General features: G+C 45.9%; 1 protein-coding gene across 3 annotated transcripts; it reads right to left on the bottom strand.

The window, feature by feature from the left end:
• Positions 1-54,465: 54,465 nt before the first annotated feature.
• On the bottom strand, positions 54,466-118,317 carry LOC140408883 (ubiquitin-protein ligase E3A-like). 3 transcript variants are annotated; one of them, XM_072496720.1, is made up of 10 exons: positions 118,165-118,317; positions 115,488-115,807; positions 112,579-113,798; positions 96,008-96,152; positions 94,725-94,930; positions 88,856-89,020; positions 78,670-78,825; positions 68,903-68,976; positions 67,492-67,635; positions 54,466-55,282 (listed from the first exon to the last, which is right to left on the bottom strand). In XM_072496720.1, exons 1-10 carry the CDS (start codon positions 118,284-118,286, stop codon positions 55,162-55,164), a joined length of 2,673 nt encoding a protein of 890 aa, XP_072352821.1. In that variant the 5' UTR covers positions 118,287-118,317; the 3' UTR covers positions 54,466-55,161. The 3 variants fall into 3 exon arrangements, with proteins under 3 accessions (XP_072352821.1, XP_072352823.1, XP_072352822.1); XM_072496722.1 differs by having other exon boundaries at positions 118,294-118,313; XM_072496721.1 differs by lacking the exons at positions 54,466-55,282; positions 67,492-67,635; positions 68,903-68,976 and adding an exon at positions 75,796-76,982.
• Between the last annotated feature and the right edge of the window lie 3,654 nt (positions 118,318-121,971).

Below are 121,971 nucleotides of genomic sequence, written 5' to 3'. Positions count from 1 at the left end.
GTCCTTTCTCAAGTAAGGAGACCAAAACTGAACACAATACTCCAGGTGTGGCCTCACTAACACCTTATACAATTGCAGCATAACCTCCCTAGTCTTAAACTCCATCCCTCTCGCAATGAAGGACAAAATTCCATTTGCCTTCTTAATCACCTGTTGCACCTGTAAACCAACTTTTTGCGACTCTTGCACTAGCACACCCAGGTCTCTCTGCACAGCAGCGTGTTTTAATATTTTATCATTTAAATAATAATCCCTTTTGCTGTTATTCCTACCAAAATACCAATAAGGCAATTTTGTTCTCAGAGGGTTGTGTGACTTTGGAATTCTCTGCCTCAGAAGGCACTGGAAGCGGAATCACGGAATATTTTTTAAAGTGGCAGTAGATAGATTCTTGTTAGGCAAGGAAATCATAGGGTATTGGGGATAAATAGAAATGTGAAATTCACCACAAACAGATCAGCCATGATCTTATTGAATGGCGGAATAAGCTTAAGGGGCCGACTGGCCTACTTCTCTTATTTCGTATATTCGTATGAATGTGCAGGGATGCAAGGAGAGGACAGGGGAGTGACAGTACATGCTCCTTAGGAGAACCAGCATGGATATGTTGGGCCAAATATCTTTTTGTGCTGCAAAAATTCTATGTGTCCAAAATTATACAAATCAAAATGATTTTTCCATCTGTGTACAGTAACTTTGTTTACACTAATGGATTATTCAAAATAGCTACTCAGAGTCTGCTGGCACTGTTGTTAAAAAATCTTTTTTAGCATACCCAATTCTTTTTTCTCCAATTAAGGGGCAATTCAGCGTGGCCAATCCACCTACCCTGCACATCTTTGAGTTGTGGGGGTGAGACCCACGCAGACACGGGGAGAATGTGCAAACTCCCCACGGACAGTGACCCAGGGCCGGGATCGAACCCGTGTCCTCAGTGTCGTGAGGCAGCAGTGCTAACCACTGTGCCAACGTGCTGTACCTGAGTCTGCTGTTACTGTTCTTGTCAACGTTCCAGGTACAAAAACAGTTTTCGGGTGGTACACTCAGGACTTTTTGTTCTCTAGATTGGTTTTGATTCCTCATGGCATTATTACCATGTTATTATAGGACGTTAAATATTTGACTTATTCACAGGTTTGGAAAACACATGAGTTCCAAAAGACCCTATGGTATAAGTTTCCTAACGCAGGACATCTGCTGCTAGCTCTGCTGAAATCTGTAGAGACAGGTGGAAGCCAGGTGATTTACATGCTCATGGCAGCACTGGGAACTCCCCATTCCAAAGAGGCTACATCATCTGGCATGTGATCCAAGAGCCAGTGATGAGTGTTAAGTCACACTTGCAGCATATGTAAGTTGCCCCATACCTGCCTTATAAGGCAGCTAATTTAAAACATTTAACACAATATTGTGAAGATCTTCAAGATTGTGAGCTGACCTATGGCTGAACTTCTTAACTAGCATGAGGTGGCCAGAAAGTTGGGTCTCTATGAGGGCCAAAGACATGGGAAGTCCAGATGTAGAATGTTCCATACCAGGCTCCAATTCCCTCGCTCCATTTACTTCAATGTCCAAGATAAAAGTGGCAGGAACCCCACTCCTACATGATTATCTGGAAAATGAAGGTGGACCCAAGCCCAGGCTGGGTTTCCTGCTCCAGTGACTGATACTAATGCATTTGAATGAGTAAGGCGTTTTCGCCCTTTGTAGAATGGGATGCTATACTTGATATCTTGTAGCAAAATAATTAAGAGCCAGATTGCATATTCTGAGAAGAAAGACTATTTATGCCCCATATAGAAATATATAGTTGATTTAAAATTGTTTTATCCTTAGTCAACTACGTGAATCGCAGGTTTAATTTATTATAGATTATTGATCAATTATTCTCCAGCTATAAAGTAACCGAGTTGTGAAAGTTTGATATTATGAGCAACAAATTTCTAATAGATACTGCCAGTAGGCAAGGCCGTCCATCCAGGGTATGAACTTGTAAAATTACAACAAAGTTTTGAGAGGGTAAGTCACTGTGTGTTGTAACAGTCAGTCAGTTACAGTAGTTGCTTCCTTATGGTATTTAGTACACAGGTATGTATGGCTGAATAGTGGAAGGATTTGGCAAAGCTTTCATTGGATAACACTTCTGTGAGGGAGTACTATCTGACCATCTGGGAATGCAGTTGGATCAGAACCTTACAGTGGAACATTACCTGGTGTTCAGTGGCTACAGATCTCATGTTAAGACAGTACCTTGACCGTTTCCATGATACACATAGGAAGCAGCTAATAGGAACATAGAATATTAGTTGAAATAACTCTTGAATGTTGTAGGCTAGCAACCGACAGGCCAAAACATGAGGTCATAGAATCATAGAATTTACAGTGCAGAAGGAGGCCATTTGGCCAATCGAGTCTGCACCAGCCATTGGAAAGAGCACCCTCCACCCTATCCCCGTAACCCAGTAACCCCACCTAACCTTTTTGGACACTAAGGACAATTTAGCATGGCCAAATCTGCACATCTTTGGACTGTAGGAGGAAACCGGAGCACCTGGGAGAAACTCACGCAGACACGGGGAGAACGTGCAGACTATACAGATACAGTGACCCAAGCCAGCAATCAGACCTGGGACTCTGGAGCTGTGCAGTAACTGTGCTAACCACTGTGCTACCGTGCTGCCCACATTTTTGTCTTATAATGCTAATTTGGACTGCAGCACTCACCAAGGCTCCTTCAACAGCACCTTCTGGACCCAGCACCTCCAGCACCAAGAAGGACAAGGACAGCAGATCACCACCTGCAAGATTCCCTCCAAGCCTCACACCCTCTTGGGCTGGAACTATATCACTGTTCCTTCACTGTTGCCAAGTCATACCCCTGTACTGTGGGTGTAGCTATGCCACATGGACTGCAGCAGTTCAAAAAGGTGGTCCATTATCACATTCTCAAGGGAAGTTAGGGATGGGAAATAAATGCTGGCTAAGCAATCGATGCCCATTTCCCGTGAAAGAATAAACAACAAAAAAATTATATTTGCACTAAAGGCCTGATTCTTCAATTGTACACTCCTGGCGAAGAGCAGCTGGTCATTGTGGGCTGGCAGGCACTAACTTTCCATCCAATTAAATTATGTATGTTACTCTGTTTTTGTTAAAAATGACTTATATTTGATACAGATCATTGGGCTGGATTCTCCGCCGGTGGGATGCTCTGTTTTGCTGGCAGTCCGGGGGTTTCCCGGTGGCGAGGAGTTGTCCCACAATGGGAAACCCCATTGACCAGCCGGCGTAACGGAGCATCCCGCCGGCAGGGTGAGACAGAAATGTGGCGCGGCTGGGTGGAGAATCCAGCCCATTGTCTTTAATATCACTCCATCTTTGCCAGTTAGCCAATAGGAAGCTGACTTTTCACAAGGGATTTTCCCAATCATTTGCCATAAGTTTAGAGAAAGAACCATAGAATCCTTGGAAAAATGGTGTAATTGTTCCTTACCCTATTTTCTCATGATATATGTGGTTCTTCCACCAGAGGTATGGCAGATGAGCAAAATAAGTCAGTAGAAATTCTCCTCTCGAATTCAATCAGCATTCGAATGGTTTACTGGACAGGAGCTTAGTGAACCTCAGTTTAGAAGCTATACAACTTGGGGTAAAGACTCAAAAACAGTAAGATAGGGAGCTGGAATGAGATGATAGTTTGATTCATGGCTATCAGTGTAGACTCCTGCTAAATAGCAATAAAAGTTGATCAATGATATCAAAGGAACAATAAGACAGTGCCGAGCTGTTCATTTTATATGCAAGCTGTCAGGATGGTGAGGTCAGGCTGAATTTTCTATGTTATTAAAAAGTTAGATAATTTTTATCATTTAGATGGTAAAAAGTTTCAGACAAAGAACTTATACTGCAGTTATTTCAGGTTTTCACATTTATTATGGCAATCTATGTGTTTTTTTAAAAAATATGCATGTTAAATCAAATCCAAACTGTATACAAGTAATGCAGATAATTGATAGCATATAGTAGGCATCTGTCCGACAATTAAAAGTGTTGGAAACAATCTGAAAACATAATATAAATAAACTCTAAACAATGTCAATTATATTTGTTGTGAATTTAACGGATAAGTTCTTGAAATTCATTATTAACTCTTTTCTTCTGTACATGCCTGTCATGAAACCTAAAAGGCTTGTTTCCAAATTTTGAAATTGGTACCTTTCTATTTTGACTGGTATAATGAATGACTTCTAAGAATTAAGCATTTGACAACATAAAATATAAAGTTGTACAAATTTAGTGGATTTGTAATACAAAATTAAATGCAATCAATTGCACTGAGCATAATTTTGTCAATCATATAATAGCATTCATCCACCATAATCAACATTGAGTATAAGTCAGGAGTGTGATGGAATACTCTGTATTTGCCTGGATGAACGCAGCTCCAGCAACACTCAAGAAGCTTGACATCATCTAAGACAAAAAACCCGCTTGACTGGCACCCATGCACCATCTTAAACATTCAGCCTCTCCACCACTAATGCAGAGTGACAGAAGTATGCACCATCTCCAAGATGCACAGCAGCAACACACCAAGACTCCTTCGACAGAACCTTCTAATTCCACAATCTTTACCAGTTAGTAGGACAATGGTAAACGTTGCAATAGGGTGTACCTGCAGTGATTCAAGAAGGCAGTTCACCACCACCTTCTCATGGGCAATTATGGATGGACAACACATGTTGGCCTAGCCAGTGATACCCCCATCCAGTGAAAGAAACAAAATAATCTCCACTGACATGCAAAAGGCACATTTCAGGTACCTGAATCTATCTGCAGGTGACTTGCAACATAGTCTTACCAGAGTCTCAACGATTATGGTGGAAGGCTGCATGCACCTTCTAATGAGAGTCGATAGTCCAGTTGATTGGAGGTGTCAAAACTACAACTTTATTGCTAATTATCTACTTGAATACACTTGAATAATAACTGAATCAAAACCTAGAAATAAAATATCAAACAATACATAAAAGGGTCAAACACATGACAAAAAAAGCATTAAATATAAAAGGATAAAGAAATCAGTTAAACACAAACAAACGGATAGATGATTCAAGAATTCAGGAAGGTCAGAATTCAGGAACAAAGACCTTGACCACGAGGTCCTATTTTTAAGGGAATCCGTGTCTCTGGTCAAATCCCTCATTGACTCTCATTCGTTTCTAATTCTCAGCTGAGACTTTCTGGTTTGTTCAAATGGATGTCTGTTACTTAGAGGATGATTTATTAATCAAACATTGGCCATTACTTAAGATTGACTGGTGTCCATCAAAGTTATCTCATGAAAATAGGATTCTCATGCCACCGCTGGCCGTAGACCTTGCTGTAACTAATTAGTTGATACATTCTTATTGCTGAAAACACTGACATACAATGGTCAATTCATTTTTGAAACGTTCACTGAAACAATGTCTACATTTCCACAGTCAAGACACTAGAGTTCAACGATTAATTCATTATCTGAAACAATGGCTGTATTCTCACAGTCAAGACACTTTTAATAATTTCACACTTTAGCTATGCATTCAATTAGCACTAAAACCATGAATAAATCAATAAATGAATAATCTATGATAAATTATTTCAGTGTTTTAGTCTTGACTGTGAGAATTTGGCAAGCCACCAGGAAGTGCTAGGAGGAAGAGACCGAACACCATGCCGAGGCAATGGCCAGCGGATTGGCAGAACTGAGATGAGACCCTCACGTCTGCAGCCATTTAGAGCCGGGGAACCTCCCATGCACCCCTTACGAAAACGTCTGGGTTGAAATTGGCCCAAGTCTCAGTAACAGACAGGCATCTGATGATGGTATATATGTATTATACGGTGCTATAGATATATATATATTGCGATCCCTCCGACTATAGAATAGTCTACACCTTGAGGCCCAGGATTAGAAAATACTATTTTGGAGTTGAAATGGCAGCTGGAAATCCTTGGAAGATATTAAAAGGGTCTGGAGTAAAACAACACAAATAAAAGATCAATTGAAAGTACTGCGCGAACATATCCAGACAAGGGAAATACAAACCTGTATTGTCGAGTCAAGGTTAGGATTAGAGCTTGCAGTTTGGCAGTGATTCAATTTGAATTCTTCAAAACAAGTTACAAGTAAAATGTTAAGATTTGTTTCAAATTTGGTTAAGTAACTAAATTGAAATTGGTTTAAAGAAAAAAATAATGGATAAAGGAAAATAAATTGGAGCACAGAATTTAACTATTTCAGCAGGCAATAGATTGATTTTTAAAGTGCCCAGAAATTTATTGTCTAAATTACTCAATGTAACGTTTAAGTGTTGATTACGGGAACTCAATGACGTCAGTTAAAAGCAGAAATTGTAAGCACGCTCTGGAGGAATTTGGAACAAATGGGATAATTTATTGTGCTATGACATCACCCCCGTTAGGGAACAGAGGTCGTAACGAGTTTGAGTGAAAATACCTTTGAGATCTGAATTTTCCTTTGTCTCTTTAAACATCTGTAGCAGCTAGAGAAGGCGGATGATTAACTGTTTAAATTTTACGATTAAATGAATATGTGGGTGTTCGTAGAGTCATGTTATCGTTCAGGTTTATCTTTATGGGGAATTAACCTAGTCTTGAGTTTTTTTAATTACAGACATTCATGACATGTTACAATAGAAACAAAAGGACATTGACGTAATTCATTTGTTGTTTTAAAGCATTTGATATGTTTCGCTGCTTGTGGGTGAATGATATTCATGTGTGTCTGTTTCAAGTGTTGATGTTTACTGTTGAATTGTAACAGCTAACAAAACCTGGAGTCATGTTTTTCTAACCAGATTGTTCCAGGATATTTGCGATCAACATGTGGGAATTTTAATCCGGATACAAATTCACACATGTAAGAGAGAGATCATTTTAACTTAATAAGATTTATTGGAATTTGGGATATCCAAAATGGTTATAGCCAATACTGTGTTGGATTGATCTTGAGTTAAACTTCTTGTCAGGTTCAAAAAAGAATTATTCTTAACACAACTGACACAAGAAGAAAGACAGAAGCAATTCTGAGATCAGAGTGTAAAGTAGCGATTATTAAAGAGAACGTGTCCCCTGATAATGTTTACTCCTTAAGTCAAAACAAAGAGGTGGTGACATAATGACGTCCAGTTGAAAACTGTTACTCCTTTTTCAAATAAGCAGTGAACTAACCCTTGCCTGTTAACAGCTGAAGATGTATTTTATTTTTACAGGAATTGGGAAATACAAAATTTAAGGTTGAATTGTCAGATATGTTCCGATTAATTAACCCATTTTGTCCCAAGCAGAATGGATCTTATGTGTTTTACTTTACAGGTAACTGCAACTGGAACAAGATTAGCAATTAGCTTGTGTCCATGGACATAAGGACAATGCTTGTTTTGAAGAAGAGATTCTTCAACTTAAGACAAAGAAGAGAGGAACTGGAATTAATTAAAATCTGAAAGGCAACAACACTGTTTGAATTTGGAACAATTCTGGGAAATAGAAAGGCAATGTAATTTAGCAAGTTGTGTTAAAAAAAAAGGTAATTTACGACAAAGAACAAGCAATCAAAATGTTGCTGCTTGAAATCAAATGGAAATGCTTGATTTCCGTTTTAAACATGAAGATATAGTATTGGACTGCAAAATTTCTCCAGAGCTCATGGTTGGGATAGGATTAAGTAATTGAGGCTGGACAATTGAGACAGGAAATCAAAACCGGAAATGGGAATTGGAATATTGGGTGCAATTCAGTGGAATATTTCAATCTAACATTAATATGAAGGGGAAAGTCTACAGAAAACTAGTAAATTGATAACCTTTCTATTGGTAATGCTTGTGTCCTTGTCTATGCTTTTATTTAAGAGAACAAAGTTTGATACTCTGGTCACCACCCAAGGCCTTGGGCGTCATTCTCCGACCCCCCGCCGGGTCGGAGAATGGCCGTTGGCCGCCGTGAACCCCACCCCCGCCCCCGCCGAAGTCTCCGGTACCGGAGATTGGGCAGGGGCGGGAATCGGGCCGCGCCAGTTGGCGGGACCCCCCGCTCAATTCTCCGGCCCGAATGGGCCGAAGTCCCGCCCAAAAATTGCCTGTCACGCCGGCGTAAATCAAAGCTGGTATTTACCGGTGGGACCAGGCGGCGTGGGCGGGCTCCGGGGTCCTGGGGGGGGCGCGGGGCGGTCTGGCCCCGGGGGGTGCCCCCACGGTGGCCTGGCCCGCGATCGGGGCCCACCGATCCGCGGGCGGGCCTGTGCCATGGGGGCATTCTTTCCCTTCCGCCTCTGCCACAGCCTCCACCATGGCGGAGGCGGAAGAGACTCTTCCCACTGCGCATGCGCGGGAAACTGTCGGCGGCCGCTGACGCTCCCGCGCACGTGCCGCATTTCCGCGCCAGCTGGCGGGGCAACAAACGCCATTTCCGCCAGCTGGCGGGGCGGAAATCCCTCTGGCGCCGGCCTAGCCCCTCAATGTTGGGGCTCGGCCCCCAAAGATGCGGAGCATTCCGCACCTTTGGGACGGCGCGATGCCCATCTGATTTGCGCCATTTTTGGCGCCAGTCGGCGGACATCGCGCCGTTGGGGGAGAATTTCGCCCCATATGTGGTGAGATAAGCAACAACTTTGAGATCTTTGATAAGATCATAAAAGGTTAAAAAATGTGTGGTATGACATTGGGGTCACTGCTTACGTGTGCAAATTGGATTGGATTTCTTTATTGTCACATGTACCGAGATACAGTGAAAAATATTGTTCTGCGTACAGTGCAGACTGATCATTCTGTACATGAAAATAAACTACATGGGGCAAACATAAAATACACAATGTAAATACATAGACACAGGCACCGGGTGAAGCATACAGAGGTGTAGTACTACACAGTAAAGAAGATGTGTGAAGAGATCAGATCAGTCCATAAGAGGGTCGTTCATGAGTCTGGTAACAGCGGGGAAGAAGCTGTTTTTGAATCTGTTAGTGCGTGTCCTCAGACTTTTGTATCTCCTGCCCGGTGCAAGAAGTTGGAAGAATGAATAACCTGGGTGGGAGGGGTCTTTGATTATGCAGCCAATACAGGCATCAATTTCTCTCATCCTGAAGCGAGACAAGGACCCGGAGAGCTGTGGATCGTACAGGCCAATTTCCCTTTTGAATGTAGATGCTAAATTGCTGGCAAAGATCTTGCCCAATCGAATAGAGGATTGTGTCCCGGAGGTAATTGGGGAGGATCAGACGGGATTTGTGAAGGGCAGGCACCTGACGTCCAATATTAGACGGCTTCTTAATGTTATAATGATACCAGCGGAGGGGGGCGATGTTGAGGTGGCAGTAGCCATGGACACAGAGAAGGCTTTCGACCGGGTGGAGTGGAAGTACCTATGGTATATTTTAGGCAGGTTTGGGTTTGGGCAGGGATTTGTAGATTGTGTCCAGCTGTTATATCAGGCTCCGGTGGCAAATGTAAGAACCAACCGAGTCCAGTCATAATACTTAAGTCTCTGTAGGGGGACAAGGCAGGGATGCCCAATCTCTCCCCATTACTGTTTGCAGTGGCCACAGAGCCCTTAGCAATGGCCCTTAGATCATTGAATACTGGCGGGGGATAGTGAGGGGGGTGGGGGGTGGAGCACTGGGTCTCTCTCTATGCGGATGACTTTCTGCTGTATGTCACATACCCGGTGGGGGGGGATGGCCAAAATCATAGAGATACTAGGAGAATTTGGGCGATTTTCAGACTACAAGTTAAATATGGGAAACAGCTAGATGTTCGTGATCCAGGCACAGGGGCAGGAAGGGAGACTGAAGGAGCTACCTTTTAAAATGGCTGAGAGGAGTTTTAGATATCTGGGGTTTCAAGTGGCTAAGGATCGGGGCAGCTTCATAAGTTAAATCTGGGCAAAGCGGTCGATCAAATGAAAACGGACTTCCGCAGGTGGGACATGTTCCCGCTGACGCTGGCGGGGAGGGTTCAGATGGTGCGGATGACGGTCCTTCCGAGACTGCTCTTTTTTCAATGTCTCCCGATTTTTGTCCCAAAGGCTTTTTTCAGGAAAATGAACGTGGCGACATCGGGTTTTGACAACCACCGGTTTGCCCCGGGGGGGGGGGGGGGTTTAAGAGATGGCAGCGGGCAGGCATTGAGAGATTTGGGGACCTATTCACCCAGGAGGGCTTTCCGACCTTGGATGCACTAGAGGAGGAGTTTGAGTTGCCGGGTGGGAACAGGTTTCGGTACCTTCAGGTCTGGGACTTTGTATGGAGGCAGGTTCCAAGCTTTCCTTGCCTCCCCCGAGGGGACTACAGGACAAGGTAATGTCAAAAACTGGGGTTGGAGAGGGGAGGGTTTCCGAGATATACAAGGAGTTGATGGAGTGGGAAGGGGCCCCTATCAGAGAGGTGAAGAGGAAGTGGGAAGAGGAGCTGGGAGGAGAGCTGGAAATTGAACTGTGGGAAAAAGCTTGAAGAGAGTCAATTCATCCTCGTTGTGTGCCAGACTTAGCTTGATCCAGTTCCAATGTGGTCCACAGGGCCCACGTCATGGTAGCCCAGATGAGCAGGTTCTTTGAGGAGGTGGAGGACAGATGTGGGCTGTATGGGGGTAGCCTGGTGAACCATGTACATATGTTTTGGGCATGTCCTAAACTGAGGTGATTCTGGCAGGGATTTGCGGATGTTATGTCAGAAATCCTGGAAGGAGGGTAACTCCGAGTCCAGAACTGGCAATATTTGGGGTATCGGAAGATCCGGAGCCAAGGGGGGGAGGGAGGCCAATGTCTTGGCCTTCTCCTCCCTGGTGCCCCGGAAACGGAATTTGCTGAGATGGAGGGACTCTGAGCCCCCGAAGGCAGGAATGTGGTTTAGCGACATGGCAGGGTTTGTCAGTCTGGAAAAAAAATCAAGTTCGCCTTGAGAGGATCAACTCAGGGGTTCGCTCGGAGATGGCAATCGTTCATCGACTTCTTCAAGGAAAATTGAACGTCAGCAATAAGGAGGAGTGGGGGAAACAGGAGGCATGGTAATGTTAGGTAAGGACAGGGAACTTAGTATACGGGTAATTAAGAAATAAGGCGGGGGTAGTAGGAGACGTTGTTTTCTCTTTTTTGTTCTTTTTGTTTTTTTGCGTGTGTCGGCACGCGCATTAAACTGAGAAAATGCGTTAATGTGTTAAACTGAGAAAATTATAAATGCTTCAATAAAATATTTTCTAAAAAAAAAGATAATGCTGCCCACTTTTCCAAGGCAGCAGGAGATGTAGACAGAGTCAATGGATGGCTGGCGGGTTCGTGTGATGGGCTGGGCAGTGTTCACGACTCTATAGTTTCTTATGGCCTTGGGCCGAGCAGTTGCATATCAGGCAAGATAGGATGCTTTCTATGGTACATCTGTAAAAGTTGGTAAGAGTCAATTTGAACATGCCGAATTTCGTTAGTTTCCTGAGAAAGTATAGACGCTGTTGTGCTTTTTTGGTCGTAGCGTCGACGTGGGTGGACCAGGACAGATTGTTGGTGTACAGACCTAGGAATTTTAAGTTGTCAACCATCTTCACCTCGGCCATGTTGATGCAGACAGGGGTGTGTGCAATACTTTGCTTCCTGAAGTCAATGACCAGCTCTTTAGTTTTGCTGGCATTGAGGGAGAGATTGTTGTTACACCACTCCACTAGATTCTCTATCTCCCTGCTGTATTCTGACTCATCGGTGTTCGAGATCCGACCCACGACGGTCGTGTCGTCAGCAAACTTATAGATGGAGTTGGAGCCAAATTTTGCCACGCAGTCATGTGTGTACAGGGAGTATAGTAGGGGGTTAGGCATGCTGCCTTGCGGGGCCCCGGTATTGAGGACTATCATGGAGGAGATGTTGTTGTTTATCCTTACTGATTGTGGTCTTTGGGTCAGGAAGTCAAGAACCAGTTGCAGAGTGAGAAGCCATGTCCTAGGTTTGGAGCTGTGATATGAGTTAGGCTTGGATTATGGTGTTGAAGGCAGAGCTGTAGTCAATAAATAGGAGTCTGATGTAGGAGTCCTTGTTGTCAAGATGCTCCAAGGATGAGTGTAGGGCCAAGGAGACGGCATCTGCTGTGGACCGGTTGTGGCAGAATGCGAATTGCAGTGGATCTAGGCATTCTGTGAGTCTGGAGTTGATGTGCCTCATGACCAACCTCTCGAAGCACTTCATTACGATCAATGTCAATGCGACCGGATGATAGTCGTTGAGGCACGTTGCCTGGTTTTTCTTTGGCACCGGTATGATGGTGGTCTTCTTGAAGCAGGTGGGGACCTCGGAACGGAGAAGGGAGAGGTTGAATAAATCTGTGATCACATCTGCCAGCTGGTCCACGCAGGATCTGAGTGCACGATCAGCGACTCCGTCATGACCCGTCGCCTTCCAAGGGTTCTGATGCACGATCAATGACCACTAAAGCGAGGTTGTAGTCCAACTGAAGGCTTTAATAAGCTAGATGTTTTCCCCCAGCAGCTCAGGTACAGAATGAGGGCTGCTGGGGCGGCACGGGTTCTTATACCCCACCAATCAGAGCGGAGCTATTATACACTCTAGCCAATAGCAAGCATACAGGTTCTACCAATGGTGCTTTAGCCTCTCAGGTACTGTAATACCTATAATACCACAGGTTCACTTTCAGGAAGGCCAATCTGACTTCAGAAGCTGTGACAGTGGGTATGGGTGTGTCCGGGGTTGCTGGGGCAGTGGACAGCTATTTGATGGTTTCCTGCTCGAACCGAGCATACAATGCATTGAGTTCATCGGGGAGGGGTGCGTTGCTCCTGGTGATTCTGCTCGGCTTCGCTTTGTAGCCCGATATGTTGTTTAAGCCTTGCACAGCCGACGAGAGTCTGTAACGCTAGCCTGTGACTCTAGCTTGGTCTGATATGGTCTCTTGGAATCCCTGATGACTTTGTGGAGGTTGTACCTGGATTTCCTGTATAGGTCAGGATCACCTGACTTGAATGCCTCAGACATGGCCATCCGTAGGGAGCCATGGTTTCTGGTTGGGGACCATACTTACTACTTTCTTTGGCACGCAGTCTTCTACGCATTTGCTGATCAAGTCTGTGACAGTGGTGGCATACTCGTTTAGGTTAGTCGCTGAGTTCGTAAAAATGGCTTTGTCCACTGACTTCAAGCAGTCCCATAGTTGAGTTACACATTGAAGAGCAAGTCCCATGCATGCACAGTACTTGACAAACAGCATGGCCGGAAATTGTCAATGGGGCCAATAGAGTGAAACAACATCATCAACATCATTAAGTGATCAAGGCACTGACACATATTCCATTGAGAAACTGGGCTGGATTCACCGATTTGGAGGCCAAGTGCCGCCGCCGGCATGGGAATTCTGGCGTTTCACGACGCAAAGATTGGAGCTGAACCTCCACCGGATAGCAGCCGCGCCGGGTGAAACTACCGGTTCCCACGGCAAAACGGCTGGAGTATGGCCGGATCTGTGGCCATGCATGAGCACACCGACGACCTGCAGCGGTCGCGCCGTAATACATGGCGCTGGCCTTGCGCGGACCCGACCTGACAGATAGTGTCCCCCTGGCCACGCCCTGGCCAGCCGCTGGCCAACCCCCACCAGTCCCCCCAGCCCTCTCGGAGGCCCTCCCGGCCAGCAGCACGGCTCTCGTCAGACTGTGGCAGTGCTGGACACAGTCCGCAGCCGCCACGCCGGGTTCCTGACCGCTGAGACCACAAATGAACCATGCCATTGGAACTTGGCCCATTGGATGCGGTGAATCGCGGAGGCACTGGTGAATAGAGGTCAGGCCTGCTAATGACGTGCTAACAACGCTTTTACGCCATTTTTGGGATTCAGGAGGATCCCGATTTGGTGTCAAACCGGCGCCTATTGTGATTTTAGTGTTGGAGGCTATTCTCCACCCAATCGTGATCTGCGATTTCGCCGTCAGCTGACGGTGAATCCTGCCCATTGACTTTAAAATAATTGGGATAGAATCAAACACACTGATACCTGTCGAGATGAACACAATTGAAGTGACAGGGTGAATTATTTGGATAAGAACAAGTAAGAGTCTGGTAGCAAGTAAACCTGGTGAGGAATATCCACAAGATGGATACCGACAATTTGGAGAGCTGGAGAATATTTTAAGTCCATGCATGATGTTATTTTGAATTATATTTGAGTGAGATGATCTGCAAGTGGGGAGTGTCAGAGAGAAAGGAGTATCAACCCAATTATTCAGACATCACTTTCAAGTTACAATAGATTATGGAATAAACTAGAATTTAACACAAGTTATGTGAAGAGAAAACTGGAATCGAAAACAAAATCAAAGAAGTGAATTTTCTCCCTGCACAGATCACCCCACTCAAGGGTAGACATAGAAAGTGACCAAGAATAATAATGAGACAAGGGGTGGAAGAGTAAGATCTCACCCTTGAAAACTGGAACCTTGCTATATGTTACTTACAAGTTGAAATGACATTTATTTTAATTTAGTGAACACATAATCTATGTATGGCAACTCAATATGATTTTACAGCCAATTTAGGATCAAAAGCTCATCCCATGACCCGGTCTTAGCATCACGCTCAAAATTGACAAGAGCGAAAGACAAATGGCTGTTGGTCAGTGATGTGAGATGTCAAGGTTGAATAATTACTGATACAAACTATCAGTCCAAAGAAGTAAACATGTCATTACTGCATGTGGCACATTTTTTGCTTTGTTTGTTCCTTTTTATGATGGTGCCAAGCTGGCCAAAGAGTTTAATAAAATGGCAGTCATCATAGAAAAGGCAACTAATGACACCTCCGCAACCCTGTTCAAGATTTCCGCTGAAATGCTAGCTATCCGTACTGTGGCCTTGCAAAATCGAATGGCTTTTGATTAGATTCTTGCTGACAAAGGTGGGACATGTGCCCTGATGTCAGAATGGTGTACTTGCACTCCAGATAACTCCAAAGAGATCACTGACTTTGCAAAACACATCCAGAAGGAGGTTGAAAAACCCAAGCAAGTCAAGTCCAGCATCCTTTGGGGTTGGGCAACTGGGTGGCTAGGGTTTTTAGGGGCCTCAATGGTGCAAGGTTTGGTCACGTTCTTTGTAGTCATTTTTGCTATGTTTGTTTCATTTCTGACAATTAACTGTACCTGCAAGAGAATGTAAAGAAGCCCAAAATTGGTGCCTATGTATTCACTTAGACAAATATGTTTACAGGGTATGAGCGGTTCTTACTATTAGCTTAAAATGCTTGTAACTCTTTCAAGGATTGCGCATTCCAGCGTTGAAGGCTGTTCTTAAACAAGCGACCATCAAAGACAACTGTGAATGTGTTCCTTTTAGCTTTTATTTATTTTATTTTTATTTTCAATTTACTTTAATTGTGATTCATTCTATTAGGTTTAGAAGAATCAAAAGGGGGATAGATTATTGATTTATTGATTTACTGATTTATTCATGGTTTTAGGTGCTCATTGAATGCATGGCTAAACAATGACATTATTAAAAGTGCCTTGGCTGTGAGAATACAGTCATTGTTTCAGATAATAAATTAACTATTGAACTCTAGTGTCTTGACAGTGGAAATGTAGACATTGTTTCAGTGAATGTTTCATATAATGAATTGACTATTGTATTTCATTGTATTCAGCAATAAGAATGTATCAACTAATTAGTTACAGTAAGGTCTATGGCTAGCGATGCCGTGAGAAACCTATTTGCATAGATGCTGAGCTAACGTTGATGGACACCGGTCAATCTTATGTAATGACCAATGTTTGATTAATAAATCATCCTCAAAGTAACAGACATCCATTTGAACAACCCAGAAGGTGTCAGCTGAGAATTAGAAACCAATGAGAGTAAATGAGGGATTGGACCAGAGATAAGGATTCCCTCACGAGTAGAACCTCATGGTCGAAGTCTTTGTTCCTGAATTCCTGCCTTCCTGAATTCTTGAATCATCTATCCATTTGTTTGTTTTTCAAATGGTTTCTTTATACTTTATGTTTAATGTTTTTTGTTGGCCATGTATTTGACCTTTTTATGTATTGTTTGATATTTTGTTTCTAAGTTTTGATTCAGTTCTTATTCAAGTGCATTCAAGTGAATAATTAGCAATAAAATTGTATTTTTGACACCTCCAATCAACCGGACTATTGACTCCCATTTGAAGGTAAAATAAGAGTACTGACACCGGGGGCCTAAAGATTATGGGTAAAGGCTACATGCTGCACAACTTCCCCTTTCTAAACTACTCATGGAGATCTTACAGGATGAAGGCCTCTCAAATCAACAAGGACAATTAAGGATGAGCAATATATACGGGTCTTTCCAGCAATGACAAATAAAACATTGTCTGAGCGGATTCTATGAAAGACATGTTGAAGTAGAATACTGAAACTTGGCAGTAGCACACAGGTAATATTGTGGAGCCCAAGGATCATCTTGCTCCCCTTGGCTCCACAGGAAGGCTAGTAAAAATGTACTTTATGGTGGCATGTCAGCTACATCACCACAGTAGCCTACTTTCACACCTGTAATGCCATCTGCCTTCATCACTGCCTCTCTAGGAACATATGAACAAGGAGCAGGGGGACATTGGACCCACGAGCCTGCTCTGTCAATTAATAAGAACAAAGAACAAAGAACAAAGAAATGTACAGCACAGGAACAGGCCCTTCGGCCCTCCAAGCCCGTGCCGACCATGCTGCCCGACTAAACTACAATCTTCTACACTTCCTGGGTCCGTATCCCTCTATTCCCATCCTATTCATGTATTTGTCAAGATGCCCCTTAAATGTCACTATCGTCCCTGCTTCCACCACCTCCTCCGGTAGCGAGTTCCAGGCACCCAATACCCTCTGCGTAAAAAACTTGCCTCGTACATCTACTCTAAACCTAGCCCCTCTCACCTTAAACCTATGCCTCCTAGTAATTGACCCCTCTACCCTGGGGAAAAGCCTCTGACTATCCACTCTGTCTATGCCCCTCATAATTTTGTATACCTCTATCAGGTCTCCCCTCAACCTCCTTCGTTCCAGTGAGAACAAACCGAGTTTATTCAACCGCTGATCTGGTCGCGGCTGATCTGGTAACAACCTAAAATATGGCTCCCACCTATCAGCCCCTTGCTTACCAAAATCTATCCACCTCTACCTTAAAAATATTCAAAGACTCTGCTTCCATCACCTTTTCAGGAAAAGAGTTCCAAAGATTCACGGCCCTCAGAGAAAACATTTACCTCACCTCTGTCTTAAATGGGCAACGCATTATTTTTAACCAATGACGTGGGTTTCCTCCAGGTGTTCTGGTTTCCTCCCACAGTCCGAAGATGTGCAGATTAGGTGGATTGGCCATGCTAAATTGCCCTTAGTGTCCAAAAAAGGTTAGGTGGGTTACGGGGATAGGGTGGAGGAGTGGGGATAGGGTAGAGGTATGGACTTAGATAGGGTTCTCTTTCCAAGGGCCGGCGCAGACTCGATGGGCCAAATGGCCTCCTTCTGCACTGTAAATTCTATGATTCCATGACTCCTGGTTCCAGATTCTCCCACAATAAGAAATATTTTTTCCACATCCACCCTGTCAAGACCACTCAGGATTGAATGTTTCAATAAAGTCGCCTCTTACTCTTCTAAAGTCCAGCAGATATAAACATAGCCTGTCCAACCTTTACTCATAAGGCAACCCACTTATTCCAGGTATTAGTCTGGTAAACCGTCTCTGAACTGCTTCCAATGCGTTTACATCCTTCTTTAAATTAGGTGACCAATACTGTACACAGTACCCCCAGATGTGGTGTCACTAATGCTCTGTACAACTGAAGCAGAACCTCCCTACATTGTACTCAATTCCCCTCGCAATAAATGATTAAAATTCTATTTGCTTTCCTAATTACTTGCAGTACCTGCATACTAGTCTTCTACGATTTATATACTAAAACACCCAGATCTCTCTGTATCTCAGAGCTCTGCAATCGCTCACCATTTAGATAATATGCTTCTTTTTTATTCTTCCTGCCAAAATGGACAATTTCACATTTTCCCACATTACACAACATTTGCCAGACTTTTGCCCACTCAATTAATCTACCTACATCTTTTTGTAGCCTCTTGTGTTCTTTCATAACTTGCTTTCCTACTTATCTTTGTGTCATCAACAAATTTCACGAAGTCTCATCCATCCCTTCATCCAAGTCATGTACATAAATTGTAAATAGTTGAGGTCCCAGCGCTGATCCTGATGGCAACAATTCATTACACAGTGCCAAGCTGAAAAAGACCCACTTATGTCTACTCTCTGATTCCTGTAGCCAACCAATTTTCTATCCTTGCCAATATGTTACCCACTGTACCATGAATGTTTATTTTCAGCTATACCCTTTGATGTGGCACTTTATAAAATGCCTTCTGAAAGTCTAAGTACATCCACCAGTTCCCCTTTAAGTTGGTTAAACATGATTTCTCTTTCACAAACCCATGTTGCTTCTGCCTGATTACCTTTAACTCATGTAAGTGCCCTGCTATTATTTCCTTAATAATAGCTTCTAACAGTTTCTCTATGGCAATTGTTTATTGCTTAACCAACATTCATGCCTTTGTTACTCTAGATTTGATGATTTTAATATTCCCCTGGCTAGTCTCCCACATCTTCGACCCTCCATAATCTTGAAACTCATCCAAAAGTCCCATTGCCCCAGCACCTCTCTGCTTGCTAACCTATATTTCTCCCGAGTTAGGCACACCTGCATTTGACATTTTTCAACCTTGTTTTAAAATTCTTCCATGGTCTTGTATCTCTTAAACTCTTCAACTTCCTTCAAGATATCTACATTTCTCCAATCTGGCCTCAAGCAAATCACAAAGTTGTATCATTTCACTTTCCCTTTAGCTGCCGAGCTCTGAATCTCCGGTGTTCATCCCTAAACGCTTCTGTCTATCTCTCATTTAAGACACCTTTGAAGCTTACCTTTTTGACCAAGCCTTAGGTTACCCATCCTAACATCTCTTTATGTAGCTCTGTATCAATTTTTTGTTTCATATTTCGTAAGTGCCTTAAGCATATAAGAATTACAAGCTGAATTGGAACATTGAACCTACTCTACCAGTCAACTTCTACCTCAACTCCAACTTCCTGTATTTTGCCTACCCCTTCCTTTCCTTAGTACTCAAAAATCTATTAACTGCTGTTTTAAATGTGCCCAATGATGGTGTGTCTACTGGTCTCTAATGTCTCCTGTTTTAAATGGCTGAGTCCTTATTCTAAGACTGTGGCCCCATGTTCTAGATTTCCCAACCACAGGAAACACTTTCCCAACATGCACCATAAGGGTCTGGCAAATAAAGGTTAATGTGGGACTGAGTACATGACACACACCAAGGGTCAGTTTAGTGTTCGATGAAGCCATGTGTTCAAGGACGAATGGAGAAAGCTCCTGGTTTGTACCCAGCATTGTATATTTGTTAATACTTCGAGGAGAGTCAATAAAAGCATCAGGCATGCTCTAACGGAAAGGTTTCTAAGTGGGAACAGCCGGGTGTTTCCTGACGGCCGTCCCAGAGAGGCCATCGCCGGTATTAAACGATAATTAGGCCACGTAATGATGCCCCACGGGCTTCACACTGGAAAAGACTTTCCCGCGAGCTGATTCACCTGGACTGCTCCCCATTAATGAGGGGGAGCAGCAATTAAACAGGTCCTGCAGAGTTAACCCCCAGCAGCACACAGCCGTGCCACTGCGCAGCCCAGCTCCATGATTTGGAGATGGCAACTTGGCCAGACTGATGGACGGGTGGAGTCCGGACGGGATACCCTGTTCCCCTGAGAGGGTCGGAGGATCAGCCACAGGGCAACCAGTGTCACATGGGAGGCAGTGGCAGCAGCCGTCAGCAGGAGGACCCGCCACCCCTTATCTCAAAAAGATCGATGACCTCCACCAGGCCGCATGGGTAAGTTTCCATTGGCCCACCGACACTGGTCCGCCTGTCATTTCCACCCCCAAACGCCCTCTCCCACGGCCCTGCGGTTGACACCGCACCATCCCCCCCCAGCACAATACCCCACCTGTGCCCCAGCATACCCTGGCACCCACCAGTACACCCCATCCATGCCCAGTGGCAGTGCCCATGCCTGCCCCCGTCATGCCACCTTCCCCCCCCCCCAACCCCCCAGCAATGCAAAAGTGTGGCTCACAATGCCCGCTCTCTGTTGCAGCAGGAGAAATGGGCCCTGGAGGTTGCAGGAGTGGCCGAGGACAGATGGGTCAGCTGGTGGCATTGGCCTGTGCTGCAGAAGTGAGTATCACAGACCCCCACCCAGATGACCTGTCACAAGTGTGTTGTTCATGCCGGACAGAATGGTTCTTTCCCCCCATTGACCATATTTTCATTCCTCCACAGGATCTCCAGCCGATGGTGCCGGTCCATCCGGGATGACACCCCCCTCCACCTTCCTGGAGAACACCTCAGAGCTCTCCTCTGGTGCCACCATCGAGGCATCACAGCTGTCATCCCCACCCTCCACCAGCGCAGAGACAAACACCTCGGTGGGAAAAGTAGTGGACAGGCTTCTGGGGCACAATCTGGTGAGCAGCACACAGTTGGTGATGCACATCAGGTGGAGGCAGGAACATCCAATGAAGTGGGGACAGTAGTCGGAGGCCTGCTGGATCCCAGGACCCAGCTTGTTCCCAGTGATATGTTGAGCCTCTGGATTAGGTTATCCCGGAGCTGATGCAGATTCTCGGGTGCGGCCGTGATATTCAGAGGGGGATGTCAGCGACACTCCAGCGGGTCCATAGTCGATTGGAGAAGTCCCAAAGGCTACTGGTGGAGGAGATGGTGCCAGCAATGCGTGGCACCGAGGCCACCACTGCTAGGGTGGTGACCACAGTGGAAAGCCTAGAGCATGACATCAGTACCATGAGTGGCTGTGTCCAAGATGTTACTCAGTCAGTGACGGCCATGGCTGTACACCTCGACAGCATGTCCCATTCACTGGGGGACGTGTCCCTGATGCAGATGGACCTTGCTGAGGGGCTGCGGAGTATGTCCCAGTCTCAGGTGGGCATTGCCGAGCCACTGTGGAGCATTTCCCAGTTACTTGGGGCCATGTCCCAGTCACAAGTGGATCATGACCAGAGTGCTGCAGTACATGTCTCAGTTTCAGCTTGCATTGCCCAGGCACTGCAGGGAATGTCTCAGAGGCACTGCAGAGTGTGACCCGGTCGCAGAGGGCATCACTGAGGGCATTGGCACCATGGCGCAGACAATGGGAAACCACCAGGGGTGGCAGGGCCAGATGACGCAGGGACAGCAGGAGCTCAATCCAGCTGCCCCTCCATCCCAAGTTGACCCCCATGGCCCTAAGGAACTGACCGGGAGGAGGCAGCACTGGAGGACCAACTGTAGATGCCCTACATGGAGAAAAGGCAGTCAGCAGTTCTCCCGAGTCTCGTCCTCCCAACAACGGACATGGCTCCAGTTCGAGATTAAGTATCTCTGGCATGGTGCTGAAGGAGGAAACCCAGAAGCTCACTAACTTGGGACAAGACCAGAACATGTGAGTATAGTTAGCCAGCTCTGGGATGAAGTTTGCACATTCTCCCCGTATTTGCGTGGGTTTCGCCCTCAGAACACAAAGATGTGCAGGGCAGGTGGATTGGCCACACTAAATTACCCTTTCATTAGAAAAAATGAATTGGGTACTCTAAATTTTTTTTTTTTTAAATAACATAATTTTCCTGTACTTATACCCTAGGCCTTGGCCAATAAAGGAAGGCATGGCTTACCCTGTCCTGCTACCTTCAAGGCTTGCTGCTCAAGGTCCCTCTGTTCTGATGAAGGGCCATTGGTCACAGCTGCGGTCTGACCTGCTGAATATTTCCAGCTGTTCTGTTTTTACTTCAAATTTCCAAAATCCATGGTATTTTGCATTGCTTTGCTGTCCGTCTGTTTCTCTGCTCTTCTCAGATTCCTTCCATTTATTGGGTATTCCCTTCATTTTCTTATCCACCCAATTGCATTGTCCATTTTTATGTCTACCTGATGTGTTCCACGTCGAAGAAAGCAGTAGACTGCAGCCACACAGCTAATTATGGCCACGTGGCAGCAGTGTGACCAACATTCGTTTGATCTGAAAACTTCTTAATCTTGCCCTTATATTTCAGTCTCAATCATTGATACATACTGATAACAGCGAAGGATCTAGTACTGAGCCCTGCAGAAACCCAAGGGAAACAACCTTCCAATCACAAAAAAACCCTGTTAACCATCATCCTTTGCTTCCGACCATTGAATCAGTCTTGGATCAATCGTGCCATGTGCTCTTGGATCTTATGAACTTTTAATTTTCTGACAATTTTGACATGTGAGACCTTGTCAAAAAGCCTTGCTAAAATCCATGTAGACTACATTAAACGTGATCCCGTCATTTATCCCTTCTATCTTAGTGGCCGTCCATTGCGCAGAACAAATGAGACCCTGGGTAAAAGTCACAATCTCGTTAGTATAGTGGTCAGTGTCACCGCCTGTCACGCGGGAGACAGGGGTTCAATTCCCCGACGGGGAGAAACATGATCGGGCAGCACAGTAACATAGTGGTTATCACAGTTGCTTCACAGCTCCAGGGTCCCAGGTTCGATTCCTGGCTGGGTCATTGTCTGTGCGGAGTCTGCACGTCCTCCTCGTGTCTGTGTGGGTTTCCTCCGGGTGCTCCGGTTTCCTCCCATAGTTCAAAGATGTGCGGGTTAGGTGGATTGGCCATGCTAAATTGCCCTTAGTGTAAAAAAAAATGTTAAGCAGGGGTTACTGGGTTACGCGGATAGGGTAGATACATGGGCTTCAGTAGGGTGCTCTTTGTAAGGGCCGGTGCAGACTCGATGGGCCTGATACACGATCAATGACCACTAAGGCGAGGTTGTAGTCCAACTGAAGGCTTTAATAAACTAGATGTTTCACCCAGCAGCTAAGGTACAGAATGAAGGCTGCTGGGGCGGCACGGGCTCTTATACCCCGCCTTGCAGCGCGGAGCTACAATACAGCTTGACCAACAGGAAGCATACAATATCTACAAATGGTGTTCCAGCATTACCAGGTACCGTAATACCTCTACACAGACTACCACATTCACCCCCTGTTAAAAAAGAGCCCGGCGGGGGTGGTGGCCTGATATTACAACATAGTAACGTGGTAGAAATTACAGTTATGGAGGTACCGTAATACATCCGTACAGCGTTTTGTAACTATTTACAATTCTAATTACTATTTACAAGTTATGATTTATAATTAAATATACACTTTAAAATGAAGCAATCAGTCAATCGGGGGCCCTGGTCGTCCTCTGTGATCGTCGAAGCTTCGGCGGTGACTCCAGTGGAGGCTCGGGCGTCTGTGACTCCGGGAGCGTGGCGTCGCTCTCTGTGGCAGCTTCAACACCCCTAGACGGCGCTGTTGGGGAAAACGGTTGACCTGGGAAGGGAGCGTCTGCAGGGTGCATCGGTGGATGGGGGGGCCTAGACGGGGCCGGCGGAAGGACCGATCCTCCTGTAAGGTGCACCGGTGGAAGGGAGGGTGTGACTGGTGGCTGGGGTGTGCGTGGGGCTTAGGCGGGCGCCAGATCTCGTAGGGGGACCGTATCTTGTCGGCTGTTGGGGTACGTCACGTAGGCGTACTAGGGGTTAGCGTGGAGAAGGTGGACCCTCTCGACCAACGGGTCTGACTTGTGCGCCCGCACAGGTTTTCGGAGCATGATGGGTCCGGGAGCTGCCAGCCAGGTCAGGAGTGAGGTCCCAGAGGAGGACTTCCTGGGGAAGACAAGGAAACGTTTGTGAGGTGTTTGGTTGGTTGTGGTACAAAGCAGTGACCGGATGGAGTGGAGGGCATCCGGGAGGACTTCCTGCCAGCGGGAGACTGGGAGATTCCTGGACCGTAGGGCCAGTAGGACGGTCTTCCAGACCGTTCCGTTCTCCCTCTCTACCTGTCCATTACCCCGGGGGTTGTAACTGGTCGTCCTGCTCGAGGCACTGCCCTTGCTGAGCAGGAATTGACGCAGTTCGTCGCTCATAAAGGAGGATCCCCTATCACTATGTACGTCAGCGGGGAACCCGAACAGTGTAAAGATACCCTGGAGGGCCTTGATGATGGTGGTTGAGGTCATGTTGGGGCAGGGGATGGCGAATGGGAACCGGGAGTACTCGTCAATCACGTTCAGGAAGTACGTGTTGCGGTCGGTGGAGGGGAGGAGGCCTTTGAAGTCCATGCTGAGGCGTTCAAAGGGGCGGGAAGCCTTTATCAGGTGCACCCTCTCTGGCCGGTAGAAGTGCAGTTTGCACTCCGCGCAGATTTAGCAGTCCCTGGTGACTGTTCTGACCTCCTCGATGGAGTAGGGCAGGTTGCGGGTCTTGATAAAGTGGAAAAAGCGAGTGAACCCCGGGTGGCAAAGGTCCTCGTGGAGGGCTTGGAGGCGGTCCACTTGTGCGTTGGCGCATGTGCCGAGGGACAGGGCATCAGGAGGCTCGTTTAGCTTCCCGGGACGATACAAGATCGCGTAGTCGTAGGTGGAGAGTTCGATCCTCCACCACAAGATCTTATCATTCTTTATCTTGCCCCGCTGTGCATTATCGAACATGAAGGCGACTGACCGTTGGTCAGTGAGGAGAGTGAATCTCCTGCCGGCCAGGTAATGCCTCCAATGTCGCACAGCTTCTACTATGGCCTGGGCCTCCTTCTCGACTGAGGAGTGGCGGATTTAGGAAGCATGGAGGGTACGTGAGAAGAAGGCCACGGGTCTGCCCGTTTGGTTGAGGGTGGCCGCCAGAGCTACGTCAGACACGTCGCTCTCGACCTGGAAGGTGAGGGACTCGTCGATGGCATACATCGTGGCCTTTGCAATGTCTGCTTTGATGCGGCAGAGGAAAAACTTTGGATTGGATCAGGGGACGGGCCTTGTCCGCATAGTTGGGGACCCACTGGGCATAGTAAGAGAAAAACCCTAGGCAGTGCTTCAGGGTCTTGGAGCAGTGAGGGAGGGGAACTCCATAAGGGGGCGCATGCGTTCAGGGTCGAGGCCTATAACTCCATTTCGCACTACGTAGCCGAGGATGGCTAGGCGGTCTGTGCTAAACACGCATTTATCCTTGTTGTAATAAGGTTAAGGATCTTTGTATTTGCGGTCACTAGTGCGGATGGGGAGGTGGTGGGAGGCGGACTTAAGATCCACCGTGGAGAAGACCTTGTAATGCGCGATCCTGTTTACCAGGTCGGATATGCGGGGGAGAGGGTGCAGCTGCGTAAATCTGTTGATGGTCTGACTGTAGTCAATGACCATCCTATGCTTCTCCCCGGTCTTTACCACCACTACTTGAGCTCTCCAGGGACTGTTGCTCGCTTCAATGACTCCTTCCCTCAGTAGCCTTTGGACCTCTGACTTAATAAAGATCCGACCCTGGGCACTGTACCGTCTGCTCCTGGTGGCGACGGGTTTGCAATCCGGGGTGAGGTTCGCAAACAGGGACGGCGGGTCGACCTTGAGAGTCACGAGGCCGCAGACAGTGAGGGTGGGGGGGGTTATAGGGCTGCCGAATTTGAAAGTTAGACTTTGGAGATTACACTGGAAGTCTAAACCTAGGAGTGTGGCCGCGCAGAGGTGGGGAAGGACGTAGTGCCGGTAATTTTTTAACTCCCTTCCCTGGACTGTGAGGTTTGCTACACAAAACCCCTTTATCTCTACTGAGTGGGAACCGGAGGCCAGGGAGATTTTTGGATAAACGGGGTGGATGAGGAGAGAACAGCGCCTTACCGTGTCGGGGTGTATGAAGCTCTCCGTGCTCCCAGAGTCGATTAAGCAGGACGTCTCGTGCCCGTTGATAAGTACAGTTGTTGTAGCAGTTGAGAGTGTTCGAGGCCGGGACTGATCCAGGGTCACCGAGGCTAATCTCAGCAGTTGTGTGTTCTCTTCGAGCGGTGTGTGGTCAGCCGAGCTGGGGTCCTGGGAGTCCATCCAAGATGGTGGCTCCCATTGGTCGCACATGGCTGGGGGTGCACAAAATGGCGGCGCCCATCCATTGAGCGTGGCGTCCGCAGGACAAGATGGCGACGCCCAGGAGCCGCACGTGGCCCTGGAGTAGGAAGATGGCGGCACCCGCTGGCCACCCGGGGATCGTGGAGAGGTTTGTGGTGGCGGTCCGCATTCGCAGCCGGAGACCGCGGCGACCGTACGGGCCTGGCATACCACCACGATGTGGCCCTTCTTACCGCATCCCTTGCAGGTGGATGCGCCGGCCGGGCAGCGCTGCCGGGGGTGCTTGGCCTGCCCGCAAAAGTAGCAGTGGGGCCCCCCGGGTTTGCCAGGCCGCCTTGCAGCACAAGCTTGTGGAGGGATGGGGGATGCCTCGGGGTCGGCTGTGGAGGGGTTCCACGCTGCCCAGGGGGCTGTCGCGCGGTCGGGAATGTAAGCGCCGTCGTTTCTGGAGGCCACATCCAGGGAGCCTGCAAGGGCCTGTGCCTCCTTGAGACCTAGAGTGTCTTTTCCCAGCAATCACTGGCGGATTTGGGAGGACAGCATACCTGCCACGAAAGGGTCCCGGACCAAGAGTTCAGTGTGTTCGCTCATCGAAACTTGCGGGCAGCTGCAGTTTCTCCCCAACACCAGGAGTGCCCGGTAGAATTCTTCCAGCAATTCCCCATGGATTTGTCGCCTCGTTGCTAGCAGATGTCGGGCGTAGACCTGGTTTACCGGGCGAATATAATGTCCTTTTAGCAGCTCTATTGCTGCATCGAAGTCGCCCGCGTCCTCGATGATGGTGTAAATCTCAGGGCTCACCCTTGAGTGCAGGACTTACATTTTCTGCTCTCCCGTGGGTGTGTTTTCGGCTGTTCCGAGATATCCTTTAAAACACGCCAGCCAGTGCTTGAAGATTGCCGCTGGGTTCGCCGCGTGGGGGCTGAGTTGCAGACACTCTGGCTTGGTTCGGAGCTCCATCCTTTTAAATCTAGCTTATTAAATTGATGCACGATCAATGACCACGAAGGCGAGGTTATAGTTCAACTGAAGGCTTTAATAAGCTAGATGTTTCCCCCAGCGGCTCAGGTACAGAATGAAGGCTGCTGGGGCGGCACTGGCTCTTATACCCCTCATTGCAGGGCGGAGCTACCATACAGCTTGACCAATAGGAAGCATACAATATCTACCAATGGTGTTCCAGCATTACCAGGTACCGTAATACCTCTGCACAGACTACCACAGGGCCGAATGGCTCCTTCTGCACTGTAAATTCTATGATTCTATGATCTCCATATGCGGTGATCATTAGCAGGGGCACAGATGGCAATCTATAAATCCAACCCTGATCACTTCAATAAACAAGCTGTCTTCTGGATGTCACTAACAGCTATCCAAGCCAGTTAGGCAGATAAACAGTCCTCATGGACAGAGTGGATAGTCAAAAGCTTTTTCCCAGGGTGGAAGAGTTAATGACTCGGGGACATAGGTTTAAGGTGCGAGGGGCAAAGTTTACAGGTGACGTGCAAGTGATGTTTCTTTTTTACACAGAGTGTGCTGGGTGCCTGGAACTCACTGCCAGAGGAGGTGGTGGAAGTAGGTACGATAGTGACGATTAAGGGGTGTCTTGACAAATACATGACTAGGATTGGAATAGAGGGATGCGGACACCGGAAGTGTAGAAAGGTTTAGGTCAGATGGGCAGCACGGTTGCTGCAGGCTTGGAGGGCCAAAGGGCTTGTTCCTATGCTGCGTCATTCTTTTTTCTTTGTTTTTTGTATCTCCTCAAAAGATTTTGATCAAGTTAGTCTAATACAACGTTCCCTTAATAAATCCATGCTGACTGTCCTGGATAAATCTTCACCCTTCTAAAATGACTCATACCATCTCAGAGCTTTTCCCCAATAATCTGCCCACCACAAAGATTCTGCTGACTGATCTGAAATTGCTTGATTTAATTCTTCCCCTCTTTCAAAACATTATACAATGTTAGCATTCCTATGATACCACATTGGCAGCCAGACGGGATTGTAAAATAATGGTCAAAGCTCCACTATTTATTTCCTTGTTCCCTTACCTGCCTGGGATACATTTCATCCAGCAGTTTTGATTTATCCACTTTTAAGGATGTAAAATGTCATCATATTAAGAGCAGCACGGTGGCACGGTGGTTAGCACTGCTGCCTCACAGCTCCAGGGTCCCAGGTTCAATTCCAGCCTTGGGTGACTGTCTGTGTGGAGTTTGTACATTCTCCCCGTGTCTGCGTGGGTTTCCTCCGGGTGCTCCGGTTTCCTCCCACTGTCCAAAGACATGCAGGCTAGGTGGATAGGCCATGCTAAATTGCCCTTAGTATCCAAAATGGTTAGGTGGGGATAGGGTGGGGGCGTGTGTCTAGATAGGTGCTCTTTCGAACGGTTGGTGCAGACCCGATGGGCCGAATGGCCTTTTTCTGCACTGTCGGGATTATATATATTTCCCCTCTGATTATCTCATCCAATATTTCACAACTACAATGTCTACTTTATCTCCTCTTTTGTGAAAACAGATGCAAAATATTCATCAAGAACTATGCCCATGCCTTGTACTTCTTTCCACAAGTTGTATCTTTGGTCTCCAATAAGCCCCACACTTGCTCTTTATGAATTTATTAAAACATTTTGGGTTTTCCTCGATTTTATTTGTCAATATTGTTCATGTTCTCTGCTTTGCTACTTGCTTTTTCAATTTTACTCCTGTGCTTTCTGTAGACCCCGAAGCTTTGTGAAGTATTGATCTTTTGACACCTGGTATAATCCTTTTACTATCTTTTTGCACTCTATTATGCTCCTTGTCTAGACTTGGGATCTCTCTTTTTCTTTCCAGGAACATATTTGTTCTGATTCCTTTTAGTCTCCTCCTCGAATGCCTCCCACTGCTCTGACACTGAGTCATCTTCAAGTAGTAATTTTCGGTTCACTTTTCAGCTAGTAGCCTTTCTCCAAGTTAACACTTGTACTCTTGGTCTATATTTACCCTTTTTTATAACTGCTCTGAATCCAACTGAATTATGATTACTACTACCAAAGTGTTCTCCTACTTGTACCTGTACCACCTGCCCAGATTCATTCCCTAAAATTTTTGTTGGGCTTATGTATTAGCAAAATATCTTTTTTCAGGTTTCACTCCTGACAATGTTAGATTGTCACTTCGAAATAAAGCGATGTTAAATTAATATTTAGGTTGTTTTATAAACTGCCAAATAGCAAGAAACCCAGAAAAATTGATTTAAAGTTGAGATAGAATATTGCAACTCTCTTCTCCAGCTTCAATATGCTAGATTAGTAAATTAAGTTTCCTATCTTTAAAATAATGAAGCAAATGTTGTACTGAGTCAGGGATAAATAGATGTAGGCTAAAGCTAAAACAAAGGTGGAAGCAGTCTGAAGCATGTCTGTGTATCAGGTGGCACAAGAAGTTGCTTTCTTTTCACTCTCACATTTTGAGTATTATGATCTGTAGGCACAGTTGATGAATTGGTTTAAATGCAAGGAAACAGACAACAAGCAAGTATCAAAGCAGAAACAGGCCCATTGTAACCGGGGCCTGCACTCGCAATGCTGATCATGGGGGGGATTTTAATACAGTACTAGATCCTAGGCTGGACCGGTCGTGCCCCAAATCTATGAGGGCGTCAGCAATGGCGAAGAAGTTAGAACATAGAACATACAGTGCAGGAGGAGGCCATTCGGCCCATCGGGTCTGCACCGACCCACTTAAGCCTTCAGTTCCACACTATCCCCATAACCCAATAACCCCTCCTAACTTTTTTTTGGTTACCAAGGGCAATTTATCATGGCCAATCCACCTAACCTGCACGTCTTTGGACTGTGGGAGGAAACCGGAGCACCCGGAGGAAACTCACGCAGACACGAGGAGAACGTGCAGACTCCGCACAGACAGTTCCCCAGCGGGGAATCGAACGTGGGACCCTGGAGCTGTGAAGCCACAGTGCTATCCACTTGTGCTATCCTATTGTTGCCATTTATGGAGCAAATGGGGGTGGCGGACTGTGGTGGTTTGAGAGGCCAAGATCCAGGAATTTTCATTCTTTTCGCATGTCCACAGGGGGTACTCCCGGAATGATTTTTTTGTCCTGGAAAAGACACTTTTTTTTAATAAATCATTTTATTGGCATTTTCAACGTTATGTACATTGACGTTCATGTTTATTTATTGCACAACGAAAAAAAGCTTTTGTCTTATGTTACTTTGTTTACAGATTGCTGCCATCTAGTTTGGCGTGTCTTACCCCCCACCCATGTGCCCCCCTGTAATACGTCCATGGAGGCAGACGTCACGTCACCAGAATTCCTTTCATTTACAAACCCAACAGCTGAACAATCATGACCATTCAGTCTGCTGTCTACACCGGGAGTGCAGAGGATCTGACACTCCCTGTTATATACACAGAGAGGGGTTCCCTTATTGGGCCACTAATCAGCGAACTCGTATTCTAATTAGGCCAATCTCAAAGACCTGGCCTAAGTCATTACACCCCTCCCCTTCCCCCCGCCCAAAGTCCGAGGAGCCCCCATGGTCCTCGTGACTCATGGGTTTCCAGCTTCGTTTTTGCGCCGGGTCCGGCTCCTCCACTTCGGCCTCCGAGTAGGGGGGTATAACGGCTAGGCGCCCGTCTTTTCCGATGTGAGCGCCTGAGGGGCAGATCGCCCCTTTCCTCTGGCAGCAGGGGTACAGCTGTGGCATCATCCACAGTGTCCATATCCGAGTCCGATGTGAATAGTTTGTCTGGGAGGACTCTCCACGGTCCTTGGTATGCTGGTCTGAGTCAGCTCCGGAGGAGGAAATGAATCTGAGGCCTGCACCTGGTCCAGGTGTTTCTTATTACATGTTTTCCCACACGTATATGACTGTAACTGCTACCCATGTGGGGTCATTTGCATAATTTCTGACACATACATTTTCACCCGTGTTGAACTGCCTTTCTCAGCGAGTGTTGTCGTGGCCCCTGCGTTAGGCCTCTTGGTGTCGCTTTATTCTGCCACCTAAATTCGGGAATAGTAGACTTAGCCGGGTTCGGAGTCGTCTGCCCATGAGTAGCTCAGCCAGTGCTATTCCCGTTGTGGTGTATGGGGTTATTCGGTAGTCAAATAGCCAGCACAACAGTTTGCTGTCCAATGATGCTGCTGACTGTTTCTTCAACCCGACTTTTAAGGTCTGGGCGGCTCTCTCCACCAAACCATTCGATGCCGGTTGATATGGTGCCGTACTTACGTGCCGAATGCCATTCGACTTAATAAATTTTGTGAAGTCCTGGCTGGTGAAAACCGATCCATTATCCGAAACTAACACCTCCGGGATACCATGAGTTGTGAACGAGGTGCGGAGTTTTTCAATGGTAGTTGTTGAATTTGCAGAGTTCATTTTGTAGACGTCCAGCCATTTGGAATGGGCGTCTACTATTATAAAAAACATTGAACCCTTAAACGGGCCTGCAAAATTGGCATGAAGTCGCGACCATGGTTTACCCGGCCATTCCCATGGGTGCAGCGGGGCTGCCGGTGGCACCTTCTGCCCTTGTTGGCATTCTTGGCACCGACCTACCAATGCCGCTATGTCTGTGTCCAGGCCCGGCCACCAGACATAGCTTCCGGCCAGCATCTTCATTTTTGAGACTCCAGGGTGACCATGATGTAGTTCAGCCAGTATGGCTCGACTTGGAACTATTACTCGAGCCCCCCATAGCAGGATCCCGTCTTCCACGGTGATCTGCTCTCTTCTGCTCCAGTAAGGGTGGAATTGCGCCTGGACCGGTCTTTCCATCTCCCCAGTTAGCACCATGTGTTTTATTTTTGATAAAACCGGGTCTCATTAGGTCCATAAACGAATGTTTTGTGCGGCCACTGGAAGCATGTCCAGGAAATGTAACGTCATTACCGTTTCCTCTATTTTGGGTACTAATGGTGGGGCGTCCGGTAATAGCAGCCTGCTTAGTGCATTGGCGTTTGACACCTGGGTTCCTAGCCGATGTTCCAGTTGATACTGGTACGCCGCCAGTAGTAGGGCCCAGCGTTGGATCCGGGTCGAAGCTATAGGTCTTCTTTCAACAAACCCAGCAATGGCTTGTGTTCTGCAATTACAGTGAATTTCCATCTGTATAAGTACTGGTGAAATTTTCACCATGAAGATCACAGCCAGTCCTTCCTTTTCGATTTGGGCGTACATTCGTTCTGCTGCTGCCAGCGTCCTGGAAGCTAACGCTATAGGTCGTTTTGCCTTCTGTGTGCCAAAACTGCACCAACGCCATATGGAGACGGGTCGCACGTGAGCACCAACTCTTTCCTGGGGTCGTAGTGTGCCAAGACGTTCTCTGAGGAAAGCTGTTCTTTTATCTACTTGAAAACCCTGTCTTGGCAGGCGGACCACTCCCTTTTTTAGTAATTGGTGTAGGGGGTCCAAGATGGAAGCTCTGTTCTGTATGAACTTTCCATAATATGTCACCAGCCCTAAAAAAGGCCTTAACTCCTGGATTGTGGTTGGGTCCGGGGCATCTTTAATCTGTAGCCATCTGGGATGGCCACGTCCGGATTACAAAATGGACACTTGCAAAGAATTCAGGGAAAATTGGACAATACTGAGAAACAAGCAGGTTCAAGGTCTGTCTGTTGATTAGAGCCTTAGCTCTCAGACAGGACAGAAACTGCTAAGCCACCTACATACTAATGAGCCTTCTCCGGGGACAAAAGGGAAACATTTAGATACACAATGTTAAGGCAGCCACCCCGGCGCCAGAGGAGACTCAAACAAAGCAGACCAACGGCCACCTAGGACACGCCCAGCAACCAGGGAACCCACCCCTCTATTGGAGGAAGATTGATAAGAATGATTGGGAAAGGCACAATTAATTGAGGCCAAGTTCAAGGCCCGCCCAAAAGGGCGCGAAGCCATTTTAGGTATAAAAGGTATTCCCTAAGGGAGAATCTTTCTTCTTTGATCTTGGCTCTCAACGAAGAGAGATCTGCCGAGTTGCTGCATCAGACTAAGTAAGTTCCAAGTCAAGCTACGAGATAGACGCTCCTAGTTGCTATCCTGTAAACAGCTCAACCCAGCAGCCTCAGAACCGAGCAACGGCCATTGTTCCTCTGACTGAGTGGGCACCCGAAGCTAAGTATAGGCTTTTAGCAGTAGTGTTAGTTTAGTTTGTAGAGTTTTAAGCATGAGTAGATTTGACTGTGTGTAAATAAATGTGCATTGCTTTGAACTTACTAACTGGTGTATCGAGTCTTTGATCAGTATTCGGTTGTGAACCTTGTGGCGGTGTCGAAAGATACCTGGCGACTCTTGAGCAAACGTAATTAAACAGAATCAAATTGAGAGACAACACCAAAGAGAGCAAACAAATCGCCCTCACCCGATCCTCCAAAGGGTGTAGCCCTGATTTGTCAACCTTGTGCCATGATAGGTTACTTGAGGTGCTAGGAAAACACATTTGTCCCTCTTTAGGCGCACGCCTGCTGCTGAAAGGACTTCCTCCAGGTTTTGCAGGTGCTCTGCCTTTGATTTTCCTGTAATGAGGACGTTGTCCAGGTAAATGGCGACTTGTGGTAGCCCTTGCAATATATTCTCCATTGTCCTCTGGAATATCGCACCAGCTGACGATACCCCAAAGGGTAATCTTGTATACTGAAAAAGGCCCTTCAGGGTGTTTATCGTTGAGGATTTTTGGGACTCTTTGTCCAGCTTCAGCTGTAGATATGCGTGGCTCATATCCACCTTTGAGAATAGGAGTCCTCCAGCCACCTTTCCATACAAATGCTCAATCCGGGGAATTGGGCATTTGTCCAGTTGTGAGTAGCGATTAATCGTTTGTTTGAAATCTCCACAAAGGCGGACCGAGCCGTCCGGGTAAGGATAGGCATCACGGGTGCCGCCCACTCTGCAAACTGGACCGGTTTTATTATTCCCTCACGCTCTAATCGTTTTATTTCCATATCGACTTTCTGCCTTAATGAGAAAGGTACTGAAATGAAATGAAAATGAAATGAAAATCGCTTATTGTCACAAGTAGGCTTCAAATGAAGTTACTGTGAAAAGCCCCTAGTCGCCATATTCCGGCGCCTGTTCGGGGAGGCTGTTACGGGAATCGAACCGTGCTGCTGGCCTGCCTCGGTCTGCTTTCAGTCGGGCCTTGTAGAATGTTGGCACTGCCTCTGGATCTACATGCAATGTCGCCTTTGCTCCCTTTATTGTTCCGAGCCCTTCTCGGAAAACCTCTGGGTTTTTGCACAGGAGTTCGCTCAGCTGGAAAATGTTTACCCAATCCAGCTGGATCTGTTTTAGCCAGTTTCGTCCCAATAAGCTTGGCCCACACCTTTCATTACCATTAAAGGCAGCCTAACCAGTTGCTCTCCATAAGCCACAGTTACATGCGTTGTGCTGAACGCTCTCAGTGGTTCCCCTGTGTATGTCCTCAGTTTTGCCGAGGTCCTGGTTAGAAATAAAGGTTGAAGTCCAGTGAGAATTTTATTGAATACTGTTTCCCCTATCACTGGTACGGCTGCTCCAGTGTCAACTTCCACCAGTGTGGGACGTCCATTCAACCTTATGGATAATTTAATGGGTTTTGATTTGACCATCGTTACACAATTTAATTATTCCTCGTCGGAGGTAGATGGGCCTTCTAGGGTATGCATTCTCCTGTACCCTGGCCTACGTGACCTTCTCCAAGATGATGGTTTTGGGCTTCTATTTCTCTTTTCTGGCTCTGATCTCTGGCAACAACTGCAATATTTTGCCGTGCGAAAGGCTGCAGGGGTTGCCATATGTCGGGACCTAATTTTCCCTTGCTTGGGAGGGCTTGTGCGAGTGGGCCTGGTTAACTTAGTAGCCGAGTCGTTCCTGAGGGTGGCTATGCAGTTGCCTATCCCCCAGCGGTAGTCCCTTAACTCAGTTTCACTGGTATGGGCGTTTACCTCTATCGGAGTATCCTGTAACTCATGCGCTCCGCTTGCCGCTTTTTCGAAGAACAAAGCCAGCTGCAATGCTTGTTTTCAATCCAGCTCGGCCTCTGCTAACAGATATTTCTGTATTGCTAAATTATTTATTCCACATACCAAACGGTCTCGGAGCATTTCATTTAGCATCAGACCAAATTCTCAAGCCTCTATTAATCGCCTTAATCTTGTTCAAATGTTTGTAACTGACTCCCCAGTGTCTCAGAATGCTGAGTAAAACCGGTACCTTCGCAGGATCAGAGGTGGCTTGGGGTCATAGTACTCTTTTACTAAGTCCGTCAATTCCTGGAAAGTTTTCGTGTCCGGTGCCTCCGGAAAAGTGAGACTGCGCATAATGGCAAAGGCTGCTGGCCCACACGGGGTCAGCAGTATGTCCATTGCTTTTATATCGTTTGCTCTAAAGAAGTAATTCATCCGCTCTACATATTGGGCCCAGTCTTCCACTGCAGGGTCAAAAGAGTCCAACTTTCCGAATAAAGGCATTTTGCCTGCCAGTGGCTTACCCTCAGTGGGCAGCACGGTAGCATGGTGGTTAGCACAATTGCTTCACAGCTCCAGGGTCCCAGGTTCGATTCCCCGCTGGGTCACTGTCTGTGCGGAGTCTGCACGTTCTCCCCGTGTCTGTGTGGGTTTCCTCCGGGTGCTCCGGTTTGCTCCCACAGTCCAAAGATGTGCCGGTTAGGTGGATTGGCCTTGCTAAATTGCCCTTAGTGTCCAAAATTGCCCTTAGTTCTGGGTGGGGTTACTGGGTTATGGGGATAGGGTGGAGGTGTGGACTTGGGTAGGGTGCTCTTTCCAAGATCCGGTGCAGACTTGATGGGCCGAATGGCCTCCTTCTGCACTGTTAATTCTATGCAGCAGCTGCTGATGAGCAGGTTTCTTCAGATCGTTCCATTTTCCTCGTCGCCACTGTAATAAGTCCACGGAGGCAGAAGTCCCCTCACCAGAATTCCTTTTATCTACAAAACCAACAGCTGAATGAAGTGTTTGCGCGGCACCTCCTCACTATCCGCCGTCAACTTGCCGGGGAATCGCTGGACGAGTATCTAGAGAACCTGACACTACTCGCCCACAACTGCAACTACAGGGATGTGAAGGCCGATGAGCACATGAAGCTGATGATCCGGGACACCTACGTGGCTGGGGTCTGGTCTAACTACGTCCGGCAACGACTGCTGTAAAACGGGGCCACTGACCTGCAGGACACGGTAAAACTAGCCACCTCAATAGAGGTGGCCTACCAGAGCCTCAGCACGTTCCCAGCAGACTCAGCGAACCCCTTGTGGGCAGCATAGACGCGGCCTTCACCAGAACCGACTACGTCCCAGGCCTGTGCCGTGTGGCTGCCCGTTCAGCCCGGGGGACCGTCTTGCTACTTCTCCGGTCAGGGCCAACACCCCCGGCAGCGTTGCCCAGCCCGCACCGCGACATGCAGCGACTGCGGCAAAAAGGGACATTTGCCAGAGTCTGTCTGGCCCGATCCAAACCCCAAAGTCAAAAGCTTACCAGGCCCGATCCACAGACTCACAGGCCCACAGACCCCACAATGTGGCTGCGTGCCTGCCGGTACCACCCCCTTCAGACGCGTCATCCGCCTCGTGCAGCTCGTGGGGGGGTGCCATCTTTAACTCAGCCTGACACGTGCGACCCATGGGGACAGCCATATTAGCCGCCATCTACAACACCAACCGACACGTGCGACCGATGGGGGTGGCCACCTTGGTCGCCATCTTCAACTCAGCCCGACACGTGCGACTCTTGGGGGCCGCCATCTTGTGACCCCGATACCTCCGACCACGCAGACTACCCGCAGCTCGGTGCAGTCACCCTCGACCAGTCGCGGCCAAAACATCTGAAGAATTCGATGATGGCCATCTGGGTCAATGGGCACGAGGCCCCCTGTCTTTCGACTCCGGGAGCACAGAGAGCTTCGTCCATCCCGACACGGTAAGGCGCTGCTCCCTCCACATCTGCCCCGCGTCCCAGACAATATCCCTTGCCTCTGGATCCCATTCGGTACAGATCCGGGGGTACTGTGTCGCGAACCTCGCGATACAGGGCGCTGAGTACGCCCATTTTAAACTATATGTACTCCCTCACCTCTGCGCCCCTCTACTGCTTGGACTCGACTTGCAATGCAGTCACCAAAGCCTGGCGCTAAAGTTCGGCGGACCCCTACCCCTCTCACTGTATGTAGTCTCGCGACCCTTAAGGTCACCCCCCCCCCTTCGCTCTTTGCGAACCTCACCCCCGACTGTAAGCCTGTCGCCACCAGGAGCAGGCGGTACAGTGTGTGCACGATCAATTACACAAAGACTAAAGTTGGGTACAACTGTGGCTTTATTACAGTCAGATGCGTGGCCTCCTGCTGCAGCTGGTGAAATGGCAGGGCACTGGAGGTCATGCATATTTATACAGTTCTCCGTGGGCGGAGCCAGCCGGCAGGAGCTACCGGCGAACCTGTAGTGCAGGTCCTCCCTAACATCTCCTATTACAGTGGTTCACCACACAGTGCACAAGACATGACCTTTATCAAGTCGGAGTTCCAGCGACTCTTGAGGGAGGGGGTCATCGAGGCCAGCAACAGCCCCTGGAGAGCACAAGTGGTGGTTGTCAGGACCTTGGAAAAGAATCGGATGGTTGTGGACTACAGCAAGACCATAAACCGGTTCACACAACTTGATGCGTACACCCTCCCCCGCATAGTTGAGATGGTCAACCAGATCGCACCGGGTATTCTCCACAGTAGATCTGAAGTCTGCCTACCACCAGCTCCCGATCCGCCCGGAAGATCGCCACTACACTGCTTTTGAAGCAGACGGCCGACTCTTCCACTTCCTCAGGGTCCCTTTCGGCGTTACTAACGGGGTCTCGGTCTTCCAGAGAACGATGGACCGAATGGTGGACCAGTACCGGCTGCGGGCTACATACCCGTACTTGGACAATGTTACCATCTGCGGCCATGATCAGCAGGACCACGACGCCAACCTTCAGAGGTTCCTCCAGAACGCCCAATCCCTCAACCTCACATGTAACAAGGAGAAGTGTGTTTTCCGCACAACCAGGCTGACCATTGTCGGCTATGTCGTGGAAAACGGGGTCCAAGGGTCTGACCCTGACCGCATACCCCCCCTCACGGAACTTCCCCTTCCCCACAGCCTCAAGGCACTCAAACGCTGCCTGGGGCTATTCTCCTATTATGCCCCAAATATGGGTCGCCAACTATGCGGACAAAGCCCGCACAATTATTAAAGCCACGATATTCCCCCTGACGACTGAGGCCCGCTCAGCCTTCAGCCGCATCAAGATCGATATCCCTAAGGCCGCGATGCACGTGGCGGATGAGTCCGTCCCCTTCCAGGTAGAGAGCGATGCGTCAGACATCGCCCTGGCCACCACCCTCAACCAGGCGAGCAGGCCAGTAGCCTTCTTTTCTAGAACCCTCCACGCCTCCGAGATTCGACACTCCTCTGTCGAGAAGGAAACACAAGCCATTGTGGGAGCTGTGCGGTATTGGAGGCACTGCCTAGCCGGTAGGAGATTCACCCTCGTCACCGACCATCAGTCGGTAGCCTTTATGTTCGACAACGCACAACGGGGCAAAATTAAAAACGACAAAATCTTGAGGTGGAGGATCAAACTCTCCACCTATACTTACGATATCAAGTATCGTCCTGGGGAGCTCAACGAGCCCTCAGATGCCCTGTCCCACGGCACATGCGCCTTTGGGCTATCCACAATGACCTCTGTCACCCGGGGGTCACTCGGCTTATCCACTTTATTAAGGCCTGCAACCTGCCCTACTCCACTGAGGAGGTCAGGGCCATGACCAGGGATTGCCAAGTCTGCGCAGAGTGCAAACCGCACTTCTACTGGCCAGACAAGGGCCACCTGGTAAAGGCCTCCCGGCCCTTTGAGCGCCTCAGTATTGACTTCAAAGGGCCCCTCCTTTCCACCAACCACAATATATACTTCCTGATCGTCATTGACGAGTACTCCCGCTTCCCCTTCGCTATCCCATGTCCCGACATGACCTCGGCCTCTGTTATAAAGGCACTGCACAGCATTTTCACCCTGTTCAGTTTCCCTGCATACGTCCACAGTGACCGGGGCTCCTCTTTCATGAGCGATGAGCTGCGTCAGTACCTGCTCAGTAAGGGCATCGCCTCGAGTAGGACTACGAGCTACAACCCGCAGGGAAATGGGCAGGTGGAGAGGGAGAACGCGACGGTATGGAAGGCCGTTCTTCTTGCCCTTCGGCCTAGAAGTGTCCGGATTCCCCGCTGGCAGGAGGTCCTCCACGACGCGCTCCACTCAATTACGTTGCTCCTCTGCACAGCCACGAATGAGACCCCTCACGACCGTTTGTTTGTCTTCCCTAGGAAGTCCATCTCCGGGCTCTCGCTTCCATACTGGCTGACAACTCTGGGACCTGTCCTTCTCCGGAAGCATACAAGGAGCCATAAGACTGACCCACTGGTCGAGAGGGACCAGCTGCTGCACGCCAACCCGCAATATGCCTACATCGTGCATCAAGACGGACGGCAAGATACGGTCACCCTCCGGGGCCTGGCACCCACTGGTTCCCATGTCAATGCGCCCCCTCCCCACCGCCTACCGTCACCCCCCAAATTCCTAACGCCCCCCTGGGGCTTCTGTACTGTCCCGCGCCTACACTGCCGCCATCCTCCACCCCCCTGCCTACCCCCACCCCTCAACCGTCACCGACACGCTGGACTGTAGCTCCAGACAAAACGCTGTCGGAATCAACAACTACAACGCCCGTACCCGCCGCACCGCCAGAGCTGAGGAGGTCCAAAAGAACAATCCGGCCTCCAGACAGACTGAACGTATGATGACCCCACTTCACTCCCGCTGGACTTCATTTTTAACAGGGGGTGAATGTGGTGAACGTATTCACCATAATATAAGTTTCACTCGTTCTCATCGTCTTGCAGTGAATTGATGGTACATCACCGGGATCTCGCTTCCATCCTGGCTGACAACTCCGGGACCTGCCCTTCTCCGGAAGCATTTGGAGGAGCCATAAGACCGACCCCCCGGTGGGGAGGGTCCAGCTGCTGCACGCCAATCCCCGATATGCCTACGTCGCGCACCAAGATGGACGGCAAGATACGGTCTCCTTCCGGGACCTGGCGCCCGCTGGAGCCCATATCAACGTGCCCCCCTCCCCACCGCCTACCACCACGCCCCAAATCCCTAATGCCCCCCCGGGGCTCCTGTACTGTCCCACGCCTTCACTGCCGCCATCCACCACCCCCCTGCCTACCCCCACCCCTCAACTGTCGCCGACACACCGGACCAAAGCTCCAGACAATACGCTCTCGGAGTCAACAACTACAACATCCGTAACCACCGCACCGCCAGAGCTGAGGAGGTCCAAAAGAACAATCCGGCCTCCAGACAGACTGAACGTATGATGACCCCACTTCACCCCCGCTGGACTTCATTTTTAACAGGGGGTGAATGTGGTGAATGTATTCACCATAATATAAGTTGTCTGTATAGTACTGTGGCCTATGGCCAGGGAATGGAAATATGATCTCCTTCCATGTATTGTACTGGAACCCTGGTGGGCTCTGCCCCCCCCCCCCCCCCGGGGCAGTATATAGACTAGCCACCTGTGGGTGGCGCTCATTGTTACAGCAGTCATAGGCAGGCACGTTCTTGGATAATAAAGCCTATGTTCACTCGTTCTCATCGTCTTGTAGTGAATTGATGGTACATCAGGTACGTTACCCTACAATTACAAAATCCTGCTCAAAGACAATGCAACACCGGTCATTCATGCATCAAGGAGGCTACCAGCTCCGTTGCGGGACAAGCTCAGAACAGAACTCCAACGCCTCCAATCTCAAGGCATCATATCACAGCTCACACAGCCGACTGACTGGGTCAGCTCGTTGGTATGCGTCAAGAAGCCGTCCGGTGAACTCAGAATCTGTTTAGATCCCAAAGACTTGAACAAAAACATTCGCAGGGAGTACTACCCCATCCCCAAGCGAGAGGAGATAACGAGCGAAATGGCGAAGGCGCGCATATTCACCAAACTTGATGCCTCACAAGGCTTCTGGCAGATGCAGCTCGATGATTCCAGCCGACTGCTATGTACCTTCAACACACCGTTTGGACGATACTGCTATAATCGTATGCCTTTCGGGATTATCTCTGCATCCGAAATATTTCACGGAATTATGGAGCAGATGACGTAGGGCATTGACGGCGTCCGGGTATATGTTGATGACATCATAATATGGTCAACGACAGAGGAAGACCACATTGCTCGGTTAAAACAAGTCTTCCAAAGAATCCATCAATTTGGACTGAAGCTCAACCAAGCCAAGTGCACCTTCGCACGTTCACCTCTGACCTTCCTGGGTGACACGATATCAGAGCACGGGGTGAAGCCGGACGCTGAGAAGATCGCAGCAATTCAGAACATGCAGCGGCCACGTGACAAGAAAGCGGTGCTCAGGTTTCTTGGATTCATCAACTTCCTAGACAAGTTCATATCGAACCGCGCAGCACGGACGACAGCATTACGAAATGTCATAAGGAAGGACACGGAGTTTGACTGGACTTCACGCCACCAAGATGAGTGGGTGGATCTGAAGCACCAATTGATGGCAGCTCCAATGCTGGCATTCTTTGACCCGGCAAAACCCACAGATATCTCCACCAATGCCAGTCAACATGGAATTGGTGCGGTGCTACTTCAACAGAATGACCAGTCGGACTGGGTCCCTGTGGCTTACGTTTCGAGAGCGATGACTGCCACAGAGTGCAGGTATGCACAGATAGAGAAGGAGTGCCTGGGATTGATCACGGGTATAACAAAATTCCACCACTATTTGTATGGCCTTCCCACGTTTCTAGTGAAGACTGATCATAGTCCACTGGTCAACATTATCAACAAAGGTCTCAATGACAGGACGCCACGCATACAATGCATGATGATGAAGTTGCGGAGGTACGACTTCACGCTGGTCTACACTCCTGGGGAGGACCTAATAATAACTGACACCTTATCCCGAGCCATTGATGCTGACAATCCACCTCCGGCTTCCATTAATAATGTAGACGCTCATGCACAGTGTTGCAGGGAGACACTCCCGGCAACGGACGAGAGACTGCAGCAAATTCGTCAGGCGACACAAGAAGATGCGACCCTGCTCCAGGTCATGCACAACCTTCAGCAGGGCTGGCCAAGAGGACGGTGCCCACAGTTCCAAAATGTCCAAACTGAACTGTCCGTGGTGGATGGCATCATACTGTGAAATGACCAGAAGCGTCATTCCGCTGGCACTCCGGGCGGACATGCTCCGCAGGATTCATGAGGGGCATCTTGGTGTCGAGAAGTGCAAAAGAAGACCGAGGCAATCTGTATACTGGTCCGGGATAAATGAGGATGTAACAAACATGGTGCTCACATGTGACACGTGCCAAAAACATCGACCGGCACAATGCAAGGAGCCTCTCCAGCAGCATGAGATGGCTACGTCACCGTGGGACAAAGTTGGCATCGAGTTGTTTCATTCCATGGGTCGACACTATGTTCTTCTCACAGATTATTACTCCAACTTTCCAGAGGTAATGAAACTCCCGGATCATCAATCGGCGTCAGTTATCAAAGCCTGCAAGGAAACCTTCACGAGGCATGGCATCCCACAGACGGTCATGTCCGACAACGGTCCTTGCTTTGCAAGCTGGGAGTGGTTGGAATTCTCAAGAAAATACAACTTCAAGCACGTGACGTCGAGTCCACACTTTCCTCAATCGAATGGCAGGGTGGAGAAAGATGTCCATATTATTAAGCTACTGATCAGCAAGGCTCTGACTCGAATTCCGGCATACACTTGGCTCTATTGTCATATCGTTCATCGCCTTTGAGCTCTGGGCTGTCACCGGCTCAAATGCCCTTCAATCGAGGTGTGAGGACAATGCTACCAGCGTTACACTTCACCAATCCAGATCACTTGCCAGTCCTGGACAAGATGCGTCACCAACGTCACGGACAAAAGCAGCACTATGACCGGCATGCGAAAGTGCTGCATCCGTTAGCGATCAACGACATGGTTAGATTGCGACACCCTGGTGGAGGTCGGTCTAACATGGCAATGGTGCTCCGCCAAGTATCGCCACGATCGTATGTTGTGAAGTCTGATGGTGGAATACTGTTTCGCGCAATCGGCGGGACCTGCTGAAGGTCCCACCTCATCAACCTGTATTTCCGACGTTGGATCTGCAGGACGCTATCATGCGACATGACGGGGCACCAGCAGTTGGTGCCAAATGGAAATAAAAACCTCTAGGTCTCCATGCCCACTCAGGAGGTCTATCCGAATCAGATGTGCACCCAACCGTCTGAACTTGTGAACATGAACTGATACAATCATTGCTCTCTGTTCTGTATTTATGCATGACACTAACTGTGTTTGATTTTTTTTAGTTACAGCTCTGCAACTATGAAAAAAGAAAGTGAAAAAGGGGGATGTAGTGATCTTTACATGGGTATGTACAGAAGGGGCTGATGGGTAATGGAAAGACCACTAGGGGGCAGAACTGGCGTGTATAAAAGGGGGAAGCAAGCAGCCCTCTGGGCTGTGGGGTGGATTAGACTGTGAGGAGAGCAAAGGCGGAGATTTAGCTCAGGGCTGCTAGTGTGGTCAGGCCTAGTTGTAGTGTATAGAAAGGTTGTCACCTTTCTACTGGTACAGTTCTTAAAGTAAGAACTCACGCAGTTATTTAAGTTGTGTTGCTCAATAAACCTTCTACAAAATTTCTGGACGACTTCGAGCCTTCTTACAAAGCCTCTACTGTAACTGAGTTGAGTAGCACAGATTACCTGCCTTACAGGTAACAAAACACTTTGTAGGCTATTATTTCTCCTCGGATCACAGCCTTCAGTGCCTCCGAGAAGGTGGAGGGTGAGACCTCCCTGTTCTGGTTGCTAGTCATGTAGTCTCCTATGGTCTGCGATGTTTTCTGGCAGAAGCCTTGTCGGCCAGGAGGTCCATGTCCAGACTTCATATGGGGCACTGCCCACAGCCTGTCTGAAACCTCACATCCATGTAGTGCGGAGCGTGGTCGGAGATGACGATCGTGGAGTATTCCGCTGCTGGAAGCACCGATTTCCCCACTGCAAAGAAGTCAATACGGGTATATACCTTGTGCACTTGCGAAAAGAACGAGAATTATTTTTCTCCCGGGTGCAGGAACCTCCACGGGTCCACCGCCCCAATCTGCTCCATAAATGCTCCCAGTTCCTTAGCCATGCATGTCTTTTCTCCCGTTCTGGGGTTTGATCGGTCGGTCAGCAGGTCCTGTACGCAGTTAAAGTATAATCAGTCGGTGCGTGTCGATTTCCACCATGGTCTTTTTTATAAAATCTGTGTCATCCCAGTTGAGCAGGTACACATTTACCAGAACTACCGGTGCCCCGTCTAGGACACTGCTGACCATGAAGTACTATCCCCCTGGGTCCATAACCGTCCTGGTCTCAGTAAATCTTGTCCTCTTACTGATCAGTATGGCCACACCCCTAGCCCTTGTCCCGTAGCATGAATGGTACGTCTGCCCCACCCATCCTTTCCTTATCAGCAGTCTGTCCTTCTCCCTCAGGTGCATCTCCTGCAGGTAGACTAAGTCCGCCTTCAGGCTTCTCAGGTGGGCAAAGACTCCAGATCTTTTCACTGGGCCATTAAGTACCCTTACGCTCCAGGTGATTATTCTGGTGGGGAGTTTCTGAGTTTCCGAGTTTCCCCCGGTCCTGCGGGATCAACCATACTTACCTGGTGGATGCGCCCCTGCATTCCGGGGTTTCCCTTTGTTAAGGGGCCATCCAACATGGCCACGGTCGTCATATTCACCATGAGGTCGGGCCCCTGCACTCCGGGATTTCCCTTTGTCCAGGGAGCACCCAACATGGCTGGCAACTGTGTATACGCCATGTGGGTGCGCCCCTGCACTCCAGGGTCTCCCTTTGTTTGGGGACCCTCGAAAGTGGCTGTTTGCGGCGCCATCTTGATTCCTCGGCCTGCTCCATGCCTGCTAAGGCCTATGTCTGTCTCGCTGCCAACCCTTTCCTATCCTTCTGCCCTTTTTCTGTTCTGTGAGTCCCCCCCCCGTTCCCCCCTTCCCGCTTCCCCTTCCTATCCCCCTCTCCCTCCCTTTCCCCTCCCTATCCCTCCCTCCCTTTCCTCCTCCCGTATTCGCCCCCTTTTCTGTCCCGACACCCCCTGTTCTGTCGCCTGGACCTGTTATCCTGGTCCTCTACCTTTCCCCTCAGGTTCCCTTGGGCCGCCACCAACCTCTTCACCTCGGTCTCCAGAGCCACGATCCTATCACCCGAGTCGGTTGCCGCACTTTCCTGGGCATCCACCTTCTTTCCCAGCCTGTCTATCTTGCGCTGGAGGGTGGCTATTGCTTCCGTCATCACCTCCTTCACTACCTCTTACATCACGACCTGGACTTCCATTTTGAGCGCATCCCTCATGGCAGCCAGTTTTTTTTTTAGGAATGTCTTCCATCCATCCCCGGTGTATTAGGGGCCGTCGCTGCCTGTTCATGTTACTCTGTTCGGGGCGCCGGTTGCCCCCTCTCTTTTTTCGCCAGAGCCTCCGCCTTGCCTCGTGTGTCCGCTGGTCCATCTGCTCGTTGCTTCTGCCCCTTGCCGCTGCTTCTGTCTTCTCGGTGACCCTTTGAGCTACCGTTTGCCGGGATCTTCTCTTCTTCTTCTTCTCTACTAGTGCCTTTTTGGTTTTTAGGAATTTTGGGTGGCTTTTTGAGCCAAGAATCCTTGGAAATTTGCTATTTTGGGTCTGATTGGGAGTAGAGCCACCTGATGTGCGTCCGCTCAGCACATCACCACCACTGGAAGACCGGAAAAGACATGGGTGGTTGGATCTGAGTATTCGGCGATCGTGGTTTCTGACCACGCGCCACACTGGCGGGTGGATGGGGCAAGCTCTCAGAGGCCACAGTGGAGGTTGGATAGGGGTTATTGGCCAATAAGGAGGTCTGTGAGAAGATAGAGGTGGCTATCCTGGACTATGTGGAGCATAATAAGACGGGGGAGATCTTGGGAACTTCTCGCACCCAACCGGGGCCACTCAGCCGGGTGGGGGATTCTGAGCGTCTTGACACTGGGAGGTGTGGGGGGTTCCTTGGCGGTCAGCGATAGGAATTATTTTATTTGTGGCCTTACCATCCTGGGAAACGAAACCTTGGGAGCCCTCGGGGCAATAACCAAGGAATTGTCTCAGCTACGGTTGTTTGCAATGCAGAACCGGTATGCTCTTAACTATCTTCTAGCCCGTGAGGGTGGGGTATGCGCCATAGTGCAGGGCAAGTGTATCATGGGAGTTCAAGACCTAACCGCTAACATCACTAAATTTATGGATTGCATACGGGATCACCTGGACGGTATGCAGGATTCTGGCTCTTGGTGTAACTGGGGATTCGGCGGTTGGAAGGACTGGTTGATAAATATGGCCATGTATTTAGCAGTGGCACTCGGCTGCATCTTTGTGGGCCTGGCCATCCTTAAATGTGTGATGGGTAGAATGCAGGGTGCACTGGAACAGATAGACGCCCCTAGAATCTTGGCTGTTAGGATCCACGAGGGTGCAGCGGATGACGGGGTGCTGCAACAGGAATTGGAAATGCAGCGACGAATCTTCTTAGATGAGGGGCCGTAGCTACGGATTGGATAGATATCATGAAATGATAAAAGGAGGGAATAACGAATGTGATATAAAGTAGTTGGTTCAAATATTAGTTACAATAATGTAGATGTGGGCCAGTCTAATAGTAGTGAGTTCACAAAGGACAAAGGAATTCAGAAAGCATGGCAAGGAAGATGGGGAAGAGGATGCTGGGTAACAAGAGGCCCAGGGTTAAGGAATGCAAAGTGAGCCAATCAGGATGTATGGCCAGGTCAGGAGGGGTATAGGATGACCTATGGGAATCGTGTATGTGAAACTTGATGCCATTTGAATGTATTTGCAGAGATCTCTTTGTCTCCGACCTCATTCGTTTCGAGGGGTCCAGGAGACAGCTTCTGTGTTCTGAGTCTCTGTGAAGCGAGTTAGCCTTGCAAGTTGGTTAAAATAAATAATACTATACCTACAAATCCATCTCGAGTTTTATTGAGGCCAGACTGACGGATAAAGAATTCAATATTGTCAATGGTAAGGGAGCTGGGGGCCCCAATTGGACTGGGTGAGAAATCCATGTGGGCGATGCAGTCGGGTAAGGACCTGGGCCTTGACAGGTTCCCAGAGGGTTTTTTAAGAGGAGCTGGGGCACCCATTAGTGAGGATGTACAATGAGTCGGTAGGGAGGGGCAAGCTTCCTCCTGTGATGTGTCAGGTGTCTATCTCAATCGGCATAGTGGTTAGCACAGTTGCTTCACAGCTCCAAGGTCCCAGGTTCGATTCTCAGCTTGGGTCACTGTCTGTTTGGAGTCTGCATGTTCTCCCTGTTTCTGCGTGGGTTTCCGCCGGGAGCTCCGGTTTCCTCCCACGGTCCAAAGATATGCAGGTTAGGTGGATTGGCAATGCTAAATTGCCCTTCTTGTCCAACAAAAAAGTTTTGGTGGGGTTACTGGGTTACCGGGATAGGTTGGTGGGTGCTCTTTCCAAGGGCCGGTGCAGACTCGATGGGCCGAATGGCCTCCTTCTGCACTGTAATTTCTATGATTCTATTTCAAAGAAAGACAAAGACCTGGAACAGTATGAGTCGAATTGTCCGATATTGTTGTTAAATGTGGATGTAAAGCTACTAGTGAAGGTGTTGGTGGTGCGGATAGAGAACTGTGTGCTGGCGGTGATAGGGGAGGACCATACAGGGTTCGTGAAGGGACTGCAGCTATTTGTCAATGTTCGGGCGCTATTGAATGTAATAATGATGCTCTCGATGGGCCAGGAATGGAGATGGTTGTGTCTATGGACACAGAGAAGGCATTTGTCCATATGGAGTGGCCGTACCTATTCGAGGTGCTGGGGCAGTTTGGTTTGTCGACTGGGTGAGATTGTTGTATAGGCCTCCTAAGGCGAGTGCATCAATTCAAAGTATTTTGGTTATTCCGGGGGATGAGGCAGGGGTTCCTGCTTTCTTCTTTGCTCTTTGCCCGAGTGATTGAACCGTTGGCAATGGCACTTGGCTTCAAGGGGGTGGCGGAGCGTGGGGGTCGGGGGGTGGGGAGGGGAAGAGAGGTAGAGCATCAAGTCTTTTTATATGTTGGTGACCTCTCTTTATATATTGCGAACCTGGTTGAAATTTTCGACGGGATTATGGGATCTTGGGGGAGTTCAGTCTTTTATCAGGTATAAGCTCAACATGGGAAAATGTGAGATATTCCCGATCAATGCCCGGGGACTGGGGGCGGGGGGGGGGGGGGGGGGGGGTCTCTGCGAGCTCTCCCGAACAGATCCTCTTTTCACTTATCTTATAATCGTTCTAATCTTTTAAAGTTTAATTCTAAGTCTAACATTATTACTAACCTTTTATCTTTTCTTACAGGTTTGAACATCTGACCTTGTGTTGCCCTGTTATATTTTATTTTATTTTATTTTCATGTACTTAATGATCTGTTGAGCTGCTCGCAGAAAAATACTTTTCACTGTACCTCGGTACACGTGACAATAAACAAAATCCAATCCAATCCAGAGCTGGGCCCAGCTGCACAAGTTGAATCTGGCAAAGCTCATGGAGGGAATGAAGGGGGCTTTAGGTGGTGGGATGCGTTGCCTTTGTCATTGGCTGGAAGAGTCCAGACAATAAAGATGGTGTTGCCGAAGATGTTGTTTGTGTTTCAGAATCTCGCGTTTTTCGTACCCAAGTCTTTTTTTGGGAAAGGGATAGGTTGGGGAGGGGGTGGGGGGCGGAGAGGTTGCTGGTACTGCTGAATCAAATTATTATTGGGTGGTGAAGGGGAACGTTTTCAGAGACTACGTAATTGGCTGGCCTTCACGTAGGGGACTTTCACTTTAATTATAGCTCAGTCAACTCAAACACTCACAGACTGCAACTCTGGTAAGACATTCTTTATTATCAAGCTTGATCAATTATGAGAAAGAGAGGTTTGAGGCAGTCTCAAATCTCTGAATTTAGAGCATTTCTGTACAGTAATTATACATTTTCGAAAAGCTAGTAGCCCCCCCCACCAAATTGGCTGGGATCCAATCACGTCACTAAACCAATAAAATGTATTTTTCTGTCAGTGTGATCACCTCATGATTTTTTAATACCTTATTCATGGTTCACAGATTGTTTCCAAAGCTTCCTTATCTGCATGTCCTTGGTGCTCTGTATACATTCTATCTGGCTCTCTAACTACTTCCATTGTCTACACTAAGCTGATAAGAATTCCTGTTTCCTCGCTGTTTTCATTGTTTGTGTGTGAATTCTGTATTTTCCCATCTCTCTCAATAATGTGGTCAAGTGTCCCATTATGCTTCCGCACCTTTTACAAGTGACTATATGTATATTTCAGTATTATTCTAACTTTAAAATGCAATTATAGTGGATACAGTGCTGCAATTTAGGCTATGTTTATATTTTCTATGATTGCTGTATAGCATAGTTTCATTCAGTAATTATCCCTGTTCTCGCTAAACTACTCTATGTTGTCATATTAGTCTATGCTTTTATGCTTTCCTGACTGTCAGTTTTTCCCCAATAGATAGCTTTTTCTATCCCCCTTACAGGCGGCGAACATTGCTATGGTTCGGAAGTGGCCAGTGGAGGAGAGGTCGGTATGGAGATGGATGGAGGTTTTGTGTAAAGGGACCAGTCTGAGGCCACTATTGTTGCTGCCTTTTTCTTGCTGGCCAGGTACTCCATGAGCCCGGCGGTGATATCAGCGTTAAGGGTGTGGAATCAATGTCGGCAGCACTGTAGGATGGAAGGCATGTCCCCTTTGGCCACCGATTTGTGGCAACCACAGGTTTCTTCTGGTGGAGCTGGATGCGAGGTTTTGGGATGGGGGAAGTTGGGGAGAGAGTATTTTCGGGGCCTGTTTGCGGGGGATAAGTTTGCAGGATTGGAGGGACTTGAGGTGCACTGCTGCCAAAAGGTGTGGATTCAGGTACCTTCAGGTGAGGGACTTCTTGAGACAGAAGTTGGGTTCGTTCCCAAAGCTGCCACTCCAGCACTACAGGATAAGCTGCTGTCTGAGGATGAAATAGGCACGGGCAAGGTGTCAGAACTATATGAGGAGCTGATGAAGAAGGGCTGTACCCTGGTGGAGGATCTCTGGTGCAAGTGGGAGAAGGATTTGGAAGGGGCTTTGCAAGCTGTGGTGTGGAGTGAGGCGCTGCGGAGGATAAACTCACCCTTGTCATGTGCAAGACTAAGTCACATACAGTTTAAGGTGGTGCATAGGGCTCATATGACAGGGTCTAGGATGAGACATTTTTTTCTAGGGGTGGAAGATAGGTGTGGGCGGTGTGCAGGTGGGACTGGCGAAACATGTCCATATGTTTTGAGCATGTCCAAGGTTGGAGGGGCTCTGGAAAGAGTTTGCCAACGTAATGTCAAAGATTTGGGAGTGGAGGTGGCGTTGAGCCAATGGGTGGCAATATTTGAGGTGTCAGAGGATCTGGGAGTGCAGCTGGGGAGGGAGGGTAACGTAGTAGCCTTTGCCTCTCTGGTAACCCAGAGACGGATCGTGCTGTGCTAGTGAACTCAGAGCCGCCGAAAGCAGGGCATGGGTGAACAACTTGGCAGAAAAAATCAACTTTGCCATAAGCGGGGCTGAAGGGGGGTTCTCAAGACAGAGGCTGTTCATTGACTTCTTTAAGGGACATTAACATGTCAGTGCGGGGTTCTTGGTGTTTTGTTCGGTTAACACCAAGAACCACCCATTGATGTGTTAAATGGGTGGGGGCTGGGTGCAAAAAGAGGAGGGCGGAGGCGGTACAGGGGAATAGTGCTAATTGGGTCTGGTTTACTGTTGTTGTTTGCTCGTTTCTGTTCTGTATATGTTTGAAAATAGTGGCAACAAAATATTTTGCAAAAGAAATGTAATGTGCACAGTGGCCATCTTCCCTCCTTCGACGGTCTACCTTCTGAGCTTTCTTTGAGTTGGGCTTTTGACGACGTTTACGCATGATTCTGTTGAGGAACAGTTCTTTAATCCCACACTGGGCTTGTGGTCATCAAAATCCCCCGAAAAGATGGGTAGAAGGGATCAAAAACAAAGACCCAGCCAGGAGCCACTTTTTGTGCATCTTGCTCTTACGTGATGTCATCGGAAGTCGCTTCTCTCAATTTTACCAGATATTCTAGTTTTTCTTTCCTAAGTTCAAGCTCAAAGAATTGAAGTTGTCTCCTGATCATCTTCAAAAGTTCCCGTGTGGCTGATTTCCTCAAAACCTCCTCAGTAGTTGTCCAAATAATCATGTCGCAGAAATCTCATTTCTGTCGCCTTTAATTTATTTTCCATTGTTATGCTTATATTCCAACTTTTGCAATAACATTGACCAGATGTAGCATTTTAGTACACTCATTCTCCTTTTCATAGGATGTATATTTCTAGAGGTCTTGGGCTGGATGCTCTGATTTTGAAGCTATGACCGAAGGATCCGTGGGAAAAATTGGGGCGGTCCCAGCACCGATCCTCTGACCGGTGAGGGGCTAGCAGCTGCACCACGTAAAACGCCCGACCTCCACAAAATAAACAGCCTGAGAATTGACAGGTCCGTCACTGTGCTCATGCACGGCCAGTCGCGGTGTACATGGCGCCGGCCATGCGTGGACCCGACCTGCCAGATAGTCGTCGTCCCCCGGACACCCCCCACCAGCCCTCGCTGAAGCCCCCCCCAGCCAGCAGCACAGCTCCCACCGGACTGTGGAGGCGCTGGACGCAGGCTGCAGCCACCACGCTGAGTTCCCGACTGCTGAGACCACACATCAACTGCGCGGATGGCAACGCAGCCCATTGGGGGCGGGCCTTCAGGTGACGTCCTGAGGCCGTCCCAATGGCGTGCGGCAAGCACCACGATTATGCCGTTTTAGAGGGGACAGAGCCTGCACAACCAGCGTAAAACAGGCCCCCCCCTCATTCGATCGTAAAAATGCATTTTCCACCTGATCGCCGATTATGAAATCGGCTTTGGGAAATGGAGAATCCCACCCCTTGTGTTTTTGTGAAGGTTTGGCAAGTGTTAAAAAGCTTCTTGATCACTTTTCCCATCAGATATTAGGCTATCCAGATGAGAAAATGATTCTATCTATTTTATTTCCTTTGGTTCTACTTATATTTTGCCTCTGGGTGTAATCCTTTCCTTTGATATTACTTTGCTACAGTTTATCATAATCCATTAACTACGGTTTGTTATAATTGTGTCTTGGGAATCTTTGTAGATTTTTCTCTGTATTTGTCAAAATTATTCTGTCACCCACAAACGTCAGATTATTTATATTCTGGTTACTTATAATAATTTCACTATAAAGACTGAAATGTTCTGGAAACAGAACACAACATTGTCACACTCCTCATTTTACAGCGATTCATTCACTGTAGTCATTGTCTATTCTGACTGTTACTGTTTGGTCCTGTTTAAGCTCTGAAGTAGCCTTAAATCATCCTTTTCCATGTCCAAGTTAGGTAGTATTTCAAACATCAGTCCATGGCTCACCCGGTTAAATGATTTGGTATAACCTATAAAACTAGATACTTTCCTTTGTTCTTTAGAGGGATCCAGACTGAGTAAGAGCAGAAGGTTTTTTTTATAAGTTAAGGCATCATGATCGACACAGGCTTGGGGGACCGAAGGGCCTGTTCCTGAGCTGTATGTTTCTCTGTTCTATATACACTTTCTGGACTTATATTGCTCTCTCCATTATAATTTTTAACATAAATGTTGCATTCCTTGTTCTTTTTCCTTCAATGAACCCATCTTGTTGTTCTGACACCTCTGGTCTTATTTCATGCTCTCATCATGATGCTCCTTCATGTGATTTTGATTATGTGGCTGATGAAACTGATCATTCAAATAATTTCACACTCTGTTGCATTTGGACTTTTCTTGTACCTTGTACTAAAACCACCAAATTGCAGAATCATAATTTTGGGGGTCTAATCCCTCATTAACTATGTTTGTTGGGGTAAATTCAGCTATGAAAGATTTGTTCATCCAGATAAGCTTTTTTCCGATGGCAAAGATGGGAGAGATAAAAATACAGTTTGTGGTAAAGCCAAACAGTGCTGCATACCCAAGTTTCTTCCCTCTCCTCAATGTTAACAGGAGTAATTTAAAGAAGACAGGATATGAACATAAATGCAAGTTGCTACACTACTCCATTTTAATTCAAACATTACAGATCAATACTCAATTTTAAACACACATCAATTGAGTACTGTGTCTACATAATAACTTTACATCCTGCTCTCAATTTTATTTGTACATTAAATACAACTGTGCATTGAAAGACATGATTCTCATTTTATTAGTGGACAAAGATCAACAGGTTCAAATAATTTCTTTTCAGTCACAATATTTTTATGTTTTATTATACAACACACCATGGTATTTATCATGAAACAAGATTAGTTACATGCACTAGAGGCCCTCCTTATTTAAGTGGTTTGATACTTGTGTGAATCCATATCCTCTTCAGGAAATAGCAGAAAAATCAAGTAGAAAAATATAGAAGAAAATAACTGCCATCCCTCAATATATCTGCGGAAATTAGGTAGGAAAATCCTTGAGGTACAGGAAGACTGGCAGCAGTTTGGTTGAAAAGAACATTTTCAGTCATGATCACAGCACCACCACTTCTTCATTAAGATGGAAGAAGCACCCCCCCCCCCCCTCCCCCCCCCACCCCCCAGAATTCTCACCTACATATAATGGCCAAACACTCTTACCATGTCACATTTATTTCCTTTCTAAAAAAAAGTAGAATGTGGGTGGGGTGGGGGGAGATGTGGAGGTGTAACACGGGTGACAAAAGTTTTCTGTGCAGAGATTTACATCATTCACTTTTTTTATAAATTGGTTTGAAATATATTGATAAAACAAACCTGCACCCCTAATTTAATTAAGTAACTGCATTGAAGGCAAGTAATATTTCTATTAGAAAATACTGGAACAAGTATTTTCGGATTTTGGTAGGTTAATTGTTTGGCTCACCATTACACAGCTTACACCAAACTGTACTTTGCTTAAGGGCATCTCGATCTTAAAATGAAAAAACTAAATCCGTACAGAAAAAAAAGAACAGAGCTAAATTTTTTCAGGTCTCCTGTGGGAGGAAAAGCAAGTGAGTGGACCCGTAATTTAAGCCACGTGGCATTGGCAGTATCCCGCCACTTCCCCCCGCCGCCCCCCCCCCCCCCGCCGCCCCCCCCCCCCCCCCCCCCGCCCCCGCCCCCCCCCCCCCCCCCCACACACACACACACAATTTTATGAGGTGGGCTGCTCGCCTGTGGCATAATTGAAGGTCTCAAGTGGGAACTTAATAGCCGATTAAGGGCCATATCCCACCATTGTTCTGATTCAACAGGTGACAGGGAAGGCTGGTGCTCAACCTGCAGCTCTGCAGGTTTACCCCTTGTGCAAGAGACCCATCCCTAGTTCTGTTTTCCCAAGTTCACTTATTCCCATTCCCAGCCCAACATCCCAACATGCCCCCAACCCAATCACTTGGAACTGTTAGCCTGGTCCCAGTGAGATCTGGACATACCTGAATGTCCATGTCATTCATTGAATGCCACCTTCCTGAACCTATCTGCAGTGCCAGCAGTGGTCACCAATCCTGCTGACACTGTCAGTGTGCAGAATGGCTGGCCAATCGGAGGCCGGCAGCTTTTTGAAGTGGGACCTCCGCTTGGAGACAGACCTCAAATTGATTAAAGGGTTGTTGCCTGAAGAATGATGGCAGGAGGAGCCGACGAATCAGAAAAGGGCTCAGTCCTGACATTGAAGTTGGGGTGTGGGGAGCCCGCCTTCAGCATTTAATCCATCCCATAATGTTTATTATAATGTGGATTTTTATCTCAACATACAACTGGCTAATCTATATTTTAGAAGGAGATTTTGCATCTTCATTTGAGTTTGGTTTACGAGACTACTGGCGTTGCCACAAGTTAATTACAGCATGCCAAAGCCCTTTGAGTATGTGATTGCCTTAAGGAGCCTTTCCTTCAGCTTGTCCTTGCTGGAGTAGTCTGGAAGCAGGAGTACATTGAAGCAAGTATGTGTTGTTGGCAGCCTGTCAGAAAAAAAGCACCATGAACAAAAATTCATTAATTCCAAATTTTTACACATGTATAATTTTAGTATTTAAAAAGCCATATCGTAAAATAAGTCAAATGTTTTCAGTGGAGAATATAAACCCAAGTAAAATATCACTTGTTGCCGTACTCACTCTTTTTCCTTATATCATGATCCAGTTGTTCACAAAAACAACTAAACTATACAAGCACTTTACACAATCTCACAATGTCCCAAAATCGCAATGAATTACTTTTCAGTGCTGCTAGCCCAGTTGGTGGACAGCTGGTTCATGATGCGGAGCGACGCCAGTAATGTGGTTTCAATTCATGTACTGGCTCAGATTATTCATGAAGGCCCCTTGCCCCTCACCCGAGATGTGGTGACCCTCAGGTTAAATCACCAACAGCTCTCAAAAGGGAAGAACAACCTTCTGTCCTCTGGACTGTGACGACATTTTATAGGGAAATAAAGCACCAATGTGAGCACCTCTTAGCCCCACAACAGCAATGAAATATGAAATCTATGACCATATAATCTATTTTAGTGATGGTGGATAAGGGATTAAGGTTTATCAGGATACACATGAAACACAGCCTTGAGGCACACGTCTTGTCCCTCATTGTACCTCCTGGACAAGAGCAGCAAAACAATATTACTTTAGAAATCAACCATCCACTTGTAAATGGAAGACTGCACATTCCTTGAAACAAGGCTAGACAAAAATCCAATGTTGCATTGAAATAGAAATATGCATTACTTTATACCTTATTTACGTAAATGATTTCCATTCTGAGTCTTTATTAAACAGGAGAAACCTCCAGCTAATCATTTGCAAGTGAAATTCCATCAGTGATGTTGAATCACGCACTACATACAGGCAGTGGTGGGCAACCGTGTGTGTTCCCTGCAGGGGCTGGATTAGTTCAGTGGGCTAGACAGCTGGTTTGTGATGCAGAACAAGGCCAGCAGCACGGGTTCAATTCCCGTACCAGCTGAGAATTCTGAATTCTCCCTCCGTGTACCTGAACAGGCGCCGGAATATGGTGACTAGGGGCTTTTCACAGTAACTTCATTGCAGTGCTAATGTAAGCCTTCTTGTGACAATAAAAAGATTATTATTATTTAGCCAGGACACTCCGCTTAGTGAATCATTAAGCATTTACAATGTAACACCTAAAATAGCGGCATCTACCCAAATACAAATAATAGGTGCGAAAAGAACAGTAAAATAGGTGACAACAACCACAAGCCATTCCGGGGTAAAGAAAACTGCCTGGAATGTTAAAAAATAAAATAAAAGCTCCAGTCCCAGCTAAAGGCTGCTATCTTTAGGAGAAAAAAGGCAACCCATGCAACCGATATTTACAACAGCAGGACTAATATAATAACTTCCCTCAGTGGAGAATTAAATACACATGCATCATTGAAATGGAAAATTGGGTTTTCAGGGTGCGGCGATGACCAGCTGAGTCGCACGTTTCGGCAGCTCCCGGTGGAACTGACTTTTGGGCTCTTAATAAGAGCCCCAACGGCAATTTTAACGGCTAAAAGTACTGTGCGGTGAACCAGAAGGGAATCCCCCCTGGATACGGATGAAAAAAGGAGAGGAAGGTGGCCGGATTGCGGTGGATCCTTTAGAGCAGCGGCAAGGAAGGCAAGCAAAAACCAAGATGGCGTCGGAAGGTGGCAGTTTAATATGGGGCCCTGAACAACACGAGTTTTTGAAACGCTGCGTGGAAGAACTCAAAAAGGAAATGAAGGAGGAGCTGTTGGCCCCGATATTACAGGCGATCGAAGGGCTAAAGGAGGAGCAAAAGACCCAGGAGCGGGAGCTTCGGGTCGTGAAGGCAAAGGCTGCCGAGAATGAGGACGACATACAGGGCCTGGTGGTGAAGACGGAGATGCACGAGGCACACCATAAACGATGTGTGGAAAGGCTGGAGGTGCTGGAGAACAACGCGAGGAGGAACAACCTAAGGATTCTTGGTCTTCCTGAAGGTGCGGAGGGAGCAGACGTCGGGGCATATGTGAGCACGATGCTGCACTCGTTAATGGGAGCGGAGGCCCCGGCGGGTCCGCTGGAGGTGGAGGGAGCATACCGAGTGATGGCGCGAGGACCGAGAGCAGGAGAAATTCCTAGAGCCATAGTGGTGAGATTCCTCCGTTTTAAGGACAGAGAGATGGTCCTTAGATGGGCAAAGAAAACTCGGAGCACTAAGTGGGAGAACGCGGTGATCCGCGTATACCAAGACTGGAGTGCGGAGGTGGCGAGAAGGAGGGCGAGCTTTAATCGGGCCAAGGCGGTGCTTCACAAAAAGAAGATAAAATTCGGAATGCTGCAACCGGCAAGACTGTGGGTCACATATCAAGGGAGGCACCACTACTTCGAGACGGCGGATGAGGCGTGGACTTTTATCGTGGAAGAAAAATTGGAATGAGCGGGTTATTAAAAAAAAAGAACGTTTGAAACAAAGTGGTGGGGCGAGTATGGGGGGCGAAGAGGGGGGTAAAAAGGGGGGGAAAGAGGAGTTTTATGTTATTAATCCTGCGATGTGGTAACTTTTCCCTCTTCCACAGGTGGTGGTGGGGGGAGGAAAGGAGATGGGGCGTTGGCCATTGGGGGCGGGGCCAAGGGCGGGCTTGGTTCCTGCGCTACGATAATCATGGCGGGAATAGGGAAGCAGGAAGGAGGGGGCGTCGCACGGTGCGAGCCGAGGTCACGGGGGGAAGCCGAGGTCGGCCAGAGTTTGCTGACTTCTGGGAGCAACATGGGGGGTGTAACTACGCTAGTGGGGGATCTAGCGGGGGGGGGGGGGGGGGGGGGAAAGAGGGGGGAGTTACTGGGTTGCTGCTGCTGGGGAGAGGGGGGAGCCGGAATGGGGTGGGGTGGGCACCGCCTGGGGGGGGACACAGCTGCGTGGGAACCGGGTGAGGAGCTGGAAAAAGGGGATGGCTAATCGACAAGGGGGGGGGGTAAAAAGCCCCCCAACCCGGCTGATCACGTGGAACGTGAGATGGCTGAACGGGCCGATAAAGAGGGCACGGGTACTCGCACACCTTAAGAAACTAAAGGCAGACGTGGTTATGTTACAGGAAACGCACTTGAAACTGATAGACCAGGTGAGACTACGCAAAGGTTGGGTGGGGCAGGTGTTCCATTCGGGGCTAGATGCGAAAAACAGGGGGGTGGCTATATTAGTGGGGAAGCGGGTAATGTTTGAGGCAAAGACTATAGTGGCGGATAGCGGGGGCAGATACGTGATGGTGAGTGGCAAACTACAGGGGGAGACGGTGGTTTTGGTAAACATATATGCCCCGAACTGGGATGAAGCCAATTTTATGAGGCGTATGCTAGGATGCATCCCGGACCTAGAGGTGGGAAAGTTGGTAATCGGGGGAGATTTCAATACGGTGTTGGAACCAGGGCTGGACAGGTCGAGGTCCAGGACTGGAAGGAGGCCGGCAGCAGCCAAGGTGCTTAAAGATTTTATGGAGCAGATGGGAGGAGTAGACCCGTGGAGATTTAGCAGACCTCGGAGTAAGGAGTTCTCGTTTTTCTCCTATGTCCACAAAGTCTATTCGCGAATAGACTTTTTTGTTTTGGGAAGGGCGTTGATCCCGAAGGTGAGGGGAACGGAGTATACGGCTATAGCCATTTCGGATCACGCTCCACATTGGGTGGACTTGGAGATAGGGGAGGAAACAGAAGGGCGCCCACCCTGGAGAATGGACATGGGACTAATGGCAGATGAGGGTGTGTGTCTAAGGGTGAGGGGGTGCATTGAAAAGTACTTGGAACTCAATGATAATGGGGAGGTCCAGGTGGGAGTGGTCTGGGAGGCGCTGAAGGCAGTGGTTAGAGGGGAGCTGATATCAATAAGGGCACATAAAGGAAAGCAGGAGAGTAGGGAACGGGGGCGGTTGCTGCAAGAACTTCTGAGGGTGGACAGACAATATGCGGAGGCACCGGAGGAGGGACTGTACAGGGAAAGGCAAAGGCTACACGTAGAATTTGACTTGCTGACAACGGGTACTGCAGAGGCACAGTGGAGGAAGGCACAGGGTGTACAGTACGAATATGGGGAGAAGGCGAGCAGGTTGCTGGCCCACCAATTGAGGAAAAGGGGAGCAGCGAGGGAAATAGGGGGAGTGAGGGATGAGGAAGGAGAGATGGAGCGGGGAGCGGAGAGAGTGAATGGAGTGTTCAAGGCATTTTATAAAAAATTATACGAAGCTCAACCCCCGGATGGGAGGGAGAGAATGATGGGCTTTCTGGACCGGCTGGAATTTCCCAAGGTGGAGGAGCAGGAAAGGGTGGGACTGGGAGCACAGATTGAAATAGAGGAAGTAGTGAAAGAATTAGGAGCATGCAGGCGGGGAAGGCTCCGGGACCGGATGGATTCCCAGTTGAATTTTACAGGAAATATGTGGACTTGCTCGCCCCGCTACTGATGAGGACCTTTAATGAGGCAAAGGAAAGGGGACAGCTGCCCCCGACTATGTCTGAGGCAACGATATCGCTTCTCCTAAAGAAGGAAAAGGACCCGCTGCAATGCGGGTCCTATAGACCTATTTCCCTCCTAAATGTAGACGCTAAGATTCTGGCCAAGGTAATGGCAATGAGGATAGAGGATTGTGTCCCGAGGGTGGTCCATGAGGACCAAACTGGGTTTGTGAAGGGGAGACAGCTGAATATGAATATACGGAGGCTGCTAGGGGTAATGATGATGCCCCCACCAGGGGGGGAAGCGGAGATAGTGGTGGCGATGGATGCCGAGAAAGCATTTGATAGAGTGGAGTGGGATTATCTGTGGGAGGTGCTGAGGAGATTTGGTTTTGGAGATGAGTATGTTGGATGGGTGCAGCTGTTGTATAGGGCCCCAGTGGCGAGTGTGGTCACGAATGGACGGGGATCTGCATACTTTCGGCTCCATAGAGGGACGAGGCAGGGATGCCCTCTGTCCCCATTATTGTTTGCACTGGCGGTTGAGCCCCTGGCAATAGCATTGAGGGGTTCCAAGAAGTGGAGGGAGTACTTAGAGGAGGAGAAGAACACCGGGTATCTCTGTATGCGGATGATTTGTTGTTATATGTAGCGGACCTGGCGGAGGGGATGCCAGAGATAATGCGGACACTTCGGGAGTTTGGAGAATTCTCAGGATATAAACTGAACATGGGAAAAAGTGAGTTGTTTGTGGTGCATCCAGGGGAGCAGAGCAGAGAAATAGAGGACTTTCCGCTGAGGAAGGTAACAAGGGACTTTCGTTACTTGGGGATCCAGATAGCCAAGAATTGGGGTACATTGCATAGGTTAAATTTAACGCGATTGGTGGAACAAATGGAGGAGGACTTCAAGAGATGGGACATGGTATCCCTGTCACTGGCAGGGAGGGTGCAGGCGGTTAAAATGGTAGTCCTCCCGAGATTCCTCTTTGTGTTTCAGTGCCTCCCGGTGGTGATCACGAAGGCTTTTTTCAAAAGGATTGAAAAGTGTATCATGAGTTTTGTGTGGGCCGGGAAGACCCCGAGAGTGAGGAAGGGATTCTTACAGCGTAGTAGGGATAGGGGGGGGGCTGGCACTACCGAGCCTAAGTGAGTACTACTGGGCCGCCAATATCTCAATGGTGAGTAAGTGGATGGGAGAAGAGGAGGGAGCGGCGTGGAAGAGATTGGAGAGGGCGTCCTGTAGGGGGACTAGCCTACAAGCTATGGTGACGGCCCCATTGCCGTTCTCACCGAAGAAATACACCTCAAGCCCGGTGGTGGTGGCGACTTTGAAAATGTGGGGATAGTGGAGACGGCATAGGGGAAAGACGGGAGCCTTGCTGGGGTCCCCGATAAGAAATAACCATAGGTTTGCCCCGGGGAGAATGGATGGGGGATTTGGAATATGGCAAAGAGCAGGAGTAACGCAACTGAAAGATCTGTTTGTGGATGGGAAGTTCGCAAGTCTGGGAGCGCTGACCGAGAAATATGGGTTGCCCCAAGGGAATGCATTCCGGTATATGCAACTGAGGGCTTTTGCGAGGCAACAGGTGAGGGAATTCCCGCAGCTCCCGACGCATGAGGTGCAGGACAGAGTAATCTCAAAGACATGGGTGGGGGACGGTAAGGTGTCAGATATATATAGGGAAATGAGGGACGAGGGGGAGATTATGGTAGATGAGCTGAAAGGGAAATGGGAAGAAGAGCTGGGGGAGGAGATTGAGGAGGGGCTGTGGGCGGATGCCCTAAGTAGGGTAAACTCATCGTCCTCGTGTGCCAGGCTAAGCCTGATTCAATTTAAGGTGTTACACAGGGCGCATATGACTGGAGCACGGCTCAGTAAACTTTTTGGGGTAGAGGATAGGTGTGCGAGATGCTCGAGAAGCCCAGTGAATCACACCCACATGTTCTGGTCATGTCCGGCACGACAGGGGTTCTGGGTGGGGGTGACAAAGGTGCTTTCGAAAGTAGTGGGGGTCCAGGTCGAACCAAGCTGGGGGTTGGCTATATTTGGGGTTGCACAAGAGCCGGGAGTGCAGGAGGCGAGAGAGGCCGATGTTTTGGCCTTTGCGTCCCTAGTAGCCCGGCGCAGGATACTGTTGATGTGGAAGGAAACCAAGCCCCCGGGGGTGGAGACCTGGATAAATGACATGGCAGGGTTTATAAAGCTGGAACGGATTAAATTCGTCCTAAGGGGATCGGCTCAAGGGTTCACCAGGCGGTGGCAACCGTTCGTCGAATACCTCACAGAGAGATAGAGGGAATGGAAAAGAAGAAGACAGCAGCAGCAGCCCGGGGGGGGGGGGGGGGGGGGGAGAGGAAGGGGGGGGGGGGGGGAGAGGAAGGGGGGGGGGGGAGGAACCAGAAGGAATCTCAGGGTTGTTAATATATATGTATAATATGTATAGGTCATTGCTATAAATAATTGTATATTGGACTGTTAAATCATATTTTTGGAGAGTGTTTATCTGAGACAAGGCAGTTGCCATTTAGTTTTAGTTTTTGTTATATATTTATTGTTTATAAAACAGGTCATTGTTATTTATACTGTTATATTATTGTGTAAAGGATACACAATGTACTGTGATGGTTGACCAAACATTTTCAATAAAATATTTTTTTTTAAAAAAAGAAATGGAAACTTGGGCAGTTTGAAACAAAATCAAAATTAGTAGCAAGGTATGAATTTACATTCCTCTTGTCACATTTCCACATAAATCATCAAATATGCTATAGTGCCAAAAGAATAGACAGCACAATTTGCAAATTGGATACAAGACAAGTCTGAGTGAAAGAAAGAAGTTCATTTTTTTTTGTTCTGTGCACTGCTTTTTTTTGTACAATTTAAAATAAAACTACCTACTTCCGCAGTAGCACATGAGTCCAGTATAACTTTTGTAGAATGTAAAGCAATGCCCTAGAGTGTTAAACAGCAGCACCTCTAATCATTAGAATAGGCATGACATCATCAACTGCCTCACTGCTCTATGATTGGTTAGAAAATATGGGAGGATTGGTTTTATTAAATCTTATTTCAATTCAGCGAATTTAATTCAGAAACGAATCAGCAACCAATAGAGGCAAGAATTTATAACTGGCTGGATGTACAATACACAAAGAAATTTTTTTTGAAATGCAAATGAAATACTTCATTGGCATGGAGGAGATTAAGATTTCATGATCTAACCATGCACTGAAAGATAAATGATTTAAGAGCTACTGAATACACCGTGAAATGACATGGCTGTGAACTTGTCCCTACATTCCACTGTCTCTTCCTCCCAGTCACCCTGCCCAAATTTAAACATTTGCAAGTCCATCCGATTCCCCGAAAGAAAACTGAAGTTTGAAACAGACACATTTTATAAGTAGCCATTTAGAGTTAGCTGCTGTTCAAGTATTTTTTCCTCCTCCTCCCAGATGTGCCTAGCTGGAGAGGTGACGTCAGGCTGGGGATGTGGATTAAATGAACAAAGGGATTAGTGCCCCATACAGCTCCTAACCCACAAATTATCTGGATTCAGAAGTACAGTGCAGTTTTACCAGATTCACAGGCAATGTTAGGCCAGGGTGTGGTGAGCTGAATTTTGTTTCCAAATCATTAAAAATATAGCAAATGAAATTCGATATGATAACAGTGCAAGATAAAATAGGAAATACATTGATACAATCCAGTACGTGAGCATGCTGAGTTGGAACATTCGGCAGGGGTTAAGGTATTATCTCCGAGGTGAATACGATAGGCTATAGGACAATGGCTGATGGATAGCATGGGCTGAACAGGTTCCATCTGTGCTGTATATTTCTATGAGTCTATGAATGGAGAATATCACAACAGAGCCTGAACCTGCTCTGATGGGTTTGAGGAGATATAAGTTATGGATAAATATAAAACAGTCCACACCCCAGTAAGTTAGAGAATTTGGTACGTTTGTGTTGCTGCTTTTCCAAACCCGTTTGTGGGATTTGGGTATTGCTGGTATTTATTGCTTATCCCTAATTGTTTTTTTAATTCTGCATTCAACCAGCTGTTCTGATTCATCAACAATTACAAAGCTTGGCACAACATCGAGGGCCGAAGGGCCTGTTCTGTGCTGTACTGTTCTATGTTCTATGAATGTTAAATGAGCTAAGGGAAAAGCTGAGAGATGTGGGAATATGGTGAAAAATTTAAATTAAGGACATCCTTATTTTTAAAATGCCGAATGTTAATGTTAATTTTAAATCTGAGATAGATAAGATTTTTCTTCAGCAAAAATATTAAGGGATATGGGGCCAAAGGCAGGTATATAAAGTTAGGTCACAGATCAGCTATGATTCTCATTAAATGCCAGGACAGCCTCGAGAGGCTGAGTGGCCTACTCCTGTTCCTATGTACAGAAAACCAGGTCTACCAAATATTCAGGGATCGGCTTGCAGAATTACTTAGCCTCATCCTTGCATAGTGCCATGGTCAATTCTGGAGCCCTGCCGGCAGAATGTGATTTCAGTTCATTTCCTTTGTTGAGATTCTTAGTTCAAAGACATCCCAAGGTCCTTTTCCATTGAGAAAGGTATGCAGTGATGCTGAGATGTGGTACATACTGACAACCTGCTAAGGATAAGCTCACCGTTGTCAACGCAGATTATCTGGAAGATCCCAACCAAATTTGGGGCAGTGTGGGGAATATGGTGGGGGTGGGATGCAGGGTGAAAAGTTATTATCCACTAAAAACCTCTCTGGGATCCTTCTCTCCTTGTGTTGCAGGGACTAATGTTTGGGAACAGGTAGGATGTTATCAGTTCACCAGGACCTGAAGTGCTAGTGGCATAGGGTTGCCAACTCTATCTGGAGGCAATCCTGAAGGTTTTATCAAGGACGTTCTGCCTATGCAACATTGGGACACCCAATTTCTACAACTGCGTTTTAAGCTTACCTGATAAAGATCGAGGTCCCTGTTGTTGAGAATATTTTTTTTGCTGCAGCTGTTCTGAGAAGTTTCAAGAACCAGAATGCCACCTGAGAACAGGTGAAGCGAGAAATCCAAGGGTGGGAAAAAAAAGAGGTACAATTCTTTCCATCTCTCCCACCAAGCCGCACTATCCTCATTCCCAATTCCCTGTTCACAACTCGGCAGCCCCTCCATCCCAGCCTTCTTCCTCCCCCTTGAAATCAGGGCCCTATTCTTAACTCCCAGCCTAACCAGCAGTTCCAGTTTTTGTGCAAAGGCGATCTCTTTACTCAGCATCTATAGTGGCAATGAAGCTTCTCTGTCTGTGTGACAGCTATTCAAACAGTCAATCCCAGAGATTGAGCATTTTGTTTTTTGTCACATGGGAAAGCGGTGGCACAGTGGCATTGTCACTGGACTAGTAATCCAGAGACCATGGTAATGCACTGGGGTCCTGGATTTGAATCCCATGACAGCAGGAGTCTAAATCCACAGTGTATCAAACTATATTACCAAAATAAATGGCATGCAAGTCTGAGGCTACCTTTAAACGCTATTTACACATTATTATACACTACTGCAGTAAAATGATTCCCCTTTGCTACGTTAAAGGTTATGTAAAGAGGGTGAGGGTTAATGTTGGATCAAATTTATCTGTAGGTCAAAATTTGGTGGATTGAGACATGAACTGCAGACTTTAGATCACATTATAAATATAATGCGCAGCTCAGATTCCAAAACGCAGAGTACTGGAGAGCAAGGTCAGCACTGTACCAGGGAGAAGTAAATTAGAATCCATGGAAAATCCTTGCAAATTGACTGTCTCTCCTGGGCTAATGATGGGTCAAATGGCCTACTCCTGCTCCTATGTCTTATGGACTAAAGCTGGGTCTGGAGCACAGTGCAGTTCTGGTCATAAGCATATGATGCAACTGGCAAAAGTTCTCTCTTACTGTAGAGAGTAATTTCACATGAACATCCATACCTATGTTTCCCAAATGTAGGCTCTACTTTACTTGCCAAAGTATGAGTATTTCCGCATTATGTTTGACGTTGGAAGCATTCTTACCAATGCTTACCAATGTCAAACAATTCAGTTACATTCTACAGGGAAACCACAACAGTTCAGTCCTCAAATCAAATGGTCTACAGCCTGGTTAACTATGAGTCCCATTAACCAATTTCCTCATCTCCTGAAAGTAATGATATATACTGGTCTATGGCTTCACTTGGCACAGGCAGCTCTTTACTTGTCTCATCATCATGCCAGCTTAGCCATATGACATATTGATAATCTAATGTTTGCTTGGATAATCTTGCAGAGTTTCACTTTTGAAAATAGGCAACGTTTTCTTTTCGCAAACAAGGATATCAGCACAAGCTGTAATTTAGTCTTGGGTATAATTGATGACAGAGCAAAGATAATTTCCTGCTATTGACAGTAAAGTAGAAAAAAAACTTGAAGAAATTATTTTTCTAACTCTGGATTTCAATTCTGGATATATCAATTCAAAGAAAGTGAACCAAGGCTGAGAGCGTGTGTTTGTAACTGATGGCAAGTAAACAGTCTTTGAAAGCACTGACATCATTGTCTCAGAAAAGAATAACAAGTGCATTAAAAACTAAGTTACAGCATTTCAGCATTCGTTAGTACAGAACATTCTGTATTGCCGAAGTGCTATTTGTATACTTCAGCATTTGTTAGTAGGATGCTCTGGAGATTTTAAATGCATTCCATCAAATCTGATTAGTAAAGATAGTGATGTGATGGATGGAGTTTGTTCAGATTAATAGGACCCACCCTCAACTCCAATCAATAATAACATTTAAAGATTACAATTACCTGGAAGAAAATGTCTCAGATTGCACAAATTAAATCACATCAGTGCAAAATGTGCTCTAAGAATGGTGTTCCTGAACACCTGGAGTTGGTTGTATTGATTTTCAACTAGTTCTCGACAACTACTGTATTTGAAATTGCATTAATAACATTTTAAATTGTGTCATTCAATTGAGAATGTAACAAAACAAATGTTACAGTAACAAGGAGTCTGTTTTGCTTTCTAACTTTTTTTAAAGTTACAAATAAAGTATTAAACTCCTTTGCTAATCAGAGGAGTTAGAATTGTAACTTGAACCACCTGCCAAGTTTTTTAAGCTAGGCCACTAAATAGTAGAAGACTTGACTTATCGAAATATCCAGTCACCTCAGTGCACGTTTGGTCAATACAGGATATTAATCGATGAAGAAGAGAAGGTCTAGAGCTCAAAGAGCCTTGCACATAACATAGAGTCTCGTATATGTGCAGAACTAAGGATGTGGGACATCTTTGTTTAGCCCAAACATATTGTGCATTTGTGCTTAGCAGAAACTTATTTTCCAAAATGTGGAACTCGTTACCACATGGAATAGTTGAGGTGAAACGCTTAGGTTAGAATCATAGAATTTACAGTGCAGAAGGAGGCCATTCGGCCCATCGAGTCTGCACCGGCTCTTGGAAAGAGCACCCTACCCAAGGGAAAACTAGGTACGTCCTTGAGGGTGAAAGGAACATATGCCGATAGGGAAGTGAAAAAGCATGGGAGGAGGTTCACATGGACCTAAACATCAGCATAGATCAGTCAGCCTGTTTCAGATTGAGTATAACTCTATGCAAGCATCCAGTTGAAAATATATGCATCACTCCAACTAAGTTACTTGCATTGTTTATTTTCATATATAGTGTTCAATAACAAGCAGTTATAAATGAAGGAACCATCACATAAAAAATATTAGCCTAAAACATACCTGTCTGAATCTGGTCCGTTCTTGGTAATGATCAACTTAATTTTGCCAAGGCCGCCAACAGGAGCCCGGTCGGAGCCTGTGGTGAACTGCAGAAACTGACGCTTCTGTTCTTCTTGGAGACTGTGGGTTATCCCCCAGAAATCTCTAGAAAGGAGGGAAGGAGATTAAACCAAATTGTAATATTAAATTGGTATTAGGTCATTTTAATCAAAGTTTTGTGCGGTCCAAGCTTGAGGATACTTTGTGTGCTAATTGTCAGGGTTCAACTTACTTTTGCTATACTTTCTGTATTAATTTGAGCTGGATTAATATGGGGTAAAATTAAAGAAAATACTCGATCCATATTTCATGCACATCCATGTTTTGACCAATTGAAATGTTAATTCTATCTTTCACAACGATTTTATTAAAAAGAGTCATTTAAAAAGAAAAGTAAAATAAAGTACTGCTAGTCCACTTTGATTCAAAATCAAGGTTTAGTTTAGAAACAGGTGAATTTTCTAGGGAGCACATTATCTAACCTCCTTCCTATTTTGCAAATGCAAGACAAAAAAGGAGTCCGGTCTCCAGGGATCAGTGGAGACTGGGTCATTGAATATATTCAAGGCTGAGTTAGCTAAATTTTTGATTGACAAGGGAGCCGAGGGTTATCTGGGGAACTCAGTGATGTGGAGTTAAGCCCACAATTATACCCAAGCCCACATGAAGCATGCTTGAGGGGCCAAATGGCCTACTCCTGCTCCTACTTGTGCATTGAGATGCTACCACAGCAACAGATTACTTCTCACTTGAAGCAATATTCTTCCTTTTAAAACAGTCCGACTGAACTCTACTGAAAATAACAAACACCAGAATCTAATCCGGAGAAGCATTACTGCACCATGTTGTGTAAATTACGTGAAAAAATTAAATGAGACTCATATTTGACATTGTAGATTATATATAGGTAAAGGTAAATGCGCTATAGTCCCAGCTGACCATAGGCTGCTTTCCCCTTTGAAGGGAGAGCTGACTGGTGGCTGTTTAATCGGAGGATCACCACATCTCAGGCAAGGGGCAAGGTTGAGAAGGCAGGCTTTCATGAATAACCTCCATTATCTTTTAATCTGCTGCAACCCTTCTTGGATTTTTTTTTTTTGGATTTCTTTGTTTATTGTCACGTGTACCAAGGTACAGTGAAATGTATTTTTCTGCGAGCAGCTCAACAGATCATGAAGTACATGAAAAGAAAAGGAAATAAAAGAAAAGAAAATACATAATAGGGCAACACAAGGTACACAATGTAACTACATAGCACCGGCATTAGGTGAAGCATACAGTGGTGTGTTAATGAGGTCAGTCCATAAAAGGGTTGTTTAGGAGTCTGGTAACAGCGGGGAAGAAGCTGTTTTTAAGCACAAAGACAAAATACCTTACTATCCGAGATTCCTTTGTAAATCCTCCATCATATTCTGTGGCCTCTTCAAGTGCATGAAAATCCAGATTCTGTAAAGGTACAAAACTGTGGATTATCAACTAAACTCTGCCTTGTAGCATCTGCTAGAGAAAACAGAGACAGAGGGCACGATTTAACGGAAACATTTTTCAGTGTTATTTAGGGCACGATTAGCGGGGTGTTTCTCAACGGTTGGGTTGGTCAGATCGTGGCCTGTATTCAACAGCACTTAGTCCTGGAAATGAGCCCCGACGAGCTTCTCACCATTACCAGCTTTCTCGCTGATTCGCCAGATTCGCACCTCAGCGTCTTGCCATGAAAAAGGGGGAGCTGCTTTTCAACGCTCTCTCACCACTCACTCCAGTCAAAGCACAAGCAAGGCAACGCGCAGACCTGCTCCTGGCTTTGGGGATGCCGACCTGGCCAGGTTCCTCAACACTGTGGATGAGAGACGGGACATCGTGTTCCTTTGAGGGTCAGAGGACCAGCAGCAGGGTCACCAATGCACCCTGGGAGGCAGCGGCAGTGGCTTTCAGTGCGGATAGCATGACCAGGAAGACGGCCGTACAATGCTGGAAGACCAACAACCTCCACTGAGATGCAAGGGTAATTTGCCACCTCTCTCCTGGTATCAGATCCTCCTGCCACCACCCCCTCACCGCCAAATAAAATCACCTCGCGCACTCCTCACATCTGATTTTCGTGCTTGTTCCTCAGCAATCCTGGCACCCACCAGCACAATCCCTTCATGACCAGTTGTGGTGCCCACACATGCCACCTGTCATTAACCCCCCCGATCCATCAAGTGAGCGGCCCACAAAGCATTCTCTTTGGGAGAAGACAGCCCATTATAAGCGGGAAAGGGCCAAGACGGAGGGGGTGGAAGCGATGGAGAAGTCCCAAAGGCTAGGGGCACAGGTGATGATGCCGACAATGCGTAGCACAGAGGCTAACAATGCTAGGGTGGCGACCACAGTGGAAAGTCTGAAGCACGAGGTCAGTGTCTTGATGGTGGTGTCCAAGACATGGTTCAGTCTGTGACGGCCATAGCTGAGGGCCTCAACATCATGTCCCAGTCGCTGAGGGACATGCCCCATAGGCAAGTGGACAGCCGAGTTTGTCCCAGTCACTGAGGGATGTGTCACAGCCGCAGGTGGACATTGTCAGGGCATTGCAGGGCTTGGCTCAGTTGCTGAGGGCTTTGACACCAAGGAGACAACAGGGAGGTGCCAGAACTGGCAGAGCCAGCTGACGCGGAAGCCTCTGGAGGTCACTCCAGCTGCCCCTCCATTCCACAGAGACCCCAGGGCCCTACTGCTAGGGAGGAGGAAGTGCTGGAGGACAACCCGAGCCTGCCACTAAGAAGACGATGGTGGCCTCCAGTTCTGGGGTGATGTTACACAGACCCTGGGAGGATGGAACAAGGTAGTCAGGAGCGGGGGGTGGGAGGGTCAGGGAATTGGGGGGTGGAATGAGGATGGCAAATCCCCAAGTACACGTTGGGTTGTGGCTGGCATCCCCCACTGGGTTCCTCCTCGGTCTGATGAGTGGCCAGGTCTTCAGGGAGTGCAGTGACCCCCTGCACATGGGGTGCTGCTTCCAGCCTGCATCAACGCTGCTGACACCTTCTCCAGCATCCGGCTGCCTGGACTTCCATCAGCGTCATGAGGGCAGCTTCTGTGGGACCAACATAATTAGCCATATTGTTATATATATATGGAATTAGAGATAAAGAGAGAACAACAGTCAGATAGGGCTCTGGAATGAGGATGGCATGGGCTGATGGACAAAGCCTCGGCCTTTGAGAATTGGACGAGGATGAGGGTCTCCCTGGTCCTCTGTGCATGCTGGACCCTTGCCGCCACCTGTCCTCCATCCTCTGGCTCCATCTGCGGTTCCTCCCCAGGCTCAACCACCGTCCACTTCTGGTCCGTCTCCTCCTCCGCAGAGGAGGCCGCATGTCCCTCTTCCTCCAGCATGCCGCCCCACTGCTGTGCCAGGTTGTGGAGGGCACAGCAGACCACCACAATGCGGGAGATCCTCAGGGGTTGTACTGCATTGCACCCCCAGAGCCGTCCAGGCATTGTACCGCATTTTGAGCAGTCCGATGCACAGTTCAACGTGGTGGCAACGTGGGCCTCGGCCTCTGGCCTACGCACTACATCATCAGCCAGGACCTCAGCGGGTATCCCTTACCCACCAAGGTACAACTGTCATCCTGGGGTGGTCCTCGGAGATGCTGGGGGATCTCAAACTGTTCCAGGATGCAGCTAATTATGCACACACTTGCATGAGCCGGTGGTGATGGCCGCACATGGGTTGAACATTTAGGCAGTGTTAATGAAGGGCACGCCCTGATGCCCTGGTGCGCGCAAGGCGATCTGCGTGCCATCAATTACCCCCTGGATCTGGAGCATCCAGCGATGGCGGGGAATCCTGCAGTGCGGGCATCTTGGTGGGCTTGGTCTAGTTCAAAGTTGATATAGTCTGCTGTCCAGGCATACAGAGAATCAGTGACCTCACGGATGCACTTGTAGGCTGTAGCTTGTGATATGCCCCATTCCTGGACTGAACTGGTTGCATAAATGTTCAGGGCTGCGGTGACCTTCGCGGCCATCGGGAGCGAGTGTCCTCCTCCTCCACGGGGTGCCATGTTCCCGAGGACGTGGCACATGTGCCGCACTGTCTCCTGCAGCACATGCTGCCCAATATCGCTTCACAAGACCAACGATGTCTGTACACGTTGGGTTGTGGCTGGCATCCCCCACTGGGTTCCTCCTCGGTCTGATGAGTGGCCAGGTCTTCAGGGTGTGCAGTGACCCCCTGCACATGGGGTGCTGCTTCCAGCCTGCATCAACGCTGCTGACACCTTCTCCAGCATCCGGTTGCCTGAACTTCCACTTCCATCAGCGTCATGAGGGCAGCTTCTGTGGGACCAACATAATTAGCCATATTGTTATATATATATATATATATATATGGAATTAGAGATGAAGAGAGGACAACAGTCAGATAGGGCTCTCTCCCCGGACCCTCAAATCCCCTCAAGTCACACCACCGTTACGTATCTTGCCTTCTTGCAGAGTGCTCACACACGCCCAACTACATCAGGAGCCCCTTGATGCCAGACCTATGCTGGGAACAATGGTGAGACCGTGCGCAGCTGCCCCCTTTTGATCTACACACATACGCTATGGCTGCGAGGATATCTCCAGTGCTGAAGCTCAGCCCTCGACTGTTTGATTGTTGGTTGCTGCCTCCATGGTGCTGACGCTTCTAGAGTTCATTAAAAGTGTTCAGGCTTCAAAGTTTGATTGCAATGTGATGCAATAATCATCATTTGAGGCTCAGCACACGTACCCACGAGAAGCCACTTTAGAATATTTTGTTTATTAAATGGTCAACGGTAACAAAGATTTGAAAATCAACTACATGACATTCCACATATAACACTAACCATTAAACAACAAGGAACAGTCACTGTTCCATACTGGTATCAATGCAAAGCCATATCAGCTCATTTTCACAAAAAAAAACACACGGTATCACTCCTCGCAGGTCCCTCAACAGAAACAGAGGATAAGCCTGAGAATGTGTTGTCATGTCCAGAACTGTGGCATTGAAAAGATCGGTCCATCAATGTGCTACTTGTCTCACGCATCAGGGCCATTCTCGGCCCAGGAGCAGTAGCTGTGCCAGTTACTTGCAGCACTCACCACACCAGCAACAAAAGTAACAGCAATCTGCGAAAGCATTTTTCCAACTGCGTCATCAGGTGGCCCATTTGGATCAATGACACGCACCAGGTCCCACAGTGTCTTCTTGCTTCAAACCAGATTGCTTTCTGGACTCATACTCCCCCTTGAGCCCGGAGTTCCTGGACCCAGTTATCTTAGAAAAAATTGTCCTTCCTTTTGGCTACAGAAAAGGAAAGAAACAGCAACCTCCAGGCATATACTGAGGCATGATCCAGAACTCTCCATCGGCAACGGGACGCTTAGATAGCAAACTGATTCGCACCTGGCGCGAATCTCAGTTTTTGCTTTTCCTGCTATTTAACCGGTGCATCCAGATCCACGCCAGGCACAACGCAGTGGTTAAATCGTGCCCAGAATGTCTGAAAGGGCTTAACAAGGGAACAAGAAAGGACATCAAAGGAAAGGAAGAAATGCTTAAGGGGACATACCAAAACACCAAAGAGATAGAATTTTGAAAAGACTTTGATGGTAGACAGACTGGTATGAGACTATGGTTTGGGCATCTGACTTAGTGGGAATAGTGCCAAGGGACAATGCTAATCCACTTTGGAGGTTAGAAGGAAAATCAGCAGTAATCCAGAAAGCAGAGGGTGGGAGCATGACATGAGAGTGGAGAAAGCTATTGAGATAATATAGAACAAAAGAGAAGAATTTAAAACTGCAGATAAGGACTTTAGAATATACTGAGAGGGATCAAAACAGCGCATCTTGGCACCATTGAGGTAGTGAATGTGTTGTGAAAGGGGCATGTTCCAGATTAACTTAATCTGTGCAAAGGATGATTAGCAATAATGATATATATGCGAGTTAAGCATTTGTATGCAAGTCGTGCTAGTATCATTACGATCTCTTTTTTAAAAATAAAAATTTCCAATTAAGGGGCAATTTAACACAGCCAATCCACCTACTCTGCACATCTTTAGGATATGGTGGTGAGACCAATGCAGTCACAGGGGAAACGCACAAACTCTACATGAACAATAGCCAGAGGCCGGGATTGAACCCGGGTCCACGGTGGTGTGAGGCAGCAGTGCTAACCACTATGCCACCGTGCCGCCCCATACAATCTCAATTCTACATTTATTATTTGAGTGTGAAAGAAATTGGCAAATTTTTAATGTCAAAAATGAATGTCTCTTGGCACTAAAAACAGTGACCTGAATTTTACGCTCTTCACACTACCAGCGGGTTTTAAGATGGGGTGGAACGTGAAATTGCATGGACGGGATTCCCACTGGCCCGACACTAAGTTGCAGGCACATTGCTGAAGTGCTTCTTCCAGCCACAATGGGAACCTCATAGTCCTCCAAGCCCGCAAGGTCCACTTCTACCTTCTTCCCAAAATCCACAAACAGGATTGACCTGATCAATCCATCATATCAACCTGTTCGTGCCCCACAAAACTCATTTGTTCCTATCTTGACTCCATACTCTCAGCCCTTTTCCAGTCTCTTCCCACCGACAATCATAACTTTGCTGATGCCCCACGTTATAGCCACAATTTCCGGTTGCCTGGCCCAAAGCCAGGCAACTGGATGTCTAATCCGTCTACACTCCATCACCCACCAGGATGATCTGATGTTTGTCCGCTTCTTCCTTGAGCAGAGCCTGAATCATCCACATACACAGCCACTCTGCTCTGCATTGCTGAACCTGTTTTTGACTCAACAATTTCTCCTTTAACTTGTCTCACTTCCTGCAAACCAATGGTGTGGCTATGGGTACCTGCATGGGCCCCAGATATGTCCGTCTTTTTGTAATATATGTGGAACATTCTTTGCTCCAGTTCTACTCGGGCCCTTTCCCACAACACTTTCCATTACATCGATGACTGCATCAGTGCAATTTTATGCTCTCGACTGGACCTGGGAAGATTTATCGATTTTGCTTCCAATTTCCACCCCTCTTTTACCTTCACATGGTCCATCTCCAACACTTACCTTCCTTGACCTGTCTGTCACCATTTGCAGTGATAGACTGACCACTAATATTCATTACAAACCCTACTCCAACAGCTTCCTTGACTACAGTTCATCACACCCCACTTCTTGTAAAAACTCCATCCCATTCTCCCAGTTTTTCAACATTTGCCACATCTATTCGTATGCCACCTTCCAAAACGGCACTTCTGACATGTCTTTATTTTTCCTGAAGTGAGGGTTCCTCCCCCACTGTGATTGACAGAACACACAACCATGTCTGATCCAACTCTCTCATCTCTGCCCTCACCCCTGCCACTCCCTCCTAGAATATGATAGGTCCCCCTTAGCCTCACTTTTCACCCCACCAGGCTCCGCATTCCAAGGATCATCCTCTACCATTTCCGCAAATCTCAGCATGATACTACCACCAACCACATCTTTCACTCACCCACCCAGTCAACATTCCACAGGAACTGCTCCACTACGCAACACCCAACACATCATTCTCTTCCCACAGCGTCTTCCCTTGCAATTGCAGAAAGTACAACATCTGTCACTTTACCTCTTCGCTCCGCACCGTCCAAAGTCCCAAACAGTCCTTTCAGGTGAAGCAGCGTTAAATTTGCAACTGCTTCAATTTGGTCTACTGCGTTTGCTGCTCCCAATGCGGTCTCCTCTGCACTGGGAGGCGAAATGCAAACTGGGTGGTCGCTTTGCAGAGCACCTTCACTCAGTCTGCAAGCATGACCCTGACCCTCCTGTCGCTTGTCATTTCAACTCACCATCTTGCTCTCATACCCAAATGCCTATCCTTGACCTGCTGAAATGTTCCAGTGAAGCCCAATGCAAACTGGAGGAACAGCACCTCATCTTTCGACAGGCATTTTACAGCCTTCTGGACTCATCATGGAGTTCCAACAATTTCAGAATGTGAACTTTCTCCTCCATCTTGACCCCCCCCCTTTTAAATTCAAATGTCTTTGTCCTGGTGCACCCCTTCGCCACCCCACCCCCAGAGGGCCACTGTCGCTTGTTCTTATGTTTTCCTTTCACAAACCTTTGTTCTGCTATTTACACATTCTGCCATCTTACTGTGGTAACTCAACCACAAAAAAGTAATTGAAACAAGTTGTGAAAGTTAATCTTCTTTAATATATAAAAATAACAAAGTTTAAAATACAATATGGACTCAAAAACGGGAGCAACTAGCTAAACATTGAAATAACAGTAACAGAATGGAATTAGAACTGCTGACAGCTAAATATGAATCCACAAAGGTTAAACTAATGACATTACAGCACTTACTGATGACATCAGCAATGAATTTAAATGAGTAGATGCATATTAATAATACTCTATAACACTTACCTTTGTGCCACTATCGGCACCTTCTTAAGTGCTTTAATGCTTCCTTTGTCTTGTGCCCAAAACATCTTTCTCTAATTGTCCCTGTTTCCAGCTATCAATGACTTTCTACTCTGCTTCCCCCCTCTTAAACAGTGTAAAATCCATCACATTTCTCCCCATTTTAACTCAAGAATCTCACAAACTTGAAACATTCTCCCCGTGTCTGCGTGGGTTTCACCCCCACAACCCAAAGATGTGCAGGATAGGTGGATTGGCCATGCTAAATTGCCCCTTAATTGGAAAAGAAATTGGGTACTCTAAATATATATATTTTTTTAATTAAGGGATGTAGGCTTTACTGGCTTGGCCAACATTTATTGCCTATCCACAATTGCCCTTGAGAATGTGGTGATGAGCTGCCTTCTCGAACTGCTGCAGTCCATGTGGTGTGGGTACACTCACAGTGCTGTTAGGGAGGAAGTTCCAGGATTTTGAACAGTGACATAAAGCCAAGTCAGGGTGGTGAGTGGCTTAGAGGGGAACTTCCAGGTGGTGGTGTTCCCATAACATCTGCTCTTGTCCAATCTAGATGGTAGTGGTCATGGGTTTGGAAGGCGTTTTCTAAGGATCCTTGGTGAGTTCCTGCAGTTCATCTTGGAGGCAGTACAGTCAAGGTTCATTAGACTGGTTTCTGGAATGACAGGGTTGTCATATGATGAGAGATTGAGTAATTTGGACATATGATCTTTGAAGTTTGGAAGAATCAGAGGTGATCACATTGAAACAGTGTTAAGAAGAGACATTACAGACACTGAGGACTGGTTTCCTCTTACTTGAGGACGTAACACGAGGGAAAAATCTCCGGATAACATGTAGAATGTCATTTAAATACCATTTAGATGTCATTCAGAAATGAGATGAGTAAAAAGTTCTTCACTCAGAGGATTGCGTATTTTTGGAATTTTCTACTCAAGACGTTTGTGGATGCTCCATCATCAAGAATACTTGAGGCTGAGATCGATTTTGTGTCTATCGGGAAATCAAGAGAGATAGGGAGTTTGGCAGGGAAGTGCAATTAAGGCTATTATCAAATCAGCCATTGTCAAATTGAATGGCAGAACACGCCCAAGGGGCTGTATTATCTACTTCTGCTTCTAATTCTTATGTTCTTACAATCTCATATGGTGGTTATACAATTATTCCCCCTCCCCACCTCAACAAACAATTTGGGTGTTAAAACCTTAATGCTACTAGATATGTTCAGCTAAGGTCTGTGCGGAGTCTGCACATCCTCCCGGTGTGTGCGTGGGTTTCCTCCGGGTGCTCCGGTTTCTTCCCACAGTCCAAAGATGTGCAGGTTAAGTGGATTGCCCATGATAAATTGCCCTTAGTGTCCAAAATTGCCCTCAGTGTTGGGTGGGGTTACTGGGTTATGGGGTTCCCGTACCAGCCTCCCCAAACAGGCGTCGGAATGTGGCGACTAGGGGCTTTTCACAGTAACTTCATTTGAAGCCTACTTGTGACAATAAGCGATTTTCATTTCATTTCATTGGGTGGAGGTGTTGACCTTGGGTAGGGTGCTCTTTCCAAGGGCCGGTGCAGACTAGATGGGCAGAATGGCCTCCTTCTGCACTCCTTCTGATAAAGGTGAGAACTTCTTTGCACCTTATCGAAGGGCAAATCATAGAATCAAATCATAGAATTTACAGTGCAGAAGGAGGCCATTCGGTCCATCGGGTCTGCATCAGCCCCTGAAAGAGCACTCTACCTAAGCCCACATATTACCCTATTCCCCATAACCCAGCAACCCCACCTAACGTTTGGACACTACGGGGCAATTTAGCGTGACCAATCCACCTAACCCGCACATCTTTGGACTGTGGGAAGAAACCTGTGCACCCAGAGGAAACCCACGCAGACACGGGAAGAACATGCAGACTCTGCACAGACAGTGACCCAAGTAGGAATCGAACCCGGGTCCCTGCCGCTGTGAAGCAACAGTACTAACCACTGTGCTACCGTGCCGCCCCGGGAGGAACAGATATAGTTGCCCACATTTGATCTAACAAATATTCATGTGAGCCATTATAATATTCCAGATAAAGGGCCTTGGAACACAATGATAAACTGTTCTCTGATAATCTCTCAGATAAGTACATGAAGAGAGAGATTGGTGAAGACGAATGTAGGTCCCCTACCGACAGAAATGGGGGAATGCATAATAGGCAACAAAGAAATGGCTGAGCAACTGAATACATAATAATAATAATAATAATAATAATAATAATAATCGCTTAATTTCACAAGTAGGCTTCAATTAAGTTACTGTGAAAAGCCCCTAGTCGCCACATTCAGGCTCCTGTTCGGGGAGGCCGGTACGGGAATTGAACCCGCGCTGTTGGCCTTGTTCTACATTACAAGCCAGCTGTTTAGCTCATTGTGCTAAACCAGCCCCTTAGTATAGTATATGGTACATAGCACACAGTATATAGAATATAAAAGTGGGTCTGGGCTTACTTACATTCAGCTGCTCAAAGTGGAATAAGTTTGATTTTTACTCTTTCCTGTTAAAGCCCTTGGGAGGATCAGAGATGGGAATCTATTACCTTGGTATCTTACCAAGATTATAGTATGATTGTACAATATCATCAGTATCAATAGACAAGAGAATAGCAAAATAAAATTATTTTGGTGAATCTATGTAAGCAATACTCACCCTGCTGCCGCAGATTAGCTGTTCGATTTCTTCTGGTCTGAAAAGGTATTTTAAGGGAGACTCATTTGTGACCATTTGAAAACCACGACTGAAAGCTCGGAATTGCTTTTCCACTGATTGGTTCAAAATATAGTTGGTATATAGTTGAACAAATTCCTGAACCAAAAGAGACACGTTAGAAACCTAAAGGCAGCATTTAATTAAAATATTTAAAGTAGAATATCACACTTCCACCATGACAAAATCAATTGTCATATTAAAATAAAACAATGTTTCTGTAGAATACAAATAATTCTTATGTCATAGCCAAATACATTTCTAGGTTTGCTAGGTGAAAGAAATCTCTGCAATAATAATGGCTCAAAATAGGTGATAATCATGCACACTAACAAGCAGCGTTTCCTGTAAGCTGTGTGGTAACCCAAAAGACCCCCCACAGGCTGTGCACTAGTTGACTGCATTTGTGAAGCCACACAAACAGATTTAAAGAAGGAGTACACGGAAATAAATCAGGGAACGTTGATATCCGAGATGATAAACATTGCAGCGCTATTGGGAAAATGTTGGGAGTGGTACTAGTTAAGTTATTGTTGCAGTGAGATAGCATGGGTGTCATTGTCAATGTTGGCTGTCCCTTGATTTAAGGATGACACCTCATTAGGTTTGAGAGTTTCTGCCATGGGTCTTCATGTGACTGAACATGCAGATTCTTGATCCACTGATTTTTCAGTACATGGGACAGGATGTCCCGCGAGGTAGTGGAATTTAGAGTGCAAAATCGGCTTCCTTTTCTTTTCTTCTCTATTACAACTCTGTCTCATCATTAAGATGTTGTGAATCAAAGCATGAGGCAGCTTAATGGACAAGTTGCCACTATTTTGAACAACTGATTGCAAGCTCCTCCCAGTCATTAATGTCAATGCTGCTGCGCTTCATTGAGAGGTTCAGAGTTCCCCAAAAGTGTTTTCCTTTTCCTCTCCAGGAATGTTGGCCAGTTGAGAGGAGATGCAGGGGAGATGCTTTTCAGCCATTTGGACACAGCATCCAGTCCATCAAGGTTGATTTTGCAGGAATTTTGCCCGAATGCTTGCAAAGCTTACTTCAAGGACACCAGTACGTGTTCAACAGTCCCCCCCATTGAATCTGGAGAATGTAGCAGAGGTATTGCTAATAGAACTTCTCTCGCGCCTTTCTGTGTCACTGGTACACAGTCTAGATCTCACTGTATTACAGGAATGTGGTTCTGTACCCTTGGGCTTTTGTTGACTTGCAGAGCTGGGACTTTGCCCTGGGAGCTTATTGTCAAATACTCACTGCTATAGTTAGTAAAAGACGGAGCTGGAGCAGCTGATTAGGTGTTGGATCTCATTGTCAAAGGCGGCCGCCAACATACAGGAAGCGTTCAATATATTCCAGAATCTCTTCTTCAACATAGATGGGAGGTGGTCATGACAGGCCAATAGTTTCCTTCTCTGCTTCTATGCCATCTTATACTTGTAAAATCTAATGTGACAGTTCTGAGAGAATTCTGTATTGTTGCAGGTGCCATCTTTTGAAGACTCTTCAAGTATATGTGAAACACTCAAGTAACAACAGGGAATTCCCCCAGTGTTCTGGTCAGGATTACACCTCAACTAATATAACAAACAAAATCCTGTTACCATCTCACTGTTGCATGTGGCAACCTGTATACAAAATTGACTGCTGTTCTTGCTTACAGTTGTGACTACTGAAAAAATAATTAATTGACACATTTTTGGCAGCTTTTGGTTCACTGTTTTCTTATTATACCCAAGTGATATTGTTACAGATTACATACAGAGCAAACAATTAGCTTTATTACCTTAAATGTTGTGAATAAAATAGTAATGTTAGTGCAACTGACTCTGGGACAAGAAGTTAACTCATTCCACATTAGATTGTATTGCAAATTCATGGTCAATGGTGTTGCGAATATCTCGTTCGTGGCTCATGTTTATATTTTAGAGGTAATTTTTAGTTCTGGGAAGATTAAATTTCTAAGGGTAAGGTAATTAAAATGCTGGGCTTTAGAGATTGCCAAAATTACTCAAAAAATGAAAGGTCAAAAGGTTACTCACATTTAATAGAGTCACAAGAGATACGGCTATAAAGCAGCAGGTGGGCTTACTTAGTTGGAGAAATTGTAAATGAGAGATAATTAACTTAAAGTTTGAGGGCAAGCCAGAGTGGACTACGTCATCATGGAAATGGATGTTTAGGAAGGCTCTCTGGTATCAATGTAGCTGGAAATGTGGACCCCGTGTGCTTTACAGTTAACAGAAAAGTTAATCAAAATAAATGACAGTTAGATAGAACTGCACTGTAGACAAATTAAAATACCAACATCATTCTCGGCTGCTTGGAAGATAGGTAAATTTTAATCTCAGTTTGAATTTTCTGAGGAACAAACGATAGAAGATTGCCTAGTTTGAAGCTTGTGCAATAATCTACAGTAGGCCTCATAGTGTCTTACTGCAAAAGTAACCAGAAGATTAGCTTGGAAGCAATGGAAAAGTAACCCATACAAGGGGCTGAGGCTGCCACAGTGAATAGAGGGTAAAGAAAAGTTTTGCCTTGGAGAAAAGCTGGGCTGAGCAAAATTCTCCAGAGGATTTTGGTATACTTATGTGTGTCCTCTATGGAAGTCAATAACTTGAAGACTGATATGGTTAATAAGAGAACTTCTGGAGGAAGTAGGAAGCAAACCTGAGTGCACAGCATATATAGTCATGAACCATATATATATATATATATAAATTTATTGCGCTTGTTTTGTTATATATACACAATAAAGTTAGCTTTTTCTAAATAAAAGTGAAATCTTGTGACATAATTCTATTGATTAAAACAAGCAAATTGGAATGGTCCCCAACTGGATCGTAACAATCAATGGATTGATGCACCAAAGACGTTTCATTGAAATGAACCTTTGAAGTCTTGTGACCTCAAATATAGGGATCGACTTATGCACCACAAACAAAAGTGAACCACCAGCATGTGTGAAAAGTCATTGGCATCCAGCACAAAAAGTAGAGGTGCCTTAAACCTCCATGCATCTTCACAACACAACCCATATCATCTGCCTGGTCCCTTACACTCAATTATAAGGTACTGGTTAAGTAAAGCATGCATTTGTGTGATAATTCGACATTGACTCTTAATACAAGTATAGCATGTGATGGTTAAAAGGAACGGTTAACTTATATGTTGAGCATATGCAAAAATATGATTTGGGGGCCAGAAAAATGGGGTCCTCTTAAATACCTGGTAAACTTTTTTGTCACAATTTATGGTAATTTGTAGTGTGAACTTAGTTTACCAGGTGATTTAGTGGGGAATTAAATTTAGTATCTATAAACCTTAAAACTTGCATGATAGAAATTCAGCCCAGTTGCTGTCATTCCTCTCTTTATGATGTGACAAAGACTGATGTGAAAGCTGCAATATATATACAAATTAAAACAATATCGTATGGCCATCCACTGTAACTCAATTTCTTCAACACTTATTTCCCTCATCCTATAACTGAAATGCTCGTTAACCTCAAGCTTGGTGCGATATGATTACAACTTCTGCAGTTTCTTAGTCTTCTCTTGTCAACCTTATAGATGTCTGCAAAACAGATCTTGGTCTTTGACAATGGTATCCAAAATGAAAAGTCATAAATGAAGCTTTTTACCTATACTTTTATGTTTATTTGCAGTTTCAAATAAAATCACTAACTTTGAACTAGCGTTTTCAAAAATAAAAGCAATATGGTCAGAATACATTTAAAGGTACATCAATTGCAATATTCATTAGAAGAAACAAAACCAATTTTTTCTTTGATTTCACTCCTCACATGTTGCTCCGTAACAATGAATAAGTGCATACTACAAACAGATAGGTTTGCATTGAGAATATCAGTGAAGTTATCAGCACTCATCATTATGGAGCAAAATAGACAGTAACTTCCAGAGAATGTACATGCAGTTAAAAGCCAAAGTTGTGGTCCAAGTTACCTTGTTTCTCGATCTGTTGTGCTATACATACAAACATAAAAAATAGAAGTCGGCCACTTGGCCCTTGATGTCTACTCCACCATTTAATGAAATCATGTCTGATCTGATTGTAGCTTCAGCATCACATGGAGGAAAGGGTTCCAAAGATTCACATCCCTCAGAAAAAAATTCTCATCTCTTCCTTAAATGAGCGACTCCTTGTTTTTACACAAAGTTCCCTAGATTCTCCCACAAGAAGAAAAATTCTTTCCATTATCAATCATGACAAGACACCTCAGGAGTTGCCTCTAACTCTTTTAAACTCCAGCGGATGCAAGCCTAGCCTATCCATAGGACAACATGCCCAATCCAGGTATTAGTTGAACAAACTAACACTTCCCCACATTATACTCCTTGCCTGGTCTTTGCCCACTCACTTCTCTGCACTCTTCTAAAGCACATACATACTTCCTTAATTAAGGATGATGTGGAGATGCCGGCGTTGGGCTGGGGTGAGCACAGTACAAAGTCTTACAACACCAGGTTAAAGTCCAACAGGTTTGTTTCGATGTCACTAGCTTTCGGAGCGCTGCTCCTTCCTCAGGTGAATGAAGAGGTATGTTCCAGAAACACATATATAGACAAATTCAAAGATGCCAAACAATGCTTGGAATGCGACCATTAGCAGGTTATTAAATCTTTACAGATCCAGAGATGGGGTAACCCCAGGTTAAAGAGGTGTGAATTACATCAAGCCAGGACAGTTGGTAGGATTTCGCAGGCCAGATGGTGGGGGATGAATGTAATGTGACATGAATCCCAGGTCCCGGTTGAGGCCGCACTCATGTGTGCGGAACTTGGCTATAAGTTTCTGCTCGGCGATTCTGCGTTGTTGCGCGTCCTGAAGGCCGCCTTGGAGAACGCTTACCCGGAGATCAGAGGCTGAATGCCCTTGATTGTTGAAGTGTTCTCCGACTGGAAGGGAACATTCCTGCCTGGTGATTGTTGCGCGATGTCCGTTCATTCGTTGTCGCAGCGTCTGCATGGTCTCGCCAATGTACCACGCTTCGGACATCCTTTCCTGCAGCGTATGAGGCAGACAACGTTGGCCGAGTCGCACGAGTACGTACCGCGTACCTGGTGGGTGGTGTTCTCACGTGTAATAGTGGCATCCATGTCAATGATCTGGCACGTCTTGCAGAGATTGCCATGGCAGAGTTGTGTGGTGTCGTGGTCACTGTTCTGAAGACTGGGTAGTTTGCTGCAAACAATGGTTCGTTTGAGGTTGCGCGGTTGTTTGAAGGCAAGTAGTGGGGGTGTGGGGATGACCTTGCCAAGGTGTTCATCGTCATCAATGACGTGTTGAAGGCTGTGAAGAAGATGACGTAGTTTCTCCGCTCCGGGGAAGTACTGGACGACGAAGGGTATTCTGTCGGTTGTGTCCCATGTTTGTCTTCTGAGGAGGTCAGTGCGGTTTTTCGCTGTGGCGCGTTGGAACTGTCGATCGATGAGTCGAGTGCCATATCCCATTCGTACGAGGGCATCTTTCAACGTCTGTAGATGTCTGTTACGCTCCTCCTCGTCTGAGCAGATCCTGTGTATACAGAGCGCTTGTCCATAGGGGATGGCTTCTTTAATGTGTTTAGGGTGGAAGCTGGAGAAGTGGAGCATCATGAGGTTATCCGTGGGTTTGCGGTAAAGCGAAGTGCTGAGGTAGCCATCCTTGATGGAGACGAGTGTGTCCAAGAATGCAACTGATTTTGGAGAGTAGTCCATGGTGAGTCTGATGGTTGGATGGAACTTATTAATGTCATCGTGTAGTCGTTTCAGTGATTCTTCGCCGTGGGTCCAAAGGAAAAAAATGTCATCAATGTATCTGGTGTATAACGTCGGTTGAAGGTCCTGTGCGGTGAGTAGGTCCTGTTCAAACTTGTGCATGAAGATGTTGGCGTATTGGGGTGCGAATTTGGTCCCCATGGCTGTTCCGTGCGTCTGGATGAAGAACTTGTTGTCGAAGGTGAAGACGTTGTGATCCAGAATGAAGCGGATGAGTTGCAGAATTGCGTCTGGAGATTGGCAGTTGTCGGTGTTGAGTACTGAGGCTGTTGCAGCAATGCCGTCGTCATGGGGGATGCTTGTGTAGAGTGCCGAGACGTCCATTGTGACGAGGAATGTTCCTGGTTCAACTGGTCCATGGGTGCTGAGTTTCTGTAGGAAGTCCGTCGTGTCGCGACAGAAGCTGGGCGTACCTTGTACGATGGGTTTCAAGATGCCCTCGATGTAGCCAGAGAGGTTCTCACACAAGGTCCCATTGCCTGAAACGATAGGGCGGCCTGGTGTGTTGGCCTTATGTATTTTTGGGAGGCAGTAGAGATCTCCAATGCGGGGAGTACGTGGGATGAGAGCACGTAGGGTGCTCTGAAGATCTGGATCCAAGGTCTTGATCAGTCTGTTAAGTTGGCGGATGTGTTCCTTGGTCGGATCTGCAGGTAACTGTCTGTAGTGTTCTTGGTTGTTCAGTTGTCGGTATACTTCTTTGCAGTAGTCCGTTCTGTTCAGTACGACAGTGGCCCCTCCTCAGAAGACAAACATGGGACACAACCGACAGAATACCCTTCGTCGTCCAGTACTTCCCCGGAGCGGAGAAACTACGTCATCTTCTTCACAGCCTTCAACACGTCATTGATGACGATGAACACCTTGCCAAGGTCATCCCCACACCCCCACTACTTGCCTTCAAACAACCGCGCAACCTCAAACGAACCATTGTTTGCAGCAAACTACCCAGTCTTCAGAACAGTGACCACGACACCACACAACCCTGCCATGGCAATCTCTGCAAGGCGTGCCAGATCATTGACATGGATACCACTATTACACGTGAGAACACCACCCACCAGGTACGCGGTACGTACTCGTGCGACTCGGCCAACGTTGTCTACCTCATACGCTGCAGGAAAGGATGTCCCGAAGCGTGGTACATTGGCGAGACCATGCAGACGCTGCGACAACGAATGAACGGACATCGCGCAACAATCACCAGGCAGGAATGTTCCCTTCCAGTCGGAGAACACTTCAGCAATCAAGGGCATTCAGCCTCTGATCTCCGGGTAAGCGTTCTCCAAGGCGGCCTTCAGGACGCGCAACAACGCAGAATCGCCGAGCAGAAACCTATAGCCAAGTTCCGCACACATGAGTGCGGCCTCAACCGGGACCTGGGATTCATGTCACATTACATTCATCCCCCACCATCTGGCCTGCGAAATCCTACCAACTGTCCTGGCTTGATGTAATTCACACCTCTTTAACCTGGGGTTACCCCATCTCTGGATCTGTAAAGATTTAATAACCTGCTAATGGTCGCATTCCAAGCATTGTTTGGCATCTTTGAACTTGTCTAAATGTGTGTTTCTGGAACATACCTCTTCATTCACCTGAGGAAGGAGCAGCGCTCCGAAAGCTAGTGACATCGAAACAAACCTGTTGGACTTTAACCTGGCGTTGTAAGACTTCGTACTTAATTAAGGATATCAATACTCTACGCAGAATTCCAGATGTGGTTTCAACCATGCCCTGTACAACTGACACATAACCTCCCTACTTTTATAATCAATTCCCCTCACAACAAATGGCAATATTCTATTAGTTTTCCAAAATACTTGTTGTACCTGCATACTGGCCTTTTGGTATTCAAGCACGAGGGGCCCCAAATCCCTCTTTATCTCAGAACTCTGCAATCTCACACATTTAGTTAATATGCTTTTTTATTTTTCCAGCCAAAATGGACAATTTCACACTTCCCCACATTATATTAGTTGCCAGATCTTTGCCCACTCACGTAATCTATCGATATCTCTTTTCACATCTTACTTTCCTTTGGGGCTTATCTGACTTTGAGAGTTCAGCAAATTTATCAACCTTACCTTTGGTCCCCTCATCCAAGTCATTTATATAAATTGTAAGAAGTTATCGCAACAACTCACCAATAGATTTGGCATTGAAATTAATGCAAGGTTGTGCAGCTGTTATACTTACTCAGTAGTTACATGGGTACATCGGAGTAGGAGTAGGCCATTCAGCCTGTTAAACTTGCTCCGCCTTTCGATACAATCTTGGCTGTTCATCCACTTCAATCTCTTTACAAAACTATCTCCAGATCCCTTTACATTATTGGTTACCCACTATTTATGTCTGACAAAGACAGGATTGCTCAGAAGCGAGCTTTCAATGGGTCAAACAACCACTCTGGCCCTGAAAATTATATTTTACAGGTGTAGAACATAGAACATTACAGCGCAATACATGCCCTTCGGCCCTCGATGTTGCGCCGACCTGTGAAACCACTCTAAAGCCCATCTACACTATTCCCTTATCGTCCATATGTCTATCCAATGACCATTTGAATGCCCTTAGTGTTGGCGAGTCCACTACTGTTGCAGGCAGGACATTCCACGCCCTTACTAATCTCTGAGTAAAGAACCTACCTCTGACATCTGTCTTATATCTATCTCCCCTCAATTTAAAGCTATGTCCCCTCGTGCTAGACATCACCATCCGAGGAAAAAGACTCTCACTGTCCACCCTATCCAATCCTCTGATCATCTTGTATGCCTCAATTAAGTCACCTCTTAACCTTCTCTCTAACGAAAACAGCCTCAAGTCCCTCAGCCTTTCCTCATAAGATCTTCCCTCCATACCAGGCAACATTCTGGTAAATCTCCTCTGCACCCTTTCCAATGCTTCCACATCCTTCCTATAATGCGGCGACCAGAATTGCACACAATACTCCAAATGCGGCCGCACCAGAGTTTTGTACAGCTGCAACCTGACCTCATGGCTCCGAAATGCAATCCCTCTACCAATAAAAGCTAACACACCGTACGCCTTCTTAACAAACCCTGGACACCGAGATCTCTCTGCTCATCCACACTGCCAAGAATCTTACCATTAGCCCAGTACTCTGTCTTCCTGTTATTCCTTCCAAAGTGAATCACCTCACACTTTTCTGCATTAAACTCCATTTGCCACCTCTCAGCCCAGCGCTGCAGCTTATCGATGTCCCTTTGTAACCTGTAACATCCTTCCGCACTGTCCACAACTCCACCGACTTTAGTGTCATCTGCAAATTTACTCACCCATCCTTCTACGCCCTCCTCCAGGTCATTTATAAAAATGACAAACAGCAGTGGCCCCAAAACAGATCCTGGTGGTACACCACTAGTAACTGGACTCCAGTCTGAACATTTCCCATCAACCACCACACTTTGTCTTCTTCCAGCTAGCCAATTTCTGATCCAAACTGCTAAATCACCCTGAATCCCATGCCTTCGTATTTTCTGTAGTAGCCTACCGTGGGGAACCTTATAAAACGCTTTACTGAAATCCATATACACCACATCAACTGCTTTACACTCATCTACCTGTTTGGTCACCTTCTCAAAGAACTCTATAAGGTTTGTGAGGCACGATCTACCCAAAAGTGTTGACTATCTCTAATCAAATTATTCCTTTCCAGGTGATTATACATCCCATCTCTTATAAACCTTTCCAAGATTTTGCCCACAACAGAAGTAAGGCTCACTGGTCTCTAGGTGTGGAGTTGTATTCCTTCAGAATTTGAAATTAGTGGAGATTTTATTTGTCTGTCAGGCCAATAAGTTAATGTGTCAATTCTATTAACATACTTAATTCAATGAAATCCTTTGCGAAAAGGTACAATGTTAGAGCTCTAAATTTACAATCGACATGAGAGATAAGAATATCTTGGGATCAATTACTCATTAACAGTTTTTCTCACCACTTCCTGACAGCAGAGGAAATCAAAAGTTACACAAAAGCACAAGAACTGAACTTCTTCTCATCATGCTGAGTTATACTGGTGGAACACAGCAGCTCATCAGCTTATTCCTGTCCATTTTTAATGATCATACGTCTATTTGCTAAATGCTTTTTAAATAAATTTGGAGTATCCAATTTTTTTTCCAAATTAAGGGGCAATTTTAGTGTGGCCAATTCACCTAACCTGCACATCTTTGGGTTGCAGAGGTGAGACCCACACACTCCGGGGGAAATGGGCAAACTCCACACGGACAGTGACCCGGGGCCAGGGTCGAACCTGGGATCTCAGCGCCGTGAGGCAGCAGTGCTAACCACTGCACCACCGTGTAGGCAAAGCCAATACTAACCTTTTTATTTTGGTTTGTTACTGGAATCTCATCACTGTTTTCTTTCAGGTTGTGAATAATCGGCACCCCAAACAGGTCACTATATGAAACTTGAAAGGTGATCATCATATCTTCCTCCAAATTCCCTTCATATTCCAGAATGTCTTTCAAACTTCGATATAGTATCTGCAAAAAGATTGGTTTCAAATAATCTATACATACATCATTTTGAAGATTTACCCTTAAATGCAAGAGTGTGCAGTGTTGCTTAACTTCATCCAGAGTCCCATAAATGACAACTGATGATGGTACATTGTTTCATTGCAACACCATTTCCAAAATGTAATTCCATTGATTTTTCTATTTCTAAGACAAGAGATCATGTGCGTGATTCAGCAGACTTAAAATTAAGTCTGCTGTGAGGCACGTTTAACGGGGTGTTTCTTGGCGGTTGCAGTGCCAAGGTGCCAGCACCAAGATACCAGGCTGACAGGGAGAGCGTCAGGGTACCACCCGGCCCTGTCCCCGACCACTTGGCAGTCTCCACTGGACTGCTGCGAGACCCTCCGTGGTGCCTTTACGCCTGATCCACGTTTATGTGGGCCAGTACTAAACGGCGCCCTGGCGATGTCTCACAGGCGCGGCCGTTGAGTACCAGGCATTGGGTGAATCCGGTATCTGGGTATTTAAATATTAAATATGCAGATCTGGATTTTGCCCAGCAAGAGCGGGATCCCGATCATGCCAGGTGGAGCGAGTCAGCTGACTCGCGATTGGCCTTGTGCCCATCGTGGAGCTCGATTGGGGCTCTCGCGCAATTCACCCATTGTGGGATTTCTGAATAGTGGCGCATATGTATGCTTAATCTCAAATTTAGGTTAACCTAGAAATACTTCTCCATTTTGTAAAGGGAGGTATTTGAAAACAAGCCATTACATAGTATTACATGGCATAGGAACAGGTCATTTGGTCCATCCAGTCCAAGTCGGCATTTATGCTCCACTTGAGATTCCTCCCATCTTCCTTCATCTAACTTCACCAGCAAATCCCACTATTCTATTTCCCACTCATATACCTATTCAGCCTCCCCTGAAACACGTCTATACTATTCACTTTATCCAGTCGCTACGAGATACTGAAATTCACATTTGCATAATTTCCTTGGTAAGGAGGTTTCTGAATTTCCCATTTGACCTTCTTGGTGAATCTATGTACCTCTAATTTTAAATCTATGGCTTCTAGTTTTGCTCTTTCCCACAATAAAGATTATTAATAAAGTGGAAACATTATCTGTGCTTACTCGATCAAATATTTTAGAATTTTAAAGATTTCTATTACACTACCCTCTTTTCATGGGAAAAAAATCCCACCTTTTCATATTCTTTAGCCTATAGGTATACCCTTGTATTTCTGGAATCATCTTTGTTATCTTGATAAATAATTTGAATTCCATCTTTTATTAATTTTTTAATAATATGTGACCAGAATTGCACACAATCGCCCAACTTGCGCAGTTGCAGACATCATGGGCAGACCTGACTACTGCGAATGTTTACCAAATAGGCCATCGGGGAAGAGCATTGTCAAGCTTGATCCTTTCTTCAGCTGTAATTCAACAGAGTCTATTTGTGACACTAATAAATATTATTACTAACAGGAAAGATAGGATTGCGATCAGACTGAAGAATCTTGGCCAACTTCAGCAAACGACAGTGCCTCCAACTAACTCAACACTGAGGAGGTACTGAGTCAAAGACCTTCATGATTTATATGGTTCATCTATTCCCAAGCCATTAGAACAAAAAGTGACATTCTGAATGAGTGGATAGGTTCAGCAGTTCAAACTTTACACTGTACTGAAAACTTGCATAGTTGTGGAACCCTTTTATTAATAAAGCCACTTCTTGATAGTTTACAAATACAGTACACATAAAGACATACAAAACAAGAGAAGACAATTAGACCCTTTGAGCTTGCTGTAACACAGCTGATCATTTTCCTCAACTCTATCTTCAGCAGTACCTGCATATCCATTGATCAATAACAAAAAATATTTTGATCACGATTACATATATTTAATGACTTGAATACCCACAGCCTCTTGGGTAAAGATTTGTCTTAAACATTTATTGGGTTCACTGATGCACTTTAGTGAAGGAAAGCAGCTATCCTTACCTGCTCTGGGTAAAATGTGACTGCAGACCCACAGATTGATGCTTGAATGCACGCACGTGAACAATTAAAAACAATTGACTGGAGAAGTTCATATATTTTGTCCTATAGTTTAGCTACCCAAGTTTTATAAACCAAATTCTGTGTAAACTGAATACTATAAATACGATTAATACTGGGATTAAAAGTACAACACCTGAACTGGTTGATGAGGGAATAAATCAAGTCATTTTACATTTTTAAAAACTTTAGCTTTTAAAGCATTACAAGAAGAACCTAGTACCTAATTGGCATATTGAAGTCAGAATTATCAAAACTTTCAGTCATAGATATTTCTCAAAATGTACTTGCTTGTGTTAAAATTGAAGAAATGAATTGACATCCTAACCATGGAAATCAGTTTGCCAATCCTCAATATTTTGGTTGATGATCCATTATGTGGCTTCTTGCTATGGCATTATTGCCCATCCCTAGCCATTTTGAGGTGGTAGTCATAGAATAGAATGCTTACAGTGCAGAAAGAGGTCATTCGGCCCATCGAGTCTGCACCAACCCTCTGAAAGAGTATCCTGACCAGGATCCCGCCCTATTCCTGCAACCCCGTAACCCCACCCAACCTGCACATCCCAGAACACTAAGCGGCAATTTAGCATGGCTAATCCATCTAACCTTCACATCTTTGGACTGAGGGAGGAAACTGGAGTAACCGTAAAAAACCCATGCTGACATGAGGATAACGTGCAAACTCCACAGTTACCCAAGGCCGTAATTGAACTCGGGTCCTTGGTGTTATGAGGTAACAGTGCTAGCCACTGTGCCACCCACCATGGTGAGATTCCTTATACAACGGAGTGGTTTACTTGACCACTTCAGAGGACAGTTAAGAGTTCACCATATTGGCGTGGCATTGGGAGACATATACAGGGTAGGCCCGATAAAGATGACAAGGTTTGATTGCCTAAAATGATATTAATGAATCAATCAGGTTTCACAACAATCAGACAAGCTTTCCTTGTCACTTTTTACTGGTACTAGTAGTCACCTCCAGATTTTTAAAACAGAATTCAAATTTATTTGATCTTAATATGCCTTATTCCATACCACTTTTCTAGATTTAACTACTATCTCCCCAATTTTAACCACCGAGTCTACAAATGTTCCCAAGAGAAAAATTGAGAACAGTGCCTTGTGCTTCGCCTCTTGATCTTCCTTTCCAAAGGTCCCAATGTCGATGATCCCTCTCCTCCAGCAAAAGAGAACCAGTGAATCCTTACAAGTTGGAGCAATCCAATTCGATAATGAAGAAGGACTGAGAAATTAAGTGGGCTGGAAAGCGAGAAATAGCATGGAGAAGGAAGGACATTTTAACCTCATCAAAATTGCAAATCAAAGAAGTCGACAAACTTAATTGCAATGTGCAACTTGTCTCTTTCAAAAACTCATGATATATTTTATGAAGAGATGGAACATTAACAAAATAAATTTGTAACTGGCAAATCCAAATTAGAACATTGATTTAAAATGTAGCAGGGGCATGCTGAGACAACTTTCAGTTTCTCAGAGTCCTGTAACAGAGCAGCTCTGAGCAGTCTAAAGTTACAGTCCTCAGTAGTTGCAATTGTGCTGGATTTGGCTCAAATAGGGCCGAGGAGTGATACTGTTGAAGGCATTCTAAATGAGGGTAAGTATATTGAGTTAAATGTATTGGGAAGAAGGGAGCCACTAAAAATAGCCATGTTTTAAACGAGTAGCAATTTCAATACGGTGGAAGTTAGGGTGGTTGAGAGTGATGCTTGTCAAGTAGAATTAAGCTATGTCAGTGACTGACAGGAATGTAGATTTGAAGCTAAGCTCATGATTGAACATGGACATTTCTGTAGCCTCGGGTAGGGACAGAGGTAGAAGGATTTTGATAGCTGCTGAACAAAATGGTTTTGGTTTTTCCAAAGTTCAGTGAAATTTTTAAATTTAATAATGCTGGCAAGGAAAGTTTTCCCTTCTACAAAATGAGAAATGCTTTGAATAAGCAAAGCTATTCCGCTAAGTTGGCTTTCCTTTTGATTCAAACAATTGATAATCCACTTATTACACATCTGTACACAATTGATACTGCAAATGACTACACCTACATCTCGTTCATTTATTTACCATGATTATGGAGCTGACAGATAGCTCTGTTGAAAATTGTTATGCAGTTCATTCAGCATGATAGACAATTGTGAAAACTACTGAACATATAATAGACATTTTTTTAAATGCACAAGAGGATATGAAAACACGTGCTAGATAGGTAAATGGCCTTTACTCTTTCCTAAAGGTATGAATAAAAGAGTGACAACAGCCTAGAAGTATCAGTAGAGGACAGAGCGAGATGGTGGTGAATTTGCCCACTCTGGTTATAATAAAAAAACTTCCAAAGCCCTCCTTCTCGTATGTAATTTGATTGCATTTACAAGAATATTTCATCTACCATCTATGGATAAATATTAATTCACCCTATTCGTTTACTGATTCAGAAATGTTCCCATTTCTTTTGGGCTTCTCCTTGGAGCACACATTTGCTACATAAAATGGCATCTTGTTCCTTACACCAACAGGAGTGGTTACATTTAGTTAACTTGTGTGTCAGCCATGGCTCACTTGATTCAAGGTTGTGGGTTCAAGTTGCACTTCAGGACTTGAGCACAAAAATTAAGGTCAACACTCCAGTCCAGTACCAAGGAGTGCTGCACTGTTTGAAGTGACATGTTAGATGAGATACATACTTACATACTAACATACAAATTTGGAGGAGTAGGTCACTCTGCCCCTGAGCCTGCTCTGCCATTCAACACGATCATGGTTGATCTGATTGTAACCTCAACCCCATTCCTGCTTACCTGCTGAGAACTTTTCACCACCTTGTTAACCAATAATCTATCTAGATCTGCCTTTAAAATATTCGAGGACTCTGCTTCCACTACCTTTTGAGGAAGAGGATTCGAGACTCACGACCCTCAGAGAAATTCTCATTTCTGTCTTAAATGCGTGACCGCTTATTTTGAAACAGTTGACTCTTAGTTCTATATTCTACAACAATAGGAAATATCCTCTCCACATCCACCCTGTCAATACCCCTCAGGGTCTTAAAGGTTTTGATCAAATCGCCACTTACTTTTCTAAACTCTCGTGGATACAAACCTAACCTCTCCAGCTTTTCCTCATAAATCAACCCGCCCAATCCTGGTATCAGTCTCAAACTTTCTCTGAGCTGCTTCTAACACATTTACACCTTGTCTTAAATAAGGAGACCACCATTTGTACATAATACTCCAGCATATGGTCTCACTAATACCCTGTACATCTGAAGCATAACGTCTCTACTTTTGTAGTTAGCTCCCCTCACAATAAACAATATGTACATCTTAGCTGCCACATCTCCTACATTATAACGGAGAACACATTTCAAAAGGTGAGTCATCAGCTTCCAAGTGTTTTGGAACTTCCATAAAAACTTCACATGAAATGCATTCTTTTCTTTCTCTTTTAATTTCTGGTGCAGTACACAGAATCCACCCAATCTGTTGAATGGGTATAGTTTATTGAAATCCATTAGCTACCAATTCCACCTGATTCCCTGATGACCTGTGGTTGATGTTGTCATCTTGTAATATTATATTTTCTTCAAATCAATTCGATGAAAATTTACTTCAAAACAGAAGTTTCAGGATTAACTTACTGGATGTGAGTCGGCAAGATCTTCTAAAGTTCCCTTCTTGCTCATCAATTTCCTGTAAACCACCATTGGGAAATGGACATCAAGAATGCAGTGATTGTAGATTGCCAGACCCAGCACTATTCCAATTAGTGTGAATTGTCCATCATTCTCAAAAGAGGTAGGGTTGAACCAAAACAGTTTTGTTTGGCTATCATAAGCAAACATTCCTACAAGAAGAAAAAAAATTCAAGTATTCTCCTGTTGCCTATAGGGAAATTTAAGCTGACTAACCACTTGCCCAAACACTTGAGGAAACAGGATCTTTAACTCATTCATCTACCTTGACAGTTTGATAACACTTGCAGGAATTTGTATTTATCCATTTTCACTTAATTCCGGTCCAGTGATTTTCATGTCAATCATGATTCACACTCTCTTCTTCCTCCACAAGACTCCATTACTCACAGTCTCACCACATTTAAATTTGCCTGAAAGCACCCTCAGAACAGTATGAATAAAAGTAGTTGTCAATCATGATCCCAAGCGAATGATAAACATTTGAACAGGGATTTTAAGTACATTGAAACAGCAATAATATATTTCCATCTGAACCCAACCTAAAAAACATTGTTCAGTCAAGCTCTTAAATAAAATGGTTTAGGAGTGCCAATTAAATAATCCATGAGTATTCCCATAAATCCACCTAAAATTGTCACTAATCAGAAAACACTCAGAAAAGCCACTAGAACAATGTTATGAGAAATGGAAGTGAAGTGCCACACAGGTGCATTAGGCTAGACTAGAAAATTGGCATTCAGGCGCTTTTTGAGGGAAGGCATACCACCATCATTGCTTTGGCTACGTTATACTTCATGACACTGCATAAAAGAGGCCAGGGGAGGGGAATTCTATTTTCTGGCAGCATCATCTTCACAATATTTACTTTTGTTTTAAAATATTGTTATAAATTAAGTCTCTATTTCTGATAGTTAACCACTTTTCCCACCTGTAGATCCATCAGGTTGGCAACTTCCACTAAATTTTCCAATTCTTTGTACAGGACAACTATTTTTCAACTGGCATTTCCTTACCTCACAAATTTAACCCAAGTAACAAGTACGATACCTGCTCTTTTGGATTACATTGACGAAGAATAAAGCAAATATTACAGACTAGAGGAACTACCTTTGATCTTTGATACTCCTATAGGACAGGAGATTTCTCAACATTTCACCCAACTAAGATGGGGGAAAGAATGCACGCTCACTGGCTATTTAAATGATGTACTGAGGTTGAAGAAATACCTATATCTGGGTTAAAAATCTCCTCAACCACCAGCTGAAAGAACTCCTTGGAAACTCCGCCTTCATCCACTCCTTGTTCCCCCTCAAATTCCACATAAAGCTGCTTTTTCAAATCTGAAGGGTTCTCTGTGGCAATCATTTCCAACTGAAAAACAACACAAAGAAAAGCATTTCAAACAAGAAAATTGGACAACAAACTCAGAGGTAATATGCTAGAACATCATGCACATAGTTCTGTAGGAATCTTAGGAACAAAAGTCCCAACTATGCACTAACATTGTTCAGGTCTGCACAGTTACCATTTCAAAAAAGAGTGGAAGTTGGTTCCTATACAGATACACTTGCAATAACTATAATCCATTATGGTATCATTCAGGCTTAAAATGAAGCTCAGGGTTATTAAACGAGAGACAAAAAATGTCAAAGTTGGATGGTGCATTGTTCAATGAACTAAAAAATTTGTATAAAGGCAGTAGGCAATCCTTCAAGACTGTTATCTTCAAATTCCTTGTACAATACAGTTAAATTTCTACAGCATTTATCAGAATCAAACATGATCTTTTATTTTGGTTTCTTTGAACCACTGAACAGCTGCTAACCATGCTTAGATGGTCGGAAAACTCAGGACAAATTAATAGTCACATGGGCAAATGCTGATTAATTAAGGAAAGCCAAAATGGACTGATGGGGAAATCATGTTTAATTAATTCAGAGTTTTTCTGAAGAGGTAAGAGCAATGCTGTTGATGTGGTGTACATGGGCTCCCAAAAGGCATTTGATAGTGCTACACAAGAAATTGTAGCTCATGGAATAAAAGGGACCGTAGCAACGTGGTTACAGAATTGGCCGAGCAACAGGAAACAAAATAGTGGTTAATGGATGTCTTCTGTTCTGGAGGAAGATTTGTAGTGGAGTTCCCCAAGGGTCAATGTTGGGACCCTTACTTTTCTTCACATATATTAATAACCGAGGCCTTGGTGTACAGGGCACAATTTCAAAATTTACACGATGCAATATAAACTCTGAGGAAGATACTGCAGGGTTTCAAAGGGACATGGACAAGTTGGTGGAAGATGAAGTTCAATGCGGAGAAATGTGAAGTAATGCATTTTGGTTGGAAGAACATAGACAATATAAAATAAAGTGTACAATTCTAAAGGGAGTGGAGGAGTAGAGGGACCCGAGTGTGTATGTGCATAAATCATTGAAGGTGACAAGAGGGGTTGGGAGCAGATAAGAAAGTATACAATATACTGGACTTCATTAATAGGGGAATGTGGTGCAAGAGCAAGGAGGATATGTTGAACTTGTAAATCATTAGTTTGGCCTCAGTTAAGAGAATTGAGACCAGTTCTGAGCTGCACTTTAGAAGGATGTGAAGGCATTGGAGAGCATGCAGAAAAGGTTCATAAGAACAGTTCTGGGGATGAGGGACTTCCGTTATGAAGACAGATTCAAAAAGCTGATGCAGACAAGATGGACCAAATGGCCTTCTTCTGCACAATAACAATTCTGTGATTCTCTGTGATTAAAATTATAAACAAAAGAGAGGTAGAAGTTGTGACAGGCCAAATATACAATTGCGGTTTTGAAATGTTTTGTACTAATTGATTGGTCCACAGTAGAAAAAAAGTTAAACTGTAAATAGTTAACAATGAAATTGAAAGGGCAAGTTTTTATTATTTCTATGCCTCTGTCACTGTCTATAACTAAAACGAGCCCCAGTAAATAATGCACCAAAAAGAAATACAAAACTTGCAATTGAAAATTACTTGTATATGGTGAAATCTTATTGTAGCCACCTGGGTTGGCCACTTCCCGACTTAAAATGGAGATCCGCAAAGACTACAGGGAAAATTCAGCCAACACAGACAAAAACTAGCAAGTGCAAAAATCCTGTGTATTAGAACTTGCAAAAGCCCAGCCAGCACTGAAACTCTACAGCCATCTGCATACTAATGAGCGATCCTCGGGTACAATTGAAACATGCAAGGTGAATAAGGCCAAGCCAGACTCCTCGGCGCCAGCAGGAGCCAAGACAAAGGAAGGCCAACGGACACTCAGGGACCGCCCAGCGATCAGGGAACAACTCCAGTATTGGAGAAATCGATCCAAGTGATCGGAACGTAGTCCAATCACTTGGAACCAGGTACGGGGTCCGCCCAAAGGGTCGGGAAGCCCCTGAGGACTATAAAATAAAGTCCCCAAGTTCAATTTGTCCTTCTTGGCAGGGTCACTCAGCAACTCGAATCAACCCTTGAGAGTGAACTGTCTAAGCTGCCGCATCAACCAAGTAAGTCTCCAGTCAACGCACGCTACGAGATAGGCGCTCCTAGCTACCAGTCCATACCAGCTTTTGAATCCTGCAGACTCAGATCAAACAAAAGGCCATTTGTTCCCCTGACCTGGTGGGCCAATTCCGAAGCTAAGTATAGGCCTTTTAGTGATAGAGAATAGTCTAGAAAGTAGAGTTTATGCATGAGTAGTGATTTACTGTGCATAATGTGTTTTGATTTGAATCTTACTAATTGGTGTGTTGAGTTATTTTTTTTTTTTTTTTTTTTTTTTTATAAATGTTTTATTGAAAATTTTTTCCCAAACAACAATTTTTCCCCTCTTACAAAGCAAACGCAACAATAACAATACAGAAATTTTAAACAATACACAAGTAACAAAACCCCTTTATCTTTGACCTAAACTAAACCCCCCCTCCCCCCCCCCCCCTGTGTGTTGAGTTATTGATCAGTACTTGAACTTGAACCTCGTGGCAGTAACATAAAGATACCTGGCGACTCTAGAGCAAAGGTTATAGAAACAGAGCAAATTCAGTAACGACCCAATGGGCAACGAATTAAGAGCCAACCAAAAGTTAGCAACATTATTTAAATATAATTCAATTCACTGCGGAGGATTAAACCACACATACCTGAATATGTCAATGATGAAAAATAGTGAACTCCCAACCAGGGCCTTTTTCCACCACGAATACAATGGCGATGTGATCTGCTTGTGTGCTCACCAACCTTCTAATCTTCCCTACTCATTATGATGGGCAGAGAAAGCCTGACCTGGTGAATGCCCAGCAGAAAACTCTCACCATACAATTCAACTCTAAGTGAGTAAAGCCAACCTTAGTGGAAGGTTTCAGAAGCTGCATCACTAAATCTGCAGATGTCACAGAATATCAGTTGTAGATGAGGAAGAGAAAACCAGTACTGTTTTCAAATGGAAAAGCCAAGTTCCACCAAAACTAGCATCAACAAATTGAAATGTTAAAGCTGGTTTACAGCTCCAGCTGGTTACATTAACTTGGTACAATCTTGAGCAATATTTTCAAGGTTCAATTTCACTGGAAAAACATTGCTTATTTGCTGAATGATTACACTAAATTTAAGTATTCCTGCAGTAGATACTTTACTGCCCAAAAGCAGGTTAATCTGAGCGGAAGGCAAAAGATTCCTATTACCTTATGTTTTCATCAAATCGAGAGAATCCCTATAGCGCAGGAGACGGCTATTTGGCCCATCGAGTCTGCAACGACCATCTGAAAGAGTACTTTATCTAGGCCCACTTCCCTGCTCCATCCCTGTAACCCTGCGCATTGATCATAGCCAATCCACTTAACCTGTACATCTTTGGACACTGGGGGCAATTTAGCATGGAAAATCCACCTAAAGTGAACATCTTTGGACTGTGGGAGGAAACCAGAGCACTCGGAACCAGAGCACTCGGAGGAACGTTTTGCCAGTAAGAGTTTTTGTGAAAGCTTAATATAGTCAAGCCTAAATTGGCAGCTGTTTAAAATTAACACCAATATCCTAGCGCACTGAAGCTGTACCTAACCTTTATTAAGAAATTACTGAGTTTACCAGAGTTGACTTGCTTCCAGCCTTTCATGCAGATAAGTATTCTTGAAACCATGGAAATATTGTTTACGTTGTTAGGAAAAAGAAATAGTTTTCGGTAATTTATGTGTGTGTGTGTGTGTGTGTGTGTGTATTGGGCATTAAGCTATAGCTTTAAGTTTAAGCTCTAAGCTTCATTTATATTTCTGCAGTTCTGTGTGACGGTGATTAGTTTTAGTTTCATTTTAAAAGATGCCTGCATTTTAATGAAGTTTTATGACTTTAAAACGGGGTATAAGGTTGTTGTCTTGTAACAGAGGGGTTCCAAAGACAGCAAAAGCAATTTCAATTTGGTTGATTATTATGCTGAGGTGAACAGCACAGAAGCAGTTTAAGTCTCTCTCTAGCAGGATGTGAAGGGAGACTGCAGAAAGAAAGGCCCTGTTAAGTGAAGTTAAAAGTGATGAGCAGAGGCTCCAAGTTAAAATGCAGGGTTGTAGAGTGCAGAACTGGAATAACATGATCTTACGAGAAGCCAGAGATCCAAGGAGACCCAAAGGTTGTTGACTCCTTACCACGGGCCTGTGAAGCAGTGGTGTTCTGTTGTTATGGCTGACTGTCTGAGAGGCTGGGTGGAAGTCGAAGCTTTGCACGTGGCAATCCAGGGGAGGGGAACTTCGGAAGGAGAGTTTGCAACCCTGCAGGTGGATCTTTAGTGAAGACATCCGAGGGAAAGCATTTGAGAGAAGATACCAAGGCATGTTCTTTCGAGAGCAGGGATTAGAAACCCTTGTGTGTAAGATAACAGTTCCAGTGAGACCAATTGGCTCATAGAGTGACAAGGATCAGCGTGGGGGAGAAGGTTAAGTTCGAACTGAGGGGAAGCTCGGAGGGGTTCTACAAGTCATGGGCACTATTTATTATGCACTTTTTGGATAACATCGAACATTAGTTGGGGGGGGGGGGGGGGGGGGGAGGAGGGGGGCTGTGTAGATTAAGGGTGACTACGGGTAATCCCTGATTCCTGTTTGTCATTTGTTTATGTAAACATGCGGGCTGATGTTTGGGGGTTGGTGGGCAGATGGGATCGTTGTTATTATGGGGATCGACATATCGTGCTGATTATTGTTGATGGGTGAAAATGTGGGAGAACATGTGAAAAAGGAGAATAAATTTTTTTTTTTTTTAAAGTATCTGCGTGGGGTGAGGGGGGGGGGGGTTCTGACCACGTTTCCCCAATTTGTTTACATGGCCTGTGTATTTACTGAGCACAGAGTATGAGATAGATTTTGTAACTTGTATTATCCTTACAAATCTGTAAAGGTATAGTTGTGGTGGAAGAGTAGTGTATAATAGTTTTATTATTTTGTTAAAAGTATATCAGCAGTCTCTGTGTCTGTGTTCAGTGGCCACCCTCCATGTTCCTGAACAAAAAATAAAAGTTAGGACCTATCAAGCGGAGTTCCACCCTGGGATCTGACATGTCCAGTAGTAACATTAGCTAGGTTCATAAGAACTTCCCCCTTAATCTTCTCCAATTCTCCCCAAAGCTGATAAATACAGGTTTAAGCCCATATTAGACAGTTGCCACTGTAAAATGATCAATGCATTAATATGAAGGGTGCCAAAGGAATAGTGAATTTAAGCAATAGAAGAGTCTAACTTAGAAATGTAAGCATGGAAGTCATTTAGTCCATGGTGTATTGTACTGATGCTAGCTGCATATTGGGTCTTTAATCCAATTTGCCTGCATCCTTTCAGGTTTAAGCGCAGGCACAGAGGTGACAGCCCGAATACTTTCTCTGTTCTGTAACAAGAACGTCCAGGAGTGACAGTAGTTGGAGGACTGCTGGATCCCAGGACCCAGCTGGGTCTCAGTCAGATGTTGACCAGGTTATCCCGGAGCTGATGGAGATGCTAGGGTGCCGCCATGAGATTCAGGCAGGGATGTCAGCGACACTCCAGCGAGCCGATTGGAGGAGTCCCAAAGGTTACAGGTGCAGGAGATGTCATCGGCAACGTGTGGCACTGAGGCCAACACTGCTAGCATGGCGACTGCAGTGGAGAGCCTGGAGCACGAGGGGTGATGGTCCAAGGCATTGCTCAGTAAGTGATGGCCATGGCTGAGGGCCTCGACTGCATGTCCCAGTTACTGGGGGACATGTACCTGGACCTTGCTGAGGAGCATGTTCCAGTCACTGAGGACCGTGTCCCAGTCTCAGGTGGACCTTGCTGAGGCGCTCCAGAGCATGTCCCAGTTGCTGAGGACCGTGTCCCAGATACAGGCGAACATTGGCGAGGCACTGCAGAGTGTGGCCCGGTCACAGAGGGGCATTACTGAGGGCGTCGACAATATAGTGCGGACAATGGGGAGCCGCTAGGGCGAGCAGAGCCAGGTGACGCAGAAGCCTCTGCAGCTCAATACAGCTGCCCCTCCGTCCCAAGGTGACCCCCGAGGGCCCTACCGACACCCACAGGTGTAGAAGGGAGCGCTGGAGACCAACCTGGGGCCTCCCAACAGGGAGGCGACGGCAGTCACCAGGTCTCCCAAGATCCCCCCTCATGACAATGGTGCGTCGAGGTCAGGGCGGCACCAGCAAGTCGGGGGGAGCGACACCATTGGAAGTGAGAGGCTGTCAGGGTCCCGACTGTTCACTATTAAACCTCATTACACCCGAGACATGTGAAGCCTCATGCCACGTTATTCTGCACTGCAGGCCGGCCTGCACCGCCTCCCCCAATTGCCCTCTGCCCTCCCCTGGTGGCCCTGGAACTGGGCTCACCACCCAAGACACAGCACGTATAGGTCATAGGTGTGAGTGTGCTCTCAGCAGACAGGAGTCAGATTATATCATAGATTGAGGAGCACTAGAGCTCAGCTGACAGCGAGTTATTACCACCCACCTGCCTTGTATATTGATTGGCTGACAGTGTCAACACAGGCTCATCATCCTGGTGTGATGTAACACAAACACTGGGAGGGTGGAACAGAGTGAATGGGGGGGTGGGGGGGGGGGGGGGGGAGAAGAGAGAGAGAGAGAGAGAGAGAGAGAGAGAAGAGGTCAATCGGGTGGTGATACGGGGTTGGGACGGGTGGGGTGGGGGGAGAGGAGATGAGGTGACAGATGAAGCCACATCCTATGAGAAGCGGGCATAGATGAGGGCCTCCTGGCACGTTCAACCCTCGCAGCTGCCACCTGTCCTCCATTCTTTGGCACAGCAGGCCACCACAAAGCGATGAACTTCCAGGGGGTGTACTGCAGCACACCACCAGGGCAGTCAAGGCATTGGAACCGCATTTTAATGACAGCCCAGTTAGCCACATGAGCCTCTTTACATCGGGTCTCCGCTTCGGACTCCGGCCTCCATTCTGGTGCCAATTTCTAGGATCTAAGCGAGTACCTCGTATCCCCCAAAAGCCAACCGATCATCCAGGGGTGTCCCTCGAAGACGCCAGGGATTTCCAACTGCTCCACGATGTAGCTGCCATGCACATTCCTTGGAAAGTGTTCACACATGTGCATTGTCATGAGATGGTGGAGGATCTCATGGGGCAGCACGGTAGCATAGTGGTTAGCACAGTTGCTTCACAGCTCCATGGTCCCAGGTTTTGATTCCCGGCTTGGTCCCTGTCTGTGCAGAGTCTGCACGTTCTCCCAGTGTCTGCGTGGGTTTCTTTTGGGTACTCCGGTTTCCTCCCACAGTTCAAAGATGTGCAGGTTAGGTGGATTGGCCGTGCTAAATTGCCCTGAGTGTCCAAAAAGGTTAAGTGGGGGTTACTGGGTTACGGGGATAGGGTAGAGGCATGGGCTTGAGTAGGGTGCTCTTTGTAAGGGCCGGTGCAGACTCGATGGGCCGAATGGCCTCCTTCTGCACTGTAAATTCTATGATCCTGCTGCCTGCGCATCTTGATGGGCCTGGTCCAGGTCAAATTTATATAGTCAGCTGTCCAAGTAAACAGGGCACCTGTAACTTCATCATAAAAAGGTTGGATTAATGCAATTTTGTTTTGATTAAGGGGATTCCCTGGAGAGTTAGTTTTCAGCCATTGCTGAGTGGAGCTAAGGCTTCAGGCTTTTTGAGAAAGCATTTTCAGTTCAGTTCCGATTTAATGAAGCTGTAGCCAGAGGTCAAACGTTTTTTCTCTCTACAGTTAAGTTAAAAAAGATTAAAAGTCTTTAAAACAGTGCAGATTTGTCAGAGGACAAGGGGGAGCTGAAACAAGCCAGTTGAAACAGTTTTCGAAGACATAAAGCCAGAGTTTCTGCATGGGTATGACCAAAGTTAGATCGTTTCTGTAAAGCAGTGTCAAGCGATCTCTTGCTCAATGAATAACTCTGCAAAGCAAGTATTCACCTGTGCCACTGGTATTTAAGGCAGCATGGTGGCACAGTGGTTAGCACTGTTGCTTCACAGCGCCAGGGTCCCAGGTTCGATTTACGGCTTGGGTCACTGTCTGTGCGGAGTCAGCATGTTCTCGGTGTCTGCGCGGGTTTCCTCCGGGTGCTGTAGTTTCCTCCCACAAGCTCCGAAAGACGTGCTGTTAGGATTCCTCTTTGTCATTTATTTATGTTAACTTGTGGGCTAATGTTTGGGGGTTTGGTGGGAGGATGGGATCGTTGTTATTGATATGGGGATTGACATTACATTCGTTACTGATTATTGTTGGGTGTAAATTTGGGAGAAAATGTGAAAAAGGAGAATTAAAAAATATTTTTTAAAAAGACGTGCTGTTAGGTGAATTGGACATTCTGAATTCTCCCTCCGTGTACCCGAACAGGCACCGGAATGTGGTGATGAGGGCTTTTCACAGTAACTTCATTGCAGTGTTAATGTACATAGATACATAGAAGATAGGAGCAGGAGGCCGCCTTTTGGCCCTTCGAGCCTGCTTCATCAGATCATGGCTGATCATCCAACTCAATAGCCTAATCCTGCTTTCTCCACATAGTCTTTGATCCCATTCTCCCCAAGTGCTATATCCAGTCGCCTCTTGAATATATTCAACGTTTTTGCATCAACTACTTCCTGTGGTAATGAATTCCACAGGCTTACCACCCTTTGGGTGAAGAAATGTCTCCTTATCTCTGTTCGAAATGGTTTACCCTGAATCCTCAGGCTGTGACCCCTGGTTCTGGACACACCCATCATTGGTAACATTTTCCCTGCATCTACCCTGTCTAGTCCTATTAGAATTTTATAAGTCTCTATGAGGTCCCCCCTCACTCTTCTGAACTCCAGCGAGAACAATCCAACCGAGTCAATCTCTCCTCATATGACAGTCCCACCATCCCTGGAATCAGTCTGGTAAACCTTCGCTGCACTCCCTCGAGAGCAAGAACATCCTTCCTCAGAGAAACTGCACACAATACTCCAAGTGTGGCCTCACCAAGGCCCTGTACAATTGTCGTAACACATCCCTGCTTCTATACTCGAAACATCTCGCAATGAAGGCCAACATATCATTAGCCTTCTTTACCACCTGCTGCACCTGCATGCTGACCTTCAGCGAATGGTGCACAAGGATACCCAGGTCCTGCTGCACACTCCCCTCTCCCAATTTACAACCATTCAGGTAGTAATCTGCCTTCCTGTTTTTGCTTCCAAAATGAATAACCTCACACTTATCCAAATTATATTGCATCTGCCATTGGTTTGCCCACTTGCCCAACCTGTCCAGATCTTGCTGTAGGATCTCTTCATCCTTGTCACAATTCACCCTCCCACCTAATTTGGTATCATCTGCAAACTTTGAGATGTTACATTTTGTTCCCTCATCCAAATCATTAATATATATTGCGAATAGCTGGGGTCCCAGCACTGATCCCTGTGGTACCCCACTGGTTACTGCCTGCCAATTTGAAAAGGGCCTCAATACATTTCCCCCAATCCCATGCGCAATAAATTTGCACAATAATCTCTTATGCAGGACTTTGTCAAACGCCTTCTGAAAGTCCAAATATACCACATCGACTGGCTCCTTGTTGACTGTACTAGTTACCTCTTCAAGGAATTCCAACAGATTTGTCAAGCATGATTTCCCCTTCATAAATCCATCCTGACTCTGACTGATCCTGCCACTGCTTTCTAAATGTTCTGCTGTAAAGTCCTTGATAATGGATTCAACCATTTTCCCCACTACCTATGTTAGGCCTACTAGTTTATAATTCCCTGTTTTCTCTCTACCTCCCTTTTTGAATATCGGAGTGACGTGAGCTATCCTCCAATCTGCAGGGACAGTTCCAGAGTCTATAGAATTCGTAAGATGACCACCAATGCATCCACTATTTTCAGAGCCACCTCCTTAAGCACTCTGGGTTGCAGATTCTCAGGCCCTGGGGATTTAGCCGCCTTCAACCCCATCAGTTTTCCCAGCACCATTTCTCTACTAATGTTGATCTCCCTCAGTTCTTCCCTCTCACTAAACCTTTCATTCTCCAACATTTCTGGGATCTGATTTGTGTTCTCATTTGTGAAGACAGAACCAAAGTATGTATTCAATTGTTTAGCCATTTCTTTGTCCCTTATTATGCATTCCCCTCTTTGTCTGTAATGGGCCTATGTTTCTCTTTACCAATCTCTTTTTCTTCACATATCTATAGAAACTCTTAGTGTCAGTCTTTATGTTCTCTGCAAGCTTCCTTTCGTACTGTACTTTCGCCTTCTTAATCAATCCCTTTGTCCTTCTTTGTTGAATTCTGAACTGCTCCCAATCGTCAGACCTATTATTTTTCTTGGCCAATCTGTATGCTTCCTCCTTGTATCGGATACTAATTCTAATTTCCTTTGTAAGCCATGGATTGGCCCTCTTACTCTCTTTGCTTTTGTGCCAGACAAGAATTACCAGTTGCTGTAGTTCCTCCATGCGTTCCTTGAATGTTTGCCATTGTCTATCCACTGTCATCCCTTTAAGTAACTCTCCCCAATCTATCAAGGCCAACTCACGCCTCATATCCTCATAGTTCCCTTTATTAAGATTCAGCACCTGAGTCTCCGAATCAACTACTTCACTCGCCATCTTGATAAAAAATTCTATCATGTTATGCTCCCTCATCCCCAAGGGGTCTCGTACAGCCAGATTGGCAACGATTCCCTTCTCATTACACAGTACCCAGTCTAAGATGGCCTGCTCTCTAGTTGGTTCCTCCACATATTGGTCAAGAAAACTGTCCCGTATACACTCCAGGAATTCCTCTTCCACGGCATTGTGGCTAATTTGATTTGCCCAATCTATGTGAAGATTAAAATCACCCATGATCACCGATGATCCCTTATAACATGCATCTCTAATTTTGTGTTTAATGCCATTCCCAACCTTACCAGTGCAGTTTGGGGGTCTATATATGACACCCACTAATGTTTTTTGTTTATTGGTATTTCTCAACTCTCCCCATACATATTCCACAGATTGTTAGAGCTAATATCCTTTCTCACAATTGTGTTAATTTCCTCTTTAACCAGCAGTGCCACGCCACCACCTTTTCTTTAATGCCTGTCCTTCCTAATTACTGAGAACCCTGGGACATTCAGTTCCCATCCCTGCAGCCATGTCTCCGTAATCCCAATTATATCACCCATTTATATCTATCTGTGCGATTAATTCATCCACTTCATTGCAAATGCTCTGAGTATTAAGGCACAGAGCCTTTAAGTTTGTCTTTTTCACAATGCTGGTCTTGCTCCCAATATTTTTCTCGACTGCCCTGTTTGAATTTTGTCCTGGTTTCTCCACCTATCACTTTTCTTATTCACTTTTCTACCTTTTGCTTTTGTCCTTGCTCGCTCTTTCTCTGACTCCTTGCGTAGGTTCCCACCCCCCTGGCATATTAGTTGAAACCCTCCCCAACCGCTCTAGCAAATAGCCCCCCTAGAACATCAGTTTCGGTCCTGCCCAGGTGTAACCCATCCAGTTTGTACAGGTCCCACCTCCCCCAGAACCGGTCCCAATGCCCCAGGAATCTGAAACCCTCTCCTTGACACCATCTCTTCAGCCACGTATTCATCCTATATATCCTGTCATTTCTACTCTGACTAGCACGTGGCACCGGTAGTAATCCTGAGATCACTCACTACCTTTGAGGTTCGATTTCTTAACTTCCTTCCTAGCTCCCTGCTTTTAGGCCCTCATCACTTTTTTTTAATCTATGTTGTTTGTACCGATGTGTATCACGACCACTGGCTGTTCACCCTCCACCTCCAGAATGTCCTGTACCCACTCCGAGACATCCTTGACTCTAGCACCAGTGAGGCAACATACCATCCTGGAGTTTTGTTTGCGGCCACAGAAGCACCTGTCTATTCCCCTTACAATTGAATCCCCTATAACTATTGCACTGTCACACTTATTACTCCTCCCCTCTGCAGCAGAGCCAACCGTGGTGCCACGAGTTTGGCTAGAATAGAATCATAGAAGTTTACAGCATGGAAACAGGCCCTTCGGCCCAACCAGTCCATGCCGCCCAGCTTTTACCATTAAGCTAGTCCCAGTTGCCCGCACTTGGCCCATAACCCTCTATACCCATCTTACCCATGTAACTATCTAAATGCTTTTTAAAAGACACAATTGTACCCGCCTCTACTACTACCTCTGGCAGCACATTCCAGACACTCACTACCCTCTGAGTGAAGAAATTGCCCCTCTGGGCCCTTCTGAATCTCTCCCCTCTCACCTTAAACCTATGCCCTCTAGTTTTAGACTCCCCTACCTTTGGGAAAAGATGTTGACTATCTACCTTATCTATGCCCCTCATTATTTTATAGACCTCTATAAGATCACCCCTAAGCCTCCTACGCTCCAGGGAAAAAAGTCCCAGTCTATCCAGCCTCTCCTTATAACTTGAACCATCAAGTCCCGGTAACATCCTAGTAAATCTTTTCTGCACTCTTTCTAGTTTAATAATATCCTTTCTATAATAGGGTGACCAGAACTGCACACAGTATTCCAAGGGTGGCCGTACCAATGTCTTGTACAACTTCAACAAGACGTCCCAACTCCTGTATTCAATGTTCTGACCAATGAAACCAAGCATGCCGAATGCCTTCTTCACCACCCTGTCCACCTGCGACTCCACCTTCAAGGAGCTATGAACCTGTACTCCTAGATCTCTTTGTTCTATAACTCTCCCCAACGCCATACCATTAACTGAGTAGGTCCTGGCCTGATTCAATCTGCCAAAATGCATCACCTCACATTTATCTAAATTAAACTCCATCTGCCATTCGTCGGCCCACTGGCCTAATTGATCAAGATCCCGTTGCAATCCTAGATAACCTTCTTCACTATCCACTGTGCCACCAATCTTGGTGTCATCTGCAAACTTACTAACCATGCCTCCTAAATTCTCATCCAAATCATTAATATAAATCACAAATAACAGTGGACCCAGCACCGATCCCTGAGGCACACCACTGCTCACAGGCCTCCAGTTTGAAAAACAACCCTCTACAACCACCCTCTGTCTTCTGTCGTCCAGCCAATTTTGAATCCAATTGGCAACCTCACCCTGGATCCCGTGAGCTTTAACCTTCTGCAACAACCTACCATGCTGTACTTGTCAAAGGCTTTGCTAAAGTCCATGTAGACAACGTCTACTGCACTGCCCTCATCTACCTTCTTGGTCACCCCCTCAAAAAGACTCAATCAAATCTGTTGCTGTTTTCCCTCGAGAGGCCATTCCCCTCAACAGTATCCAAAATGGTATACCTGTTCTGCAGGGGAATGGCCACAGGAGATTCCTGCACTACCTGCCTCGCTCTCTTGCTCTGACTGGTGGTCACCCATTTCCTTCCTGCCTGCAGAGTCTGAGCCTGCGGTGTGACCACCTCTCTATACCTGCTATCCACGATACTCTCTGACTCGCGGATGCTCCACAATGTCTCCAGCCGCCACTTCAGCTCTGAAACTCGAGCTTCCAGGAGCTGTAACTGGAGACCCTTCCTGCACACATGCTGACCCTGGGGACTAGAACTGTCCACAGCCTGCCACATGGAGCAAGAGGAGCAGAACACGCCTTGGAGCTGTCCTGCCATGATTTATTCCTTAAAATTAAACCTTTGAAGTTAAACTTTAAAAAGATGTTTTTGTGTCAGATTAAATCCAATGTAAGCCTACTTATGACAATAAAGATTATTATTAAGGTGGATTGAGAGCTGAGATGCTTTTTTTTCTTGTTGCTTGAGTGTGAAGAAGAAGCAATTAATTGTAATGTATTCACAGCATTAAGTAGTATTGTTTAAGGGGTAATCTTTAGTAAGCTATTTTCTGGCATGACTTTAAAGATTTTAATACTGTGTTCGTAATAAAGTTTGTTTTAATATACCATATTCCTAATTCTTCGTGCAATAGTCATAAATGTTTACTGCATGGACACAGACCCTCCAGCCCAGCTTGTCCATGCCGCCCAGTTTCTATCACTAATCTAGTTCCACTTGCCTTCATTTGAACCATATGCCTCTGTACCCACCCTGCCCATGTAACTGTCTAACTGCTTTTTCCAAGGACAAAATCGTACCCGCCTCTAGCACTGCCTCTGACAGCCCATTCCAGATGCTTACCACCCTCTTGTGTGAAGAAATTCCCCTCTGGTCTCTTTTGTATCTCTCTCCTCTCACTTTAAACCCACGCCCTCTAGTTCTAGACTCCTCTACCTTTGGGAAAAGATGTCGACTAACTACGATATCTATGCTCCTCATTATTTTATAGACCTCTATAAGTTCACCCCGAAGCCTCCTACGTTCAAGAGAAAAAAAGTTCCAGCCTATCCAGCCTCTCCTCATAACTCAGACCATCAAGTCCTGGTAGCATCTTCGCAAATCTCTTCTGCACTCTTTCTAGTTTAACAATATCTTTCCTATAATAGGGTGACCATAACTGAACACAATAGTCCACGTGTGGTCTTACCAATGTCTTGTACAACTTCAACAAGAATTCCCAACTCCCTTATTCAATATTCTGACCAATAAAACCTCGCATGCTGAATGCCTTCTTCACTACCCTGTCTACCTGCGACTCCATCTTCAAGGAGCTATGAACCTGTACCCCTAGATCTCTTTATTCTGTAACTTTCCCCAACTCCCTGCCATTAACTGAATAAATAGGTCCTGCCCTGATTTGATCTACCAAAATGCATCATCTCACATTTATCCAAATTAAACTCCATCTGCCATTCATCGGCTCACTGGCCCAAGATCCTGTTGCAATCGATCAAATTCGTGAGACATGACTTTCCCCTTACAAAGCCATCAAGCGAAGTATCCTTTCCGCACAGTCTCAACGTAAAATATTGCAGTTTCTATCCAGTATCCTAGCCACTGTCGGGGTCTGGTCTAGGATCACAATAATCTAGATTGAAGGATTTGCTTCCTTGCCTCCCTTCTCTGTGACTGCTCTGCTTCAAGATCTTGTAACTCAAAAGTGTGATGTAGCTTGCTGGACAAATTGTCATTTTAAATAATTGTTAGCAAATTTCTTGCAGTCAGTAATGCCACACTTCAGGGACAGCTTGAATGTCTTTCAAGTGTTTTCTTTGTCCTCCCTGGAACACTGGCCATTTGTGAGTAGAGGGCCTGGCGAGGGAGATGCTTTTCGACCATCCAGACAATGTCCAGTCCATCATAGTTTATTTTGCCTGTGTGCTTGTGGGGCTGGCTTCAAAGGAGGACACCAGGACTTGTTCGATGCTCCACCCATTTAAACTGTCAAAATTTAGTCCTGAGTCCCTTCAGTCATTTTACTTTGCTTACATTAATTACCATCATTTCCTTACTCTTATTATCCCTTATGTTGCCCTCTATTTCTTTAATATAACTTCTACCGTGAAGACAGGTACAAAGACTTGTTTGACGTTTCTGTCATTTCCTCAATCACATATCACTGCTTTTGAGGAACCAATATTTACTTTAGCTACTCTCTTCCTTATGATACACTTGTAAATGCTCCAACAATTTAAAAAAAATACTCTGGCTAGTTTACACTCAAATTCCATTTATCATCAACTTTTTGGTGGGTGGCACTTTGCTGGTTTCTAAAACACTCCCAATCATGAAATCTTATTATTTGAAACACTATCAGCTTCTTCTTTTAATCTAATAACACCCTTAATTTCCTGAGTAAAGTATGGATGGATCATTCTTGCTGAGTTTCTGTCTCTCAATGGAATGTACTTTTTCTGAACATTTTGAATTGATTTCTTCAAATGTTTCCCACTGTTTATTCACCACAACACATTTTAGTGGATTTACCCAAACAACCTTAACCCTCATATCTAATTGGCATTGACTTTAAGTTTAAAATCTAATTTGTGATTAGAGTATGACTGCGATGGAAAATTAACTTTTCTCAATCACCAATCAACACTATAATTGACAAGGGGAGGACTACAAAAAAACTATGAATCAAGACCTCCGCATTTGTCCCATCATACGCCACAGTCAGGCAAAGGTCATCATACACATCTACACAGTACAAACTCTTTACGCGCTTGCGGAAAGGTAACAACAGTGCTGCACATTACTGAGCAAATGAAGAGACTATCACTTAGTTTCAACATCGATGACATTGCCCCAAAGAATAACAATGAAACACAAATCCCAATGAAGAACCGTTTTAAGTTTCACACCGGTTGAGCATGCCAGGTTAAATCTATTTGCAGTTGCACTTAAAACAATAATTCTCAGAAATGCTTACAATACAGAATATTCTTCAAACAGAAAATTATTGTTACGTACCCGCACAAGAGCATCATCAATGATATGATCACGTCTTACTTTCAGTCGGAGATAAGGCTGAACTTGCTGTCCTTGTACCAAGTTGTACAGCACAGTTATACGCCTTTCACTGAACATGCGAATTCTGTTGTCATAATAGAGGCCTTGACTTTTAGTATAGGGGGTAAGAAGGAATGGACAGGTCAAGAAAGAAAACTTCTTCTCACTGTCTACTTTAAAAAATATGTAGTCTTTATCCATTGCAAGAACATTGTTTAATGACTCGTTAACAAATTCCTCATAATGTACCACTGGTCGACAGCAGTCAAGAGCCTTAAAATTAAGCTCTTTTTCCAAGGGATCCACCCGGGGACCCTTCTTGTAACGAGTGTCCTCGATCAAAAGATTCTGATGCAAACTTCCCTCGCTGGTTTCTTGTGACGATTCGTCATCGTCATTCTCTATGGTCAACATGCCACCCAGCAAATTTGCAAAGTATACCAATTTTAGACATTTGGCTGCTGCAACTACTACGTCATCTTCATTTACCAGATTTCGACAACTATAATCATTGCTTATAACTTTGTACGTGATCAGCTGCTGAAAAACCTCAACCATTCTACGGATATCAGTGGAGCTGTACGTTGACCACAGATGGATCAATTTGGCTTGTGCTGACAAAGGAAGCTTGCACATTGCTTTACAGAACATTTGTAAGGCTCCTTCCAGATACTCAGGACTATGTAGATTGTGATTTTCCATGACAATTATGAACAGGTTCAGGTAGTTTGAATCTCTGGTGTATGCATTGTGATAACTTAATTCACATTCGACATCTGGCGATAGATACATCAAAGCATTAATCAGTGCAGTTTCTATCCGGTTATGTACCAGAAGTTTTTTGTAGACCCTCCGAACGGATTTGACATCAACAGTCAATTCTTCAAGCTTAAACGATTGCCCAAGACAATCCCAGGGCTTCTGTTGAGAACAGCAAGCTGCTGAATGATCACATCCAGCTACTGCGTGCATTTCGGCACCTTTTTCCAAATTATCCGGAGTATTTTCTGGTAAGGAGCTCACACAATTTCTCTTCATTTCAGGTTTCCTAAAGCTCTTAACTAGTGTTTCGGCACTGGAGAATATCCGACCAATAACATGCACCAGTGGTGAGACGTCTCCTGTTTCATTGCATACACTGAGAATTTCGTCCACTTTTTCTTCAGTAAGGTAGGTTATGTCTAGCAATAGAAATAAATCAGTTGTTCAGACAATAAAGGAACATGGTTGAAACATTTCTTTTCATCTCCACCAAGATAAATAACTACATTAAACAAATAAGCTCCTCTACCTTGTAACCAAACTTATTCAATTTCTGCACACATTCCACTATTACTAAAAGTGTTCAGACTAGGACGTCATCAGTAAAAGTTCCATTGACTATAAGAGGTAGGGGCAGAAGTAGGCCATTCGTCCCATCACGTCTGCTCTGCCATTCAATGAGATCATGGCTGATCATATAGTCCTCAACTCCACTTTCCCACCTTATCCATATAACCATTGATTCCCTTCTGTCCATCTCAGCCTTGACCATACTTAATGACCCAGCCTTTACAGCTCTCTGCGGAAAATAAATTCACTACCCTCCGAGAGAAGAAATGCCTCCTCATCTTGGTCTTAAATGGCAACCCCTCACTCTGAGGTCATGCCCTCTGGCCCTAGACTCTCCCACAAGAATGAAATGAAATGAAAATCGCTTATTGTCACAAGTAGGCTTCAAATGAAGTTACTGTGAAAAGCCCCTAGTCGCCACATTCCGGCGCCTGTTCGGGGAGGAAGCATCCTCTCAGTATCTACCTTGTCAAACCACTGAGAATCCTATATATGTCTCAATAAGGTCACTTCTCATTCTCCAATGACTATGGGCCCAATCTATTTAACATCTCATTAGAAAATCCCTCCATACCAGGGATCAACCTAGTAACCCTTCTCTGGACTGTCTCCAATGCCAGTATATCTTACCTTAGATAAGGGTACCAAAACTGTTCAGAACTGGTTAAACAATGGAGTTTAAAAAAATATTTAGCATCTCAGTTGACCAAGTTCTTGAAAACCCAAAACATTTGCAAATGAAAATTTGCAAATATGGCTTTGCCCTTGAAGATAATCTTGGTACTAGTGAAATGTAAAATTGATTAATATGTCTTCTACAATTTTTTTTAATTCCTTTTTTCTAATGCTAGGTAATCAAATCAAGATCACCAGGAAGATGTTAACTTCAAGTTGGGGGAGGGGGGCCACAAAAATAGGCACAAAAACAAAATTTGGTGGAACTACAAATACATGGAATGCTACACTAAGCAACCACCACCTGTACTCTAAATCTAAAGCTAGTAAACCATGCAACAAAAAAAAAAAAAAAAAAACACCATTACTCAAACCCAGGAAACACATGAGCAGCTGAAGTAACAAGTTCAGTTTGAAAGAAAAGGCACTTCAGGTGCAGGAACTTCCAAGTATACTTACTTCTAGAAATGTTCCACATGGTAGAATGTAAAAAAGAAACCAACTTGTTGGAGACATTTATTTCAAGGACTTAAGAGTTTAGAGCATCCACCATATAAACATTTCAACAGCGCTCAGGAACGGAGGAAAAAACGTTTGGATTCTTTAAGCAAATGTAAACTTTAAAACACATTTTCTGAAGACGGCTAAGAATACTGGCTAACCATTGCCTCATAATTGCAATACCACTGCTGTGGTCCTGTACATGGTTGATGTTGAGTTCTTCAGAGAGACAAAGAGCACATTTAAGACTCATCATGATCCAGTATTTGATCAACCCCGTAATGAATATCAATGCTCTAAAATAAGCAATATGTTATGTTCAGTTTTGCCAATTAATGTTTACCCTTCAAAAAAGGTCTTACTTTGAAAGTTGTCCTGGTGCTGTTTCTTACTACAGATCACATCAAAGTCACTCCCAACAGCCTTTCCGTTGTTCTGTTTGTACTTGTCAGATGAAACATTTTGGGAAAGCAAAGATCTTGGCTTTTTCATGGGCCAAGCCATGCATAGCTCTGCCCTGGTGCGATACAATTCCAGAGCTCTGGCTGCAGCTCGATTATTGTCCAGCTGCTTGAAACCTGGGCAGGAAGCACAGTTCTCGTTGACACATAACTCATTTCCACAGCCTTGTGTCAATTGACAGTAGTAACTTTCAATCAATTCCTTGGCAACTTCTCGCTTCCTACAAGAAATAAAGTGATGTAAGATGAGTATTAAAATTTCAACTTCACTGGAAATACATTGAGGTTTTAGAATTATTTGTCAGTTAACACTTTATGTAAGAGGGGTATACTTTGGCTTCAGCATGTGGACAACTGTTCACTGACTTAATCAATATTAGATTTCACACTGAGATCTGAGAGATAATCAGATTTCTATATTTTTTCTGCATTGATTCAATTAAGGTTTATTTCTGCTGTTACACACTAATTAAAAAGCAATGTTTACTTTGCAGGTGAGTCAAATGGGCCCCCGAGAATGTCAATGTTTGCAGGAGTCCCCCACATAGGGAAACATGAAAACAAGAGCTGCAAGAATTTACCTGAAAAAGTGATTGCAAAATATCAAACTTTAACCAGTCTCACGATCCTTTCTCTGGCAAATGTAATAATTACCCCATTTTGAACAGCACAACATAAAGGAAGGTAAATTGTTTTGTGCCACGTGGAACACAGTTTTGAGTGAGGTCCTGAATTAGCTATGGTTTTAAATAAAGACCAGATACTTTCACAGAGGAAGAGGGTAAAACGTCATTCCCAGTCATCTGCACACATCAGAGTTTCCAGTATTACAGCATCATTAAGGAGGGTCTAGAAAATTGTGTTTAGACCTAAAGAAAGGAACAGTAATGGCTTTTTTGAAATGAATTTTGCATTTGTGTACCTCTCAAGGTGACTTCCCATTGAAATTAGATTGCCCCATAAGTTCCATATTGTGCATTTTATACAATAGTTTCTTCATCTTTTCTCCATCACAAACAAATCTCCAAGAATTTACATAAAAGTTTTAAGACAAACACTCTAAAGCTTAACATTTTTCTGAAACTGGCTTGTTATAGTAACGGAAATGACATGGAAATAGGTTTTTCAGGCCAACCCCAGTCCATCTTTGGTGTTTCCCCTTCATACAAAGTAGTTCTAATCATATTTTTCATATCTCTTCAACTCTTTCCCTTCAATCAATTACATTTACAACTCAACCACTATTTGAAGAAAACCCTATTCCATAAATCATTTAAACGCCCATCATGTACTGTTGATTAAACTTCAGTGACGAGTACAACTGAAATCTCCTGCAAACCAGGTAAGCAACTCAAATTCATGAGGTACAAAAGATATAAAATGGAAGACGCACTGTTCTCCCACAAAACAACTTTGTACAATTTATTTCCTTAACTATTTCTTTGAATTGTGGGCTGGACATGTGTTTTGCTCACAAATCCACTTCAAATAAGCAGACTCGTATAACCAATACAAACCGTCCCGACACTTAATTTTGACACTTGGATATTTTGTGCTTTCATAGATTATCATAGAATTTACAGTGCAGGAGGCCGCCATTCGGCCCATTGAGTTTGCACCGGCTCTTGGAAAGAGCACCCTACCAAAGGTCAACACCTCTACCCTATTCCCATAACCCAGTAACCCCACCCAACACTAAGGGCAATTTTGGACACTAAGGGCAATATATCATGGCCAATCCACCTAACCTGCACATCTTTGGACTGTGGGAGGAAACCGGAGCAACCGGAGGAAACCCACACACACACGGGGAGGATGTGCAGACTCTGTACAGACAGTGACCCAAGCCGGAATCGAACCTGGGACCCTGAAGCTGTGAAACAATTGTGCTATCTACAATGCTACCGTGCTGTGCTGTTATCATTAGACGTTAAAGCAGATTAATTCAAGATTAAATCGTAAAATTGAGATGTATTCTCGTGCTGACTTTTGATATTTTGACTTGTTGAAATATCAGAACATAGCAATTAATTCAACTAAGGGGGCGGACTGTGTATCTTGGCCAATATTTACACCTCAGCTAACTTCACACAATCTAGTCATTTGTCTCACGGAAGTCCAAAGCAAGTCTTGAGATTGTGAAAACAGCTTTAGAAAATTCAAGCTTTCCATTACTTCTGGCCATTTGATCATTTAAGAGCGATCTTTCGGATGGTTTAGATAAGATCTGCTGTACATAAACACAAAGTTCCGAATATGTAGAAGGGGAAGACTGAACCAGTATCACTTTATCAATAATCTGACACGTTCCCCACATCTCGCCGTGTCGAGGAGTTAAAGGGAAGGAGCCCAGTCTTCCGGGTTTACTGAGCTTGCACAGTACAACAGAGGACATGGGAGTAACTAGGTTGTCAGCAGCCCGGAAAACCCGAGGTTAAAGGAAACCAGTCGCTAAAATGATGTCGGTCCCAAGGCCCAGCCCGCCCAGGCCGCGGCTGTTTCAGGAGGTGGGAAGCCCCGCCTGGGCCGGGCCGGGCAGGCTTCATTGCTGTCCTCAGCGAGAGACGGGCACACTCACCGCTTGAGACTCGCCGGGGAAGGGGCGAGCAGCGTGACCGGGGCGTTAGTGTCAGGGGAAGTCATACGAGGCAGGTGAGGGGAACGGCGGCGCGCGACAACAGCCACTTTCACCGTAAACATTCGACACCTTCAATTGCTCCGCCCCCTCCAGCAGCTTCCGGCCCAGGCCGCGCGGCCCCGCCCCGTACCCTCCAGAAGCTTCCGGCCCCAGCCCGGCCCCGCCCCCTCCAGCAGCTCACGGCCCCGCCCCCTCCAGCAGCTGGTGCAGTAGAGATGCTTGACTATCACCATCTGGATCGAAACGATGCCTTGCCTCAGTTCATAGAACCCAATACAGCACAGAGGGGTATTCAGTCCATCTTGTCCGTCCGTGTTGGCTCTCCTGAGGAACATTTCACATGCTGCCACTCCTCAGCCCTCTCCCTACAACTCTGCACATTTCTTTCTTTCCAAACATTTACAGCACAAAAGGAGACCACTCTGACCATCTTGTCCATGCCTGAAGAAAAATGAGCTACCCTGTCTAATCCCGTTTTCCAGCACTTGGTCCGTAATCTTGGAGGTTATGGAACTTCAGATGCATACCTAGACACCTTTTAAATGAGTTTGGGGGTCTCTGCCTCTACTAATTAATAATAATCTTTATTGTCACAAGTAGGCTTACATTAACACTGCAATGAAGTTACTGTGAAAAGCTCCTAGTCGCCACATTCCGGCACCTGTTCGGGTACACAGAGGGAGAATTCAGAATGTCCAATTCAACAGCACGTCTTACAGGACTTGTGGGAGGAAACCGGAGCACTTGGAGGAAACCCACGCAGAGACGGGGAGAATGTGCAGACTCCGCACAGACAGTGACCAAGTGGGAATTGAACCTGGGACCCTGCCGCTGTGAAGCAACAGTGCTAACCACTGCTCCTACTACCCTTTTAGGCAGTGAGTTCTGGATGCCCACAACCCTCTCTCTGGATGAACACATTTTTCTTATCTCCCCTATAATCCTACCACTAACTTTACATCTCTGCCTCCTATAATCGCTGACCTCATCTTCTCATCCACTCTATCCAGACCCCTCACAATCTTGTACACATTCAAATCCCCATCAATCTCCACTCTTTCAAGGGAAGCAACTCCTGTCTATCTAATCTTTCCATATAACTGTAACTTTCTAGTCTTAACAATATCCTTGTAAATCTCCTCTGTCCCCTCTCTGGTGCCATTACACCCTTTCCTAATAAGATTACCAGAACTGCATGCAGTAGTCCAGCTGTGGTCTAACTACCGTTCTGTATAGCTCCAGCACTCCTTGCTCTTAGATTCAATGCCTCGGTTCATAAAATGTTCCATAATATTTTTAATCACCTTATCAACCTGTCCTCCTTCATGGTTTTTTGAATAATCAATTGCCTCATTTCCTTTACATTTCTCAGTATCTTATATGCTGCTGAAACTGCTGTGCATGCCTTTGTTACCTCCAGACTTAACTACTCCAACATATTCTGGTTGGCTTCCCATCTTCCCCTGTGCTTACAAAGTTATACTGGTACTCTGTCTGGTTACACTTTAATTTAAAAATTATCATCCTAGTTTTCAAAACCTTCCAGACCGTCATCCCTTCTTTTCTCTGTAATCTGAAAAGTGACTTAGTTTGGTAGGAAGAACAAGAAGACGCAATATTTAATGAAAGGTACAATTCTATCGCGGCTGCAGCAGACAGTTCTTGAAGTATATGTGCACAAATCATTGAAGGGCGGCGGGCAGGTGGAGAAAATGTAAATAATAAAGCGTATGGGATCCTGGGCTTTATAAATAGGGACATACTACTACTTTGAGACGGCGGACGAGGCGTGGACTTTTATTGTGGAAGAAAAACTGGAATAAGCGGGTTACTAAAAAAGAACGTTTGAAACAAAGTGGTGGGGCGAGTATGGGGGGCGAAGAGGGGGGAAAAAGGGGGGGAAAGATGAGTCTTATGTTATTAATCCTGCGATGCGGTAACTTTTCTCTCTTCCACAGGTGGTGGTGGAGGGAGGAAGGGAGGTGGAGGAGATGGGGCGTTGGCCATGGGGGGCGGGGCCAAAAGGGAAGCGCGGGCTTTGTTCCCGCGCTATGATAATCATGGCGGGGATAGGGAAGCAGGAAGGAGGGGGCGTCGCACGGCGCGAGCCGAGGTCACGGGGGGAAGCCGAGGTCGGCCAGAGTTTGCTGACTTCTGGGAGCAACATGGGGGGTGTAACTACGCTAGTGGGGGATCTAGCGGGGGTGGGGGGGGGTGGGAGGGGGGAGTTACTGGGTTGCTGCTGCTGGGGAGAGGGGGGAGCCGGAATGGGCTGGGGTGGGCGGGGGGACGCCGCCTGGGGGGGACACAGCTGCGTGGGAACCGGGTGAGGAGCTGGAAAAAGGGGATGGCTAATCGACAAGGGGGGGGTAAAAAGCCCCCCAACCCGGTTGATCACGTGGAATGTGAGAGGGCTGAACGGGCCGATAAAGAGGGCACGAGTACTCGCACACCTTAAGAAACTTAAGGCAGACGTGGTTATGTTACAAGAGACGCACTTGAAACTTATAGACCAGGTTAGACTACGCAAAGGATGGGTGGGGAAGGTGTTTCATTCGGGGCTAGATGCGAAAAACAGGGGGGTGGCAAGACTAGTGGGGAAGCGGGTTATGTTTGAGGCAAAGACTATAGTGGCGGATAGCGGGGGCAGATACGTGATGGTGAGTGGCAAATTACAGGGGGAGGCGGTGGTCTTGGTAAACGTATATGCCCCGAACTGGGATGATGCCAATTTTATGAGGCGCATGCTAGGACGCATCCCGGACCTAGAGGTGGGAAAGTTGGTAATGGGGGGAGATTTTAATACGGTGCAGGAGCCAGGGCTGGACAGGTCGAGATCCAGGACTGGAAGGAGGCCGGCTGTAGCCAAGGTGCTTAAAGATTTTATGGAGCAGATGGGAGGAGTAGACCCGTGGAGATTTAGCAGACCTAGGAGTAAGGAGTTTTCGTTTTTCTCCCATGTCCACAAAGTTTATTCGCGAATAGACTTTTTTGTCTTGGGAAGGGCGTTGATCCCGAAGGTGAGGGGGACGGAGTACACGGCTATAGCCATTTCGGATCACGCTCCACATTGGGTAGACTTGGAGATAGGGGAGAAAACAGAAGGGCGTCCACCCTGGAGAATGGACATGGGACTAATGGCAGATGAAGGGGTGTGTCTAAGGGTGAGGGGGTGCATTGAAAAATACTTGGAACTCAATGATAACGGGGAGGTCCAGGTGGGAGTGGTCTGGGAGGCGCTGAAGGCAGTGGTTAGAGGGGAGCTGATATCAATAAGGGCACATAAAGGAAAGCAGGAGAGTAGGGAACGGGAGCGGTTGCTGCAAGAACTTCTGAGGGTGGACAGGCAATATGTGGAGGCACCGGAGGAGGGACTGTACAGGGAAAGGCAAAGGTTACACGTAGAATTTGACTTGCTGACAACGGGTACTGCAGAAGCACAGTGGAGGAAGGCACAGGGTGTACAGTATGAGTATGGGGAGAAGGCGAGCAGGTTGCTGGCCCATCAATTGAGGAAAAGGGGAGCAGCGAGGGAAATAGGGGTAGTGAGGGATGAGGAAGGAGAGATAGAGCGGGGAGCGGAGAGAGTGAATGGAGTGTTCAAGGCATTCTATAAAAGATTATACGAAGCTCGGCCCCCGGATGGGAAGGAGAGAATGATGTGCTTCCTGGACCGGCTGGAATTTCCTAAGGTGGAGGAGCAGGAGAGGGTGGGACTGGGAGCACAGATCGAGATAGAGGAAGTAG

Source organism: Scyliorhinus torazame, chromosome 3, assembly GCF_047496885.1.
Source record: "Scyliorhinus torazame isolate Kashiwa2021f chromosome 3, sScyTor2.1, whole genome shotgun sequence".
NCBI classification, from domain to species: Eukaryota; Metazoa; Chordata; class Chondrichthyes; order Carcharhiniformes; family Scyliorhinidae; genus Scyliorhinus; species Scyliorhinus torazame.
Note: the sequence above shows the minus strand (reverse complement) of the source record. Positions and strands in the feature narration are given on the sequence as shown.

Bases quoted from the DNA above. Each gene is read 5' to 3' on its own strand.
- LOC140408883 (XM_072496720.1), bottom strand. From the start codon at position 118,286: ATGTTTACGGTGAAAGTGGCTGTTGTCGCGCGCCGCCGTTCCCCTCAC. The intron at 113,799-115,487 runs GTAAGACCTTTT...TTCTATTGCTAG, and splicing joins GCACCAGGACAACTTTCAAA to ACATAACCTACCTTACTGAA. The intron at 96,153-112,578 runs GTACGTAACAAT...GTTGTTTTTCAG, and splicing joins TTGATGATGCTCTTGTGCGG to TTGGAAATGATTGCCACAGA.